General features: G+C 33.5%; 11 protein-coding genes, 3 non-coding genes and 1 pseudogene across 16 annotated transcripts; 10 read left to right on the top strand and 5 right to left on the bottom strand.

Moving 5' to 3' along the window:
- Window positions 1–10,092: 10,092 nt before the first annotated feature.
- LOC11409147 (protein IQ-DOMAIN 1) lies at window positions 10,093–12,620 on the bottom strand. The gene is made up of 6 exons (XM_003591920.4): window positions 12,552–12,620; window positions 12,324–12,408; window positions 11,809–12,204; window positions 11,484–11,711; window positions 11,203–11,325; window positions 10,093–10,937 (listed from the first exon to the last, which is right to left on the bottom strand). The coding sequence occupies exons 2-6, from the start codon at window positions 12,390–12,392 to the stop codon at window positions 10,296–10,298; spliced, it is 1,458 nt and encodes a 485-aa protein (XP_003591968.2). The 5' UTR covers window positions 12,393–12,408; window positions 12,552–12,620; the 3' UTR covers window positions 10,093–10,295.
- Window positions 12,621–14,909: 2,289 nt separating this feature from the next.
- LOC11405409 (uncharacterized) lies at window positions 14,910–15,668 on the bottom strand. The gene has a single exon (XM_003591919.3). The coding sequence runs from the start codon at window positions 15,666–15,668 to the stop codon at window positions 14,910–14,912; it is 759 nt and encodes a 252-aa protein (XP_003591967.1).
- Window positions 15,669–20,853: 5,185 nt separating this feature from the next.
- LOC25484951 (elongation factor 1-alpha) lies at window positions 20,854–24,087 on the top strand. Its single transcript, XM_013614044.3, has 3 exons — window positions 20,854–20,951; window positions 22,273–22,764; window positions 22,893–24,087. The coding sequence occupies exons 2-3, from the start codon at window positions 22,303–22,305 to the stop codon at window positions 23,775–23,777; spliced, it is 1,347 nt and encodes a 448-aa protein (XP_013469498.1). The 5' UTR covers window positions 20,854–20,951; window positions 22,273–22,302; the 3' UTR covers window positions 23,778–24,087.
- Window positions 22,015–22,086, top strand: TRNAK-UUU (transfer RNA lysine (anticodon UUU)). Its single transcript has one exon. It is a non-coding gene; the product is annotated as a tRNA-Lys (tRNA).
- Window positions 24,088–29,265: 5,178 nt separating the features above from the next.
- LOC25485830 (elongation factor 1-alpha-like) lies at window positions 29,266–30,435 on the bottom strand (annotated as a pseudogene).
- Window positions 30,436–38,768: 8,333 nt separating this feature from the next.
- LOC25485829 (elongation factor 1-alpha) lies at window positions 38,769–41,589 on the bottom strand. Its single transcript, XM_013614042.3, has 3 exons — window positions 41,469–41,589; window positions 40,090–40,584; window positions 38,769–39,961 (listed from the first exon to the last, which is right to left on the bottom strand). The coding sequence occupies exons 2-3, from the start codon at window positions 40,549–40,551 to the stop codon at window positions 39,077–39,079; spliced, it is 1,347 nt and encodes a 448-aa protein (XP_013469496.1). The 5' UTR covers window positions 40,552–40,584; window positions 41,469–41,589; the 3' UTR covers window positions 38,769–39,076.
- Window positions 41,590–52,315: 10,726 nt separating this feature from the next.
- On the top strand, window positions 52,316–56,656 carry LOC11421964 (26S proteasome regulatory subunit 7). The gene is made up of 10 exons (XM_039829880.1): window positions 52,316–52,433; window positions 53,789–53,870; window positions 54,358–54,449; window positions 54,538–54,615; window positions 54,770–54,831; window positions 54,942–55,086; window positions 55,163–55,381; window positions 55,466–55,647; window positions 55,910–56,085; window positions 56,267–56,656. Exons 1-10 carry the CDS (start codon window positions 52,347–52,349, stop codon window positions 56,422–56,424), a joined length of 1,281 nt encoding a protein of 426 aa, XP_039685814.1. The 5' UTR covers window positions 52,316–52,346; the 3' UTR covers window positions 56,425–56,656.
- A 2,418-nt stretch (window positions 56,657–59,074) lies between these two features.
- On the top strand, window positions 59,075–62,396 carry LOC11427994 (elongation factor 1-alpha). The gene is made up of 3 exons (XM_039829879.1): window positions 59,075–59,228; window positions 60,616–61,109; window positions 61,201–62,396. Exons 2-3 carry the CDS (start codon window positions 60,648–60,650, stop codon window positions 62,083–62,085), a joined length of 1,347 nt encoding a protein of 448 aa, XP_039685813.1. The 5' UTR covers window positions 59,075–59,228; window positions 60,616–60,647; the 3' UTR covers window positions 62,086–62,396.
- On the top strand, window positions 60,352–60,423 carry TRNAT-UGU (transfer RNA threonine (anticodon UGU)). The gene has a single exon. It is a non-coding gene; the product is annotated as a tRNA-Thr (tRNA).
- A 1,825-nt stretch (window positions 62,397–64,221) lies between the features above and the next one.
- On the top strand, window positions 64,222–73,199 carry LOC11427993 (alpha-taxilin). Its single transcript, XM_003591910.4, has 13 exons — window positions 64,222–64,368; window positions 65,007–65,222; window positions 65,293–65,412; window positions 66,338–66,423; window positions 66,912–67,017; window positions 67,905–67,972; window positions 69,464–69,541; window positions 71,069–71,133; window positions 71,419–71,485; window positions 71,585–71,767; window positions 72,142–72,198; window positions 72,319–72,414; window positions 72,663–73,199. Exons 2-13 carry the CDS (start codon window positions 65,012–65,014, stop codon window positions 72,804–72,806), a joined length of 1,281 nt encoding a protein of 426 aa, XP_003591958.1. The 5' UTR covers window positions 64,222–64,368; window positions 65,007–65,011; the 3' UTR covers window positions 72,807–73,199.
- A 3,060-nt stretch (window positions 73,200–76,259) lies between these two features.
- LOC11416307 (uncharacterized) lies at window positions 76,260–79,621 on the top strand. Its single transcript, XM_003591908.4, has 4 exons — window positions 76,260–76,577; window positions 77,087–77,225; window positions 78,598–78,683; window positions 79,199–79,621. The coding sequence occupies exons 1-4, from the start codon at window positions 76,311–76,313 to the stop codon at window positions 79,355–79,357; spliced, it is 651 nt and encodes a 216-aa protein (XP_003591956.1). The 5' UTR covers window positions 76,260–76,310; the 3' UTR covers window positions 79,358–79,621.
- Window positions 79,622–87,039: 7,418 nt separating this feature from the next.
- Window positions 87,040–90,287, top strand: LOC11415231 (uncharacterized). Of its 2 annotated transcripts, none has more exons than XM_024785445.2 (4): window positions 87,040–87,294; window positions 88,242–88,382; window positions 88,725–89,018; window positions 89,393–90,287. In XM_024785445.2, exons 2-4 carry the CDS (start codon window positions 88,266–88,268, stop codon window positions 90,047–90,049), a joined length of 1,068 nt encoding a protein of 355 aa, XP_024641213.1. In that variant the 5' UTR covers window positions 87,040–87,294; window positions 88,242–88,265; the 3' UTR covers window positions 90,050–90,287. The 2 variants fall into 2 exon arrangements, with proteins under 2 accessions (XP_024641213.1, XP_024641215.1); XM_024785447.2 differs by lacking the exon at window positions 87,040–87,294 and adding an exon at window positions 87,308–87,430.
- Window positions 90,288–91,889: 1,602 nt separating this feature from the next.
- Window positions 91,890–92,006, top strand: LOC112418844 (U5 spliceosomal RNA). The gene has a single exon (XR_003008921.1). It is a non-coding gene; the product is annotated as a U5 spliceosomal RNA (small nuclear RNA).
- Window positions 92,007–95,971: 3,965 nt separating this feature from the next.
- LOC11409136 (RNA pseudouridine synthase 5) lies at window positions 95,972–101,820 on the top strand. 2 transcript variants are annotated; one of them, XR_005643851.1, is made up of 15 exons: window positions 95,972–96,103; window positions 96,182–96,239; window positions 96,383–96,410; window positions 96,507–96,553; window positions 96,642–96,732; window positions 97,497–97,662; window positions 98,038–98,125; window positions 98,294–98,369; window positions 98,632–98,707; window positions 98,885–98,952; window positions 99,763–99,832; window positions 100,478–100,556; window positions 100,704–100,823; window positions 101,293–101,386; window positions 101,495–101,542. XR_005643851.1 is itself a non-coding variant. In XM_003591904.4 (14 exons), the coding sequence occupies exons 1-14, from the start codon at window positions 96,016–96,018 to the stop codon at window positions 101,576–101,578; spliced, it is 1,113 nt and encodes a 370-aa protein (XP_003591952.2). In that variant the 5' UTR covers window positions 95,972–96,015; the 3' UTR covers window positions 101,579–101,820. The 2 variants fall into 2 exon arrangements, 1 of the variants encoding a protein (XP_003591952.2); XM_003591904.4 differs by lacking the exon at window positions 100,704–100,823 and having other exon boundaries at window positions 101,495–101,820.
- A 428-nt stretch (window positions 101,821–102,248) lies between these two features.
- Window positions 102,249–111,077, bottom strand: LOC11405402 (uncharacterized). Its single transcript, XM_003591903.4, has 5 exons — window positions 110,328–111,077; window positions 109,157–110,020; window positions 106,861–108,018; window positions 104,999–105,430; window positions 102,249–104,917 (listed from the first exon to the last, which is right to left on the bottom strand). The coding sequence occupies exons 1-5, from the start codon at window positions 110,485–110,487 to the stop codon at window positions 102,564–102,566; spliced, it is 4,968 nt and encodes a 1,655-aa protein (XP_003591951.2). The 5' UTR covers window positions 110,488–111,077; the 3' UTR covers window positions 102,249–102,563.
- Between the last annotated feature and the right edge of the window lie 9,684 nt (window positions 111,078–120,761).

The following is a 120,761-nucleotide window of genomic DNA, read 5'->3' as shown; positions in this document are numbered from 1 at the left end:
GTTTTGGTATGAGATATGCCTGTCAATTTGATTTTAAGTGAGAGGTTAGTGTAAATTAAGTTTACGTGTATGTATATAAAAGAGGTTAGTGTAGTTTACGTATGTAGGTTAATGTAAATTCAAGTTTACGTATGTTCAATTTAGGTTAGTGTAAATTCAGTTTACTTACATTCAATCTAGGTTAATGTAAATTGAGTTTACTTATGTTCAATTTAGGTTGATGTAAATTTAGTTTACGTATGTATATAAGAGGTAGTGTAAATTCAGTTTACTTACGTTCAATCTAGGTTAATGGAAATTAAGTTTACTTACGTTCAATCTAGGTTAATGTAAATTAAGTTTACTTATGTTCAATATAGGTTAATGTAAATTCAGTTTACTTACGTTCAATCTAGGTTAATGTAAATTAAATTTACTTATGTTCAATCTAGGTTAATGTAAATTCAATTTACTTACGTTCAATCTAGGTTAATGTAAATTAAGTTTACTTACGTTCAATAGGTTAATGTAAATTAAGTTTACTTACGTTCAATCTAGGTTAATGTAAATTAAGTTTGTAAATTCAGTTTACTTACGTTCAATTTAGGTTAATGTAAATTAAGTTTACTTATATTCAATTTAGGTTAATGTAAATTAAGTTTACTTATGTTCAATTTACGTTAATGTAAATTTAGTTAATTTGAAATTTTTATTTTAATTAAAAGATATATTAGTCATTCTAGAGTGTAACTTATTTTTTTTTTGGTATGATTAGCACCGGTCAAATAAAAATATAGAAGGAATGTTTATCCTTCATAGGACTTCAAAGATTAATCACTCCTACTTTTTTTTTTTTTTTTTTTTTTTAAGGAATCACTCCTCCTTTTCTATTGCCGATAATTTCTAGGAAAATATATTTTTGTGGGGTTATGTTACTAATGTTATGGATAAATACATGCTGAATGGATAGTAGGTGACGCAGCAATATGTAGGACGCCGATTGGGGACACCGGGGGCCTAAACTGCAACTGCAGGGTCATTGCCCTTCTTGTTATTCACGATCCTATTATTTTATTTTTATTATAATAATAATAATAATAATAATAATACTCTTCCGTTTCAAAGTGAGTGTCATTTTAACCAAAACAATTTATTTTAAAATGAATGTCACCTTACATTTTCAATACAACTTTATTCTTTTTTTTTTTTCAACTTTTCTCTCACGCAATTTTCAATGCAATTTTAAGTTTGTCTTTTTCTTATAAAATAATGGTAATTTAGTAAAAGTGTTATGTCTAATGATTATTTCATTCAATTTCTTAATATGCGTGCAATAGTCTAAAACGACATTCATTTTAAAATAGAGAGAGTAATAATCAAACACTTTAATTCAATTATAAAGTGAAACATTGTAAAAGCTTATCCATCTGCAAAAGAAAAATATAACATAATAGAGGAGTTGCCTTTGCCTAAACACAACAAAAGAAAAAACAGAATACGCTTGCTTGCATAAAATGCAACTTGTATCGACATAGTATTGTTCAATATATATCATTTGTTTATATTCCCTCAAAAAAAAATCATTTGTTTATATATTAGACAATGATATTTGAACAATTATTTTGGTACAATTTTTGGGACAACTTTATTGTTCTCTCTTTTTATTGGTCAAAAATAATGGAGAGAGAAAAATGAAGAGAGAGAATAAGAAGATAATATGAGTATGAGAGAGAAAATTGTATAAAAATTATACAAAAATAATTGTACAAATATCATTTCTCATTGCACAATGAGTTGCCTATGTTTTTTTTTTCTGAAGGGGAGTTGCCTATGTTTTTGAATGGCTTGATTATTGCCAAGTGGTTATATGCTTGCCAATAACTAATATTCATGGTTTGAAGACACTGTATTTTTTAGGTTTTTAGTAGGCTTTTCTCGACTGCACTTAACCACACGTTATTATGCTATTGGAACTTCTATTCTAAAGTTGTGTTTGGGTGTAAATTTTTCAAATATTCTGAATCTAAAATACAAACAAGTTGTTGTGAAAAATAATAATAACAATCTTTTTATCTTGGAAATTCTACTTTTTGGCAATCGTATTTTTTTTTCTTCCTATGAAAGTTTTTTTTTTTGAAGAGGTTTCTTCCTATGAAAGTTGTATTGAAAGAATCCTACCAAGTCTACAATAAAAATGGGCAGCGTGCCAAATGCCAATGCTCCATGGCAAGCCATGCTCCATGGCCATTCCTCTCTTGAGATTTTATTAGTGTTGTGAATTTGATGAAAATTACACCAATAAAATATTTGATATGTGAAGCAAAATAATCAAGCAACCGATATCAACGTGGGAACAATTACAAACACAAGCAAAAGTAGAAAACAGCGAGAGAAGGAAAGAGAGAGAACACACGAAATTTGTTTACCCAGTTCGATCAAATACGTACTAACCTAGTATGGGGGAGAGACTAACCTAGTCTGGGAGGAGAGCATCTCTCCGTTCCACTATAATGATGAGTAACTTTACAAAAGAGATATCAAAGGGTTACAAGAAAAAAATCTTCAAACCTAATTCTACCCAAAGTTTCAATGTCTTCCTGTGACCAAAAGACTCAATTCTAATAGTGTTTTCCAAGGTGAACCAAAACAATCTCAACCATAATGTCTCCCGCTTAGAGAAACCTCTCCAAACCCTAGTTTGTTGTTTGTTTCTAAACCATTGTTTTCAGACTCTCTACCTCACAAGGTTTACTCTGATACAAGGTCTATATTTATAGTAAAAGTATCCCTCAAAAAACTGGAACAAATCTAAGCCCAAAAATATGTTTCTGTTTTATTTTATGTTGGCAAAATCGGGCCCCGAGTTTGCTCATTTGGCCTCTGATTTTTCATGTATGAAAAAGGCTGAAAAACACAACCAAATTCGGGCCCCGGATTGCACAATTCAGACCCCAATTTTGGCAGTTTTCAAAAACTCCAATTTTGAGTCACTTTTACAATAATTAGGTTATCGTTCAGTGATTATTTTCATAACTTTTCAGAGCTCTCAAAATCCTCAAGTTAATAAGTTTTGTCTTTGATTTTAACTTTTTAAGTTATGTTCAAAGTTTACATACAAACATAATGCTAAATTGCTAGTAATATCCCTAAAAAAAAAAAAAAAAAATTGCTAGTAATATATATGTGGTCACACCTGATAGTAAAAATGAATGAAAGAAATATACATGTACAGATTATGAGGTTATATGGGTTAATTGGGCTGATATAAATTTTGACGGGGAATAATGAAATGTATTGTACTATTGTCACTAAATTATCTAATGACTATTTCTTTTTTCACTATACCCTCTTCTCACGCATCCTTCAAAAATTCTCTCTCACTATCCAAAATCTAAACTTTCACATTGTATGATTCTTGAAGATTTTTTTTCTCTCAAAAACATCACATTTCAAGTATTTTCAAACACCAAACACAAGGTAAGATCGTATTCCTTCGACTTATGGTTCTTTGATTCGTAATTTCTTCTTCTTCTGGGAACTGAACCCATTCAGATTATATAATCCAAACCAAATTATTCTCGGTTTAGATTATATAATCCGAACTGGTTCACTATGTGTTTTTTTTTAAATGCATTTTTTGTTAATTGAATATGTGACTTTGAATGTTTTTCGACCGCATTGATGAGTGTCAGAAAGTAGTTAAATATCATATATAATTTAGACACTTTGATTACTTGTTTTACAAGTTATCAAATGAAAAGCTCATAAATAATGAAGAATTATCAATTTATGCTTTTTATACCTAATACAAACCTTTTGAGTAGGAAAATGCATGCTTGGACCTTTAGAAAGCAAAGAAATCATCATATTGTAAAAGTTCACTCGCCACAACGAGCAACAACACGCCACAACGAGAAAACTCCAGAGAGCACCCATTTTTACATGCCAGGAGCTCGTCACAACGAGTTAAGGCGGCTTAGCGAGTAGTTACTTATCAGAAAGAGTATAAAAGTTGCTCTTTCATTTCCAACTGGTAATTATGTCATTTTAGAGAGATAAAAATAGGGGAAACTCACAGAGACCATCAAAGAACAAGGGGTTAACAAGGATTGAAGGTGGATTCACAAGATTCATTGAGAAATCAAGGCTTGATGTCAATTCATCTCTTTTCTTCTCCTTGTAAGGTTACCATGACAATGAGTAGATAAACTCTTTTTGTTGGGATTAAATGTAATCTACTCTATTAGTATGCATTCCTTTTGATTATGATAGTGTGTGATTCTATTATTCATGATATTGATGTTATTCTTGCTTCATATGCTTTGATCTTATAGATTTGAATTGTAATTGAAAAATACCTTTTGAATCTAGGTTAGAATAATGTCTATTGAATTCTAAATTCTAGAAATAGATTTAGGTTTAATATTCACTAAAAGTATTGAATCTTAATGCTATCCTATTGGTTAATAGGCTGAGAAATCGTCGATTAACCAATACGATTGAACCCACAAGCTTATTTAGACATGAATAAAGTTTGCCGATCAATACATGACAACCGTTGGATACTTATCCTGGTGGGCCATATGACATGTCTGTGCTCACCCAATATCATTATCATGTGGCCAAACACATGTTTAATGGAGAAGTAAGATTCTCCAACTTATGTATTTTTATGTACTATTTTTTTTTTTTATGTAAACTATTATGATTTTTTTTGTTTGTTGCACTGGCGTAGCAATTTAATATGTATGAACAATGGGAAGAAGTTGAAACCTATACATAAGGGCAATAATGAGGAGAGGATGAATGAGTGATGGTTCAATGATGCTCTACAGGCCAATGGTCTTTATTGGCTGAAACATGTCAACTATAACATTATTGACCACAACATGTTGTCTGCATTTGTTTAGATGTAGCATGAGGAGACTTCTAATTTCCATATTTCAATTGGAGAGATGATAGTGACATTAGATGGTGTGTCATGTTTAATGCATCTCCCCCATCGAGGGTCATCTCACGGACCACAATGCTTCTCTTTCTAGACTTGATGCGGTTGATCTAATGGTTGAGTTGTTAGGGGCTGAAGTGGATGAGGATGAGTTCCAGGTACATGTTACCAAGGTTTCTTGTGCATGTTTCAGCTGGTTGAGAAAGGAGTTTAAGCTACATATTGATGCAGCAATGACAATTGAGGCGGATGGTGATGATGAGGCATTGCAGCTGAACTGGGATCAGATTTATCTGATTCTTGTTCGCCCACTTTACTTCTAAAGAAGATGGATTTATGGTAAGAATATAGCCCCTCGTACGACAAAAAGGCAGACAGCTAGATCAGAGGTTCAAGGGAGAACTGCGAGGAGAATCGAGATTGGCACTTAGACTTTTGATTAGATGTTTCCTTTATATACACAATATAAATACGACAATTGCTCTTTTGTTTTCTTCTATTTCTTTGTGGAATTTACACTATCCTGGTTTGGTCTATACAGGTGCCTTCCATTTTAATATCAAAGATTGCTTTTGCTAAACATTTTACATGTTGAGGATGTGAAGAGAAAAATAGCGGGTTTAACTTTTTCATACATCAAGTCTAACTCTTTTTTACAAAACCGATTTACAAGATGGGAAAGCCGAGTGACACCAGTTAGGACTTAGGACTATGAAGGATTTTTATGCAAAGGTTCCAAAGTTCAACACATGATAATAACATTTCCACTTCTGTCATTTTGCCTATAAAAAAAAACAACCAAATACCCTGGACAACCCAAAACACCACGTCCAGCACACGACAAAACTGCATATTTAGTCTGTATTATTTTTTCTCTTTTATAATATATTTTAATTTGTGATGAACTAATGCAACATAAAAAGATTTGTCAAAATTTGTCTCTTATAAGATGCATATCTCAGTACTCTGGATTGTAATGCTCCTCATAACATGATGAGGAGAATATATCTATCTAATATGGCCATAGTCTGAACCATATTCTAGAAAACAGTTTACAATATTCAATATAAATATAAATAACACAGTCACAAATGCAATAGTATTAAACCAAACATAAAAAAAAATTGATTAGCATTCAACTTCCATGTGGGAATTTATAATGGATATATCAAAAGCTTCTACAAGTAAGAAAACAACCCAAGTGACTTTTTTTTAGAAGCCAAAAGGACTAATGCCTCTCTCTGATCATTGATAAAGAGAAAACGAGAAATTTAAGAGATATTCGATTAATGTACAAACATATTATATTACAATTTTTCTTAAATAAGGAACTATTGGATTTATTCATATGAATAATGATAGCAACACAGTCTTGAACACACACTTTAAAACCTCTATTTGATCAGTTAAAATGTATACGAATTCAACCAAATTTGTAAGGAATCCACATGATTGGGTGGAACCATGTGAATTTTAACCGGTGTGTTGGAAAGCTTTTGCCACCAAATCCTTGTGAGACATAGCATCCATATAAATTGTTTCAAGCAAGCCTTTTGGCTTAGAGTGCAGAATAGATTTCAAAAAGACTAACCATGTAAGGCGGGAACCAATGACGCATAATACTAGCTAAGCTAGCACCATTACAAGTGAATAATGCTCAGGGTCATACTTCACCAGGGTACTGCCCTAGTTCCAAAGTCATTCATCCCTATTAGTTTTTACGAAGGATCTAGAAACCTGTGGAAACCTTAGCATCTGACATGAAACCAGGAATTATTAACAATCTGGCTCGACTCTACATCAGGTATATGAAATCAAATGTCTCAATATATGAGATCACCCTATAATTTGAATTAATGATTAAAATTTTTAGATATAAGATTTTTGGTGTTTATATATTTCATTTGGAAATTGTAGCTTTCAAACAACCAAGACTATTCAGGAAACCAAGATGAAATAGACACTGAATTCTTTGGTACCACGCAAAATAAGCCTAATGCTTCGATGTCAAATGTGTGCACTAGACTCTTAAATTAATCAATTACCTCATTTCATCAGTCACTAAAATCCATTTTGCTATGACAAACAAATATTGTTCAATTACAATACTTCATCCCTACATACTACATGGACAAGTCAATGAATTAGATTTAAAATCCTATGCACATGCAAAACTGTTTCCTTGATCAAGTTCTTTAGTCTAATGCTATTAAAAAATGCTATAATATACATCAAATGTAAATATTTTGATAGGAACTTAGATTTCTTTCAAATTTCAAGCAATCAGTTAAAACTCAAAATATATCGTACTTTTACCAACATTCATAGAATTAACAACCAGACTACACCATGCAACAGAATAAAAAGAACATATGAATTGGTATTTTTAGGCTGAGTGAAGGTATATGATATAACTCCCAAAAAAAATTTTCATGAAAAAAACCACTACATGTTTTTCAAAAAACATGAAATAATTGTCATCGTCAATCAAATAAAAGCTTACATGTTGTAGAGCCCCTTGTACATGATGATAATTTCAAAAAACATTTGGTCCCTTTGAGGGTAGGTATACTCTGAATTTTCATAGTCTCTAGTACTTTTGAATGCTGCATAATATATTTTGCAAATTCCAGCTGATGTTTTGTTCCTATGCAACCTCTAATATAGCATGTTTTGAGCTGCAATGAAAGACATTCTGGAACACTTGGTGGATGCTTCCAACAAACGTTGCAAGTATATATTTACATACCCACAATCCTGTCAACAATTCACATGAATGATAAAATGTTGAAGTTTGGGGAAGCGTGGGAGTATTCCTAGCAACCATGTGCACAATACAAAACATTAGAAATGCATTCCCCAATTCTATATCTTTAGTTAGTAGGTTTCAGATTCTATCTTAAGAAATTATTTAATCAACGTACATTAGTATCAATACTCTTAACCTTGCCATTAATTGTTTTACAAATTTTCACTTCAATGTAAAAAATATAAATACTTTGATTTGAAAGAAAAATGAAATGCTAAAACTACCAAAGATTTGGAACACAACGAGTTAGTGTGAAACCATAATTTATATAAAAAATTATTTAGGAGCATGATATTCATACCTTTTCTACATGCAAACTGAATGATAATAACGAATCCTTACTTTGACCAAATTAGGTAAAGCATTCAAGTTCTCCAACTGAACAAGAGACGACTTCAATACAAATTCTTTCGTATCCAAATCTTCTAGAATAGGACAAACCTTGCAGAAACTTCACAATATGTTTGGCATATAAGATTCTCTTTAAAAATATATTCTACCGAAATCTCTTTGTCTGAGACGACAAGAATCAGCCCCTTTAAAGGTAAATGAAAGGATTGGAATCTCTTTGTCTCTGTCTCGCAACGACATGGTCAAGGAAACAAAATTGTGAAAGCTGTTGAAGTCTATGAAGGCTTCTTGGTCAAAGTAGAGAGCAAGAACTGAGAGCCATACCTGTTCCCATCTTTTTGAGAGGACGCTTGTGATTGCCGCAAGTTTGGTTGGGACGAAAGAGAGAATGTGACACAGAATTGAATCTGGCAAATAGCTAATTCTATCCACAGTTGGAATTGCTCGCCGCAAAGTAGAAGAACTGCGGCAAGCAAAGGGTAGGGCTAGGGTAGAATATACACACCAAGGTCAAATTATATAGGTTTTCTGTTGTAACTTGTATCATATCGCCAAAAATTAGAATATTTGTTTTGAGAAAATATATCCAATCAAATTTCATAATTTTGTCACCACGTCTCTCCTTCATCCGTATTTAAGTAGGGTAAATTCTACGATACACTCAAATTAATAAATTTTGATTGATGGTCAATGCTTAATAAACGGAGTAAAATCATGTTTGTTTGTCCATTTTTTCTATGACGTTAAGGTGTATAACTCAAACTTTTTTTTTGTTGAGGGTTTAGGGTTTGCTTGGTTTACTCTTTTTTTTTTATATATATATCTTGGACAAAATTATTAGAATTAAAAGGAAGATCATTCATGTTCTTGATATAAAAAATCACACTTGATCAAAAAGATAAGATGATTTTTTTTTGACAAGAAAAAAATAAGATGATACATGTCCACTTTCAATACGTTGTACAAATAGACTATCGTTTTTTGATTAATTAACACTAAAAATAATTATGCTCGCCTAGTTTTTGTATTATTGAAAAACCTATATTGTGATTAATCAACACTTTCAAGATCACTGCCAAAAAAAATTTGATACTTTCAAGATGTTTTAGTAATGTTATTTTAAGAGAGCAAAAAAATATTATAGTTACAAACCTCGGATAAAAAGAGTTGTCAAAATTTGTCTCTTATAAGATGCATATCTCAGTACTCTGATTGTAGATGCCTCTCATAACATGACGAGGAGAATATATCTATCTAATATGGCCATAGTTTTTTTTTTTGTTTACAAGAGAAAAATAAGCCAAAAAAGAAACAAGAAAAAAAGAAGAAAGAAAGCTGAAAACAACTAAGCACCAGAGCATGAAACTCTCATGGCATCCGGAAGAAGGACTAACCAAAGCTCTCCGGATTGTTGAGAATCACCAAGTTACTAGAAGTTCTAGCACCAAGTTTAGCGAGAACTTCTACACTCATGTTACCTTCTCAAAAAGTATGTTGAAGTCGCCCGCCAAGAATTAACGAATTATCACAATCTCGTTCCCATAATAGTGATATCCAACATCTGCCATTTGAACCTAACGAATGGTTTGAAGGGAATATGAATAACAAATAATGTCTTTGAACCCTACTTCCCAACAAAGATGAATGCCGTGAAACGAAGTCATCATGATCTAATATCTATGCATGAAGAATGTTAGAGTAACCAATGTTAGAGTAACCAAAATAACCCTTAATGAAGTTGCTTTATGTTCCCTTATTAACCCTCCAAATCCAGCTGCACCCGATATATGGCCATTGTCTGAACCATATTCTAGAAAACAGTTTACAATATTCAATATTAAATATAAATAACAGTCACAAATGCAATAGCATTAATCCAATCATTAAAAAAAGTGATTAGTGTAGTAAAATTAGTATCATCCAAAACTAACATCACAAATAACACTTCTACATACAGTTGAGAAGTAAAATATATATTTTTTGGGTGTTTCACCATGAATACAATTGTATGAATAAAATGATCACTTGATTAACCAATTGTTTTTTCTACATTCCTTCCCTTGGCACCAACAATATTCCTTATGAAGAATGAGTGATATATATATATAGACAACTATAAGATGATACCACCTTTTTATTGATTCTTCTTCATCCATATATAATATTCTATTCTATGGAAGTTAATTATGCACCAATTAATGTTGATATCTATTTGCTCCCTCCATTTTTCACTTTCACTTCAGGGATAGTAGCAGCAACATTTTTATTAGAATTCATTCCCATCTTAGTTGGAATAGAGTGCCTTCTAGAACCAGATGAAGAAGCTGTGAAAGAAAGCTGCTTCTTTACAGAAGGACTTTGCACGTTAGATTTAACCTTTGAAAATTTTGCAGGTGTGTTTACAAGACTTTCATCCTCTTTCACCGGAGCCACCGCAATGCTATGACGACGATTACTTTCGGAATTTTTGTTGAATGTGAATTTTGAGTCACCATCACCACCCCAAGAACCAACTCTTGGACTTGATGATGTCTTAGCTTTTCCTCTAGTAGATGTTGAAGGTACTGCTACCCTTGAAGCTTGGTTTGGATTATTTGCTTTTTGGCTTGTAGGAGATTTTTTGTCATCTTGATTTTGATCTCTTAGAGCATATAATTTGGAGATTTCTCCAACTGACATGGTATGGCTTGCAACACCTTTTCCTGATCTATGATTCTTCTGATCTTTAGTGTTTTGTCCTTCCCATGGCCTTGAAGCCATCCATCTGTCAAGCCAATTCCATCCCCAATGGGGATTGTTTGGATCCATAATTGTGGCATCTGTAGCTTTTGAAGAGTTCCTCCATGTTTGCTGTTAGAGAAATTAAGTTATATGTTATTATCCATATAAAACTATTTCATGTTTGCTTATCATAAATCTTAAAGGAATAAATTATATGTATTGTAAGTGTAATCATAACTCGCCATTTACATAATTGTTTTTAGTTAAAAAACCGTAAAGTACGATGTAGCAAATTGAAGAGTTGTGATTAAATGTTAGTGTAAAATTATAACTTTTCTCATTTGTATTGAAATTCAGCATTACTAAAATACTATAAAAAGAGGTATGTTAGTACCTGATGTGTTGATGCATAAGCCAAAGCCTTTTCTCTTCTCATAGCAGCAATTTGTCTATTCAACAATCTTGCTTGGATTTGCTCCTTTGATTGTGAACTATAATCCCATTTTTCTCCAATAGGCTGCAAATGTATTGGCCACTTTAGTGCAGATTTTGTTTAAGAAAACAAAATCAAAGCATATAAATGTATTGATTGGACTGAACAAAATTAAACGCATTTATAAAAACAAAACACTAAGCATAATCATAAAAATAAATTAATATTGAACAAATACTTACAGCAGCTTGTAACTTGTCAAGTTCCTTTTCACGTTTCTGCTGCAATTGGCGTTGAAAAGATTGATTCTCCTCAGACATTCTGATTTTCCTCGCACTAACTTGAGATTGCAATCGCGAAAGAGTTTGCATGCATTGTAAAGTAGTAGCCGCTTGCCGCTGAACAGATTGTCCTTTTACCAATGCTTTCAACCTCGCCAAACCTCTCAATCCACGCAAGGTCCTCCTTGCCTAAAATAATAACAAATTAAGAAAATATCGGTCAGAAGATAAGTAAAATCTGAATTAATATCAATTTTTTTTTAAATGAATAATAAAGAGTCCATACCAAATATCCACGGAATGCAGTTTGAATTTTGATAGCCGCTATTTCTTCATTAGTTTTTCCAATGTAACAAGGACGAAGACTTGTGATACGAGCAGCCTCTAAAGCAGCCTCTGCAGCAGCCTGAGCAGCAGTCTTAGCAGCAGCAACGGCCGCGCCTGTAGCAACAGCTGTGGCTAGAATCAATGAAAAGGCTTGTTTGTCCTGTTCATTCTCTGCATCAGTTTTCTTTGGTTTAACATCTTCTTTTGGAGGAAGAGATGGAACCGGAACAACAGTTATTGGTGATACTCCTCCAGATTTCCACTCAGCATCCTCATAATGATGATGATGATGGTGATGATGATGCTGCGGATGCCCAAAACATGTTAACTTCGAATTCGACTTATGAAGATGTTTCTGTTTAATGGAAAAAGAAAAGAAATTAACATTGCTTGAATGACAATCTTTTCTAATTTTGTTATATATAATCTATTAAAAATGTTGGAGATAATTGATTTAACATGAGTTATTCAAACCTGATCTTTTTTAGAATCAGAAATGAAAAGTTTCTTCACCGCAGAAAACCAACTTCCTTTCCTCCCCATGTGCAATTTCCTTTATCTTGATGATGAAAAATAAATAAAATTAAATCAATAATAATAATAATTCATGATCTTGGTTACAAACACAAATAACTAATTAATTATTGATAATAAAACTAAAGGATCAAGAATTAATAGAGGAGAGGCCACATTCTAACACACCTTTGCATGAGAATTGGAAATATTCCTTGCAAATGAAGGTAACGTGCCCTTGTGAGAAGAGAAGGAAAGGACAAAAGGAGGGAAGGAAAAAAAACTTCAACAGAAACAATTGTTACAGCAAGGATTGGGTGTCAGATTATGTGGGGCCCTATACGGATTGTTTGTAGTAACTCCTAATTTTAACGTTAATGAAAACAAAAAAACCATCTAACAATATAACAACCTCCTTTCGTTGTCTTTTTTCATTTTTCATATTCTTGAATCATGGTGTTTAGTTTAATTTAGGTTTTGTTATTTTAAATGAAAATTAAGAAAGAAAAAAAAACATTCATAAAAAAAGAATCAATTGACATTGTTTATATTTATTCCTATAATATTCCTAACTTTTCTAGATGATAAAATTATTTACTTTATATAAACCTCATTCGTAGAATAGTCTCTGCTTTACTATAATTATGATGGTCCGAACTAAATAAAAGTTGGTCAAATATATCAAATTACAATATTTGAAATGAAGTTGACAGTTTGACACATATATCATAGAAAGATGTTATCAAAACAATAATTTTATAATTGTTGAACAAAAAACAGGAAGTGAAGGGTAAGATAAGAAGTTTCTATTTTGGAGTTTATAAACTAGAGATTAATTTTGATGAACTACTAGTGAAATTTTTTTATCCTCAATCTTTTTTTTTACGAGATATATCATCGATCACAAATCATCATTTATCTATTATATTAAATATGCTTAAGGTCAAATATATTTAATGATTCAACAATTATAATTGATTAATAGTAAACAAATCATTATATTATTTGTGCTTAGTAAAAAAAATTACATTATCTGTGTATATCTGTTAAATCCTATAAATTATATATACATACACCCAACAGACATTTTAATGATAAAATCAATTATATTTTGTTATCATAACACCATTTACTGAAACTTATTTACATTATAACCAAGTGGTCGAATTCAAGCGATTAATGAGCTTTCCTTAACACGAATTGTTCGGAAAAAACCCAAGTTCGATTTCTGATGGAAACAATTTATAGTTAAATTTTACTTACATCCCAGTCGAACTTTAGATTACTAGGGTCTGCTTCCCCTAAAAATTAGAGGGTTAACACAAAAAAAAAAAAAAAAAAAAACTTATTTACATTATTAACATTGACACAAGTTGTAGATGTTTGGTTTCTTAACTATTTGGTCCAGAGTTCAATCTCCGATCAACACGTCTGAAAAATAAATATTGAACATTGAGAGAGAGATTAATCCCTTAAATAAAGTCGGCTACATCAAGATATTAGTCTGCACAATTTTATATGAGAATATCTTAAGTTATCCCAGATAAAAGAAATGATTTACTCATTTACGACATTGCGACAAAATGAGCATGAGTTAAATATTTTAATTTTTTGACTCCATAGTGTCAATAAACTTTGGCGTTGTTCCCTGTATTTTTAAATTTTGATCCTATAGAATTCCAAATCTACTTTCTTTTAACAAAAAATTTATAAAGAGAAATATTAGTTGAACAAATAAAAATTGACTACGTATTTGACACCATATAAATATAAATCACTTATAACTATTGATTTCGGTTGAAGAGAGGGAGAAAAACTAATAAAAAAAATCGTATATAAACAACATGTTCATTGAACTGTCAGCGGCACATGTTTACTTCTTAATTATTATTGTTTATTGTCCAAATAACATTGCTCTGTTACAAAATGCTACCGGCAGGGTTATGCCATATAGCAAATAAACCACAATCTATCCAACATAATTGGCACACGCTATGCCAAGTAATTAACAGCTTGAAATAGAAAGCAGATCTCGTATATATGCATGCACCTTGAATCTTAACCTTTACATTTGGTAATACAAACAACAACTGAATGAATAAAAGATTACAAATGCAAGCCTAAAAACTGTTGTAGATATATGCACTATTGAACTCATTGCTCCTAATTTTTTTATAAAGACATTGCTGCTAACAGTAGTCAATACCTGGAAATTCCAATTGGTCTACTACATATAATTTATTTATTTTTTTGTCAGATAGCCTAGTGGCTAATAAGTTGGGTGTCCGAGGTTCGAACCCCGACCCCTGCATATAATAATGTATTATCCTACCAATTGAGTTATGCTCATGGGACGTCTACTACATATAATTTAATATTTGAATTAAGATATGCAACATTCAAGCGATCATGATATTAATTGTACAAATTAGACTTGTGTCCTTCATTCTGAGTTTTGACAAATAATATATCCTCTAATGGCTTCTTAGATAATACACAGTAATGTGCAATAAACATTGAAATTAAGCACAAGATGATATCCAAAATTCACACAAAAGCAGCCTTTACTACATCATTAGCAAGTTTACTACTACTGCATCCTAAAACCAATGAAATTGACTTCAAAATCTTCCACATCCCTTTACTATTCCCATTTCTCTTACTCTTAACAACTTCTTTCCCATTTTCCGGTGTCGGAAACATCGTCATCGGCTCCCTCCGACTTCTGCTCTGTCTATTTCTAATGTCACTAAGCTGCATCTCCTTGGAAGACATCCTGGAACTCGACGACATTCCAAACATAAACAAAAACCATCTAGATTTTGTCGGACTCCTCACAAGTGAAACCTTCCCTCCCATTGATGTGTAGTCACCAGCAAAACTCTTTACATTCACACTACCCTTTACTTCTTCTTCATTTCTCTTACTCTTCAAGTTAGCTATAGAACCATTACTAGATTTCATGGCCTTTGAATTTGAAGTGGGTTTAGCACAATTTTTTTGGTTATGAGGAACATATTGATGATCTTTGAAGGGAATGAGTTTGCCACAGAAGATTATGTTGTCATGAATTGTTGAAGTGTTGAATTCTTCACTGAAAAACTCAAACAAGTTATCATCATCATCATCATCATGGTGATCCTTGCCATAATTGGAAAAATCACCCCGTTGAGGTGAAATTGTGGAATTTGGAAGGTCACAAAGTGATAAAGTTTCTTCTTCTTCATAATCATCATACTCATCTTGTAGCAAAGTACTTTCTTCATTCCCTACTTCTTGATGTGAGTAGAATTCTTTAGCCACCATATTGATGCAAAACAAAAAACAAAAGAAATTTGTGAAGAATATTTCTTTTTCTTCCTATTGGTTTAAGGTGTGTCTGTCTAATTAATCAAGTTTTTCCAATATATATAAGAAATCCATCTAGAGATTTAAAAGTTTAAATTAATTATTTTAGTCGATGCCTTCTAGATGAATATAGAATAAATATTTAGGAAAACAAGGTACTCAAATATAACATTGCAGTATTACTATTTATCATCTAGAAGAGCAGGCGCCAAAGCCACTAAATGAGGTCATATAAAGCTCAAAAGTGATTCTAGATGGAATTGTACATAGAGAGGTACTTTTTTTCTTTTTCTATTTTGATATAAAAAAATATATATATATTTTGTTTAATGGTGGCTTTTTAATTTGTTTCCACATGTCTAATCACAATTTTGTGTTTGGCTCCTAGCCTTTACAGTCAATACCAATGTCCCACCAGCTACTAGAGGCGCATAATTTTATGTATTGTTTGGTATGGTTGACATATTTGTGGAGCCGGCATGTTCAACAAATATGCATACTATATGATATACTCTTTTTACTTTTTTGCCTATGATATTAATGCTCAACATTAGTACATTGACTTGTTTTTTGTTATTTTGTGCTAACAAGTGAGGACACAAGAATTGATTTGTAGTCTTTTGACTTGTTGTGCAAGATTATATAAACATTCATTTATATATGGACTTGAATTAACAAACTTGAAACTTAAGCAAAACATGCTGAAAGAGTCTCAATATGATTTCATAAACAATTTTCAGAGTGCTGTTTTGCTTTAATTGTGTGTTAGTTAATTATTTACTCGATTAGGTGGTTGATTATGGCTTTAAAAGCAAAGTGATGGAAACAATTAATGACGCTCCCATTCAGCTTTTGGTCGGGTGTATGAAATTAACAAAACCGATTATACAGCACAGCTAATTTACCTCATTCTTCGTTGTAAAAAAAATGTCATGCTAGTTAACTTGTGTTCTAAGTAAAAGTAATTTAATTAGTATACACTGTCCGTAGGGCTGGAAATGAGTCGAGTCGAGTCGAACTTGTCTGAGCTCGGCTCGACAAGAATTGGTTCGGCTCGAAACTCGACTCGAGTTCAAAACGAACATTTTTTTGGGCTCGAGTTCGGCTCGTTTAAAGTTCACGAGCAACTCGGTTCGGCTCGTTAGGTTCATTTACTCGAATCACGTAATTTTGAAATTTATTTTTTTATTTAAAAAATTGCATATTTTAAACCTATTAATATTTAAAACTACAGCCATTCCACAACCGTGAAATAATAGATTGCCCACCTTCATATCAAAGAGTAGCAAAGCCGCTTCTTTTATAGACAAGTATTGTTGTATCTATCTTAAATACTTTCGATGTGGGACAAAAACAAAGTAGTACAACTTTGCTAAAACACCATGGCACTATAAGCAACATATTTCCATTGCTAAAAGCTATCCAGGTCCACTCTGTAACGCCCTAGTCGATATATTTATTTATCTTGAATTATTTAGAGTCTTTTATATGGTTTTAAATAATATTGGTGATGTTATGTGGTGTGATATATTTTATTATATGGTTGGTTTTGATATTAATTTAACTAGGTGAGAAATAATTATTATTTTGGGGTTGGGGAGTTAATTAGAGTTTATTAGAATTAATGGGGAGTTAAGTGAAAATAAAGGGAGTTAAGTAAAGGGGAGTTAGGAAAAGAGAAGTCAGAAAGCAGTTTACGTGAAAACAGTCAAGTTGGGAGAAAAAGGGAGAGAAGAGCAAGTAGAACCAAGGGAATCCGAATTGCTGTGCATTTGTGCTTCTGAATTAAGGTAAGGGTGAGGTTTGCTTCAGTAGTATAGATTCTAAGTTCTGATTTTGATTTAACAGAGTTATGGTAGAATTGGGAATTTTGGGTTATGATGAAATTGTTGAGTTTAGAGTGTGAAATTGATGTTCTGATGTTAGAATTAAATTATGGTTGTAGACAGCACTTAGTTTTGCATCTGTAAACTAATTTGGGCAGTGAATTGAAGAAAAATGAGATTTTTGGAAAAAACCTGCATTCTGCCCGTACAGAAGTTCATCGCTCGCCTCGCGAGTAGCCTTGTTCGCCAAGGCGAGTGAGCAACTTCATGGCTCGCCTCGCGAGCAGAACAACTCACCGTGGCGAGTAACCCTGTATAAAACATGATTTTTGAATTGTTGTTATAAGGTATTAGGATGATAGTTTTGAGTACCTAGATGATTTTATAGAGGTTTGGGACAATTTTCAGATTAAAAAGATGATTAGGGAACCTTAAAATGAAGATTTAGTGAGAAAAATGACAAAACTCCCGAGAGCAACCTTTCCCAGCTCGCCTTGAGTTCGCCTCAGCGAGTGACGTTTTTTGTGTACTCGCCATGGCGAGTAGGAGTGCTCGCGAGGCGAGTAGCCCAGAATCAGAGATGTTTATTCTGTGTTGACTATTGTTGAATGATGTTGATGTTTAGGCCTAATTGTGATTAATTGTGCATCTTCCTGGATTGCTGGATTACTGATTGATGATATTGTTGATGGATGTAATGTATGTTGTATTTACTAAATCATACATGTGGTATAAACTCGAAGTCATATGAAAATGTATGCATGGTCAATTTGTATGTAGATATACACAAGGGGGTCCATTGCATATGCATAAACAGCGGGAGGACTCATGTCCTGGAGCACTTGTTGTTCACAGCGGTGAGGACTTATGTCCTCATGAATGCTTTAACCATTCAAAAGCGGTGAGGGCTTCGGTCCTGTTTTGGTACCACATGCATAATTGCATTTATTGAGGGGTCTTAGTGGTGTCGTCATGTCATGCATGAGTCTTTGCTGTTGGTTGCATTGCCATATTGAAGATGATGTTGTTGCTTTGTGAAACATATATTTGTATTTACAAGATGATGTATTGATGTTTAATAGGGTGTTAGATTCAATTAATGAATTTATTATCTATAATTATTGTTGTGAATCTCACCCCTTCTGCTTGAAAATGTTGCCCTTCCTATGGGTAACTTGCATGTGATCCTGAGTAGTAGGTGGTGGCTCAAGTGTCTAGGGCTCTCATACGTACGGGATGGGATTTCTTATTGTTTTCATTCCTTATGTATCACATTTTTGGATTATGCTGATCTAGCCCTGTGTTTGATTGTTGGATTTAATGTTGGGGCTTTTATGCCAAGATTTCTATTGGAGAATTATTATGTTGAATGCTGTGGTTATTAATGTTGAAAATGAATTTTAATGTTGAAAATATTCCGCTGCAAATTAATGCTGGCTTATGAATAAGTTTTATTAAATAGTATTATTTTCTATTTAAGAAATTTTGAAAATGTAGTGTAGGATGCCTGTTTGGTGAATTACTCTGATGAATATTTTATATTTAATTATTTTGGGATAACGGGGTGTTGCACACTCTATTACCATTGTTGTTTTATATTGCTTCTATTATATTTTACTATCAGTTAAATATTATATATATATATATATATATATAGACACACACACACACACACACAATCGAGTCAGTTCGTGAACCAAACGAATCGAACTATATATAACTCAAGTTCAACTCATTTAATTAACGAACTTAATCTTTAGTTCAAGTTCGGCTCGTTTGGTTCATGAACCAAGTTCAACAAACTAATTACCGAGTCGAGTTCCGAACTTTATTCAAGTTGTATCAGTTCATTGTCAGCCCTAACTGTCCGCATAATTATTGTACACGTGTATTCAAAGATGTGTTATCACATTAATTATTTAATATTAAAACACACGAATGATAATATTTATTAATTAATGTAACAATATATAATTGGATGTATGTATAAAATAATTTTATATTGATCCTAAAAAAAGCAATTTTCATAGTACTTTTAAAAATTGAATGCATGATTTTTAAAACAAAGTTTCTACTTACAAATTCCATAACATTTGTGGTTTGGAAATTTTACCTCGTTCTTCTTCATGCAAAGTCCAGAAATCGCATTCAAGCTAAAATAATTTTCTGCTGACCGATTTCAACCTTAGGCAAATGACCTTGAGAATGTTTTTTGGTCCAATTATTTTAATGGTCTTTTTTTTTTCAACAAGAGATGGTGTTTTATTAGTTGATTTTTTTGTGGTAAACTTCTTGGAAATCACTCGGTGCATTTTGAGAAATGGAAGTTACATATACTAATATTTAAGCCTGAATATCTAAAAAGTGCACATCTTGTAATTTGTTGGTACAACAATGAGATAAAAGTGCACATCTTGTTTGTTTGTACCCAGCCCTTGAGATTTGATTTCATGTTTTATATAAGTTGAATATAAAGTAAAACTACAGCAAGTAAAGAGTTTATAACAATTCTTAAATTATGTGTGTGATTGCCACGTGGTAAAAGTTGCACAACCAGCAACTGCCACATAGGCTAAATCTTCAATATTAGTTTTTCAAATACCGACTACATAAACAATAAAATGAATATTTCACAATATTATAAGATTTAAATGAATACATTTTACAACATTAAAAAAACATCTTAAAATCAAATCATTTTTGTATGAAATAAAAGTGGTATTTTTAATCCATAAGTCCTAGCTCAACTGGCAAAATGCCGAAATTGTTAGGCCGGATGCCATGATCGGGGTTCGAACCCCGGTACCTCCACTTGTGTGTGTGAGTTTATAATGGCTTTGTCATTTCGTCTATCTACAAAAAAAAATGTTATTTTTAAAGGATTATATTTGTATGCAAAATAAGTGTAAAGTTATTTTACACATGTATGCAATGACGTGGCAACACATCGTTGAATATATATATATATATATATATATATATATATATATATATATATATATATATATTTACATTGACAATATACCGAAGAAATTCCTTTAAAAAAAATATACCGAAGAAATTAAACTCATTTTTAAATGCCGAATACATATTTAAAACAAATATTTTAGTTTTTTTTTTTACAGAACCAAATATTTTAGTTTTTTTTTTAAAATACATTAAGGGACTTATTTAGGTGAATTAAGTCGGTTAACCTTAAACCCTAAAATTCGACCGCCGAACTAAAAAAACGCCACATCCTATTATTTAGCTTGGAGCCCAAGCAACGGAAAACAAAGGGCAATTCCGTCAAAATGCCAAAAAACTACGCGCTATATAAAACCTGGAACCCTGTTCATTCTTTCACTGCAACCACTCTCCATTCTCACATTCTCATCCTTGCGGCTAGGGTTTTAGCGCTGCTTTCCTCTTCTAGGTAATTCTCTTATTTCGATTCCAACGATGTATTTGTATAATCTTTTTCACGGATTCATAGGTTTTTCGCAACTTAGTTTAGCGTATGTACGTGATTGCATGGATGATGGGATCATTACAAATTGTTTTTTTTTGTTTTCTTTTTTATTTGGTATTCGATTATGATAAACATGCTGATATTTATGTGCTTGATTAATTGTTGTTATGAATTCATATACGGTTATAATCGTTTATGGTTTTGATCGGTAGTTTTAATTTTTTGTTTTGGAGGTGTTGATTTTTGGGATCGATATTTTTGAGTTTTATGTTGATCCATGTAGTTCAAACATAATTGACATACACGAATGTATGTGATAACAATAACGATATTGATTATATTTTTGAATTATGTACATTTCCAATCTATTTTGTGTTGTTGACATGGTAACGAAATTTCGTTGTTTCTCGTATTTTAATGTTGATCACTGGTTTATTTTATCTGTTTTATCTGCTGAAAAATCTGATTGCATGCCTGATAATCAATTAGATTATAATACGCACATACACTTATTTGGGAATCAACTCAAATCGAGTAGAGTAACTCTGTGGAGCCCCTTTTTTTCTTTGAAGCATGCTTATGTTAATTTATTGTTTTATTACTTGTTGAATTATTGACTTGGATTGTGTATTACAAACATCATCGGAATGTGTGTGTGTAACTATGATATTTTTCAATTGTTTAAATTTGTTTGCTTTTTGGATTCTGCAGAAACATCTTATTTCATGCCCACTATATATTCTGTTATTGACATGGTGACAGAACGTTGTTCTTGTATTTCATTTATCTATTTTATTGTTGATTACTTAGGTTTGTTTAACCTGTTTTATCTGCTGAAATATCTGATTGCATGTCTGACTAATAGAAATAAGATTAGAATACACACAAGTTCCTTGTTCAGGAACTGACTCAATGTAGCCCTTTTAACCCAGTGGTGGAGCCCCCTTTTTCCTTATCATGCTGATGTTAATTATTGTCATATTGTTGATTATGTATTTCATTTTTGGTCTGAGTTCATAGACAATTTGCCCTTATAGCTCAGTGGTAGAGCATCAGTCTTTTCAACTGAAGGTCCGTAGTTCGATCCTACGTGAGGGTAATTCATTTCATTTTGTTGCCAAGTCCACTTAGTGGGATAAGACTTGCTGTCATTGTCTTTGGGTTCATACTTATGTATTGTTTTCTTTGTTGAATTGTTAGATCTTTTTTGATAGTGTGTTGTTGATAGCAGTATTCCTTTATTATTTTCTTTTAGGTCATACTTATGTATTGTTTTCTTTGGCAGATCTTTGTGTTTTTCAGCTTTTAAGGACTAATGGGTAAGGAAAAGGTTCACATCAACATTGTGGTCATTGGCCATGTTGACTCTGGGAAATCAACCACAACTGGTCACTTGATCTACAAGCTTGGAGGTATTGACAAGCGTGTCATAGAGAGGTTTGAGAAAGAAGCTGCTGAGATGAACAAGCGTTCATTCAAGTATGCCTGGGTCCTTGACAAGCTCAAGGCTGAACGTGAAAGAGGTATCACCATTGACATTGCTCTCTGGAAGTTTGAGACAACCAAGTACTACTGCACTGTCATCGATGCCCCCGGACACAGGGATTTCATTAAGAACATGATCACCGGAACATCCCAAGCTGATTGTGCCGTTCTCATCATTGATTCCACTACTGGTGGTTTTGAAGCCGGTATTTCTAAGGATGGTCAGACCCGTGAACATGCTCTCCTTGCTTTCACTCTTGGTGTGAAGCAAATGATCTGCTGTTGCAACAAGGTATTTAATATTTTCAGCCCCTTGAGGTTGTATATTTTATTATTTTTATAATTCATTTATTTAAGTACTAATTGACATCTATCTTGAATTCATTTATTTAAGTACTAATTTCTATCTATCTTGAACAGATGGATGCTACTACACCCAAGTACTCCAAGGGTAGATATGATGAAATTGTGAAGGAAGTTTCATCCTATTTGAAGAAGGTTGGCTATAACCCAGACAAAATTCCATTTGTTCCCATCTCTGGTTTTGAGGGAGATAACATGATCGAGCGCTCTACAAACCTTGACTGGTACAAGGGTCCAACCCTTCTTGAGGCACTTGACCAAATCAACGAGCCTAAGAGGCCTTCAGACAAGCCCCTCCGACTACCACTTCAAGATGTCTACAAGATTGGAGGAATTGGAACTGTGCCTGTGGGGCGTGTCGAGACTGGTGTCATAAAACCTGGAATGGTTATCACTTTTGCCCCTACTGGACTGACAACTGAAGTCAAGTCTGTGGAGATGCATCATGAAGCTCTCACAGAGGCCCTTCCTGGTGACAATGTGGGATTTAATGTCAAGAATGTTGCTGTTAAGGATCTCAAGCGTGGGTATGTTGCCTCAAACTCCAAGGATGACCCAGCCAAGGAAGCTGCTAACTTTACATCTCAAGTGATCATCATGAATCACCCTGGCCAGATTGGAAATGGCTATGCCCCTGTTCTTGACTGCCACACCTCCCACATTGCTGTCAAGTTTGCTGAGCTTGTTACTAAGATTGATAGGCGTTCTGGTAAGGAGATTGAGAAGGAGCCCAAATTCTTGAAGAATGGCGATGCTGGTATTATTAAGATGATTCCCACCAAGCCCATGGTGGTTGAGACTTTCTCTGAATATCCTCCACTCGGTCGTTTTGCTGTTAGAGACATGCGTCAAACTGTGGCTGTTGGCGTCATCAAAGCTGTGGAGAAGAAGGATCCCAGTGGAGGACTTAAGCAGACCAAGTCAGCATTGAAGAAGAAGTGAACTGAGCAGGATGGTCTATCTACTTGGGAAGCATATCATAGTTATTACAATAAATGGTCTTGGGTCCTTAGTATTTCTATTTCTCGTCTAGTTTACTTGTTTTTCATATTAAGTGTCAAGTCTGCACCTTCATCTCTTAGCTTTTGTTCTCAGAACTGGGTTCTAGATCGACGGTGGCAGCGCTCTATCTGTTTTGTTTTTATGCTTTAATTGTTGTGTCTAGTCTGAAACTTGGATTTTGTAAGCAAGCAGTAAGTTCCAGAACTTGCTGACTCTGTTTCTAAATATTAACTCTTTATTTTTGTGTTTATTCCTTGGTGTGATGTTTAAGCTTTTGCTGGGGCATGTCTCTATGTTTTAGGCAATATCGTTGCCAAGAATGTCAGGATCATTTTTGAATGTCAATTGCACAATGTCCTGATCGTTCACCCTATTGTATATCAAACCAAACTCATGCAACAAGAAACAAGCGAACCTGCTATCTAAACTTTGTGGCCATCCGCAAAACTTTGGTTCAATTCAAACAATTACATTTTAGTAAATTATAATCATAATCATATGATTCCTCAAAAAAAAAAAATTCATAATCATATGTATAATAATAGGATCAAGGATTATTTTGGAAGAGAAATTATTTTCGAAGCTCCCAACTGATGGACCACTACATTTATTTGTCTCTTGGTAAACTCAATAAGCTTGGGACAATGAACAAATAAATAGGAAATTCAAAACTTAGAGTCAAGTGTTCTAGTTATATAAAATTGTTTCTCCCTCTACATGTCCCTTTTTCTCTCACTTCTCTTCTCTCAGTAACTTTTTTTAGAGGATTTCTTATCAGTAATGAAATTTATTATTTTCATTTTATACTCTATATCAAATCTTCTTCAATATTTATTTTTATTACAAGTTAAGTTTGATCTCTCATCTTATATATCCTGACACTGGTGCTTTGGAATTTCCAACTCATTAATGAGATTTTTTACCATTTGAAGCAATACATCCAATTACCCTTATCATCCTATGGACATGCTGGTGGCATCACTTGGGGACCAAATAAAAGGGGGAGTTCACTGTAAAATCTGTCTATCGCTGCATAAAAAAGTGCAAAATTGAAGATTTCCATAAACATCAATGGATAAGACTTATTATAGAATACTGCTGCACAAGGTTTTTTCCCTTGAAGTCATGTTTATTGTCCCGTGGATGTTCTATTCCTGCCTCTTGTCCCCGTTGCCTTGGAAGTGATGGAGATATTGACATTGCTTTCATGTTGTGTCCCTTTGCTAAGTTAGTTTGGTTCTCTTCTCCTCTTGGAATCAACTTTGATAATGTAGAAGATGATTTTTGCACTTGGCTGGAGAAAATTATTATGCAGGATTAGCCGGAGGTTAGTGAGCTCATTGTATCCCTATGTGAAAAAATCTTAGGGAATGGCAGCAGAGTACAAATGCAACACTCTCAGACTGTAATCGTATAAATTAAATGTTGATGCAGTAGATCCACTACAAGGTAAATAGGGGAATTCGAGCTGTGATTGGTGATGAAAAGAGCACTATATGCAGGTGCGAGTGCGACTTCATTTAATGAGGTCGTACTAGATTCAGACTCGGCACGAGGTATGGCTATCCACCTTGGCTTAGAATTTATACTGGACCTTGGTTTCTTTAAAGAAGTGATGAAAGCTTTGAAAAAAGCTAAAGATACTTCAACTTACTTTGGTTTGGTTGCATCGTCTCAGAGTGTAAAATGTTGTCAAAAAAAAAATTCATAATATCATTAAGTCTCATGTTAAAAAGAGAGGGCAATAAAGTAGCTCATACTAATGCAAATTCGCTCTCTGTCATCATGATTCAATATAGATTGAAGGAACTCCTCAACGTATTGATGATTTTTTAGCTGCCGACTGCAGTGATAATTAAAGAAATTAGCTTTTCGTCAAAAAAACAGAGAGTCTATTTTAGAATAAACAGCAAGTTTAGGTGAAGTTTACCAGATAACATGTATATCAATCATTTAGTTATTTACTAATGATTGTGATTACAAGTACCCGTGTCGTTCCCACTATAAGACTTTGCTCCCAGCCATGTCAACGATGGATGCGGTGGCAGAGCTAGAGTGTCACAATTGAAGGACCTGGCAAATGCTTTATGTAACCAATTATTTTCATAAATTAACAGTGTTAAATAAAACAAGAGTCGCACCTTCGTTAAAACAACAGTGTAAAATAAGTAATGTAGAAAGTTTAGGAGACCATGGCACCAGGTTAATGGATAGCCACTCTATCATGAAGAAACTTTTGTTGCTCGCTGTCACTCATAAACAAGTCTTAAAACTATGACTAATTTTTTTCTCGAACTTTTGCACTTTCTTCAATTGGGTTTCTCTAGCAAGAGGCAACATAGTCATTTCTCAAGCATTGTAAAATACCTCAACTATTTATATTGGAGCAGAATATTCTAATTTGAAGCAGAAAACTGAGCAAAGGTATTAAGGCAGTGATTTTGGTTTTGCAGTGGGGAATAAGGAATCTCGTTAGTAACACTCGCAAACTGTAGCAGCGGCAAAAAACTAAAAACAAGATACATTTATACCAACACAGACCCAATCAACTTATTTTGTTTTTCACTCAGCAGCATGTCTATATTTTGTTGCTATAGCTCATAAAATAGTTGGTATGTGTTAGTATAGATGTTAAGTTACATGGCTTGAAGCTACTTTTTTTTAATTCATATGAATTTTTCTGACTAATAAAACACAATCAATCAACAGACATGATATACTACAGACTAAACAAATTCTTGAACTAAAAATATTCACTTCATCCCTGACAAACGAAATCGAAACATTCCAAGCAGCAAAAACAAAATAAAAATCAGAGAACAAGTATAACAAATAATCCATTCTAAGCGCAATGTGATCACCACATAAACACCACACGTACGTTTATGTGCTATGATGGTGAGAAATAATCATGCGGATAAATGCCCCAGCAACATAAAATTAGCACTTAAAAAACAAAAATAAAGTCGATATTACTAAATCAAATCAGCAGTCTAGCTGCTTACAAAATAGAAATAGTTCTAACTGAACACATATTAAAGCATAAGCATGAAAAAGAAAAAGCCTTGCCACAGTCGATATAGAACCCAATCCTGGGAACAAGGGCTGCGAGACGACGGTGCAGACTTGACACTTAATCTGAAAAACAAGTTAACTAAACCAGATATGGTAGTATTACGAAGACCAAACCATTTACTGTAATCAAGACGATAGATCATCCTGCACGGTTCCCTTATTCTTCAATGCTGAGTTAGTCTGCTAAAGTCCTCCACTGGTGTAACGCCCACTTTCGTTTAATAGTTATTTAATCGAGTTTAAGTGATTATATTATATTTATATAATATATGTATGATTTTGATATGTTTTGATAAATTGTGGTGATTTTGGTGATTTGATTGATGACGTGTTAGGTTATGAGTTTTGGAGGAATTGATAAGATTATAGAATTTATTTTATTGTTAAATAAGATAAAGATTTGAAAAATATTTAGTTGAGGGCTGTTTTGATATTTTAGATAGTTTTGGGGGAGAAAGTGAGATAAGATAAGTTATTAGAAAGAGGTTTAAATAGGAGAAGACCTAATATTTTAGAAACTCATTGTACGTGAAAACTTTTGGAAAAGGGAGAAAAAGCCAAGTCTAGAGGAACCAAGGTAGAGTGCTGCGATTTCTTCATAACCAGGTAAGGGTGAGACTAGTAATTCAATAGCATTGATTGTTGTAATTCTGATGATTAATTGACAAAGTTAGGATTGATTTAGAAAAGTTTTGGAATTAGGTTAAAACCCTAAAAATTGATGATCAAACGGTAAAACTTGTTTAGATTGATGTAAGAACCGTCCTATAACCTTAGAATATGTTTAGGATGAATTCTGGAATCAAAATTAGGCTTTGAACCATGTTGTGTGATGGATTTTTGAGAAAAACCCTAGTCTGCCCGTGCTTCTGTTCATCGCTCGCCACGGCGAGTGATGATCCTCGCCTCGCGAGTGGTGAACTTCATCGCTCGCCACGCGAGCCCCTTTCCTTCGCCTCGCGAGTTGTTTGGTGCAACTCGCCATGGCGAGCAACCTTCCTCGCCTCGCGAGCTTAGGCAGAGTGCATGTCATATTTCGTGTTTCGACCTTTTTAGTTGAATCTTGTATGCCTTTGAGTACCTGAACTTACCTAGTATTGATTAGGAATGAATGTAGGATCAGAGGGAACCTAGAACAAGCTTAGTTTGTGAGTTGAGTGGTGCTCGCCATGGCGAGTAAGTACTCTCGCCTCGCGAGTACAACCAGGATGAACTTGATTATGTGTTTGTGCGATCTGTGTCGCACTTTTTAGTCCAGAGTGAACCCCTAATTGGTAATGAAACCTTATGATAACGTTTAATGCAGTCTGTAAAGCTATTGAGTTAAGTTGATATTATTTGAGCATGATTAAGGTATTATGCAATATGTAAGATATAATTGAAATGATTATGATTCTAGTAAATTGTTGTTGATATATTGATATCTCCTTGCTGTTATGCGACTTGACTATGCTGCTGCTGTTATTTAACTGAGTATGCAATGTTTATATATGAATATAAGGAAAATGATGACGTTTTGCATCAAGTTATTGAATGCACATGATTACGATGATTATGATGTTTTGTTCATATGTGTCCATGCATAGCATATCATTGAGCTTAGTCCTCACCACGAAAATTAGGAGCTTTGTCCTCCGCACGTTTTATAGGAGCTTTGTCCTCCGCACGATTAAAGTATATTAATACTTATGATGACGATTGGTACCACATGCATATAAGGAGTCTAGGAGCATTGTCACATTGTCATGATTAAGATGCCTTGTTGATAATGAATGGATATGTGATTATGTGATAAGTGTTATTTGATTATGTTATGTTGTTTATAATGATTGGATATGTGATTACGTGATAACTGTTTAGCATTTATGCAAAGTTAATAATGGAATGATTGATGTTAATTTATGATTCACAATTACACTGATTAATGTTATTTTATTATGAAATCTCACCCCTTCTGCTTGAAAATGTTGCCCTTCGTATGGGTAACTTGCAGGTGATCGTGCTTAGTGTGCAGTTGCTTCGTGAGTTGGCCTTGCCTTCACTGTGTCGTCTAGGTCGCTCTGATACGTAACGGGATGGGGTTTAATGCTATAACATGCTTCATTCTTTTACGTGAACTGCTTATGTTTTGATAAACTCTTTTGAGATACTTATTGGGCCTGCGTGCCGAAAACGTTTATGATTTATGTTTATGATTTTCCGCTGCTATGTTAAAGATATTTGTGAAGGTTAAATCATTATTTAACTGTTTTGGATTACGTTTCTATGTGATATCCCGTTTATGGTTTTTACTCTGATAATTGTTTAAGAAATTTGTATATTGGGAAAACGGGGTGTTACAACTGGGATCCTTCTACTCCACAGCCGTGATGACACCAACAGCCACAGTTTGACGCTTGTCCCTGATAGTAAAACGGCCAAGTGGAGGATATTCAGAGAAAGTCTCAACCACCATGGGCTTGGTGGGAATCATCTTAATAATACCAGCATCACCATTCATCAGGAATTTGGGCTTCGTCTCAATCACCATACCAGAACGCCTATCAATCTTGGTAACAAGCTCATCAAACTTGACAAGAATGTGGAAGGTGTGGCAGTGAAGAACAGGTGCATAGCCATTTTCAATCTTGCCAGGGTGATTCATGACGACGACTTGAGATGTAAAGTTAGCGGCCTCCTTGGCTGGGTCATCCATGGAGTTAGAGGCAACATAGCCACTCTTGAGATCCTTAACATCAACGTTCTCAACATTAAATCTCACACAGTCGCCGGGAAGGTATTCCATCAGAGGTTTTTCTTTGAACAAGACGTCCACCATAGGTTTATCGCGCATCTCCACAGACGTGACTTTAGCTGTCAGTCCAGTAGGGGCAAAAGTCACCACCATTCCAGGTTTCAAGACACCAGTCTCAACACGTGCCACAGGTACAGTTCCAATTCCTCTAAACTTGTAGACATTGTAGTCGGAGGTGCTTGTCTGAAGGCCTCTTAGGCTCGTTGATTTGGTCAAGGGCCCCAAGAAGGGTTGGACCCTTGTACCAGTTAAGGTTTGTAGAGCGCTCGATCATGTTATCTCCCTCAAAACCAGAGATGGGAACAAATGGAATGTTTTCTGGGTTATAGCCAACCTTCTTCAAATAGGATGAAACTTCCTCCACAATCTAACTTCAAAAGTACCAATACGGGAGTCAAGGATAAGAAGAGCACAATCAGCTTGGGACGTCCCAGTGATCATGTTCTTAATGAAATTCTTGTGTCCCGGGACATCAATGACAACGCAGCAGTTCTTTGTTGTCTCAAACTTCCAGAGAGAAATCTCAATGGTATACCTCTTTCACGTTCAGCCCTGAGCTTGTCAAGGATCCAGGCATACTTGACTGAAGTCTTACCCATTTCAGCAGCTTCTATCTCAAACTTCTCAATGACACTCTTGTCAACACCTCCAAGTTTGTAGATCAGTTGACTTCCGAGAGTCGACATCGCCAATGACAACAATGTTAATCTGAGCCTTTTCCTTACCCATTTGTCCTTGAAAGCACAAAAATATCTGCCAATTCAACAAAGAAAACAATACATAAGTATGAATCCAAAGACAAAAATAAAAGTAAGTAATTAAGACGAAATACTACTACTAAAAAAAAATACATTGACAAGAGAGGATGCCGGATATTTTTTTACTGTTCAAAATAATTTGCCTTGTCTATCAAGTTTCATGTTTCTTCCTTTAATGCCTATCTGTGTACTAAGCAGTTGATTCAAAGGAATTAAATAGCAGGAAATTTAAAAGCTAGCTACGTAGTTTGAAAAAGCACCACGAAATTTAAAAATACAGCGCTACATATTAATGCCTGTCTGAATGTGACATGCAAGTCTTCTTCAAGGCAAAAGGCCACGTCTCTCATTCAGAAAGGCAACATAAAAAAAAGGCCATTTCTTCATCCACGTAGACTCATTTTTTTCTATAACAACACACCCTAAATCATATTTGTTTCAACAAAAACAGAACATATGCAAAACAACACACTCTAATTTTAAAGTGTTGGTTCAGTTCATACGGAGCTTTACTCTGACTTCACAATTTGACCCCTGCTAAAATTGGTCGGTTCTTGGGTCTGATACCAAGTTGAAAAAATAATAATACATAGCTATATGTTTTAATTAATTGTACTTGTAAGAATAATATAGCATACTCAAATGATGAACTAAAAGTGTGAAATTGAAATGTAGGTGCTAAAATTTATAAATTAGCTTTGAGTAGGTATTTGTGAAAAATTGATCATGCATAGAGTGTAACGGCCATTTAATTAGGGTAAAAAAAAAAAAACATGGTCAAAGTGGTCTGACAGGTCAAGGGACCCAAAAAAACACATTTAAATGAGTTGGTCTTGTAGACCAAGCTACTGTCCACACTCTAAGTTGATTCAGAATATTTAATCCAAACAAATTCAAGAAATGTTCGAATTATTTAATCTAAACTAGTTTAAGACTATGCTAAAACCCATACTTTGTAGGTTTGGGGACATTTTAGATTTTATGATCAAATCTGCGAAGTACAATATTTTTCTGTGGTTCACATGCAAACTTCTATAAATTTGTGTGTTTGACATTTGTAGTAAACCACACCAATAATCATGACCACTTTACTTATTGATCTGAACACCAAGTTAACCGCAATTTACTACAACGGAAAAAACCCAATATGTTCAGGGTTCAGATTGATGGTTTGATGTTACACTATCTGGATTGAAAGATCAACTAGACCAAATTAATTGTCGACTCAACCACAGAGACACAAAGAGGGTGGGCGGTGTTATGTATCGACGTCCATCAATCGACTCAGCTAGAAGCATCCAGTTCACCCATATGAAGCTCATGAACAACACGACGTGAGAACCATGTTCTCGATATTTAGTCAGTATAGTTCGAAATGACCAATCGAGTTGGACGCTTCCTTGGTTGGATCTTTCGAAGATCCGACTGACTCAACTAGAAGCGCCTAGTTCACCCATATGAAGCTCATTAACGACGACGACGTGAGAACCATGTTCTTGATATTTAGTCAGTATAATTTGAAATGACAAATCGATTTGGATGCTTCCTTGGTCGAATCCTTCAAAGATATTCAAAAAAGTTTGATTCGGTCCAAGAACTACGAAGAAATTAAGGCTTTAATAGATAAATATATAAGTCTAACCAATCATGATCTTTTGTGTGTGTTTAACTTTGTTTCACACTGTTAGTATTGTGTTTATTAATATTGTTTCTCTCACTTCTTTTTTCTCATAAGTTTAGCAATTTATTATTTCCATCTTGTGTACCAAATCTTCTTCAACATTTTTTGTTATTATTCTCCTTATTACTTAATTTATCCGATCTTTCTCACTCAACCTCAAAACTAATTTGATGTGAGTTAATTTTTCCATCAATTTAGGTCTTGAATTGTCTATATCCCTACCATCTTGAAAATCAAAATGGCGGATTACTCGAAGTTTAATATGGTTTCAGTTATTTCCATTAGTAAAACGCGATATATTTTTCAAAAGTAAATCAGTCTTTCTCCTAGCTTTACATGGCAGGGCATTCACAATGCTCGTATTAGGTCTTTTTAGTTATGTTTAACATATTCTTATAAAACCAGCCTGTAAAACAAGAGTGTCATTCTTTATAAACTCTAATTAAACTTTTCGTTTATTCAACATGAGACTTGAGTTTTTCTGGGATGATAAAAAAGGATATCTCTAGACTGTAGGATCGTGCTTACGGCCTAACATTCATACTTTAGAGGACAATTGATTACCATTGCAGAATACCTACAAAGTTGGTCTCCTCGTAACCAACCGTTTGAAGTTAGTTTGGTCTCTCATCTTATATCTCATGATACTGGTGCTTGGAATTTCCAACTTTTTTTACCATTTGAAGCAATACAAATATGGACATGCTGGTGGCATCACTTGGGGACCAAATAAAAGAGAGAGTTCACGGTAAAATCTGTCTATCACTGCATAAAAAAGTGCAAATTGAAGATAAAGCTCCTCAAGAAGAAATGGAGAAGAGTAGTAGTGAAGTGTGGAAATACATATGAAAATTAAAGTTCATCCCCAAACATATTCATTTTGCTAGGAGGCTGCTGCACAAGGTTTTGCATTTGAAGTCATGTTTGTTGTCTTGGAGATGATGGAGATATTGACCACGCTTTTATGTTGGGTCGACCCTTTCCTAAGTTAGTTTGGTTTTGTATTTGAAGTAATGATTTTTGCAAGACTGCACATTAATGGATGAAAAGGGGTGTGCAAATGGTTATCCAAATTGTATCCAAACTAGATTTATGGATACAATTTGGATCAAAAAACTACTTTCACAAAATAAATGGATTTTTTAAAAACCAGTTCGATACAGTTCAGTCCAGTTCAGAACCGGTTCATGCTACCTAAACCAAATTTTGTTATGAACTGGTTTTTTATCGAAGTCAAATAGGTCCAGAAATGCCCTTCTTGCTCATGCTATCCAAAACATCATTGAGAACTTGACATAGACCAACACAATCTGCAAGAGGAAACTATCATTAGGTTTTACGAGATTGAAGATGAATAGCATTTTAAGATTTCCAAGTAAGAAGGCATGAAAGCTGAATTTTATAGGAGAGAAGACATAGTGGTGCACAATGAATGAATTACCATTCAATCATCTTCAAATGCAATAGAAGTAGACGTAGTTGAACAACTAGGGCCCTCTTCTGATTGACAAATGTCTATAGAGGATATAAAAAAAATCATTATGCTCAAGTATAATAAGTAATAATAAAAATAATTCATGTATCAACTTGTTCTATCATACCTTGCTCAAGCAATTCAAGATTCTCAAAATCTTCGGTTGTAATCAAGGATGAAGATGCTCCTTTGAGCCAATCTTGAGTGCATATAAGTGCCTCAATTGTGGTAGGTGTTAAAGAGCTACGGTATGGGTCAAGAACTCTCTCACTTGTGCTAAATGTAGATTCAGACGCCACAGTTGTAATAGGTATAGCCAAAACGTCTCTTGCAATTTTTGCAAGAATTGGATATCGGCCAGAGTTAACTTTCCACCACTCTAGAACATTAATCTCCATATTGCGCTCAAGGCTTTCATTCAAATAAGTATTCAACTCATTATCTGATGTGCCACACCCATCTGAAAGATAAAATTCTGAAGTACCGTAGAGGTCACTATCACCATTAAAAGCTTGCGGCGCTTCTGAATTACCTCGAGGATGCATAACTCTGTCATAATATTCTTCATAGAGAGACTTCAAACAAGACTCTAACATTGCTATCAAAGCATCAGAATCATCCTCATTATAAAACCGCCTTATCATCCAATCAGCCAATCTCACCTTACGTCTAGGGTCGAATACTAAAGCAACCAATAGCATCATGTTAAGGCTCTTGTAATTTCCCCAATATTTATCATATTTCAGTTTCATTCTTTGAGCCATAGAGCGAAGATGAACATCCTCAGAGCTGCACATTTCAACTATCCTTTTCCCAATACCAAGGATCTCAAACATATAAATATTGCTTGTTAAATAAGACGAACCTGATATGCGTACAGTAGCATCATAAAACATTTTCAAGAATGGAAGGATTTCCCTGACACGTTTCCAATCATCTTGAGTCGGCACACCTTTTCCCTTCGTTGTCAATTCATTCACATACTTCTGATCCAGAAAACACAGCTCTTCAAATGTCTTCTCATGTTTAAGTGCAGCTGCTGCCATCAAATATGTTGTGTTCCAGCGAGTCTCAACATCTAAGCAAACTGAACTTTTACCACCAACGCTCTGCTCATCAATGAGCCCTTTGAATTTAGAAAGCCTCAAAGGAGAAGACCTAACGTACCATACAGCTTGACGGATTCTTAAAATAGATTCATCCATATCTTCCAAACCATCTTTTACAATTAAATTCAAGACATGTGCACAACAACGCATGTGAAAATAGTTTCCATTCATGACTAAGCTACCTCGAGACAAAAGCCTTTTCTTGAGACGCCTAACTCCAACATCATTAGAGGAGGCATTGTCTACTGTCAAGCTAAGCACACGGTGTAAGCCCCAATTATTCAAGCACTTATCCATTGTTGCACAAATAGTCTCCCCTGTGTGACTTGAAACTTGACAAAAATTTAAAATTTTCTTATGCAAACGCCAATTATTGTCGATAAAATGAGCCGTCACACACATATAACTCATCTTCTGACAAGAAGAAGTCCACATATCAGTGGTGAGGCAAACCCTCTGACAATGTTCAGCAAGAAAATTTTTCAACTGTAATCTTTCAATGTCCCAGAGTTTCAAGACATCTCGTGCAAGTGTAGTTCGTGATATCAACTTAAATCTAGGTGAGGCAAGACTCATAAACTCATGAAAAGATTCATGTTCTACCTTCCTGAATGGAATTTCCATGTTGATGAACATCTTCACCAATGCTCTTCGAATAGCCTCTTGGTCAAACTTGGGAACTAAGGGAAAGTCCAGATGTTCATCAGCACTCATCAATGACCTCTTGTAACCATCACATCTCTCTGTATGCTTTCCCATTGAAGTAGTTCCACCACCAAACCTAATGATTTGTGGACAGTAGTTGCATTTAGCTTTCTTTTCTATCTGACATTCTACCGTGAAATGATCCCATGACTCCGACCGATTCTTACGCTTCTTAGAATTCGGAGGTTGCATTGCACTATTTGACATTGCGGGTGGAGGTGTAGACACCGTACGCTCTGATGTTGCGGATGTTTGAAGGTTACCATCACTTGTCATCTTGCAATGATTCTATAAACATAAAATAGTGCAAAAAGTGAGAGAATAATTCAAAGTTCTTCCTATAAAATCTAAACTCACAAATATGACATGCAAAAAGTTATCATGATCAGAAGCATATTCCAGCTCAAATTATTCACAGCCCCAAAAGACTAAAACACAGATCAAAACCCTAAACATAAGCATATTAACACATATAGTCATACTCTTTTTCTGATGAAAAATAAACCCCAAAACCCCAAAAATGAATATGGCCCAAGTAAATAATATGGCCCAAAACCCCAAAAATGAAAATCAAATAAAAAAACGCAAATTTAAGCATGAATACAGTGAAGTAGAACCAACCCAAGTAAATATACTAGCAGAAATCGAAAACCCAGAAACAAAATTGGATGAATAAATTGCAGAACAAAATGAACAGTAAAAAGGATGTTGTAGAAAAGATTGTTGATTAGGGTAGAAAAGAGAAGGACGGTGATTACCTCAGATTCTGTGATAATCGCTTTTTCCCCCAATGACAGTCTACATGGCGTTTGGAGATTTTGGAATTGCGTTTTGAAGATTTTGGAATGGAATCGCGTTTTACGGTTTGGAATCGCGTTTGCGTTTTTGGAATGGAATCGCGTTTGCTTTTTACGGTTTGTGAAAATTCAGGTTTGAGATAGTAAATGGGTAACCGACCCGTTTTATTTGGCAACCGACCCGTTTTAATCTGGATTAAAATGAACTGGATCAGGTCAAATGAAAATGGTTTGGGCTTTTCTAATTTGGTTCACCAAATTTTCAGTTTGGGTCAGCTGATCCAGTTTTTATGCACACCCCTAGATGAAACTCGTCCAATTGTTAGCTGGAAATCTCCTCAAAACTATGGCATTAACTAAATGTTGATGCAGCAGGTCCACTACATGATAAGTGAGGAATTGAATTGGAGCTGTGATTCTTGATAAAAACAGCACTCTATATGCAGCTGCGACTTCGTTTAATGAGGTCGTACCAGATTGGCTATATATGCGCCTTGGCTTAGAATTTCATTGGAGTTGGTTTTTTTAATATAGAAGCCGAAGGTGATTCTCTTTATGTGGTGAAATCTTTGAAGGATACTAAAGATACTTCAACTTACTTTGGTTTCATCGTCTCAGAGTCTAAAATTTTGTCAAAATCTTTCCATAAATACCAAGTCTCGTGTTAAAAAGTGAACTCCCCCTTTTATTTGGTCACCAAGTGATGCCACCAGCATGTCCATAGGATGATAAGGGTAATTGGAGAATTTGCATTGCTTCAAATGGTAGTAAAATCTCATCAATGAGTTGGAAATTCCAAGAAGCGATGTTAGGATATATAAGATGAGAGATCAAACTAACTTCAAACGGTTGGTTACGAGGAGACCAAACTTTGAAGGCATTATGAAATGGTAACCAATAGTCCTCCCAACAAGTACGAATGGTAGGCAGTCTAGACTCTAGAGATATCCTTTTTTCTATCATCGGAGAAAAACTCAAGCCTTACGTTGAACAAAGATAAAGTCTGACTAGAGTTTATAAAGACCGATTTTGTAAAAATAAATTTAACTCAATCAAAAAAACCTTATAAGACCATTGTGAATTGTCATGTAAAGCTAGGAGAGTAATCTTCTAAATACTTAACATAGCGAAAAACAACATCGCAAGAAGATCACGAATGCTATATCTTCTCAGTTTTTTTTGTCTTTTACTACAGTATTAGAGTTAAATCAAGTAAATATGTGAACAAATAGAGTATGAGTTAGAATGATCGGATAAATTAAATAATAATGATAATAGTAACAATAACAATAATAATAATAAATATTGAAGAAGATTTGGTATACAGTATAAAATGAAAATAATAAATTGTTAAATTACTGATAAGAAATCCTCTAAAAAAATTACTGAGCGTTTGTTTTTGAAAAACACAAATTATTCCCAGGAATAACATACTCGGGAATGAAAATATGAAAATTTGATTCTTGGGTATTTGTTAAAAAAAATGTTTGGCAAATAATTTGACATTTCTGAAAAAATTGGAAGTTACAATTTTTTTTTTAAATCTATGCATAATATCATGGGAATGCACATTCCCATCTCTTTACATGGGAATGATGGAAGTTATGGGAAGTTACTCCATTCCCAGGAACCTTTATACCAGGAATATTTTTTTCTCAACCTCATAACAAACATGGGTATAATCATTCCCTAGCCATGTATTTCCGATAATGTCATTCTTAACCTTGAAACAAACACGCCTGAGAGAAAAGAGGTGAGACAAAAAGGGACATGTAGAGTGAGAAACAATTTTATATAACTTGAACAAAAAAAGAAGAAGATAAGTTCTACTTTATACATTGAATTAAAAATACTAGAGAAACAACAAATAGTATAGGAAAAAAATTTAGTATGGGAGAACTTTTTTCTAAACAGAGATAAACGGGGAACATTAAAACCAGAAACAATTTGAAAGAATTATGATTAGCTATTTTGTAGATTGGAGAGGAGATTAGACATTATCTTTTACCTTGACTCTAAGTTTGTTGTGGAGAGCTTCATTAAGTTAAATAGTGATTATCAAGTTTTGATCTCATTATTCAGGATTGAATTTCCTATTTATTTGTTCATTGTACTAAGAGACAAAAATGTAGTGGTCCATCAGTTGGGAGCTTCGAAAATAATTTATCTATCCTGGATCCTATTATTTTACATATGATTATGATTATAATTTACTAAAATGTAATAGTTTGATTTGAACCAAGGTCTTGCGGATAAGTTACTGCCTAGGCCACAAAGTTTAAAAGCAGGCTCACTAGTTTCTTGTTCCAATAGTTTGAATTGAACCAAGGTCTTGCGGATATGCTACTGCCTAAGCCACAAACTTTAGATAGCAGGTTCACTAGTTTCTTGTTGCTTGAGTTTAGTTTCATATATAATAAGGTAAACGATCAGGACATTGTGCAATTGACATTCAAAAATGATCCTGACATTCTTGGCAACGATATTGCCTAAAACATAGACATTCCCCAGCACAAGCTTAAACATCACACCAAGAAATAAACAAAAATAAAGAGTTGATATTTAGAAACAGAGTCAGCAAGTCCTGGAACTTACTGATTGCTTACAAAATCCAAGTTTCAGACTAGACACAACAATTAAAGCATAAAAATAAAACAGATAGAGCGCTGCCACCGTCGATCTAGAACCCAGTTCTGAGAACAAAAGCTAAGAGATGAAGGTGCAGACTTGACACTTAATATGAAAAACAAGTAAACTAGACTAGAAATAGAAATACTAAGGACCAAAGACCATTTATTGTAATAACTATGATATGCTTCCCAAGTAGATAGATCATCCTGCTCGGTTCACTTCTTCTTCAATGCTGACTTGGTCTGCTTAAGTCCTCCACTGGGATCCTTCTTCTCCACAGCTTTGATGACGCCAACAGCCACAGTTTGACGCATGTCTCTAACAGCAAAACGGCCGAGTGGAGGATATTCAGAGAAAGTCTCAACCACCATGGGCTTGGTGGGAATCATCTTAATAATACCAGCATCACCATTCTTCAAGAATTTGGGCTCCTTCTCAATCTCCTTACCAGAACGCCTATCAATCTTAGTAACAAGCTCAGCAAACTTGACAGCAATGTGGGAGGTGTGGCAGTCAAGAACAGGGGCATAGCCATTTCCAATCTGGCCAGGGTGATTCATTATGATCACTTGAGATGTAAAGTTAGCAGCCTCCTTGGCTGGGTCATCCTTGGAGTTTGAGGCAACATACCCACGCTTGAGATCCTTAACAGCAACATTCTTGACATTAAATCCCACATTATCACCAGGAAGGGCCTCTGTGAGAGCTTCATGATGCATCTCCACGGACTTGACTTCAGTTGTCAGTCCAGTAGGGGCAAAAGTGACAACCATTCCAGGTTTTATGACACCAGTCTCGACACGCCCCACAGGCACAGTTCCAATTCCTCCAATCTTGTAGACATCTTGAAGTGGTAGTCGGAGGGGCTTGTCTGAAGGCCTCTTAGGCTCGTTGATTTGGTCAAGGGCCTCAAGAAGGGTTGGACCCTTGTACCAGTCAAGGTTTGTAGAGCGCTCGATCATGTTATCTCCCTCAAAACCAGAGATGGGAACAAATGGAATTTTGTCTGGGTTATAGCCAACCTTCTTCAAATAGGATGAAACTTCCTTCACAATTTCATCATATCTACCCTTGGAGTACTTGGGTGTAGTAGCATCCATCTGTTCAAGATAGATGGCAATTAGTACTTAAATAAATGAATTCAAGATAGATGTCAATTAGTACTTAAATAAATGAATTATAAAAATAATAAAATATACAACCGCAAGGGGCTGAAAATATTAAATACCTTGTTGCAACAGCAGATCATTTGCTTCACACCAAGAGTGAAAGCAAGGAGAGCATGTTCACGGGTCTGACCATCCTTAGAAATACCGGCTTCAAAACCACCAGTAGTGGAATCAATGATGAGAACGGCACAATCAGCTTGGGATGTTCCGGTGATCATGTTCTTAATGAAATCCCTGTGTCCGGGGGCATCGATGACAGTGCAGTAGTACTTGGTTGTCTCAAACTTCCAGAGAGCAATGTCAATGGTGATACCTCTTTCACGTTCAGCCTTGAGCTTGTCGAGCACCCAGGCATACTTGAATGAACGCTTGTTCATCTCAGCAGCTTCTTTCTCAAACCTCTCAATGACACGCTTGTCAATACCTCCAAGTTTGTAGATTAAGTGACCAGTGGTGGTTGACTTGCCAGAGTCGACATGGCCAATGACAACGATGTTGATGTGAACCTTTTCCTTACCCATTTGGACTTAAAAGCTTAAAAGCACAAAAAAGATCTGCCATTATTTTCAGCACAGAAAACAATTCATAAGTAAAATAAACTTGAGTACTAAACAGTAAAATTGCAGCAACATTCTGAGAAATCAAAAAGCACATACCATGTCACTATATTTCAGCAGATACAGAGCAGGCACGACATGATCGGAAAACAAACATCAGTTTAAAGTGAATTATGGAGATGCGGGGTATCGAGCCCCGTACCTCTCGCATGCTAAGTGATGCGAGCGCTCTACCATATGAGCTACATCCCCCATTGGATAAAATCTTTATGGCATGTACACAACACAGTTCAAAAATCACATAATTATCATATATGAGTCTATTAGTGTTAATAGTATATGAATCAAATATATGTCTGTTGTTATGTTAATAGTGATGTGAATCAAATAGCAAAACAACAAAAAAACCTAGGGGAATATATGAATCCCAAACATGAATTAATTAAGTAATACCTTCATAAGTCATAACAAATAGAAAACCATATACATAGGTATGAACACAAAGACAAAAAAAATATACAGAATCCAAGCCAAATAATTGAATACCAAACAAACAAGTATGTAATAATAACAACTAAAAAAAACATTACGATAATATAATAATGGCATGGTAATGTTAAAATGCAAGAATGAAGTATATATGAGAACACAGAACCATCAACTATTTTAAAACTAGCGATTCATAAATAAAAAAACGATAGGATTCAGAATTGCGATTAAACATGTGCATGAATCGAAAAACAAAAGCATTATAATGTAATCAATCGCAGATGTAAAGTAAACAACACGAATAACCTATGAATGAATCGATGATGATAAGAATACATTGATCGATCGATTGATAAGAAAAGAAATTGAAGGATTTAGAGTTGGTTTGTTACCTTGAGACGAAGGAGAAAAGGCTGCGCTGCGCTGCTGAAACCCTAGCAAGGAATGAGAATTGTGAGAGTTTGTAGAGAGGAACGAACGGTAGTAGGGTTTATATATAAGGGTTTATAAACTACGTACTCTGTGGATTATTTTCTTAGATGCAGTCCAAAAATATAATAATCTTCCTTCAAAAAAAAAGTATATAATAATCTTCAATATTTTTTTCAAATTTATTTCCTACATAAATTTTATTCAATTTTACTTTATACTTTTATTTTGTTTTATTTTTTTTATAGAATATATTTAGTATGAGATTGTGCCTCCGTCTCCGTCAAAGAAGACTTTAGGACTCTTTTACAAGCTCGTAAAAAATAACTTTTATCAAAGATAGTTGTACGGTTAGTCCTTGTAATGTGAAATAAGGATCAATATAGAATAGCATTTTTGTAGAGACTGAATACAAAAATGTTGAATTTTGTAGGGACTAAAAAACAAAAGTGTTTCTCACTAAATTGATGCTCCTCATATTCAAAGTCGATTAATAAAGTCAATGACCAATAAGGGCTAAAAGCATAGTTTTAAAACTCGAACCGGTGATCGACTCGGTAAGTGTATTGGGTCATTGGGTCAATGGTCGAACCACTGGGTTACTGGTCGTACCGCATGAATGAATCGAATTAAATCGATTGACTCGATCGTGTCACTCGATTTTTATAATGAAAATCTTGTATTCCATTATATGATTATGTTCTCTAAAAAAATATTATTACACTTATAAAAGTAACATAATTTCACAAGATTATTTTTTAAATTTAATCCATTGACTATGATACAATTACCAATCAAATAAAAAAATAATTTTAAGTATAAAACTGATTTTCATAAAAATAAATTACGCTATTTTTATTCTTTACAAAAAAATATGCTATTAATATAACAAATAAAAAGCTCTTGGTATTTCATTGTATATCTTTTGCTACTGTTTGCTGGTTCGATTCCCTGGCCAAAATAGAATTTTTTTTTAAAATATAGGGTAATTGTGTTTTTCACCCCTGTAATATAGGTCATTTTCGGTTTTCGCTCTTATAAAATTTTCGGTTTGATTTGCATCCTTGTAAAACTTTTTTTTCTTCGGAAAACACCCCTTGTAACACCCCGTTTTCCCAATATGAAATTTTCTTAAGACATTTATCAGAGTAAGCATCGTAAACAACGGGATATCACATAAACGTAATCCAAAAACAGTTAAATAATGATTTAACCAAATATCTTAAACATCGCAGTGGAAATTATGTCATAGTCATAAAACGTTTTGGCACGCAGGCCTCATCTTAAATCTTAAAAGAAATTAGTTCATAATCATAAACAGCATAAAAGTCACGTAATAGAATGAAGCATGCATAATCATAAAGCCCCATCCCGTTACGTATCAGAGCGACCTAGACGACACGGTGAAGGCAAGGCCACTCACGACGGAAACAGCACACTAAGCTCGATCACCTGCACGTTACCCACGGTCGAGGTAACATTCAAACAGAAAGGGTGAGATTTCATAACAGAATAACGTTAATCAATGCAATTAAGAATCATAAATTAACATCCTAATCAATCTTGATCATAATCATTTTAAACATAATCGTCATTGTATCCTTAATAAGCATTTATCACGTAATCACATAATCAATCATCATCAGCAAAGCATAATAGACATGACAATGTGACAATGCTCCTAGACTCCGTATATGCATGTGGTACCAATCGTCATCATAAGTATAAATATACTTTAATCGTGCGGAGGACAAAGCTCCTAATAATCGTGCGGAGGACAAAGCTCCTAATAAAACGTGGTGAGGACTAAGCTCAATGATATGCTATGCATGGACTCTTAACAACAAAACATCGTAATCATGTGCATTCAATAACTTGAAGCGAAACGTCATCATTTTCATTATATTCATAAGTAAACATTGCATACTCAGTTAAATAACAGCAGCAGCATAGTCAAGTCACATATCAGCAGGGAGATATCAATATATCAACAGCAATTCAATAGAATCATAATCGTTTCATTATATCTCACATATTGCATAATACATTAATCATGCTAAATTAATATCAACATATCTTAATAGCTTTACAGATTGCATTAAACGTTATCATAAGGTTTCATTACCAATTAGGGGTTCACTCCTGATCAAAAGGTGCGACACAGATCGCACAACCACTCAAACAGCTACATTCTGGACTTGCTCGCGAGGCGAGAGTTCTCACTCGCCATGGCGAGTACCACTCAAATTCCCAACTAATGTTGTTTTGGGTTCAATCCTATCCTAAAATCATTCCTAATCATCTCTAGGTATGTTTAGGCACTTAAAGGCACTCAAGGTCCAACTAAAAAGTCGAAACTACAAAATATGACATGCACTCTGCCTAAGCTCGCGAGGCGAGGAAAGGTTGCTCGCCATGGCGAGTTGCACCAAACAACTCGCGAGGCGAAGGGAAAAGGCTCGCGTGGCGAGCGATGAACTTCATCACTCGCGAGGCGAGGATCATAGCTCGCCGTGGCGAGCGATGAACGTTGCTACGGCCAGGCTTCCTAAAAACACAAAAATCCGTCGATTCACATGGTTCTAAGCTTGGTTTTGATTCCAGAATTCATCCTAAACATATTCTAAGGTTAAAGGACGGTTCTTGCAACAATCTAAACAAGTTTTACCATTTATTCTCAAATTTTAGGGTTTTGACCTAATTTCAAAACTTCTCTAAATCAATCCTAACTTTGTCAACTAATCATCAGAATTACAGAGATTAATGTTACTGAGTTATTAGTCCCACCCTTACCTGGTTATGAAGAAATCGCAGCCCTCTTTGGTCTCTTGCTCCTCTCTAAGCTTTTTCTCCCTTTTCCAAAAGTTTTCACGTACAAAGTGTTTTTTCTAAACCTAGGTCTATTCTTTTATATCTCCTCTTAAAATACTTATCTTATCTCACTTCCTCCCCCAAAACTATCTAAAATATCAAAACAGCCCTCAACTAAATATTTTATATTATTTTCAAATCTTTATTCTATTTATCAATAAAATAATTCTCATAACATAATCAAATCCTCCAAAACTCATAACTTATCACGTCATCAATTAAATCACTAAATTCACCACAAATCATCAAAACATATCAAAATCATGCATATACTATATAATTATAATATAATGGCCTAAACTCGATTAAATAACGATTAAACGAAAGTGGGCGTTACACCCCTCCCCCATATGACTGTACATATTTGCTGACGTGGTACACTGTGTGGCATGTTGACTGTGCATATATGCTTATGTGGCGTGCTGACTGTATAATTAATTTTATTTTTTATTTTTCTAAGGCTAAATGTGGCATTTGTGACTATTTTTTTAAAAAAATTATAACATAAATTCATTTATATTAATTTAGAAATAAAATTAATTTTAAAAATTTGAAAATTAATTTTTGAAAATAAAAAAGTTCAGGATTTTTTTTATTATGAAAAATATTTTCCAAATTTTTTATTTTTTGTTTAAATTAGAAAATATTTTTTTTCTAAAATTTTAATTTCAAAAATGATTTAATAAAAATCTGTAATAAAATTTTGGAAAAAAAAATCTGAATTTCTTCTAAATTTTTTAAAAAATTTGTATCCAGATTTTTAAAAATAAAACATTTTCCATAATTTTTTTTGTAGAAAAAATTTTAAAACTGTTTTTTATTTCGGGAAAAAAATATGACTTTTTTTTTAAATAATTCGAATTTGTTTTTTCTAATTTAAAATTTTTTATTTTGAAAATTAAACTCCATATTATTTAAAAAAATTACAAAAATCTGGAATAAAATTTTCGAAAAAAAATCTGAATTTTTTAAAAAATTGTATCCAGATTTTTAAAAATAAAACATTTTCCATAATTTTTTTTTGTAGAAAAATTTTAAAACTGTTTTTTTTTTTTCTGGAAAAAAATATGACTTTTTTTTAAAACCTCGAATTTGTTTTTTCTAATTTTTTGTGATTTTTTAATATTTGAATTTAAAAAAAAAAACCGATATTTCAAAAAAATCTTATCGTTTTTTCTGATTTTTTAAATATTTGAAAAAAAAAAACTTTTTTTTTCGATTTTTAAATTTTATGGAAAAAAATCTGAATATATTTTTATTTTTGAAAATTAATTTTCAAATATTTTAAAAAATAAAATCTGATGTAGACAATTAATAATATATAAAAAAAAAAAAACCATGTCAGCGCCACATATGCGCATTTGATGAGTTGGATGGAGGAGGGGTGTTTTCCGGAAAAAAAAAAGTTTTACAAGGATGCAAATCAAACCGAAAATTTTATACGGGCGAAAACTAGAAATGGCCTATATTACAGTGGTGAAAAGCACTATTAACCCTAAAATATAACAGACCCTTGTTTTGTAAAAAAAAAACGGTCAAAAGTGTTGACCCAGCCGGTTCGAGAAGACCACTGAGTCACCGGTTTATTCCGGTTCTGGCCGAGTTGCACCGTTTCGTAGCGAGTCAATAACATAATCGATCCAATAAATGAACCAGACTGGCTTATCCAATAAATGGCCCGAGTTTTAAAACTATGGCTAAAAGCATCCAAACATCATGTGGACCAGCAAAGGCCTTGAAGAATCAAATAAGACGCTTAGAGCTAATATGAGCCCTCCAAGCAGTCACCCTGCATTCACGTATTCGGTGATTACGGTCGAATGTGTATACTCCTTAAAACAAGAATCAATAACAGTCGAATGTGTATACTCCTTAAAACAAGAATCAATAACATGAAAATATGTGAAAACAAGAAGAGACTATGATGCTCGTGTTCTCTGTGGAAACCAGTGTCCATCTCTACATGCAATGTTTTGTAAACCACTTGATGCAGGTTATGATCCAAGGATGGAGTCCTTCATGGGTTGGGGGCCCACCCGAAAAAATCAAAAAGTTAACGATCGTAGGTCTATTTTGCGAGATTTTAAACAATTTTGCTACGGTTTTAGTGGTCAACGAATCTAAATCCCCATTAATTGTTGTAGTGGTCCACCTAGTAAATTAAAAAATTAAATATCATAGGTCAATTTTACGGGGTTTTAAACAATTTTTCAACGGTTTGGGTTTTCAGCGGTTCTATAAAATGGACATATGTGATTTTTGTCATGCTTATACTTGGTTGGGTAGCGGAGGTTTACATACATTTTAGGCTAAAGTGTACTTTACCCCCTCTAACTTTCAAAAATTTGAAATTTTGACCCCTTAAGTACAAAAACTACAATTTTGACCCCTTAAGATTTAGCTCATTTGCATCTTTGGTCCTTTTGGTCAATTTTGACTTATTCAACGCCTACGTGGCAGGCCACATGTGTACTTAATTTATTAAAAAAAAAACCAAAAAAACAATTTTTAAATTAAATAAATTAAAAAATCAGAAGAAAAAAAAATTCATTCTTTTGACTTCCAATTCAAATGGCTTCTTCTTCTTCCTCTTGAAGACCAAGAAGAATCCAACCACATCTATTCCGAACTTACCTCCACCGTCAATTGCTCTTCCGACGTCGTTCCCAACAACGAACCCGAAAATAACACTGACGAAGATGACGAAGAGGACGAAGACGAGGAGAATTTCGATGAAGGAAGAACAAGGGTTCGCAAGGGTGGTGGTGGTCACGATATGTTTCCAGTATAAGTGAAGAACTAGTTGAGATAAAAAAATTGTGATACATACTTTGTAGTATTTTTCATCAATGCCAGTGCAGGAAAATGGATCTCACGATATGCTTCCAATTCTTTCCTCTCTTCTTCACCTCCCCCAAATTCACATAAGGAATGAGCTACCATGTCAATTTCAAATCTGAGATGTAAAGCCAAGTATTTTGAAGCTTTCTTGGAACTTTTTTCACTCTTCTCCAAATTTAATTCTCCAAATGGACCAACAAGATGCCGATCCAATGGTCCAATAAGACCTGCATGCCCGCGCAACCTCTTAAGAAGCAACCAAGCAGTTTCTTGTATTCTGGAACAAATTGCAGGGCGTGAAAATTACATCTGCAACGAAGTCTCTAAATGAAGTCCTCAATTAGGAAAAGCATAATAGGGCTTGAGATTAAGAAAGTTAATAACAGTATAGTATTGTCGGGCTAGAGAAGCAGGTGGTGGTGGTCGTCGATCAAGCTTCTTCTTCCAATTAACATGTTGTTTTATCTGGGTTTGTTGGGTTTTGTGAAAATTGTACGTTTTTATGAAAATTGTTTAAAATTAAGGGGAGATGATTGTTGGGTTTTTATGAAAATTATTTTTCTGATTTTTTAATTTTTTTTTTTAATTTATTTAATTTAAAAATTGAATTTTTTTTTTTAATAAATTAATTACACACGTGGCCTGCCACGTTCAATAAGTCAAAATTGACCAAAAGGATCAAAGATGTAAAGGGGCTAAATCTTAGAGGGCTAAAATTGTAGTTTTTGTACTTAGGGGGTCAAAATTGCAAGTTTTTCAAAGTTAGGGGGAAAAAGTGTACTTTAACCTACATTTTAATGTTTTGGGGTTTCAAATCTCCTTTATATTGTCTTGTCATCTGAAAATTCCTCAAATTAACAGTTGTATTATAAAAAAAAGATTTGTAATTTATAGAAGTAGTAAACTATGTAATTTATTTTTTTTAAAGTACCTGAGCTTTTTAGTCAAACTTTTAATGGCCCACCCATGCTCTTTTTTCTGGCTCCGCCACTGTGATGATCTCAATCATCTTAAGGATAATAGAGCATGAAAATGGGGATAGACTACTATTGAAGGTTTACCTTGATGAAAATGTATTCAAGGGCATGTGTGAATCGTAGACCGAAGATATTATGGCTATTTGAATATTCGTACAATGTGGAGTGTGATACATTAAAGAGGAAGGTTCGCACACATTTGTGTTGAGATTGATCTTAAAGAGATTGTCATGGTAGAAGTATGGGTGGATGGATACCGGTACCAGGTGGTGTTTGAAGGACTCTGCGTTATTTCTCAGCTTATGAAAGATACGACCACGAGACTCAAAACTTTGTGTTCTGTCCAATACCTTTGCCAACCGCATATAGTGTTCAACCATGCAGCCTTAGAATTTTGGTGAAGGCGCGATCAACATATTAACGCAGTTATTGAAAAAATTTACGCATGCTGAAAACAACGCTTGAAAAGGGAGATAATGAGTTTCATTACATTTAAAAAGGAAATAAAAAACATGAGGATGGAGAATGCTGACTCTTTTCAAGATTCGCCAACAGGTGAAATAAACGAGCGTTTTGGACAAGGTTGCACTAAATTCCATCGATCCCCAACCTATTGAAATTCTAATTCTAATTTTACACAGGGTGTGAGTGTCTAAGAGAATTCCACTCAATTATCTCATTTGGTTGAACCAGTCTCGTTGAATTCAAAAAAGAAGGAAATTTATTATCCTGGGAAACCTAAAAGCGATACATTGGAGACTCAAAACCATACGGAGGTTGTTATGACGACTATTTTGATTCTTGAAGGTGTAAATGTAGTTTATTAGACTAAAAGCCTGTAACACCCAAGGCTGAAGAGGGCGGGGAATGGTCGCCGGTGCACAAGGCATGCCAATGAGCGGCTCCCGACAGCTTTTAGAGGAACCGAATCACATCGGAATGAGAGGGATCCTGAGGCCGTGTAGGTATGAGACTACATGGTTGAAGGAAGGCTTATAAGAATTGTTTGGTACTACCTATATTAACAAGATGCATCTTCTTTTCGGTAGCCCATTCCATAAGAACTCCACAGTTAAGCGTGATTGACTTGGAGTGGTCTTTGGATCGGTGACCTACTGGGAAGTTTCCCGGTAAGCATGTGAGTGAGAACAAAACACGCTAAAAAGACTTGTGTTGGTTTGTATTGTCAGTCAGCAATTCTTAAAGTCGTTAAGGATGTTACAAAAATGGTATCAGAGCAGACCTCTCCCAGTACGATGTGGTTCGGGGACGAACCAAGCGGAAGCTGGTGGGCATGTAACACCCAAGGCTGACGAGGACGGGGAGTGGTTGCCGGTGCACAAGGCATGACAATGAGCGACTCCCGACAATTTCTAGAGGAACCGAATCACATCAGAATGAGGGGATCCTAAGGCCGTGTAGGTATGTGACTACATGGTTGAAGGAAGGCTTAGAAGAATTGTTTGATACTACCTATATCAACAAGATGCATCTTCTTTTCGGTAGCCCATTCCATAAGAACTCCACAGTTAAGCGTGATTGACTTAGAGTGGTCTTTGGATGGGTGACCTACTGGGAAGTTTCCCGGTAAGCATGCGAGTGAGGACAAAACACACTGAAAAAACTTGTGTTGGTTTGTAGGGTCAGTCGGCAATTATTAAAGTCGTCGGGGATGTTACAAAACCTTTGGGATGGGATACTAAACAAGGAGTAATGATATATGTAAATCCAATTGATAACAACTTTGTTTTTCTCTCTTTCTATTGATCAAAAATAATGGAGAGAGGAAAAGAAAGAGAGAGGATAAGAATGTCATGTGAGTATGAGAGAGAAAGTTGTCCAAAAATTATTGCAAAATGGTTGTACAAATATCATTCCTCCTAAACAAGCCTTGCAGTCATATTACTTTGCTCTTTGATGGTGTTTATGATGACAACGTTTAAAGATGTTAGTGTGCTCTCTTGGAATGTTAGGGGAGCCAACAAATTTAAAACTAAAAGGTATTTGAAGGGCTTAACTAGAAGTAAGCAACATACTTTTACTATTCTAGCACAAACTCACTCCACTTATGACAAGATGAAGGTCTTTTGGGATCAAAATGAGAGTATTCTAAAATTGTTGTGATCGATGGGCGATGTCATGTCAAGGGAATTTGGATTATGATTGTGTCCAAAATTATAATTTCAATATTCTTTTTAAAATTATTTCCCACAATATTTTTATTCAATTTTAGTTTATAGTTCTATGAATTAATTTTTATACAAAAAAAAAGCCAGCATAAAAACATCAACTTCTTTTTGCATAGGCCTCCATTAAACAGACTTATTACGTTTTGCACTGTGTACTTTTTGTCACACTTCCATGTAAAAGATAAATAGACAAAAAATCATATTTATTTTTTCAAGAATGGTGGTGATACTCAACTACACGAGGAGATTTCACAGTACACATATTTAAATCAAAATCAATAGTTTTGGATAGAGGTACCTTGGGCTAACTTTCTCACGAAACGAAGTTTATATCCATTCCGTCTCGTTTTACTTCGTTTCATTTTGTTTCAATCCGCTCTGTTTGACTCCATCAATCCAAACAAAGCTTAAGCGAGCCAATTTAGGGTCTGTTTGGTTCGAGAATTAGGAGGGGAGGGGAGGGGAGGGATTTTTACGGAGGGGAGGGGAGGGGAGATATTTTTAATTAAAAGTGTGTTTGGTTCACAAGGGGAGGGGAGGGATTTTAACAGTATTTTACCGTTTTACCCTTAAACTTAATTAAATAAAAGAAACTGTTTGTTTTTACGATTTCAGAAACTGACAAAGACAAGCACACATCTAAGCCGCTATTTTATCTTAAACTGGCTCATGTATTTTGCTCCAAGCATCATATTTGGCTTTTTTTATCGGAGCAATTCTTTGTAATATTTTTTTTATAAGAGCAATTCTTTGTAATCCTTGCATTTTTTTCCAATTACTTTCGTAAAAAATAGCATAGCTCTTAAATATATGACATAAGAATTTTCAAAATCATGGATAGTGCTTATTAATTAACAATTGTAAGATAAATGAAATTTGTTGCATATGAACAAATAAGACACATGAAAGTGACTATGAAAATATAACAAAATAATAATAATAATTGTTACAAGAATAAGATAACCTAATAATAATAATAAAATTGTTACAAAAATAATATAATCTAATAATAATAAAAGTTGTTACAAGGTTAATATTGAGATTTGAAATTAATTTAAGGATAATTATGGCAATGCAATAAAATTTTAAAGAGATTTGCTCCCCTCCCCTCCCCTTCCCTTCCCTTCTAAAAATTGAACCAAACACTTCAAATTAAAAATCTCCCCTCCCCTTCCCTCCAAAAATCTCGAACCAAACGGACCCTTAAGGGAGGATGTGTGTCAGCTTCGAGCGCAAATGAAGAATGTGACACAATAACTTCACTTATATATTAATGATATTTTAGAAAAAAATTCTAAAAAGTTGTTTCTATATTTTAAATTTTAATATAATGTTGCAGTAATTTTTTTATTTTAATATAATGTTTATATTTATGCCAAATAAAAAACATGTTAGAAAATAAAAAATATTATGAAATTTTAGAGTAATTTTATTTGGGGTAATATTCATTTTGGTGTCTATATGTGCAACAAGTAGTCACAATAGTCGATCAATATATTAAAATTTTAAAAAGTCTTTGATTTTGCACTACGTTGGTCAAAATAACTCTTACGATAAAATATTTCGTTAATATTTCCGTATTAGTCCCTCAATATACTTTTTTTGAGGAATAATCCCTCAATATACTTATTTACTGTCATATTGGTCCTTATAAATATTTAATTAATCTCATTCTTATATTAAAAGAGTTAATGTCAATATTTTTTTTTTGAAGAGGCAAGTTAATGTCAATATTAAACAACTATTTTAACTTATAAACTATTTTAACTAACGACGTATATAATTAAGAACTAGTCACACATTGAGGACCAAATCGACTATATCACCCCAATTTTATTTGAGTTTCTTTCTTGTTCAAAAAGCAGCATTAGGAGTGGCATAACTATATAAGCCTTATATTATAAGAGCCAAATCTCAAATCTGAAGCTGGTTGGTCGCACTTTGAAGCATTCCAATACAAGCAATGGCTAATGAACACGAAGACGATCTCAAAGACGAGAAGAACCCTCGCCCCCTCGATGAGGATGACATCGCTCTCCTCAAAACCTATGTATGTCTCTTTCTCTCTCTAAATCCCTATGTTTCCCAATTTCTCTTCTATTTCAATTCAATTGTGGATTTTTTTATTTTTTATTTTTGGGAATTTTTCTGATTCTGTTAATTAATGTCCGTTACTTTTTGTAAATTTTGCAACTCAAATGAAAGAAATTAGTTTGAGGTAGGGTTTCTGGATTTAAGAGTTAAAGTTGTTGGGTAGGGTTTGTGTAAATTGATGCTTGTGGTAGCTGTGTGAGTGTGAACTATACATGTTAATTGTTGATATACCGTGATGAGGATGCACAAAGTTTTTCATTTCACGATATAGTAATTGTTCACATATGTAAACACAAGTCACAACAGGTGACCTATTCAGTGCTCCTACAAGGAGGAGCTCCAAGAATACTCTAAGATAACTAAGATTAATATACACTATTTTAGCTAGTAGTGCCTCCTTTTACAGTCCTTGTAGACCTAAATCCTAATGGGCCTCTCTTTGGTCACCTAGGCCCATTAAGCTATAATCCAGAGTCTCTCATTGGTTGTCTTGTACGGGTACATGAAGCCAGACGCGCTTCAAAGATTTTGGTTGTTCGTACAGGACACGTGGAGTCAGTGAACAGGTAGCTTACATAACTACGCTGCAGAATGTTGTAAAGCGTTTGGAAGGGGGACCACTTGCACAACTTAGTTGTCGACGAGTTTGATGTGGTTGATTCATTCTAGGCATGACTTGAACAGTCAAGCTAGTGCTGAGATAGGATCTAACTGCGCAAGGTGAGTTGGCATGACTTGAACAATCAAGCTGATGCCGAGGATGGACCTGGTTGGGCGAGGTGAGGTAGTATGACTTGAACAATCAAGCTAGTGCAGAGGTAGGATGTGGCTGGGAAATCTGAGCTTGTATGACTTGAACAATCAAGCTAGTAATGAGGTAGGACCTGACCGGGCGAGGAGAGCTGGCATGACTTGAACAATCAAGTTAGTGCAGTGTTGAGTGGGGACTGGATAGTCAACATGAAATATTATGAGACATGTGGTACAGTTGTGTATATCAGTCCAGGTATAGATTGTGATACTATGTTGTAAAGCTGTAACGTTTTGTAACCTTTTATTACTAAGTGTGCCCAATGAATAGGTTTCATTAAGAGTTAATGAGGTGCTACTAATGTGTTTAGCCATGTATTTAGTGGTGATCATGTGATTTTAAAGTCTATTTGATCTGTTCTACAGAAAGCTAGTGATGTTTATGGAGATGTTTTGCTCATTTGTTGATTCCTGACTTTCCTTGCTAGGCTTCTTAGTTGCTGGACTGAATGCTTTTTCTATGATCAATGGTTCTTTGTTGATTTGTTCCACTTTATGCAGGGTTTGGGACCTTATTCCACAAGCATTAAAAAAGTGGAGAAGGAAATTAAAGATATGGCAAAGAAAGTGAATGACTTGTGCGGTATGCGACTAATATTTAGTTTGTTTCTGCTTTTCTTGATTGCATTGTAGATGGTTGAAATTGTTTAACTAGAGAAAATGAAATCTTTTATTTTCTCTTTTTATTGTGGTTTATTCTATGCCCCTTTGCTGTCCATTTTCATTTTTATGGTTATAAGTGGTCCCTTAATTGGGTTTATTTCTATTGCCTTATAGATGGTTGAAATTGTTTAGCTAAAGAAAATTAAATCTTATATTTTCTCTTGGTTTGTGGTTTATTCTAATTCCCCTTCGCTGTCTATTTTTATTTTTATGGTTATAAGTGGTTCTTTAATTAGGTATATTTCTATCTCCAAATTTAATCTTAAACTGAAGAAACGACTAGATAGTTGGATATTATGTAGGCGTTTTATTTCGTTCTATTCATTGTGGCTTGCCCTAGTTGCTTGAGTTGGATGCTGTTATGACCTGCACGCTTCGTTAGATGTTAACTTCCTGTTGTAATATAGGTATCAAGGAGTCTGATACTGGTTTAGCTACACCAAGTCAGTGGGATCTTGTTTCCGATAAGCAGATGATGCAGGAGGAGCAGCCTCTTCAGGCAATTTTTTCTTTCTCATCCTGTAGAATTTGTTCAAAGTGCTTTTATTATTTGTAGGAATGCCTAACTATGGTCAATTATTGAACAGGTTGCAAGATGCACAAAAATTATAAATCCAAACTCTGAAGATGCCAAATATGTTATCAATGTGAAGCAGATTGCAAAGGTGCCGCCTATAAGTCACACCAATCTTTTCATTTAGCCTCAATTTATCTATTATATAGATATTTGTTTATCACTAGTTTATATGCTGTTTAATATGACAAGGATTTGCAAAAAAAATTACGCCCGGTCTAATATTCCTGTTGCTTTGATTTCAGTTTGTTGTTGGGCTAGGAGACAAGGTTTCCCCCACCGACATAGAGGAAGGAATGCGTGTTGGGTATGTGTCCAAAAAATAACTCTTACGATAATATGTCACCCTAAGAAAGAAGAGTAACAACATTATTACCTTGTCTTCGTGTTTGTTTGACCTTTATTTAATCATCGCAGTGTTGATAGAACCAAATATCAGATCCAAATTCCTCTGCCTCCAAAAATTGATCCAAGTGTTACCATGATGACAGTTGAAGAGAAACCAGATGTTACATATAATGATGTTGGTGGTTGTAAGGAACAGATTGAGAAGATGCGTGAAGTAAGTTTTTGAAATTTTCCATGTTTCACATGACAAAGGAAATGAATTGGCACTGAATTTTTAATTTCTCTGCAAGGTTGTTGAACTTCCCATGCTTCATCCAGAGAAATTTGTCAAGCTTGGAATTGATCCTCCAAAGGGTGTGCTTTGTTATGGTCCTCCAGGAACTGGCAAAACACTTTTGGCCAGGGCTGTTGCTAATAGAACTGATGCTTGTTTTATAAGGGTCATTGGAAGTGAACTTGTTCAGAAATATGTTGGTGAGGGGGCTCGGATGGTTCGTGAACTATTTCAGGTAGATGTTTCATGTTGTATAGCTTTGTTTTTATCATTTTTTCCATTATCTGGTATCATTTGATTGAACTTGTTACCTTGTTAGATGGCCCGTTCAAAAAAGGCGTGCATTGTGTTTTTTGATGAAGTTGATGCAATTGGAGGTGCACGATTTGATGATGGTGTTGGTGGTGATAATGAGGTTCAGCGAACTATGCTTGAAATTGTGAATCAGCTTGATGGGTTTGATGCTCGAGGAAACATCAAAGTTTTGATGGCAACAAACAGGTTGGTTGATATTACTATTATTTGGTTTTCCTTTCTCTATTTCACTGTAGATGTTATGAAAGTGTCTCTTTGTATTCAGTCATATTTTCCATAATTCATGTAGCACGGCAATTGCTCTTTTTTTCTCATATTGTCTGTCCATCCTCTTGCGATAATGAAGGTTGCATTGCTAGTTTGCAACTTCATTTTTTGACGCTTCATTTATTCAGTTTGAAAGTTTTACCCCTGTGATGCTGACCATATAGCTAATGGCAAATTTTAGGCCTGACACTTTGGATCCAGCACTATTGCGGCCTGGGCGATTGGATCGTAAAGTTGAATTTGGCCTGCCTGATCTAGAGAGTAGGACACAAATATTCAAGATACACACAAGAACCATGAACTGTGAAAGGGATATCCGTTTTGAGCTTCTAGCTCGGCTTTGCCCAAACTCCACTGGTAAGAACATCTTAACAACTAGGCAATTTTTAATTTAGCTTATTCCTTCTGACCATCAATCTTTTAAGTACTTCAGTATTCTGGCTTATATCATTTCTAGTCAAAACTTTTAAGTACTTGCTTTCTTTGCCATGAAAAATTAGTTTTCTTTTCTGACCAATATACTTTTTGTTCTCTCTAGGAGCTGATATAAGGAGTGTGTGCACTGAAGCTGGTATGTATGCTATCCGTGCACGAAGGAAGACTGTAACAGAGAAAGACTTCCTTGATGCAGTGAATAAAGTCATCAAAGGGTACCAGAAGTTCAGTGCAACTCCCAAATATATGGTCTACAATTAAGTTATTTTTTCATCTACCTTCCCAGAGACCATAACGTGCTCGAACAATATTTATTTTCCTCGGTGAAAATTACTCCAAGGGCATATGGTTCTTTGGTGAGCAGTTTGTGAAACTAGTCTGTTTGAATGCATATTTCATGTTTGACTCTTAAAGGTCTTTGTCTGTAGCTAACGTTTTCCTAATGTTACATTCAAATTTTTTTGAAGACTTTTTGCTATCTTTAACCTTTTCACTTTGACCCTTGCATTGCATCATCTTTGCCAAAGAACTCGCATTTGTTTTAAACTGTAACGAGATTCATTTTTCACATCGAAAAGCAACTTTCACCTTGGTTATGTCCAAGCTACAAATTGTAACTTCAATGTAGACTGCATCCAACATATTAAAATTTTGACTTGGGCATTAGTTGGTTTTGAGAAGTGTCTAGACGTTGGAGTCCAAGGGAATTTCGTATATTAGAATATCATCAATATAATTTAATACACTGTAATTCGCTGTTTGCAATTTTAGTTTAGTATGTTACCACTTAAGACTATCTATAACAATGATGATGAGATGCTTTAGGTTGGTTTTTTCATTTTCTCAAGTATACTTTTAAATAAATTTTCCGTCTATAATATATGGCCGGTGTCAATGAAAAAAATAAACATGGTTTGTTACAATTTGAAAGTCACATACATTTGTACCTATAATTGCAATCAAAATTTCATAAAACATTGTCTGTAATTCACTTCACATCCGTTAGCACAATAAAAATATGCTAGTAATTGTATGTTTGGTATCCTGGTGGGTGTGCTAGAATCACGGCGACCCACCATGATAATTGTATGTTTGGTATCCCGGTGTGTGTGCTTGAATCACGGCGACCCACCATGATTTTGCAGAAGCTACAAAGTGTAGCTTTTAAAAAATCACGATGGATCACTGAGATACTAAACATGTACTATAATGTGTGGTTGTTTCACCTTTGAAAAAATAGATTTTGAATTAAAAGAATCTATAGGGTTTTTTTTAAAGATTTTTAAAAAAATTAAAAAATATCTCTAGCTATTTCTGTTTTTTAACTATCATAAAAATCACTTTTTTAAGATTTGAAGCTCTTACACTTGAATTTTTATTTATTTTTTTTAAATATTGAAAAAAGCTACTAGAAATAGCTTTTCATTGAGGCAATTTTTATTTTTTTTAACAAAACAGATTATTTTTTTTTAAACAAACACAAAAAATAAAAAAGTGATTTTTTGGTTAAAAATATATATTTTCTTTCTAACCACCCTTTCTTTTTCCATCCTACTCATCTCTCGTGCGCCTCCATCTTGTTTGAATTTTATAACAAGAAAGTATTTGACGTTTTTTGTATTATAATTCAAATTGTATTTAACCCAATTATGTGTAGATTCGATTTATTAATTTAACTAATTTATTAAAATGACATGATTTGAAATTGACAACAAAATTTGTTAATTCAACACAACACAAGATATTAATAGAAAAAATTTCATAATACATTCACGTTAAAATCACGCTATGTAGCATAAACATGCTTGACGAATAAAATTAAATCTATAGTACAAGAAGATGGGAACAATCACATATCGAAATTAATATGAAATACAAGTTGATGTGGGACAAGCCACTTTGCCTAATCATACTATCCCCACAACTACACATACAAAAATTTCTATTGACCATTGTACTATCCCGCAGATACCGAAAATCAACTTTGGAGGACAATATGAATGATGAACAATGAAACCTGACACCATAATTGCCCCCAATGAGAAAATAAGAATGAAAAAGAAAGAAGGAAAGAAGATGAGTTAACTTTCAAAACAATGAAACTTTGGTGTCCGTGTTTTCAAAACAATGAAGTCTTGGTTCCCCTATTTTAAAAATCGTTTTTTTTGGTCCCTCTATTTAACTTTTTTTCTTCTTCATAAATTTGGTCCCCCGTCTCATTTTTAGATGATGTGGTTCTATTGATTTATGATATGACAACGTTTACTAGACATATTTTTGCTAACGTAAATATCCATATGTCGTAATAAACGTTGCCACGTTAATAAGTGTTGTCACGTTATAAATGAATTTGACATGTCATAAATAATGCTGCAAAAATTAGTCTAGCGACCAAAATTAAGAGCCGACTATACTCCTGAAACTAACAACCATCACATTGCATTATACTCTCAAAATTAACAACAATCACATTGCATTTTAATGGCCATTGGTTTTCAGGTAGAACAAGAGAACCATAATTTCTTTTTTTTTTTTTTTAAAGAAAACCATAATTTCTTCTTGTTCAAAAGATTTTCCTTCTTATTGATTCTTGTTTTCAGGACTTACGCATTTGACGATAATACTTGTATGTTATAAAGGCTAATTGATTTCTCGAATGCTTAAAAGGTTTAAACTGACTATGAACGTCTTAAATGATACTTCACCGTCTTAGTCTGTGCACATGATCTTTGAATGTTTTGGGGACTTCATTAAACTCTGATTCCATTGGTAGACTCATCTACTTTGACTTCGACCGAAACATAATCTCATCTTAAACCTCTTTTATTTATTATTTATAAAAAAAGGAAAACAAAATAAAACTACATAGTAAAATCGAATAAAATTTGAAGAAAAAAAAACATTGAACATTATTATATTTTTGGACACAATCTAAGTGCAGAGTAGTTTATAAACCCCTGAAACCCTTATTTAAAAACCCCACCGTTCCTCTCAATTCTCACAATTCTGTTCCTTGCAAATCGACTAGGGTTTCCGCAGCGCAGCCTTTTCTCCTTCGTCTCAAGGTAACAAACCAACCCTAAATCCTTCAATTTCTTTTCTTATCAATCGATCGATCAATGTATTCATAATCAATTCATTCATAGGTTATTCGTGTTGTTTACTTTACATCTGCGATTGATTACATTATAATGCTTTTGTTTTTCGATTTCTTGTTTTTCCATTCCATCCATGTACATGCTTAATCGCAATTCTGAATCCAATAGTTCTTTTATTTACTAATCATCGTAGTTTTCAAGGAGTTGATGGTTTTCTATACTCATACATTCTTCATTCATGCATTTTAACATTACCATGCCATTATTATATCAACATCACATTATTACCATGCTATTTTCTACAAGCACAACCTAAACACACAAAATAAGAATCTATATTGTTATATACTTCTTTTGTTTGCTATTCAATTATTGACTTGGATTCTGTTTTTTCGCAATTTAGTTTTACAGTTGTAGTGTAATTACAGGATCGTTGAAATTGGTTTGTTTTTGTTTCTATATTTTCCTTCGAGTTGGTATTCGATTATCATAATCATGCTGAAATTATGCGCCTGTTTAATTGTAATTCTGAATACAAAAAGTGATAATCGTTTATGTTTTTAAAAGGTGGTCTTACTTTGTTGTGATGGTGTTAACTTTTTGGATCCATATTTTCGAGTTTTATGTTGATTCATTCATGTAATACAACATAACTGATATACACATGCGTATCTATATTTTTTTGTTTCTGGATTCTGCTGAAACATCATATTTCGTGCCCGATGTATATTCTGTTGCTGACATATTGTCATACTTTATTCTTGATTACTGAAGTTTGTTTTACCTGTTATATCTGCTGAAGAATCTGATTGCATGCCTGATTAATAGATAAGATTAGAATCTGTTGCTGACACACATGCTTGTTCGATTATCATAATCATGCTGAAATTATGTGCCTGATTACTGAAGTTTGTTTTACAGTGGAGTCCCTTTTTCTTTTGAAGCATGCTTATGTTAGTTATTGTTGTATAGATTACTTGTTGAATTTTTTACTTGGATTGTGTATTTCTTCTCCAAGTGTGTTCTATATTATAGTATTTATTTTATTTTATTTTTTTTCATTTTTTTTCTTTGGGTTCATATACAACTTGCCCTTATAGCTCAGTGGTAGAGCATCAGTCTTGTAAACTGAAGGTCCGTAGTTCGATCCTGCGTGAGGGCAATTCATTTCATATAGTTCCAAACCCACTTAGTGGGATAACATTTTGTTGTTGTCATCTTCTTTGGGTTCATATTTATGTGTTGATTTCTGCTGAATTGTTAAATCTTTTAGTCAGTGTGTTGTTAACAGGTAGCATTTATTTAATTTTTTTCTTTCTTTGGGGTCATGCTTATGTATTATTTTCTTTGGAAGATCTTTTTGTGGTTTTCAGCTTTTAAGAACTAATGGGTAAAGAAAAGGTTCACATCAACATTGTGGTCATTGGCCATGTCGACTCTGGGAAATCAACCACCACTGGTCACTTGATCTACAAGCTTGGAGGTATTGACAAGCGTGTCATTGAGAGGTTTGAGAAAGAAGCTGCTGAGATGAACAAGCGTTCATTCAAGTATGCCTGGGTCCTTGACAAGCTCAAGGCTGAACGTGAAAGAGGTATCACCATTGACATTGCTCTCTGGAAGTTTGAGACAACCAAGTACTACTGCACTGTCATCGATGCCCCCGGACACAGGGATTTCATTAAGAACATGATCACCGGAACATCCCAAGCTGATTGTGCCGTTCTCATCATTGATTCCACTACTGGTGGTTTTGAAGCCGGTATTTCTAAGGATGGTCAGACCCGTGAACATGCTCTCCTTGCTTTCACTCTTGGTGTGAAGCAAATGATCTGCTGTTGCAACAAGGTATTTAATATTTTCAGCCCCTTGAAGTTGTATATTTGATTATTTTTATAATTCATTTATTTAAGTACTAATTTGCATCTATCTTGAACAGATGGATGCTACTACACCCAAGTACTCCAAGGGTAGATATGATGAAATTGTGAAGGAAGTTTCATCCTATTTGAAGAAGGTTGGCTATAACCCAGACAAAATTCCATTTGTTCCCATCTCTGGTTTTGAGGGAGATAACATGATCGAGCGCTCTACAAACCTTGACTGGTACAAGGGTCCAACCCTTCTTGAGGCCCTTGACCAAATCAATGAGCCTAAGAGGCCTTCAGACAAGCCCCTCCGACTACCACTTCAGGATGTCTACAAGATTGGAGGAATTGGAACTGTGCCTGTGGGGCGTGTCGAGACTGGTGTCATAAAACCTGGAATGGTTGTCACTTTTGCCCCTACTGGACTGACAACTGAAGTCAAGTCCGTGGAGATGCATCATGAAGCTCTCACAGAGGCCCTTCCTGGTGACAATGTGGGATTTAATGTCAAGAATGTTGCTGTTAAGGATCTCAAGCGTGGGTATGTTGCCTCAAACTCCAAGGATGACCCAGCCAAGGAGGCTGCTAACTTTACATCTCAAGTGATCATAATGAATCACCCTGGCCAGATTGGAAATGGCTATGCCCCTGTTCTTGACTGCCACACCTCCCACATTGCTGTCAAGTTTGCTGAGCTTGTTACTAAGATTGATAGGCGTTCTGGTAAGGAGATTGAGAAGGAGCCCAAATTCTTGAAGAATGGCGATGCTGGTATTATTAAGATGATTCCCACCAAGCCCATGGTGGTTGAGACTTTCTCTGAATATCCTCCACTCGGCCGTTTTGCTGTTAGAGACATGCGTCAAACTGTGGCTGTTGGGGTCATCAAGGCTGTGGAGAAGAAGGATCCCAGTGGAGGACTTAAGCAGACCAAGTCAGCATTGAAGAAGAAGTGAACCGAGCAGGATGATCTATTTACTTGGGAAGCATATCATAGTTATTACAATAAATGGTCTTTGGTCCTTAGTATTTCTATTTCTCTTCTAGTTTACTTGTTTTTCATATTAAGTGTCAAGTCTGCACCTTCATCTCTTAGCTTGTGTTCTCAGAACTGGGTTCTAGATCGACGGTGGCAGTACTATATCTGTTTTGTTTTTATGCTTTAATTGTTGTGTCTAGTCTGAACACTTGGATTTTGTAAGCAAGCAGTAAGTTCCAGGACTTGCTGACTTTGTTTCTAAATATCAACTCTTTATTTTTGTGTTTATTCCTTGGTGTGATGTTTAAGTTTTTGCTGGGGCATGGTTCTATATGGTTTAGGCAATTTGTTTACACCGATTTTTGGTAATGTAAACTCCATTATCTATTAATGGTATCCGTCAATGGTTTTAGGACATAAATGTCGATCTGATGGTGACAAATGTATTTTTAAGGAGGATCGTTCAAGCCTGACATCACTTCATTTATGATATAAGAACATTAATGTCAGAATTGCTTCCAACATCTTGTAATAACAAGTTGTCTCATGACAACGTGATAGAAAATAAAAAGAAATAGAATAAAGATGAAAAGAAATGCAAAAGAAAAAGGAAAGTAAAACAAGAACATTGATTAAATTGCAGGAATGTAAAGGGTGGTTGGAATCTGCCAATCCATACACTCATGAACCCATATGCTCTATGACGAGGGAGGGTGTTGGAGTTTCAGAAATCAAGAAACCAACCCATTGTAATTATTACAAACTGATATATATAGACCTTGTAGAGAAAACTACCACTAAATCCTACGGTCTATATTAAAAGTAAAAATAACTTTCTATAACTTCCTAAGACACTAGAAAATATCTTCCATGCACTAAGCCACTAGGAAATAGGAAATAATCTTCAATGCACTTCAGCCTTGTTTTCCGCCATACGCTCCAATTGCAACTTTGAATTATTCTTTCTCCTTGTCTTTGATCGAAATTGCGGTGTGTCGAAGTCTGTCTTTTATTGGTCGAAATCCCTTTGCACTTTGCAGTGTGTTGAAATAACCCATCTGCCTTGTCGAAAACATAATCATGAGTTCCACCAAATATTTCATTTTTGGTGTTAACAGCAATATTGTTGCCTAGAATGTCAGGAGCATTTTTTAATGTTCACCTGCGCAATGTTCCGATCATTTTATCTAAATTTTACAATTGCTAAGTAGGAGCGCCTAAATTTACAGCAGTTATCTTTGGGTAATGCCAATGACATTTTAGAGTACGTGGTTCTAATGTTATACCTAGGTAATCAAACGGGACAGGGCATACAAACAGAGGAGGTACGAGTTCAATTTATAAACTATCATTCAATTTAAGACTAACAACAAATTTGTGAAATGAAAAATTGAAGACAATCAATCAATTTAACAATCACCTTAGATGCAAAATAGGGATGAATAGATGTTCCAAATTGAATCTTGTATTTTTATTTTTATTTTAAGAATTTGAGTTCCGTGTTCATTTCAAAAACAACTTCTTAGCATAAATTAGAGCAGCTTCAAAACCTTTTTCCCTATATTTTTAAAAAATGCAACTAGGTCAACATTGATACGAGTATTCTTAGTTTGAAAATTCTTCCTAATTGAATTTACTGCAAACAATATCTCATACCAAATAATCATGCCTAAAAAAACCTCAAAATATTCAAGCTCACAAGTGGATAAAAACTTCAATTTTTATTTTATGTTCGTCGCTAACTTCACCTAATTTCCATAAAGCATCTTATACCTGTAAAATTTACAATCATAGAGATTTTACACTTTCAACACCATTTTCTCAATGTAAGTATAAAAAAGTTACTATTATCTCATTACTAATAATATATATATATATATATATATATATATATTAGTTAAATAAAAACATTAAAAAAAAGCCTAAAACAATGATTTTACTAACCTAATAGTTGAGGCGACCCTGATTGCGATCCTACACAACTTATGATTCGTCTTCATAGTTACACACAAAAGATATTCGTTTAGTTTACGGCACATTGTGTATTTTTTTTGGATATTCACATTGTATATTTTTATATTATGACAAAATACTCATCTCCTTATAATTCATGTTTTTTTAACATACAAAAGGGTTAATTCTGTACTTCAAAGTTCACAGTTCACATAGAAGAAACAAGGTCACGAAGAAGTTCTACTACAACATTCACACTATTGGATCTTCTCATCACTTTCTCATTTCCTTTGATTCTTCCCGCTAGGTATTCCCCATGGTTACCCCTCTTTCTTTTTTTCCATTTTTTCTTTTAAAGTTATCATTTTTACTTTTATTCTCAATCACCCAGATCACAGATTGTTGCACGTAAGCTATCTGCACTGCACTCGTTCGGTTTCTTCTATTTTTAAATTGTTGGTATCAACGATTTGATTTACGTGTTTTGTATCCAATTTAATTATCTCTTGCAATTTCTTATTTTGTGTGTTTAGGTTGTGCTTGTAGAAAATTTAACTCCCATTGTAGAGAGATGTTATGACCGTTGTTGTAATTTTATTGTAATGCAAATTATCATCGTACTTGTTCATTTTTGTTTTGAAGATTTATAGAAATTTTCAAAACTCAAAACCCTTGATGAAATTTGATAGTAGTTTAGGTGCTTTTGACATAATAATATCTTTGCTTACAATAGCAATAACTCAAAAGCAGAAGGTAGCTGTAGGGATATTTGAATTGTTAGGGCACAGTTTCGAACCTGCAATTCTATTCTCACCACTAGGCTATTCGACAAAAAAAAACAAAATATGTGACTGGTTTTGATGTTTTCCTGATTTTATTTTATTTTTGTAAAGGGAGGATTAAATTGGAGTTGAAGAGTTTTAATAAGGGATTTTTGAAATGTAGGAAAAATGCAGAATCCAGAAGCAAACCAGCTTCCTGAAGTTGATTCATTGCCGGATGGGTTTGTTGAGGGCACTGCAGAACCTGTTGCACCTGCAACTCCAACCCCTGAACAAGAGAAGCCCATCAGCGATTACAAGGAGGATGGTTTTATTGACTGTGGTCATTCTAATGAATTATCAAATATGCCGGGAGAAAAGGAGTTTCAAAACAATCATGGTAAGCGAAATTAGGGAACTAAAGTTGTCTCTAATTTTTTGTTTTCTGAAGCATGTATTTTTCACCTCAGACTGCTCAGTGGAGGCACATATTACAGCTCTTCTAGCTAGTTCTGTTTCTGAGTCTCCACCATCCAGAAGCAGTGATGTAAAAGAGCAACAACAAGGAGAATGCCAGAGTTCAGATAAATGTAATTCTCCTAACCATCGATGCCCCATTTGTAGACTTCATATTTAGTAACTGCATGCTATTTAAGCAACATATTGATGTTTACTTAAAAGTAAGTTTTAATTTGGTGACTCTACAATAGAGTGTTGTCATTGATCATTGCTTACGGGTGCTATTTGTATAAGTTCTTCTATAACTTCCTTTATCAAGTAGATTATGTATCCTGCAAGACCAATGTGTTGTACCAATGTAAATTTTTCTTCTTTCCTTATTCATTTTCCTACTCATGGAAATTTTAGGTGCCCCTGGGTGCAATAGGTCCCATTTTCCTACTCATGTTATTTATTACATACACGATTGTCAAAATTGTAATAGTCCTTGCTGATGTGTGTATGTTTACTTCTGGATGTGACTTAAAAACCATGAAACTCTTTTGTTTATAGTGTTCTAGTTCAAACATTCTCCATATTGTATGAAATTAGGCATCCCCTTTGTTATGACCCTCAAATTACCCTCTCTCTGAATTATCCATTTTGTCTAACTTTGAACATGAAATGACTTTTCCGCTCTGAAGCTAATTGAATGTGCATGGTTCAAAGAACAAATTTGTTGGAAAGGTGAACCGTATCTTTTAACTTGGCGTTCTTATACTATCTTATATGATTGAACAATTGTCCATGAGGTGCCAGCTCAGTGGTAAGAGCCTGACCTTGTAACCTCAAGAGACGGAGTTCAAATCCCCCCGGGGAAGGTTGTAAAATGGTCATCAGTGCCACTTTAATTAATAGTAATTTTTCCCTTCTCCATTTTTTTCAAATGTGTGGAATGATTCTGTTAACAGTCATAATTGACGGATTCTTGTGTATGCTTGCATTATTGATGTCTTCTTGTTCTTATTTCTTTAGTATCTGATAAGGTTCTGTTACCATTCTTAATTGTGGTTGCAGCTAAACAACCTTTGGAGACAAAAGCATTGCCTGTAAAGGATGCGTGCGCTTCAGGGATGGTTGATTCTTCAAAAAACAAAAAATCAGTTAGTAAATTATGTTAATTCCTGTATATCTCCGCATGCATTGGAAATATAAATATATGGTTCTGCTATATATTGTGTTCTCTGCCTTTCTCTCGGACTCTCCGAGTAACTTTGCCTCTCTTTGATAAGGCTATTTTGTCTGTAGTTCAACCCATCAACTGTCACATTTTATTTGACTAGCTCTTTTGTTTGTTTACAGCAGTATCTTACAAGTTTAATAGAAAAAATGACTCAGGGGGTTCAATTAGGTTCTATTGAGTAGGGAATTCATTTGGAAGGGTTAGATTAGTTGACAAAATAATGATTCAGAGGGTTAGGTTAGTTGACAAAATAATGACTTGCAGAGGGTTAGATTAGTTTCAATGAGAATATTTCTTCTTTTTTGCATTTATCTTTTGGTCAATTTGAGTTTTTTTTCCTCTCTTTTGGCATGTTCTATATGGCTACATTCAGGAGAGACTGAATAGTCAAACTTCTAATTTTCTCAGGAAACTGGGGAAAAACGCAAGGGTTCAAAGCGTGCACTTAAATCAGAAAAGGAGCTCTTAGAGTTTTCACTCAAGTATCAACAAGTATTGGCTGAAAGAGATGCAGGTTGGAATGAATATATCTGATCTTGAATAGTGTGTTTTGAATTTTTTGCTGGAAAACATTTGTGAACTTTCATATTATGATAGGAAAAATCAAGAGAAAGTGAAGGAAGGTATTTCAGAGGATTAGAGAAAATAGACAGACTGTTTGAATCTTAAAATTCAAGAAATGAATCAACCACTTGTTACTGTACACTGATATTTATAGAGGATCAGCTAAGACAGAATTCTAGAAGATCCTGCTCACATAGGTTTATAACATGATAACTGAATGTGCTAAGTCGGCTAACATATTAACTGTCGTTATTTTGGACCTCTTTTTAAATGTATTGCTATTATAGAGGGCAAAGTAATAATTATGTGTTTATTCATTTATTTTCTGAACCATAGAAACCAGTTTCTATTACATTACAGTCATCTAATTCTCCTGATGACAAAGCTATTAGTTCATTCTACAGAAACAGTGATACATAGTGTAATCAAATTATTGGATTTCATACTTTATACCAGTGTAATTTGATGCTAGGATATTGAAGGGATTTTCACTTTATTCAGTAATTACCTTTGTAATTGAGCACTTGAATGGTATCTTCTTAACTGTAATTGGATTGTATTGCTCTTTTGGTTTTCCTTCTAAATGTATTGCTTCTCTATTATTGTAGTAAGTGTATCAACAATTTATTTTTCTAAATGACCATTTGAACATGGTACATTTTTTTTTCTTGTATTAATTTGGGTTAGGTTGGAGTTTTGTGTAAGCTTGTGTTGTTTTGAGAAACACTTAGGGGAAATGGTATATTTTTAGATAAACTTTTTTGAAATCTTAAATACATTGCAGCCCTTAATCTGTAACTAATTTTTGTTCATTGACTGCTTCATTCCTTTTTGTAGCTTTTGCCGTCAGAGATAAGCTTGAGTCACTATGCAGGGAGTTACAGCGTCAAAATAAAATGCTGATGGTATTCTTCTGTTACAAGATGTTGAATACCTAATCAATTAGGCAGGAGGTTAATCTGACTGCAAAACCAAATTTTGGGCTAATCTGACTACTAAATGATTTCGCTTGTAGTGGAACACCTGGTCACGGGTTTTAGTTTCCATCCATGGAAATCTGAATTTGTTTGTTTGCTTTGCTGATTGAAAATTAGTCCTTGATGGGTTGGGTTTCATCTTGCACTCATAAGCCTTGATGAGGCACTTGTGTACAGAGCTGCTGGTATCTAAATTCTGAAGAATGGTAGCATGTCCTGGCCATTTCTCATGTTTAGTTTATAACCACCTCTAGTGCAAAAACATCCTACTCACATAAACACGTAAACTAAAGGCCGTGCAAAAGTGAAACACTAATAACTACAAATATAAAAATGCTTCAGTTCTCTCAACTGAAGCATTTGTTTTTATTTTCAGCCCCCATCCTGCCAAAGTATCTGTGTTTAATTTTCCCTTCCTAAACAACTCCCTCCATTCCATATCTTTGGTGGTGTAAGGTGTTTGCATACAGATTGTGAAATTATTTAATTTATGTATATTTGTACGAAAGTACTCTTATTTAATTATTTAAATTCTCTTTTTTCTTTGAAAAGATCAAAAATACCTCACGATAAGCAATTTCATAAATATAAACCATCTTAATTATATCTAGGGGTATAGTTGGGAAACAAAGATTAATTATATCTTGATTTTCTAAAACATCCATCGTTTTGAAACAAAAATGAAATGTTAAAACTACCAAAAGTTTGGAATGGAGGGAGTACATGTGAAATCTTCCTGGCATCATATTTGCGCAACTTTTTAGTTTCTAATTCACTTTCCTGATCATCCAAAAAGTTCCTTCTTGAGAAACCTATTTGGAAGTCCAATGCCCGCTGGTAATTATTTTGTCTGAATAGATGTACTTCAACAGGATTTACAAATACATTTTTAGCAATTTCTAGGCCTCACATTTGCAATCAGGGCAATTACTCTCTGGAAAATCTTTTTGGGATTCTTGGAAGTAATTCTGTGTTGTCTGTCCCTCCTCTTTGAGAAATTCTTGTTGATTTGTTATGAAAGTTTTGGTATCGAGGCTCAATTTTCATGTCATTGTGTGTACTGTATGTAATTTTGTTTGGCTGGTTATCAGAGTGCTTCCGTCTTGAAGAATGTCTCTTTTTTCTCTCCTAATCTCGCTACAGTATTTTTTTTTCCCCTTCTGGATCTTTGATGTTCTGGTCATGGTTGCTACATGACAGTTGTTGCTACTGATATGTGGAACGATTGAGCAGTCTTGTTTCATTCAAGTTTTTATATTCCATGTTGTATCTCCTCTTTATCCTAATAAGTTCCTTTTCTTATTACATGAATGTGACTTCTACCTGGCAGTGTGATCAGATTCTTATTTATTTTACTTCAAGAGCAACATTTTGACTTTGTTAATGAAAAAACTAGGATTCATATTCCATTATTTTCAGGAAGAATGCAAACGTGTATCAACTGAGGGGCAAAACTTGAGGATGGACTTGTCAGCTAAGTTCCAAGATGCAATCAAGGTTTGATCATTATCTCTAGTTTATAATACATATGATATTTTGAACAAAGTGTACATTTGGTATATTTCCACGTTTTAATTTATGGCACAGATAAAAAAATCAATAAAAAACTAATCAGTACGACAGTTTAGAGCCTGTTTGATTGACTATTTTTTTTTTTTAAAACTGTTTTATAAACCTATATGTCAAGGATAGGGGAACGACCACCTCCTGCGAATGATCAAACAGTAATTTTTACTTTTTGTATACTGTTGGGGTGAATGTTAACCCACTTAGACTTTGTTTGCGAGTTTTGAGTGAAAAAAAAAGAAAGAAGTAAGTGGAAGAAATAGAGTACATTGGGAGGAGGGGCTTTGGGGGGTTAATTTTTCTTCAAATATAAAACCCTCCTCATTTGGGAGAACTAAAAAATTGTATTGGAGGGAGGTTTGGGAGGGTTTATATGAATTCTTCAAATTTAATCTATGTTGTTATAATATTCTTAAAATTAAAAATATATTAATCATAAGTCTTAATTTATCACTCTCTGAAAAAATACTCTTCAAGAAAATGTAAAAGATTTTTCAATTTTCCCTTCTATTTCTCACCCCACAAAGCCCTTCCTTCCCCTCCCCTCCAAACTCCCAAACAAAGCCTTAGTGGGATAAGGCTTGGTTTTTGTTGTTGTATATATTGTTGGGATGAATTCTTTTCTTTTATTGGATGCTTTCTTGTTTTTCGACTTGCTATGGAATTAGCATCTATTCAATGCTCTGGCAAATTCTTTAGGTCAATATCCCTGAAATATATGTAGCTGGGTTGAACAGTAGCATTCAATATCTTCTCTTGCATGTCTTTTTCCCTATATATACAAAGAATATCTAAATGGTGCCTAGTTGATGGAAACTGGTAGGAATGGAGTTATAAATCTACAGTGAAGTTATCGAAAAAGCAAGTGATACTACTGTTAGGATATAGAATAAACGGGAATTAGAGTAGTTAGTTAGTAGAGAAATATTTGTATAGATAAAGAGGATAGTAGGATAGAGGGATTTCATCAAGTATTATAAATATTTAGTGAACAGAGTTATACAACAGTGACTCTTTTGCAGAAGAGGAAACTCTTGGCGGATCCCTCTCTCTCTCTTCTTTTCTTTCTCTTTCTTTCAATAAAGTTGTTATTTCTTTTCAATTCAATTTCTTGGTTCTTAACAGATACCTTGAGTACTTACTCCCAAGTCTAAATGTCTTCATTAAGGTTGGAATATTGATGGTTTTTACCCGATTTGTAAAGAATAGTAATATCTTTTCTAGCTGGCCCATGGATATGGAATCATTTTTCAATTATCTTATCAAAATGCACCACAAAGCAACCACAAAGTTGCCGAATTTGTTATGGTTCTTCCTTTAACAATTAATTGACCTATACACCACAATAGTTCTCAAATTCAGCTGCGATGTTTAAATATTTTTATTTTCATCAAATGAATCGGAGTTTTTTTTTCTCTCTGTAAAACAATTGCCATTGCTAACTTCTCTTTGCTACAGGATGTGAGCATCAGGCTCGAAGAACGAAAGGATGATTGCCTTTCTCAGCTAAAGGAGAACGACATGTAAGACCCTGAAAGGTTTTTTATGATGACATGATTTTTTGTGTTAAATTTTTCTGTGTTATTGTATCTTACCATCCGATAATACTTAGTAAAATATTGTTTTTGCCTGCATTTATTTCACCCTTCCCACAGCTCACAAGCTGGGCTCTGTTCTGTTTTTTTGTGTTTTCCTGCACCATACAATGGCTCTTTTTAAAAGGAAAAAAGGAAAAGCGTTCGTTTATTTATGGATCCTATGATTGTTTGTTGTCGAGCCTACAATAATTCGACTTGATTTCAATACAGGTTAAGAAACAATCTAAAGCAGCTTGCTGAGCAATATGAACTATCTGAGCAGCAATATGCCCAGAAGGTGGCGTTTATTCTGTTTTCTTGTGATTGACATTTGTTGTATTCATATTTATTAACTTTTGAGTCTGGTTTACTTAACTATTTTTTTATCAATCAACAGTTGAAGCAAAAGTCATTGGAGCTACAGATTGCAGAATTAAAAATTAAGCAACATGAGGAAAGATCTGCTCAGGAACAGTCACAAATGAAATTATATGCAGAACAAGTATCTCAGTTATTGGCAACTGAGAAGAATTTGCGTTTGCAGCTGACAACTGATGGAGAGAAATTCCAACAATTCCAGGTGGTCTTTTTGTCCTCTTTTTCATTTCTGTCACAATTTGATTACTTCACTATATTATGTGCTTATATTATTTGCATAAAAGTGTTGATTGTATTTTGTAATGTGTAACATTATGAATCATTTGCATATCATCCATGATTTGTTATGTGTGCATATAATATCAATTGATTTGTTTAAAAACAGTTGATATTACTCACTTTACTCTTTAAAGTGAATTGTTCGCTTCAGTGGGGCCTTATTCCTATTTTAGAATTGTGTTTGGCTGATCCTAGCTCTTCTGGTTCTGATTTGTAACATATTGTGGGATGTGAATTTACTTTAGACGTTTATACATTTACTAAGATTGTATGTTTCAAACATGCATTGAATTTCAGGAAGCATTGACAAAGAGCAATGATGTATTTGAAACATTTAAACAAGAGATTGAGAAGGTAAACTTGATTTCTCTTAAATATTTCATTTTTTCAAATCATATTTGCTTGAATCATATCTTAGTTGGATGAGCATAATTCTAAATCGTCTGCCTTTTCCATCATTGTGGTCAAAATCAGATGGCAAAATCAATGAAGGAACTCAAGAAGGAGAATCAATTTTTGAAGAGTAAATCAGAAAAGTCTGATGTTACACTTATAGAGTTAGTTGACGAGGTACATTGCTTGCGTTTCCTGTTCTGTTCTTGACCATTTATTACTCTATAATATATAAATAGGGAGATAAATTGGACCGTAAAGCAATATGTTAGTCACTGTAATATAGACTTAAGTATGTTTTTTTTCTCCGTCTATCAAAATATGGTAATTTTTGCTTTTCATCCTTAAGATATTCAGTCTCATTTCGGTTCCATATTTCTAAGAATGAATCAACAATGAATGTTTGCTTTTCATTGTCTGAACAGCGTGAGCGCTTGAAGAAACAACTGGAGAAAACGAAAAATCAAAAAGAAAAACTTGAATCGCTATGTCGGTCACTTCAGGCGGAGAGGAAGCAAATTTTATCCGAGAACAAGAGTAATAATAGTAGCAACTCGGCTCCAATATGAAGAAGAGGTGGTTCCAAACAACTTCTAGAAGGAAGGAAATGCATCTTTCTAATACCTTGTTTATATCTGGACTAGTGGCATGTCTTGGTTTGTTAGGGAACTTGCATGCAATATTGCAATTACATGATTGTGAGATTTTTTTGCTTTATTAATGCCATACCATTTATTTATCTACATTGAAAACGGGGTAGTAGAGCATCTTCTATTGTCTGTTCTTTTTCCTTTTCATGAATTGTATAACATCCTCAGTTTGCACAAAAGCAATGAGCCACGCCATTTTGCTGTAAACTTGGCTTGGGAGCTTCTCAATGACTGTCCAAAACATGTACTCGGTAATTTTGCGTATGTAGTGTGTTTGGTGTTTTGGGGGTTAAGAGAAAAGTACTTATAAAACTTTATGAAGTCCAAAGCTTTTTATGCATGTAATAATAAGAAATTAACACAAGCAGTAAAAGTTTCTAAAGCTTTTAGAAAATATACCAACAAATCATTTATTTTAACTTTTTTTAAGCTATGTCTAATTTCAAAAGCAATATTAGTTTGAATGAGCTTCATTTTGCTAATTGATATCGCATAAGCAACCCCATTACTTTTATTTCAATTTCAAATTGAAGATGAAGGCAAAATTGGTGCGAAATTTGAATGCAATTTGAAAACGAAAAGAAAGGAGGTTTTTAGGATTAATTGGTGAATGGACTCTGGGAGGTTCCAATTGAAAATCAAACACACTCTAGTGTGATGCTGCAAGAAATGCACATGCATCTCATGAAATTTGAATGCAATTTTCAAAAGCAAAATAGAAGAACAAAGCATTCAACTTTTGTTGTTTGTAAATTTAACCCTAACAACGCTTATTGAGTTGGGTCAAATCAAAGAAAGCCCCTAAGTTGTGTATGAATTAGAATTTAGAATTGCGGTTAACAACGTAAATTTGAGATCATCCTCTAATGCTTATCTTAAACCTCTCTTCTATGAGATTATGGTTCTGCTTAAGCTCCCTGCTTAAAAAACTTCAGTCTCTCACAACATTAGCTTAGCAAATCAGTGTGCTAATTTGCTAGCAAATAAGGGTTACAGGTTACTGCTCATCCTTTAAAGGAAACATTGTCGATAGCATCTTCTCGCTATTTAGCTTATAGCTTTTTAACAATGTCACAGAGGAGCGAAAATACATTTTCACTCTTTTATTTTAAAATAAAGATGCTTGTAACATTTCATTAATAATAATAATAATAGTTTCGATACAAGAAGGTACATCAGTATAAGTGGTGGAACTAGCTGATAGCGCGGCTAAAAGATTACAAGTCACCTTATTTGTTTGTTGTTCATTAAACTCAACTTGTGAGTTCTTAAAGTGAGAGGCAAAAATATTCTTTGAAGTTATCATAACATGGACAAACTCCACTAGCAATGTCTTTCTCTCTGTGTAGCTTTTCCTCCACTCTCACCACCACCACAACAACAATTCTGAATTTCAGATTGAGACTCTTCCGCCATGGCATCTACAATCAGCACCACAAAAGTAGTTTCAATGGTCATTGGCGACAATGGAAGAATTGGAAAGGCTTTAGAAGGTATGGGGGATGGTCAGGACCTTGCCAACACAAATGTCCCTGCCTCATCGCGTATGTACACACCCATACATGTCATGTTTAGCTGACCTGAAAAAGATGCATATATGTTGCATTTGTGATATCAGAAAAATGGCTTCTGATGTCGTACTAGTTTCGGTAATAGCCTTGTGAAGTCCAAAACTTGAACAGAAAAAGGACATATAAACATCACATGAGCCATATCTTCATTAGTAGAATCGTAGTTAACAGGGCTCTGCCCTCTTTTTTGTACCAAAAAAAAAAAAAGAATCATAGTTAACAAAGTTAGTGGGACATTGAACACGCTTGTCTTGAAGCCGTGCTCGTGTAGGTAGACAACCTCAACACATGCACCAAACTAAATTTTGATTTTTGGGGGAACCTTTTACCGCCAAATACCTTACCATAAACTCGACATTCGAAGATGATAAGTATCCACCAATTCTTTCATACAAAGTTGGTAAACACTTTTAATAGAGCACTCACCATTCTTTTTGCTGCTGCTTTGTTCATGGGTTGCTGGTACGTGGATCTGGTTACCGTGTTGGCGGTAGATCCATTCACCAATATTAAATCTTTGTTGATTCTATGGATGTCCACTCTTCATATTTTTTTTTAATCTAGTTTCGTGCTTGTACGCGGACATGTTGAGTTGCGTTCGTGAGAAGTGCTCTTTTTGTTAGAATTAATTAGGGTAGGCCTACCTGGATTGTATTGTTTTATTTTATTCCCTTTTGGGTGGTATTTGGGTCCGGTCTTATACCCCCAGTCTTTGTGTCTCTTTTTTTTATTTTTTTACAACAAAAAAAAAATCACAATTTTTCAATTGTAAAATATATATATATATATTGGCAAATCTCAACCATTCCAATCATCAAATTTTTTATTCAGTGCCACATCCTTTATAAAATTGAATTATTTTTTTATTTTCATTTGAATTTAATTACAAAATACTATTAACTTTGTTTTTGAATAAAAAAAAGTTAATTAAATTTTTTGTCCCTATAAATATCTGCAGTTTTATTTTTAGTCCCTATAAAAATAAATCACACTTTTTAGTTCCTACAAAATTTTCCGTTAGTGTTTTTCTGTTAAATTAAAATTTGTTTAATTATGCTTAAACTTCTAAATTTTTGAAAAAAATTTACACACATGTTCATAACATCGTAAGACACTCTTTATAAAAAAAAAATTAGTTTTTAAACATGTAATGAATTAAATATGATTTTTTTCTAAAAACCAAAATTTCAAGATTATATTAATGAAAATGCGGACCTAATAATAAAATTTTGAGCTACTTTTTTGGGAAGGAACTTTGTATAATGTTCTAAACAAGTATGTAAACAATATGTTAAAAATTTAAAAGTTTAAGCACTATTAAGCAAATTTTAATTTTACAAGGACTAAAAGTATGTGTTGGTCCCTGTTAAATTAAAATTTGTTTAATTATACTTAAACTTTTATATTTTTAAATGATTTTTAACAGACATGTTAAGAACATTATAATAATCTATTTTATAAAAAATTAGAATTTTTTATCATTAAATATAATTTTTTTAAAAAGCCAAAAATTCAAGATAAAACTAACAAAAATTTGGATCTAAAAATAAAATTTTGAGCTAATTTATTGCGGCGGAACATTTTATAATGTTTTAAACAAATATGTAAAAAATCATTAAAAAATTTAAAATTTTAAGCATAATTAAACAAATTTTAATTTAACATGAATTAAAAATATTAACGGAATATTTTATTGGGACAAAAATATGTGATTTATTTTTATAGGGATTAAAAACAAAACTGCAGATATTTACATGATTAAAAACTTAATTAAAAAAAAAAAAAAAAAAAAAGGAGTATTTCCATGCTCTTCACGCATGAATGATCGTGCCACCATCACTTACAGAGAAACATGGCCACTGAGAACATATTGAATCGGGTCGGGTTAATAATATCCAGTACCCATTTCATTCGGGCTTTCCTTTCCGAAGCCTCCACCGACACCACTCTCTCCGCCGAACTCCGACAAAAGTGCTCCGATCTGATCGCCCAATCCAACGTACCGTATGAGCCACTTCGTGCTATCTGGATCGCCTCTGATCCATCCACTAGACCCGAATTGACCCAACTCTTATGGGGTACCAGCTTCATCTTCTCCAGCCCTAAACCCAGAGAAAAGGTCCAACGCTACTTTCATTTCCTTGTTTTTCACTATTCTCACACATCGAAATGAATTTTCAGATTTTTATTTTATTTTCCAGTTTCAAAATTTGTTCTTGTGATATAATTAGATTGATTCGATGTGGAAAATATATGATTGATTATGGCCTTGTTTGGATAAACAATTTAATTAAGCACTTTTAGCATAAGTGATTATATATGAGTGCTTATGTATAACCTATTTCTACAACAAAAGATAAAATAAATTCAAACTGTTTCCTATAAGTTATGAGGTATTTTCATAAGCTATTCTTTAAAGCTTATGGAAATAAGCTGAAAATAGCTTATAGACATGTAATAAACTGTTTTCATAAGCTCTCCCGTGCAGTCTCACAGTTGCTTATGTAAGTAATTAAGCTCAAACAAATCAATACAAAAGGACCCTATATTACTGTTATAATTGTTTATGAAGTTCTGCTTGAGATTTTTGTTTGTTAGTAACTTTTATGTTGACCCTTTGGTGTGAAGAGTGAAGAATTGAAGGCAAGGTTAAAAAAGTTGGAAGATATAGCGGAGAGGAAAGCATATCAGGAGCTTGTGAAGGATATTGCACCAAAGGAAGATGTTACAGAACCATTCTCTTCTTACAAGGATCAATTAGGATTTGGTATTATTCTTGTTTCTTTTATCTGCTATGAAGGTTTAGCATATCTATGAAGTTTTTTGCGGAGCTTGTACATCTTTCTCTGTTCATTTATTTAGTTATTGGATTTTATTTTTCTTTCATCAGTAGCTTGTCTTTTCACTTTAAAATAAATAATCATTTGAGTATCTGGGACTTTGATTTATTAATTTGCTAATTTAGATTGAACATTGTTGGATGGAACACTATGGTGTCGTTTGATTCATGTAAGCGACCCCACTTAGTGGGATAAGGCTTGGTTGTTGTTGTATTGTTGGATATAGAGTAGCTTGGTTTGCTCAATGTTCTCATTTTTAAGTACCTTACTGAGTTGCTGAGACAAGTATGCAATACACAGTAATGCAGTTTGTCCAGAGGTTTTGTTTATAGAAGTTATTAGTATGGCTGCAAAGTTGGAGTCCGGATTTGACCATTTATCTATCCTCCATTTATGAGAGCGATAGACACAAGTGGAAGATTAGCGGGGTCCAGTTACTAAAATGGATCCTCCTAATCTATCACTTGTGTCTATCTCTTTCAGAAATGGACAGTAAATGGAGGGTAGATAAATTGAGCAAATCCGGACTCGCAAAATTGTAATCTGTATGTTCTCAATTGTAGTTTTATTGGGTATTTTACACGCTTCCACCGTTGCAGAGTTTATTTTGTTTTTTGTATGAAGTTCTTGATTGAACTTAGTAACATGGAAACATAATATATGTAATAGAAAAGAAAAAACATGCATTTAAGTTTGTAAAGGGGACATTGCGTTGGGCATATGGCACTTAATGTATGACACTGGTAATGAGATTTTTTCTGTGTAAACATTTTACTTTATGTTAGTAGTAGTAATGTAGTATGTTGGTGGTACTAGTGGGATTATGTTGGTTATCTTTGTGCAATAACCGCTTTACAGTACTTGTTATATATATCAACAGGGTGTTCAAACACTTGAATATCATTTCAAATCACAACTACAATTTTGCTTCCTTTAGTTAACTTTTGATATTTAAACCTTTCACCGGATAATGTACTATGTTTTACTGTAATTGATAATAGTTATTGATTTTAATTACTTGCTGTTATCAGTGAAGAAGTTAGGCAATTTCTTGTGTTGGTGACTTTCCTCCTTGATTGCGAGTATTGATATTACTGAAAACACAGTCCTTTTAATATTCTCTCTATTATAAGAAAACTGAATTCATGTGACCAAATTTCTAGAGTTTTTTCCCCTCTCTATTTTCTAGGTCTGTGCGTCACTTGCCAGATGTAGTTTCTCTAATCTATTATAGATGCGGTTTATGCTTGCATATCTCTGAAGTATCCTTATTTGATTTCTTTTGTAATTTTTTTTCAGGTTTGCATGTTTTGGTGACAATGTTTACTGGCTATCTTGTTGGATATGCAGCATTTAGAGCTTTGTTTGATCACAGTCCTGCCATGGTATTGTCTAAAGTCTGTTTTACATTACCTTTTTTTACAAGCTAAAATAATTTATTGACAAAAGCTAAATTTAGCATAAGAGATACCGAATTAGGTCACAGAATTACAAATCAACTTGAGAGGGACCCCAACAAACTACTTAGGGAAATACTGAAGAACAAAAAAATATCTTAACTTATTAAACTATGTGCCGAAATTTTCAGAAACACCGAAACAAGCAGCATGATTTGTCAACCAAGGTGAAACAACATATCTAAAACCAGATAATCCTGCAGTGAGCCAATTCTATGCTTTCAGTTTTGCCACTTTAACAATATTTTCCACATCCAAGGAAACTGTGTATTGAACACCTTTTGATTACAAGGCCACCAAATAGTCCAACTATTGTAAACCATGTAGATTGCTAGGCATCCCCTCTTTATGTTATTGTCATCTATTTATTGTGTCAAATAGTTTAGATGAATTCTCATATCTCTTCATATCCTTTTTTTTTTCTTTCTTATCTATGTTTTCAGAATGCAGCTGGAGGAATTCTTGGGTTGGTGGGTGCCATGCTTGTTGAGACTTTCCTTTTCATTATTAGAAATTCCGATCTAGATAGCAACAAAACAAAGAGATCAAATCAAAAACCGAGATCATCATTTTCCACATCCAGTCTCAAGAAAAACCTGTAGACATGATCAAAGGTGGCTGTTTTTCAGTTATGCATATAGTACCAATAATACAAAATTATATAGTGTAGTCCATTGTAATTGTAAACACTGTTCTCAGTTATAGATAACTTAGAAGTGGCTGTTGCACGATTTATCAATTCTTTTTTAACTGAGCTGAATGTTTCATCAAATATGACTTCATGATGTGCATCTTTTAGTTCTTATAAGCAATGAAATAGATACATATGGACCTGAAGCATGCACTGATTCCTGTTGTTTTATTCAGTTCAAGCGGCTAAGCAATGTAGCAACATGCTTTCTTCTGTTGGTCTTAATAGTTAACGTGTCAAATGTCTAGCATGGTTTCACTGAACTCATCTTTCTGTGTTTCCATTCTTGTGTGCTAAATTGTTTCGCAGATATTGTTGTATCATTATTAACTTCTTTATATATGATGATGCTGTCACAGAGTCTTTGTTTGGCAGGGTGGGTAAACCTCTATATAAACATTGGAAGAGGTCTTTAAAAGGTATTTAAAAAAGCCTCGGTTCCTTTCTCTCTTTCTTTTAAGGAATCGCAAAAAAGGGAAAAAATTATCATAAACTTATTCTTCTCTTCAAGATCCTCTTCCATACAAACCATTAGTCTGCAATCTCAAGCCTCGTCAATTTGAGAAAATATTTTCAATATTTATTGCCTCTTCAATAATATAGTCTATTAAAGCATCTCCAACCGAATAACATATTTTGGGTTCTTGAGTGAGTTTTAGTGGACCAACCTATGCTATGTCACATTTTAGTGTCACAACTTAAATGAACTTACTACGGTTCTCCTGATTCAAGAATTTAATTTAGTACTATTGGAGATGTTCTGAACTCGATATGTCATATAGTACATAGACATTAAAGAAGGAAGATGTACAGGGCACAAACATTGTTATATGATTTTTTATTTTATTTTTGGTAGATAGACGAAATGGCAAAGCCATTATAAACTCACACACACAACACAAGTGGAGGTACTGAAGTTCGAACCCAGGTCATGGCATCCGGCCTAACAATTTCGATATTTTGTCAGTTGAACTAGGACTTCTGGATATTTTATAATTTTATTTAGTGAGTTCAATTTTAATGAATTCTATATATTATAAATCTTTTTTGTTTGTCGGTTGGATTTGGTTTCAAAAGGTTGGTGCAACCATAACTTGGAGATAAACGTAACTCAATTACTTCCATGAATATCTTTAATCACCATTTCTAATTGGAATTTACCTTGAGCACGTTTTATTTGAGAAAAGATGGAACAAGCGGAATAAGATTTTCATTTTGCGTAGATAATCATGATTTAATATGCTATAGTTGCTGGAATTGTGTTTTTGGTAAATAATAGTCGGGTGAGAACACCACAGACAAACAAACCACAATTATCATCTATGGACATCAATCAATTATTGTAGAGAGGAAAGACTGAGGCACGTGAATCACGCAAATCTCACTTCTTTTTTTACACACTTTTATGTTTAATATTAGACAATTTCTATGGTACATTAGAAAAATTTGAATATACCGGTACATTCATATTTAAATTAATAGTTTAATGAGTTATTTTTTTTATCATTTACAATTATAATAACTATATTTTATTTCTCAAAATTGTCGGCGAAGCAAAATTCAAATTTTTGAATTTCTTATTACTCATAATAGTGAATATTTATTATTTTTTTTGATAAAATGTAAAAAAATTAGTATGATTCTTATAAACAATAAAATTATGTTTTTTCTGTGTTACATGAAAATGATCTTTAACTTATTGATTTATGAAACAGGTGTACCGGTACACCTTAATTTAAAGATGTACCGTAAAAACTCCTTTAATATTATATATTTTTATGACAGGCTTTTAATATTATATATATGCTGATTATTATTAAGGTCTTGTTAACGAGTGTCTCCATGACACTCTTTAAGGATCCTATATTTAAAAAATATTATTTAAAAAAATTAAATATTACAAATTTCAATGCACTGATTACACGTATTTTCATAAAAATTTACATTAAAGATGCTCAAAAACTATTCTAAAAGTTCTCATTAATATTTCTCTTATTATTATGCTGAATTTCTACTGTATAACCATATAAATTAAGGAAGTGTCTAACTGTCTTTAGCATACTTTTATTATTATGAGGGTTTTTTTAGCAGTATAATTAGGTTGGCATCTGAACTGTTTTTTCAGGTTAGCATCTCAACTTTATTGAAACTTAAATAAATAAATAAAACAAAAAAACTTAATTGAAACTTAGTCTCCCTTGGATAAAATAGTACGTATTTAATAAGTTATTTGATAGCAAATTGAATTTGTAGTGTTTAATAAAATTAACGGTTGTACTATTTAATAAATATTAAATGACACAAAATGAATTTTTTAATTTATATATGTATTTTTTCAATTAAAATACTGTAACAAAAACAAAACATTACTTAAAATAGCGATCGTAATAAATACCTTTATAGGTTGGTGGTGAGACAATTGGTACAAAACATTTCTTTTTTGGTTAGGTGGTTTATAGGTTAATAACTCCCTCCGTAAAATGAATAAATAAAGAATCTGAGATTCAAACTCCGACTCATATGTACTACAACATTCCTGCCAATTGAGTCATGTTCATAGAGACAAAAGCTATTTTATCTTAATCCTATGAAGTTATATGTTATAAATTATTCGGTATCTTACAAAATTGACTTTGACAAAGAAAGTAAAGAGGAAATCACAAAGGTATTTATTTACTAAAAAATGATGTTGGTTCAAATGGGTAGAGTACATCAAATGTAAATACAAATAACATCATTTAAACGTAAAAAATGAATTTTGTAAACAAGTCAACAACATTCGAGTTAATGGCATGTAGCGACAACATGTTTACAAGTAATGTGGCAAATTCAAAGTGATTGAATATTCATGATCTTGGATCTGCAACATTGACAATTTTGTGATTGATTGAAGTTTATCTATAGATCTAAACCAAACAAACATTGCATTAAAATGGAAAATCAAACAACGTAGTACCAAGAAAACGAACAAAATAACACCAAATTGAAACACAAAAAAACGAAAAGAAAAATGAAAGATAAAAGAGACTATTTCTTAATGTAAATTATGTTATATTTTATTGGATATTGTTTGTTAGTCTACTTCCTATATTATAGGATAGTTAGTTTGGGTTCTCCTTGAGTTCCCTTTGTATATATTCACATTGGGGTATCTTCCCTAATATAGATTGTAATATACATTCTTTCAATTCAATGAATACCCATGACAATATTCAGTTTAATCTCTCTTTGTTTCTTAATTCGTCAATTCAATAAAAGAAGAAACTCAAAATATTGGAAACCACTTTTTTGGATCAAAAAGAAGAAGAAGATGCATATAGAAGATTTTATATGTGAAAAAAAAAACCTAAAATCATCCATTTTCTAATGGATGAAGAAGAAGAAGATAAAGCTTAAAGAGAATATGACGTTTATTTCTAAAAAGAAACATCGGGTCGGCTAGAATTCTTTAAGATTGCTTGGGAAATAGAAGAAAAGATAGTAAAACATGGAAGACCATGTGTTTATATATAGATCAAGAAATCAAAAGACCCCGTAAATAAATTATTGCCACGAAGTACTATGTATTGTAAAAAAAAATTGCAATAGACGTTGACGGTAATACTTTGATAAAATTTTCATTATATTAAGAAAAAATATGTTCAAATTCAATTATTCTTTTTTTTAGGAAAATTCAATTATTCTTATAGGCATGTATCATGTATGTAAGTTTTGTAGAAGTATAAGAGGCAAATTGTTTTCCCTTTCCCTTATTAAAAAAAGGTCAAATCGTTAAAATTAGTTAGTTTAAGGAATTAAAATAAACATATGATGTATTGACAGCCCCCAATAATATATTCATATCTGAAGTATGGGGTAAAAATTAAAAACCACGCCCATTCTTATAATTTTTTTATCTTCGAATTAATATATTTACCTTTCATGAGATGAACAAATAAATATTTAATATATTCACTCATTTAATCTCCCTTAAACATCACGTAAGGACGGCAATATAATTTATGAAATAAACTAGACTCGTAAGAGGTGTCAATGGAAGAGTGGAATCTCTTCAAAGTTTGATAAAATAATAAAAATAAAACAACAATGCCATATACTATTATAAAACAATAAAAAAACGAAACCAACTACAGCACCAACTACCCCCCAACTACATTGACCAAACCAAACCATAAGAAGCCAGCGGCGAAGCTTGCAATAATTTTATGAGGTGGCCATCCGAAAGTAATCAAAATCATAAAAAATTATTACATCTAAAATCGAACTTTGGGTAGCCAAATATATATTATTAGGGGTAGTTAAACATAAAAATATACTCCTTCAAAAAAAAAAACATAAAAATATACCTACTAACTCAATAAAATTTATTTTTTTGGGTAGCCATAGCTACCCCTCTCTTGTACAAACATTCGCCCCTGTATGAAGCAATATTCACAGCATAAATATTAATTTAATATACATATATAAATTTAATTTCACTTTTTTTAAATAAAAGAATTTCACTTTTGATAAATGCAATTTGTTCTATGCAATGAATTTCATGCACATTTTATATGATATCAGCTGAAAAATGCACTAACGTTTTCTATCTTTCTACTTTTTTATTACGTCAACATATGTAGATTATAAATGATAGGGATAATGTGTAAATTAACACCAAATTGCACTCACGTTTTTGTCTTTCTACTCTTCTTATTACGTCAACATGTGTCAACGGACAGCGGATGAAGGTTTTACGCAAGTATTGTCCAAGAAGCAACAGCAGGCAGTGAAAAGGCAAGTGTTAGGAAACGCTTCGTATAACACCCGTGCAAAGGGTACAAAACCTCATTCACAATGAATCTACTCTATTGGAATGTCCGAGATGATTTAGATTCGTTTCCGACGGAGCTACACTTGGACTTCTTTCGTGATAGAGTTGGTTTGCCTAACTACAAGTTTCCTTAGGTCTCTATAGTCTGCTTTAGCATTCTTTTTGTTTTCTGTCTTATGAGGATTTTGGCCTAGTCCCCCCTCTTCCTGTATATATTTTTTCCCCCTTTTAATAAAATTTTAGAGTTTGGCGGCATAGGATGGAGGTTTCCCCGGGGTGCCAACCTAAGTGGTTTGTCGGTGTTTTCTCTTGATGCATGTCCTCTCTCATTGCCAAGCATAAAAAAAAATAACACTAAATTGTCTCCGTGAGCTTAGCTTAGTTGGTAGGGACAATGCATATTTTATGCAGGGGTCGGGGTTCGAACCTCGGACACCCCACTTCTCCACATTTAATCGTGTGAGCTGTAGCCACTAGACTATTTGACAAAAAAAGAAGAATATTAACACCAAATTAACGAAATGGATTTTTGCACATTTACTTTCTATTATACCCTTAGTTTAATCCACCAATATATTCATATTTTTTTGCACACTTTCTCTTTCCAATAAATTTAATATAATCTTTTAAATTATTATTTTTTGAACAAGTCTTTTAAAAAAATAAAAAATAAATTAGTATGTTATTTTTCTCTCATAATAAACAATTGTTAGTTAATATCTTTTTCTCCAACAAATTCCTATTTTTTACACACTTTATTTCTCTCATAACAAACAATTGTCAATTTTAAGATAACAAGAAAAAACTTTGTTTAAAAAAAAACAAACAAACTTTGTTTTAATCTTTTTTTTAGTTTTTCAAATATATAACATTAATTAGTTTTATTGATAAATATAAGAGTAATTGGCAAATGGTATAATTGACAAATCGTACTCTTAAAGTACCAAAACGAGAGTTAAATAGAAACGGTAAATCCGTACTCAAACGACACTTAAAAAGAAACGGAGGGAGTATATAATATTGGCAAAAATACGGGCACTCACGTGCCTGTTTTTTGCTCTTTTTATTGCGTTGTGTGTAGATTATCAACGATATTTTATAGAAATTTTGCGTGTAAATTACAAATGATATTTTATATAATTTTTCTAATATAAATTAAAATTACAAGCATAGATATTTATGATTTTCAAATCTAACAAACTCAACAAACCATATTTATCTTTTTCAATGACAAAAATAATATAACAAATATAACAAAAATTATTATCTTTTTAAGATGACAACGATAATATAACAAATATAACATAAATTAATATCTTTTTTGTTGTCAAGTAGCGTAGTGGCTAGAATTCACATTTTTCAAGGTGAATGAGTGGGGTGTCCGAGGTTCGAACCCCAACCCCTGCATATAATAATGCATGTCCCTGCCAACCGAGCTATGCTCACCGAGACAAATTATTATCTTTTTAATGACACCAACAATATAACATATTTATAGAAAGATTTGTTTAAGATATAATTTAAATAACAAAAAAGTCAACCCAAAATATTTCTAAAATCCACCTATTCTCTTTATATATTACTCCCTCCTTTTTTAATTATAAGTAAATTTTAACTTTTAAGTTCATTCAATTAACGATGTATGTGGTATATAATATAGACCACTTACATCATAAATTTAATGAACCTAAAAATCAAAATTTGCTTATAATTAAAAACGGAGGGAATATATAGTATAAATATATAATAGGTGGAGAATAAAATTGACAATAATAGTCCAACTAGAAAAAAAAAAGTGTATTCCTTATATATATATATAGGTATCTATGTTATCTATACTAGCGGAATGACGAGCACTACCGTGTCCGTCTGTCCGCTCTTTTTATCGAGCTATTTTATTATGTTTGTTTTCATAATTTTGATTATAATTTTTAAATTTTAATGAAAATTATTTGTACATCGATTTATTTACAAATGATTGTCAAAGATGTTTGTTTGTATAATTTTGATTACAATTTTTAAATATTAATGAAAATTATTCGTACATCGATTTATTTACAAATAATTGTCAAAGCGGAAAAAATTTGGACATATATTCATATCGTGCTCGTTACATGATATATTTTGTGGCAACAAAAAAATACTGTGTTTGTTACATTTTTTAAAAAATTTGAATTCACTCTCATCAATTATTTTTTTTAAATGATAAGCAAAAAAATCAGACATATACATTTTGTTTTAATAGTATTTAAATTTACTCTTATCTATTTATTATATGTGATATTCGTATTGAAAGTTGAGGATAATTTTGAAAGGAGAAAAAATCAGTTCAAAAGAGCTATTTTTTTTGTGCAAGAACCTAGTATTTTCTTTATATATATATAGTATAAATATAAATATATGAAATATATGCTTTTAGTATGACTTCATTAAAAAAAAAAAAAAACTTTTAGTCCGACCTTTGCACTTTCAAATATACTTTTGAACAAATTTTATTATAAAAATTATTTTGTTGGTGTCATTCAAAAAAGATAAGAATTTATATTATATTTGTTGTATTGTGTTTTGTTATATTGTTATAATCATTGAAAAAGATAAATATTGTTAGAAAATGAAAAAAGATAAATATAGTTTGTTATAATTAATATTTTAAATTTGGATAAAACATTTATAAAGTTTCTAGAACTAGAATTTGACCTAATCTTTTTTCAAATGAATAAAAAATGATGAAAATAATAAGATATGAATAATTCCAAGTAACAAACCTCGTGTAGAGCACATACATTCAACTTTGGTTGTTAAAATGCATTGGCGTGTGCACGTCACAGCCATAATTGACTTTAACAACGCTTTCTTCAACAAATTTCAATAAACAACATTCAATTTTTTAGAAGAAAAAAATTCTTCGTTATTTTCCTATTGCAGATTATCTCTCTCTTTCACCTACCATCCCATTCTTTGCTTTAATTCTTCACTTTCTCTCTCCTCACTTTCTCTCTCTACAATTGGCGTGTGTCTCTTGCAATCTCCGAAAGGTATCTATCTATCTTTCTTCACTGTTTTCATTTTTTGTTTTTATTTATAATTTCGTTTTTTTATTTTCTTTTACCTCATTCATTGATTCTCTGTTTCTACGTTGAAGCAATTTGGATCCATATTTTCTTCATTTGGGTGATTAATTTTCCCCAATCCTCTTTCTTTATGTGATAATTTGGATCCATGTTATTGTTGAAAAGTTTCGATTTTTTCATATGTTTTGAATTTAATAGGTGAATTTATGAACTGGGTATGCTTAATTTGTTGTTGATTAGAAAGGGGTTGAATGTAGAAAATGTATTGGGAGTTTTTCCTTGAGTTGACTTTCATGGATGCAAAAATTCTTCTATGTTAGAACTTCTAGTGGTGTGAATTAATGCAATTTGGGAACTGAGAATGCTCAATTGTCTGTTTAGTTGTGACAAAAATTGATTCTTTATAATCGGTCATGATTAAAACTGATTGAGCTGAAGGTAAAGTGATTTAACAATAAATTTGAGTCTAAACATCAATTCTAGAATTAAAAATTCCAAATTCTAGCTTCATGTTAGAATCAATTTTAGAGACAAAATCAATTATGCTTGAGAATCAATTTTAAAATCAGTTTTGCAGTTCTAGAAACAATTTTGGCTCATCTAAAAGTGGCACAAAACATAGGCTAGATTTGATGTTACTAATGAATATATTAAATGCTATAGCCTTGTTGATTTGATTCAATGACAAATCTTTCCTCATCACTTGTTAATGACTGGGAAGGAAGGAGGGGTAGGATTCAAGGTTGAAGTTTGGACTGAAAAGTTAGATTTTTATTTTAATATTGCTTTATTATATCATAATGGTTCATTATTAGCCATTAGGAATTGAATCCTGATGTGAACTTTACATGTTTGTGTGCCTGTCAATTCCATGATGAGTTTCTTTCTTATTATAATAACCCTTTGTGCAGGTCTGTTAGATTTGAAGCAGAAGAATGGACTTCTTTGCTAGAGATATTAACGAGGATTCTATCCTTAGGTGTCCTTTCTTGAGGAACATTAATGAACCCACTAACTTCTCATTTGTTTCACCTTTGGCTTTTCCAATGCCTGTAAGTTTTCCTCTTGGCTGACATGATTCTCTTATCATATTTTACTTTAGCCTGCATATATGGATGTTGCCGCATATTTTACTTTAATATCTTTGCTCATAAATCTTAGATCTATATACCAAGTCAGGCCAAAAAGCGATTATTGTAAATTAAAGCTTCTGTTCTTGGAAACAAATTGTGTTTTTTTTTATCTCCATGTTCCAGTTACTTAACAAGTTATAATAATGTGAAATTGTCCACAATTTATGGTGCTATCTTGCTATATTATGATACAAGCACATCATTTTTTACTTGTCCTGTTATTTAATAAACTGATATTCTTACAAATTATCTCTTACACAGGCGCGTGCAGCTAAAGGTCCAATTTTTGAAGATGGTCCCAATTTTGATTTGGCATTCAGGCTTTTCCATGGGAGTGATGGTGTAGTTCCCTTATCGGAGAGAACTTTTCAGTGTTTCGACAAAGTGAAGCCTGAAGCTCCGAAGTCCCAATTCAATCCTTTGGCTGCAAAGGCAGCAACTATTAGCCTGTCATCATTTGGATTTGGCGGGCCTTTCGGTTTTGACTCATTTCATGAGAAGTGGAAGAACCAGAATAAAAAATCCAAGTCCTCAAAAAAAGAACCTTCTTCAAAGGTATGCAGTGTATTCAATCTGCTTTTCTTGCCACTGCCTAGTCATTTTCCATGAAAGGATTCTCTAGTGAAAGTTTTAAATTTATAAATAATACATTTAAGCCTAGTAACTTGATTTTATTTCCCCTTTCTAGAGGGTGTGGTGGAAAGTGGAAACTAAGTAATTGCTTAGTTGGGTAGTTAGCCTAGTTTGAGCTAAGGTTTAAAGGAATGAAAAATTGCGGTTCAAACCCTGGTAAAAGAGAAAATACTAACATTTGCCTATCTTAAAAAAAGAGATATTTGTTTTTAATCATTTTAAGATCGTACAACTTAAGTCATGATTTGCAATACTTTTTCAGTGTCTCTGATGTGTTTCGTTTAATTGATATTCAGGATGGTTCGAAGCATGAGGCAGGCAATGACTGGCTGCAAAATGGGAATTGCCCGATTGCAAAGTCATACCAGGCTGTTAGTAAAGTGCTTCCGCTTGTAGCAAAGGTTATTCAGCCTCCTGCTGGTATGAAATACAAGTGCCCACAGGTAATAGTTGAGGCCCGGGCGGCTATAGCACGCACCGCATTTGCAAAGAATCTTCGCCCTCAGGGCTTGCCGACAAAAGTTCTTGTGATTGGAATGATGGGGATGGCAGTTAATGTTCCCCTGGGTGTATGGAGAGAACATACGGAGAAATTTTCACCATCATGGTTTGTCGCTGTCCATGCAGCTGTTCCATTCATAGCAATGCTTAGGAAGTCGGTCTTAATGCCTAAATCAGCGATGGCATTTACTATTGCAGCATCAATTTTGGGCCAAGTAATCGGCTCCAGAGCTGAGAGGTACCGTTTGAAGGCGGTTGCTGCAAAAAAGCTGACTGCAATAGAAGCTTCTGATGTTGGTTCGGTTCAGTTACCAGTGGTTAAATCTGATGTTGGTTCGGTTCAGTTACCGGTGGTTAAATCTAAAGACAGGCACTGTGGTGATGAGGCCATGAAGTGGAATCCAGCTTCTCTTCAGCTGACAGCAACTTCATCAACTGATGTATTTTGTTGATGGCTGGTTTCTTGTATGTGTTATGCAGTGTAATTGTGTCTGTACTCTGAGTGTGTATTTTGTTACTCCCTTTTCACATTGAATGCCTCGGCTGGCAAATTGTTTTATCAATTTAGACTTTTTTTCTTTACTTTTCTTTAATGCTCAAGTAATAATGCTTGCAAAGACATAAGTAATAAGTAAATAAAAGGCCGATACAAAACTATTGTATTGGCTTTATTTGAGTGATTCATTACTTCATCCTCAAAGGCTTATACTATTCTGCACTGGCGAAAGAGAAATAATGTGAATATGGACGTGTTGCATTGCACTTTTTTTTTTTTTTTTTTTTGTGGTTATTATGATTCAAATTTCAAATACAGTTTGTCTCTCATTTTCAATTTTGGTGTTATTTACTTTAAGTTAATTCATCTACTTGATCGTTTACCGTTGACTATTTGTTAAGTTAGGAAGGTAATTAATTAATTATTTTGTTAAGCACCATCTTCAAAAAAGAATTATTTGTCGAGCATATATAAATCATAATCAATAATGTATAAAATGACTCAAGGATTGTGGCACGAAATTCGCTGTTTTTTTTTTTTTTTTACATGTATACATTTATTAAATTGGTTTGTCGATCAGTTGATGTCACCTGCATAAGATAATTTGGCTCTGGAAACAGCAAAATAGTTTATATCTAAATTTTTTATATTTTAATCACATTAATCCGTTCTTAATTGGCTCAAAACTATCAAAGCTTATAGGCGTGTGTCATGCAGTCCAAGTTTTCATTGGTCATTAGTGTGATGTATATGTTTTTTTTGAAACTTACTAGCTTGAAGAATGTTATTTCTTATATGAATATTAAGTTGGTGGCGGATGGCATTAAGCATCCTTCAGAGGATATCACCGAATTTGGTTCTTTGATTGTTGAGTGTAACTTCTTTTGTCGGTACAAGAGCATGAGTGTTATCGTTTGCTTGACGTTTACTAAACACAACTTTGTAATTGTTGTGATTCACGAGGAGAGTTTTACAATCTGCAAGATCACACCGTACTCTAAGTGATTTGATTTATCTTTGTTAACATCATCATCAACAACCATTTTACAATCCAATTCCAATACACACAGGGACGCTCTAATGAGTTCAATCATTCAAGTGCACACAGAAAACCCCAACATTCCCACTTTTGCTGCTGTCATGACAGCACTGCAATTATCAGTTATAGCTCCTAGAAACTTCCTTGTTGCACTTCGCAAGCACACCCCCATTCCAAGTTTTCGATCAGCTGAGCATACTGCCATGCTTGCAGCACCCTGTATAACTCAGACCAGTAAACATACGATTGAACAGGCAATATGTTACATTATAAATTTCTCATCATTGTCATTATTATGAAAATCCACATATTTGCATAACATTAAATATTTATTTGATATATACTCAGTCTTTTGCTACAACCAATATGCTACAAACATTAAGACCAAGACTTTGTTGCCTCCAAATGTTTCAATGAACAAATACAACTTCGTAAGTTTTTTGCTGCTGCTGCTTTTGGGATCAAAATGAGTGAAGCCTTCCATATTTCCATCAACAAATCTATCTGTTTTCCTCATTATGTTAGGGTAAACTGTAGTAACGTGAAAACGAGACATGTGGATGGAGAGAATTGTGGTAACAGTCTCTTTGTGAAGAAGGTATAGCCGTATGCGACACAAGAAATTAACATAAGGGGTTGGTAACTTGGTATTATAGCGTGCGTATGTTCTGTCTATAGCCCACATCGACTAGTTTGTAAATAAAAGTGAGTTGCTAACATTATAAAATGAAAGGACTTCATTTGTTACAAATCACGGAGCCGTGTGATGAGCACATAGCGAACTATTCTTTCGCCTTTTACTAAAGAATACCGTGTGTGCGTCACTTATAACGGCATACGTTAATTTTTGAAAGAGCTCTCTTGATTGAGGGCTCTGCAATATTAGTTTAAATTTTGTATTTAATTTATAAAACATTTAAAACAAATCTTAAATCATGTTTTGGGTTGAATTAATCTAACCTTTTTTTATTGATAAAATGGTTTTATTAATCTAACTATAAATTGTTGTTATTATTTAAGAGAATCTTAATGAGTGTCTTTGGAACATTGATTAAAGTATTAAAATAGCTAAATTTGGAGAATACCAAAACATTTCATAAAATTCTCTCATTTTTCTGTAGCTTGTAAGTTATTGCCAAGTAAAGTTGATTAAAAGGTGAGAGATAAAATTTAGTATTCAAAGAAGCAAGTGTTGTTAAAAGCTCAATGTAAAATTGTAAGCTATCATCAAAAGACTTAAATGTTTCTTTGTTCCTTGATCTTCTATCCAAGAAAGAAGTGCATTTCTCTCTTATAATTCTCCTGAAGCTATTGCATATCTCAATCTTCCAATGTAACCACTAAAGATACATTGGTATATTGTAGCTTCATCCACCAAAGTTTCAACCATTCTTTTTTTTTTTTTTTTTTAATTTTTTAACATGCTAGCTTCCGGATTGAATATAGGTATAAATTACAAATGTACATCTTCTGGGCTTTTTCTAATGTGTATGCTGATGCAAGTGTTGCATGGTGCACAACCTTTTTTCATCATTAGATTATAGGTCCACCAAATACTAGAGTAGAACCTTCACACCAAATTTGCTCCCTCTTCATCCCTTTTCTCCACCGTTTCCCTCCCCCTCCACCCCTTAACCTCTGTATAGCCCCTGTAACAGATATGCTCTACCTTGTTAGAGGGTGCCATTTAGCTTGGACCTTTGCAGATTTGGTTCAAGATGGACCAATTTTTTTTCAACCATTAGATTAAATCAGCTACCAATTCTTATCATAGTCCATCTGCATCAAATACAACCCATCAACTTCATCTCTCTATCATTGCAAGCTTTCTCTTTCTCTTTCAAAGTGTTTCAATGCTTAATACTAATCATCAAATTGTAAGAACCATAAAGAGCTCCATTCACAATCTCAACTCCCAAAAAACCCAAAATCATATCATATTCTAATTTTCTACTGCAGATGGCTGACCCAAACTCCCAATCCCCGCCACTACTTCTCTATATTATAGAAACGCCATTTGCAAGGCTAAAGCAAGTTTCATCGTTTCTTTTAGAGTGAGAAAATTCAAAACTCAAAAAAAGCTTACCATATTACCAAGCATGTGCCAAAATGATAACAAAAAGCCATAGAAAACAGAGATAGAGTTTGTCACTTGTGTTGTGAGTATTGAGAGGGTAATTAAAATTTCACGGTCTATGAGTTTTTTTTAAAAATTATTTTATCTAATCTTGTTTATTACTATTTGATTAATTAACGTTAGACTTTTAAAATCGTGATATTCGAACCCATCAACTCTGACTTTTAAAATTGTTTATTATAATGGTAAGAAAATAATTAAAGTAATAAACTCATGAGGCTTTATTGTTGCCTCTCTGAAAATCTGGAAGATAAGGATTAGGAGAATTGCTCTTCCCACATTTGGTTTGGCTATGCCACACGAGTAAATTACTCAAATGCCTTTCGGCAGTAAACTATCGAGGAAAACTGAAAACTTCGGCAGTCAACTGCCGAGGAAACCTCAAATCTGTTTTTTTTTTATTCTTTGAGAATATTCCGCGGTCTTTATCATTTTTGATTGATTTTTCTTAATAATTCGTTTTTAATTTTATTGATTTGCACTCCTTATTTATTTTAATTGTATTACTCCTTTAAATCTTTTTTTTTTTGTTATAACTGCTTTGATCTTCAACAATAATGAATATTTTATTTCCAAAGAACTTTCACGGAATTTTCTTCTTTTATTTCCTTTTTACAGAAATATTCACAATTATTTTAATTGTATTACTCATTTGATCTTCTTCTTTTTTTGCCTATTTTATTTTCAAAGAACTTTCACGAAATTTTCTTCTTTTATTTCCTTTTTCTTTGTTTTAGGCTTAACATTTAAGTCCTCAAAAAACATTTTAATAAGTGTAAAAATTGAGTATTTGAATATTGTTTTGCAAATTACTTAAATAAAAAAAAATCTTTGTACACAATTATTTTAATGTAGAAAATATAACAACATATTATACCTTAAAAAAAATCGTTGTGCACAATTATTTTAACGATTGTATTTAAGTAATGTGCAAAATAATATTCAAATGCTTAATTTTTACACTGATTTAAATGTTATTCTTATTAAGATATATACACATAAGTATAATACTGCAATTGTTTAAAACGTACCAAAATAATGATTGAAACATTCAAAATCAATAAATATTATTAAAGACAATTTATGGTTTTTGTCAAAAAAAAAAGGTTTGTTATTAATGACAATTAATGAATTTTGTCAAAAAAAAAAAAAAACAGGTTTGAGGTTTTCTCGGCAGTTAACTGCCGAAGTTTTCAGTTTTCCTCGGCAGTTAACTGCCGAGGGGTATTTGAGTAATTTACTCGTGTGGCACAGCCAAACCAAAAGTGGGAACAACAATTCTCAATGATTAGAGAGAGTCAATGAGAGTGATAGGTAATATGTGTGAAATTTAGTGTTTAATGACCATAATAAGGTTTGGTGGGTTCATATGATCCAACGGTACAAAAAACTGGTCCATCTTAGACCAATATTTTTCCAGGTTCATTTTATACGTAACCTTGTTAGAGTATATTGTAGTTTTATTTTACTTGAATACCTTTGGATTTGCTTTGCAGTGTATGCATTTTGAGTTTTGGACACATTCAAAATCATGGTTATATACTTATTTTAGTTCAAATGTAGGAATCATTTAGATTTAAGAATATATTTTTGTAATAAAATGATCCCAATGCTTCATGTACTCTTAAACAAAGATTAATTGTCGATGATAATCGAAATCTCGAAATGAGCCAATAATCGCACAAGCTAGAAAATGTGCATTTATTGGTTCAATCAATTCTGTTTTGTGTCACAAATATCCAATGTGTGTGGAACAAACATCAAAATGTCCATGCTGAAGATAAAAATTTGATCCGTAACTAGAAGAGTAGAAGTAATTTATGGTTAACACAAATTATTGGACCTTATATGGAAATTCTACGTAAAATTTTCAATGAAATTGGTAGGACTAAGGTGTTTCTTTCGCTTATTATTGTTAGGGAGCATATTGTAGCGCAATTTGATTTGATTGTATAACTCACCTAGGCTAAAATATAACTTGGGTCAACACTCACTCTCATAGACCTATCTCTATTTTATGGTGACATGGTAAACTAACAACATGGATGAGATTGTTCCTTTAAAAAAACATGGATGAAATTGTTACATAAAAGTTCATTTAGGCTCATAATTGTTACATAAAAGTTCATAGGTTAGAAAAACCTTTAAAAGTAATTTCTTTAGCTTTTAAATATACTTTAGACCGTTTGACTATTCAAAAGCTGTGATTTTGACCATTTAAAAAATAACAATTTTACCTCTTAACTTACAAAATATTGTAATTTTTATCACTTATTTTTGAGAAATAGCAAATTTGGCCCCTCATGTTTTTTGAATTTTTTTTGGCAATTTTGACCTCTTATATGTAAATTAGGGGTCAAAATTGCTATTTTTTTATTTAGGGGTCAAAATCGTAAGTTTTAAAAGTTAAAGGACTAAAATTGTATTTAAACCTTTTTTATACTGTGAAGGACCAATATGAAACTCAAATCTTCCGTCATGAAATTTGTATTGAATTCTCACTCTAGATAAAAATAAAATTTTATCTACAATTTTAAACATATCAATCATATGATATAATTTTATCTACAATTTTTATGTAAAAAAATTAATTATAAAAAAGAAAAATCCGAAAAGAATTTTTAAAGAGATTAAAATGGAAATTTAGTATATTTAGTAAAACTAAAAACACATTTAATATTTGATTTTAATTTAATGATGATGTTTACTCAAATTTAAAAGTTAGGATCAAAACATAAGTGAAGTAATGGCGAGCCCAAAGAAAATCGGTATTCCTTGGCCGGAGTTCAACGACGGACTTTCCTATGACGACGTGGTTCGACCCTCCGATGCTGGTTCGTTCTCTTTCTTCTTCTTCTTCTTCTTATTGATATTTGAATTTAAATGCATTTGAATTTATACTAATTCATCAGGTTTAACACTAATTGAGTTTTACTCCACCAAGTACAAAAGTTCTGCTCCCTTGCAAGGGTAATCCAAAACTTCAACTACCTCACTTACCCTTTTCTTTTCTTTTTCATAAAAATTCTAACTTTTCTTCTTTTATTTATATTTATATGTATGCTTATAATCATAATTAATAAGTGTATGTACTGATTTTAATTTTTTAACAGTTGGTTGCAGCGTATAAAAAGTGACCAGGTTTGATCATCAACTACTTAGCTAAACTTTACTATATAATATGAAATAGAAATATTTAATGCTGTTATTGATTTGATATTAATATGTTATTTACAGATAACACTTGATGCAAGAGTTGTTACTGATCCAAACACAATCCTCAGGTTATTTAAATGAAAAATTATCATTCTTTATTGTTATTTAAAGCGTTTCATTCAAACTATATCATGTTTCATTATTTCTTCGTACTAGAGTTGGCTCAAAGCTAGTCTATCATAGAATTCCGTGGAAGGAGCCTGATGCACCGCACACCATAGAAGTCTTGTACGAAGATGATGACATTGTAAGTTTTAATTTGTATAATTATATTATACCATTCTGTGTAGCTTATAAATGGTTTTCTATAAATATTTTCATTTGATCGATTATAAACTTTTAAATCAATTCATTTCATTGCTTTGGATTGCTACTGAGGAATTTTGGATTATACTTGTGTTCCTTCGATAAAATAAATAGTTTGGATCGTGGGAAAGTAAGAAAAGTAGATGGAGAGTTATGTCTTGGCTAGATTTATACATTTTTGGCATGGTAGTTAAAAATCCCGATTTGAATCGTAAAATCTTATGATTTTGCGTTTATGCTTGCTTGTGTTCAGCGATTAAGAGTACACATATAAATCTTATTGTGATTTAGCGATTATGCTTGCGTTAGTTTGAAGAAGAAATCTTCTTCTCCCTTGTCCTTTTGTTTCATTTCCAAGAGGCTTCAAACTCTCATGCTAATGAATTTAAATTTACAAGTGTTTTAAGTGTAATTTAAGGTTTTCTTTGTCTTACTCATGCAATTTTATATGCATATATTTGAGTTTTATGAATTTTGCATAATCTTACGATTAGTGTTGTGAATGCACAATTTACGATTTTACTTCCCCTTTCTGATTTTTTCGTAAAATCTTGATTTTAACTACCTTGATTATTATCTTCAGACTAAGATATCCACAACGTTTCCTTCTCTCGACCGATATATATATATATGGTTGCATGTACTGAACAATTAGAATGTATTCAATACTTATTGTCCTGATTGTAATGTTGATTGTGAATTCAGATTGCTCTAAATAAACCTTCTGGTCTGCAAGTTCTGCCTGGAGGTCTCTTCCAGCAAAGAACGGTTTTAACACAGCTTCAATGGGAAACCAACAACAAGAGTACCATTGAAGCACACCAAAAACCTCACCCTGTTCCAGTACATCGCCTAGGGAGAGGAACTTCAGGTTGTGCTAATTATTTCTTCTGAAATATGAAAGTGCTATGTTATATTTGTTGCTTCATTTGCTTTGAAAATGTTACATGTATGAACTGAGGCTAATTTCTGAACTCTACGAGAGGAAATTAGTTTTATTGTATTCTAAAACTATTCATGGCTGTTCCTGTAAAATATTTAAAGCCCCTTGGTAATCACTATTTATATAGTTGATTGTTTAACTTAAAAACAGTGGTATTTAGAGTTTTCAGCATCACTACCATAGATGTTATTATACCATGAGTAGAACCTTTTCTTTTGATACCCTTCTAAACTCTAATGTATAAATAACAAACTAGCTTGTGACACTTTCTAATGCTTTCATGATTGATTGATTGCATCACAGGAATTTTATTATGCGCAAAGACAAAACTAGCTAGAGCTCGTCTTGCATCTTATTTTGCTGATGGAACATCTCGCATAGAAGGAAAAGGGTTTGTAAAGAACCTTCTTTTTGGTTTGTTGCATCTGCATACTTTACTCTTCAATTTGTATCCAGTTGTTTATCTATAACACATGAAAAAAGAAGTTTTAAAGCTGAGGTTAAAATTTTATACTGAATTACTGTTTCACTCATTGTATTCTGTTATTTATCGAAGTAGACATACAAACCAAGAGCTTGGGAAGATTGCAAAGATATACCGAGCACTTGTGAGTGGGATAATTAATAATGATCAGGTAATATACCGACATTTGTTCCTTTTTTCTTTGGCCTTGTGTATGACGTATTTTTTACTGCATCTACCCCCAAATCAAAATATGAAGAAAAGGAATAGTATTATGATGTAGGAAAGCATGGGTAGTTCATGTCAGCCTATTCATAATGAAAAATGATAAGACAGCAGCAGCAACTCTAATTGTTGCGCCAAGGCTCTCCTATTTCGCATGGCTGCTTCTATCGACACTGCTTGTGTAACTAGAAGATTATTTTTCTTCGCAGGTGACAATTAATCAACCAATTGGAATGGTAAAATATCCTGGTGTTGCTAAAGGGTTATATGTTGCTTCTCAATCAGGTTATTGTTAACATTATTCTTTTTCCACATGGAGGAATCTCAAAAGGAAAGCCATTGCTCATCCGTTATTGATTTCTGCCCATCTGCTTTTGTTAAAATGTTTCCTTTTCATCATAAAACTGCTCTCTATCTTTTTCTTAATTGTCCACTCATGCATAGTTGTTTTCATTGAACCAGGGAAACCAGCACTCAGTGTAGTGCACGTTCTAGAAAGGAATGTAAAAGAAAATAGCACATTGGTTCAGGTAGCCAATTTGTTCAAAGACCACATGTTACTTTTTATGAGTCAACATCACTGTAAACTTGGGAACCTAGAATACATTACATATGACAGGGTGATAAAAAATAATTAAACTATCTACTACCTTGTACCTACCACTATTTATGAATAAAAACATTACTGAAATTGATCATCATTCTATTTGCAAAACTATATAATAAAACATCATAGGAACCATTGTTTGTAATTAAAAAAAATCGCAGCATTGCTCTGTTCTCAGATATCGTTCAATGTTCTTTGATGTTCTATCAAACTGCCTTTCACTTCAACATCTAAATTTTTGACTCCCTAAAAGTTTTGCTTGTTTTTCATCTCTTGGTGATCCCTTTAAGAGTCCAGAGACAGTAGGAGAAATATAAAGCTATTATAAAATTGCATATCCAATCTCTATGGTGACTTTTATCCTCCCATCTTCTTTGGTTAAGGGTTTCCTTTGTTGTCTCCTCATGGATTTAATTTGAATCATTGAAAATCTTATCATTAAGCACGGCTTTTTCCAAAATAATGATAGCCTGTTATTAGCAATTGCTATAATGACATTAGCCTATAAGCAACCTGACATTAAATTGATCACTGTTTTCAAAAGAACACCTTTTAAATGCAAAAAGGAAGAGATATAGATGCTTTGGGTATAAGAATAGAAGGCCAACATCAGTTATCACCAAAAACAGGCCAACATCAGTATCCTATAATAAAAACTACTGTGCTTTGCGAAAATTTGGATTATATTAATTGTAACATCCTTGTTAATTTTTCTATTGGCTTGTTTTAACAGGTGAAGATTCAATCTGGACGACCACATCAAATCCGCATCCATCTCTCTTTCATAGGGCATCCTCTATTAGGTAAATATTTAAGGAAAATGTTAAATATAGCGAGAGTTTACCACGAAGCCATCACGATAAGTGTTATTGGCTACGTAGCACCACTACCAGGCCATTGTGATTTCCGCCAAATCCGGAATTAAAGTGGATAAAACGGTTTTCCCATTTCCTGTTTAATCCCAACATAGGTTTTATGAGATTTCAAGAACTATTCATTTGCTATATATAGCATAGCTCAATGTTTAATGCTAGTTTATTTATGCTGCTTCACATACTTAGAAATATAGTGAGATTCCTTATAAGATTACAATTATGTCAATATTGACTTGTGCCTATTAAGCCTTTAAATTTCAATGGCCAAAAATCTTTGAAGTAAAATTTAACTATATCCTTGAAATATTCTGTTTGCTTTATTGTTGTTGTCACTAAGTTTATCAAAGTTAATGGTTTTATTAATGGAGATTTAAATAAATATTTATTAGCGTTTCAATTTAGAAATTAACATTACACTTTGTGAATATTTTACGTTTGTTAGATGTGTATTTTATCCTTTGTTTCGCTAGTCTTGGGATATGATTCTAGACGTTTGGTTCTTACTTCATTGAAATCAAATTTCTTCATACAAATATCCTACTCTTTCAAAAATAAAATTCTTTATATTTGCAGGTGATCCTCTTTATGCTGTTGGTGGGCAGCCAAAATGCTTGGACTGTGATTTTCTTGATGAGAGTTTTGCTGAAGATGGGTAAGTGCTTGTGTTTTTATTTTACACAAGGACATTTCAATTCATTTAACACCATATTCTTCTTTTCTTTGTAGTCAGATTTTGTTAAAATTATGTTCTGCAGTGGTGATCTTTCACATATCTTACTCAAAATTTACACTAATCAAGTAAACTTAGGGAGATCGATAATCCAAGTGAAGTGATAGGACACTTAGGCCCAATGTGGATCCTGAAATGGAGCTGGGTCAGAATCTAACAAAGGCGAATTCTAGAGAGAAATGGGATCAGGTGAGAAAAAGAGGGGGTTAGTTACTGACATGGCATAGATTCTGTTAGTGAGTGAGGAATATGAGGGCAATAGGTTTTATTTACTCAGTTCTTCAGTAAACAAATAATACACAACTTTGGGATGAATAACTTAACACATTGGCTTATTATTATCCGATGTGAGAAACTTGCTTAGAAGTGTGACATGGTAGTCGGCAAACAACCCTATATTAGAAATAAGTTTTCAATTTAAACTTTTTTTTATTATTCAATGCTCGTAATTCTTTGACATCGGTTTTAGCTGGCATTTTTAGACAATATATGATGGTTAATTTGAGCATCAATTTCACATATATGGCGTTGGGATTATCATCACTAGACTTGGTCCTTCTAGCAGCTAGATATTTTGTAATTAACTACTATATCAGAAGAAAATAATTATTCATTTGAGTTATGTTCTCAGCTTTTCAAATTGCTGATCATTGTATAGGGGTTATACAAGACCTAGCAAACCAGTTCCAGGAGATTGTGGGTATCATCTGCATGCACATAGATTGTTTCTCTCCCATCCAATAACTAATGAGGTACTTAAAAGGACTAGCCATTCATAAATAGAAATTTCCAGTTCATCATTTGAAAAACAAATGGTGACTTAGGTTTCAAAAAATAAATAGTTTCGTGTGTACTTGCAGATAATCGAAATGATTGCACCCCTTCCTTCCATCCTCCAAACACATGAAGAGGCTATTGCACAGGCGCAGCAGACAACTGCTTAGATTTTTGAAGATGGTTTGACTATTGAAAGATGCAACGCTGATACTGATGATATAGATAGATGTATTTAAGATGATGTACCGTTGGAAGACAAATAAAGTAGCCTTTTCTTCTACCAGGTTTGAGCAAACGCAGAAATCCTCATTTAGACATGTGAAATTAGAAAAAGAAATTTGCCTCAAGTAGAAATGTGAACGAACTTTGCTTCAATTAGACAACGAACTTCGTACTCATTTGACTAGCAGCCACACCCAATAGGACAATAGTCATACACAGAGAAAGGCTGCTTTCACTTTTTTGACTTAGGTAAAAGGACACCATCAAATCTACTAGTGTTGAAAAAGATAGATAGAAGAGAAAAGTAAATAAAGAAATATTGGTCTGCCATCACCGGCGAAAATAAAGGTAGGCAACGTGGCAAATAATACAGAAAAAAGTCATATTCTCCACTCTTCCGTTTCTCATGCCTCTCTCTCTACTTAACTAAAATACAAATTTATGTTGAAAGTGGTCCCCGTCACACACAACTTGTATCTTTCTTTAAAAAAAATTAATTTTTTTGGAATTGTATTATCTATAAACAGACACTCCTTAAATTACCACTGATTCTATTACTAATATTTTACTGAGAAAATGAAAAAAAATAAGAGGAAATTATAAAAGTTAAGGGAGTTTTGAAACACATACCAAGCCCTCTTATTCTACCTCGAAATGATTTGTCAAAACTTCAAACAAATATCCAGATGATTTCAAGTATGAGCAGTAATGGCAATCGCCCCTCTCCTAACTTTTTCCAGAGATTATTTTTGTATTTTCATCAAATACAACAAATACAAAGCTGCTGCCACATTAAAAGCACCTAATTTATAATAATTTACCAAAAACAAGGGCTTGAGAACCATTAAATCGCCCTACACTGTATTGAGCTGTTAACAAAAACTATTATACAGGAAGCGGCAAAACTCTTTCTGCCACCAAGCACATCTACTACCTGCCTAAGTCCCCTTTCCCTCCCCATGACTCATCATCTCTAACAACACTTCCATTTTGACCACCATACTTCTCAGAATTGGAATAATGCATTTTAATTGCCGCCACAGGATCAGAGACACCACTGCACGAACCTCCCACTAGAATCCCAGGTCTTCCAACGCTATTCATTCCCATCATTCCCCTTCCTTGCTGCTGCAAACTGGAGATTGCTTCAAAACTGTGTCTTCTCTGCATCTCAGAGAATAAATCTTGGCGGTGTTGGACATCAACCATAAATGGCTGAACTTGTGGACCATCTCTACCTCTAAACATCTGATAATCAAGCATAGCATTGCTACCATTCACGTCTCTAGCTGTAAAAGTAGATGCACCAGTCAAATGCCGTTGACTATTCTTGGCAAAGGCCTGCAATGGTGGTTGTTGCTCCAAATTGGAAGATGATGTAGGATAATTACTAAACGCAGCAGGATATTTAGCTAACAAGAAGGAAGAATCGGGCAAGGATGAGAGACCAGACTGTCTACTTTGTATTGCATTCCCTTCCCAATAACCATAACTCATCACTGGAACATTTTCAAGGCCAAACTTCAAAAAATTTAAATTTTCATCAGAATTTTGATGGCCGGTAAAATTCAGATTAGAAGACTTGTTGTTCAACTTAGGATGATGGGAACCGTTTTCTTCACTTCGCTTCGCAGTCAAATTAGGATTCTGAGTGGAAGATGGATTGGTTAATATCTTTCCAAACAGTTTCACGTCACCATTTCTGGATGTTTTTTCTGAATTTGAAGAATGAAATGATGGTTTGAAATGACCATCAGTCTGTTTGACCTTTTGGGGTAGAAGAGGAAACTCAGCTGCTGAACTGCTGCAATTCACATCCCCATCCACTTCTTTTTTGATGGGCACTTGCATGGAATAGCCCTGGAGAACACTAACAGTCTCAACATGGCTCCCGGAAAGAGGAAGCTGATGGTCACCATTACTACCAGAGCTATGACACCGCATATCTCTACCTCCCTGAATATCACAAGTAGAGGACAGTCTATCCTGGCTAACTGTTTTCTCACATTGAGCAGCGGCAGCTTTTAGCAACAATGAATTTGCAGTTGCCTGAAGATCACTCATACTCATAGACAGTGCTGACGTATGAGGCTTTCCAAAGGAGACATGCTTATTTTCAGAACCAAAACTCAATCCTGAACATGAATTGACCACAGGTGAGAATGAAACATTTGCCGCAGTGCTCGATTCTAAGACACAGTTTTTCAACTCAACTACAACACCTGCATCTGCTACATGTTCAACATCTTTGTCAACAACACAGTGGGGTGCTGACACTCTTTGCCTTTCCACTTCACTTCCAAGACAAAGACCCCCAGAAGAACCCTCGGAAACCGTTCTATCCAAAGCAACAGAACCACACTCCCTTGGTTTAATTATTTCTGAAGCAGAAATAGATTCTCTAACTGTACCTCCCAAGCCAACTCCATTGACTGAACCAGACTTGTCAGTTGTGCACAAGCCAACTCCACTAACATCAGAGCCCAGCTTAGATTCAACATTAATTGCACAAGCAACGGAAGCCACATCTACATTTTCAAGACATACTTCGGTCCCACTGATTTCTCTTGATTCATTTAATTTAGCAGACAGGCTCGTAGCTTCCAGAGGATTGGATTCATCATGGAATGTATTCAAGGCATCAGAAGGCAGGTCCTCGTCTGTTTTATTTCCAGACTTATCAGCATCAACCACTGAGCCTGCCTCAACAACACATGCATCATCTGTATCACTCTCACCGCCATTTGCATCATCATTCAACGGGGATCCGTTAATTCCAGGTACGGGGTTTGCGAGATTCAATCCAAGACATTTCCGAGTCTTGCTGAAGAAACGTTTGCAATGTTCTTGGGCCTTTGTACCTACACACCGTGATATCTTCTCAAAATCCTTACCAAAAGATGATACAGCCTGAAGAAAAGCTGCTGTCTCATCATCTGTCCACTCAGTAGCTTCGCCACAGCTCTCATCTGAACAAGTCTCATCATCAGCATTCTGCGAAATATCAGGTGTCAAGGGTTGTTTGAATAGAGGGTTTGCTTTCAAGAACTTCGTTTCCTTGTTACCATCTACAGGATCAATTGAACTTGTTATGCAAGAACTCATAGCCTCGGATGAAAATGAACCACATATACCAGCCAATACATCAGCTGCAGCAGCAGTCTCCCTTTCATCCCCAAGAGTGTCAAAACTGTTTGATCTCTCTATAATGCTGTCCTCACCCCTTGATGCTTTTACATTACCATATCCCAGAAGGTATCTTCTTCCTCGCATCCTTTTATTACCTGCAATGACATCTGCCATCACTGAAGCAGCACTCAAAATATCAAGTGAAGAAACATTAACTTCATGATTCCATTTTTTACCTGATGCCATCAAGTTAGTTTTAGCTGCATATGACTTCCCTAGCTTACCAATATCTTTCCTCTTCAGTTTCTCAAAACATTCGGATTTGTGATTCTTGTAGTAGAACTCAATGCAGTCTGCAGTTGTCTTGTGATCAAGGAAAGAAGCAATTTTCCGGAAATCTTTTCCAAATGCAGCAAATTTCTCCAAGAATAGTTCTTTCTCTTCTGATGTCCAAGGATTGATCATACTCCTTTCTTTCTCAATAGCCAACGGATCTTCAACCAGCCCATTACTAGATATGAACTTTGTAACCATCTTCTCCTTCTCGTCCAATATTAATGCAGGCATCTTCAGGGTGTTTCTCTGAAGTTGTGCTTGAGATTCTGACAGAAGTTTGCTTGTGAAATTAATAATCTCTGTTGTTGGAACCAAGCTTAGATGGTTTCCAGCTGCATTCATTGGAAAATGAAGAATGAGAAAAATACTTAGTAATCATCACAGCAAAAAGATTAGATATTTTAGGAACTCGACAAACAACTATAAAATAAAAAATCATCTGTCAACATCAAACATCACAGAAAAAACCTACATAGAATTGAAGATAACTTGTGTAACAGCAGAACAAACAAATACAACAGACACATAATAAATACAATATAAGTAACAAACCAAAAAAGAAGCCCAAAATTAGTGATATTGTCATCAATTATTTCAATACATAGAAACTGTGAGTACCAGATAAATCATTGCTTCAGCATCATACCTCTCAACCTATTAAATTTCTGATAATCAACTCCAAAACCCTACCAAGTAACAAATATTTTTATTGACACAATTGAGAAGTTAACTAGCCTACATGCCAACCAGTCAGCACATGCCAAACAAATAACTTGCAAATGAAATGAACAGGAATGACAACCCATAAAAGAAAGGTACTCAGAACAAAATCATCAGAAGAAACTAGTCGAGAAAAAATCAACGAAAAAGAAAACTCCTCCTACAAGTTTTATACCAACAGCACAACGAAGTGGCTATGTTGTGTGCACTACCATGACAAAACACAAATATAGTAGCACATTGAGATTTATCACCACTCTAAAATTACATACAATAATCTTGTACAAGCCCGGGTCAAATAATAGTATCTACCCTATATTATTTCGAAGGTATAACTAGCATTAAAATGAACATTAGCATTGAAAGTCTCTTTTTCATACGAAAAATAAAAGCTGCATGCTAAAGAATAATAGACTGTCACACCTTGGGACAGAGATGTCAGCATCACAGAGCCACTTGATCGTATTTAATTATTTCTATCAGAATTTGACAACAAAAAAGCAACTATGGAGTCATAGATTCATCACATCAAACGGCAAAGATATAATTTAACTATGGTAATTTTACCAAAAAGTAATCTGCAAAAAAAATGTTGTAATGAAAACCAATTGCGGAAATAACTTTACACCATAACAATTAACGGAAAGCCAAATAATATCATCACATCAAACACAGAAAAACATTTTAGTTTTTTTGGTCAGGACACAGAAAAATAATTTAACTATGGTGTTTTTACCAAAAAATATTATGCAAGATAATCATGTAAACAATTTTACACCATAAGTATTAAAAGAATTTACCGACTTTCAAAGGTCTTAAAATCAAATTGAAAAGGTTTTGCAAAGCTCTTATACTCTTAAGATAGAGTATTTAGGTAAACTTAATATAAACAAACCTATTTCTGTACATTAACAACCACCCTGTCATTATTTCTTTTATTCTCATTCGTAAACTACATGACATAACTGAACTGCATCAAATTGAAAGACAATGCAAAATCACTCGAATAAGTTAAGCAAAAGATTCGTAGAAAGATCTATACCAGGGAAAGTAAACCGTGAACGAATGGAAGATCGGTTCTTCATATTACTGCTACAGGTAGTTCGCACATTTAGTTCATTTTTCTTATGCGATTTTGGGCGGCATTTCCTAATAGACAGTAGGCGCATATCTTCTTTCCACAAGTGATGCAAGGCTTTGAACTTGAGTGCAATAACTCTCTCCTTAAATCTTTCAAACTGTTTTTTCTCGGCAAATTTTTGCAGAATCGATGTATGAGAGAACGAATCATTGCTGACTCCCATGTTACCATGCTTTTTACATTCTTTGGGAACTAACTTGGTAAATAGTTTGTGCGCTCTGTTAGCAGATTCTTTATTTGAAGCAATAATTGACTTATAAGTATCCCCGTAGCTAGAACATAAGTTTGCTCCAAAGGTAACATCACCTAAGCTATCCTTTACTTCTGTAGGTGTATTGACATTATTACAGGCAGATACACTAGTATTTTTCCTATTACAGCGGACAAAGCATTTCATCATAGTAGATTGAACGGCATTCATGTCCCTTGATAAGTTATCATAGCCCCTGGTATAACTTGAAGAAACTGCATTTACAGGAAGAGGCTCAACAAATTTAGATGTTGCTGATCCAGGACTATCGATATCCTCTTCCTTGTCATTTTCATGAATGCTACATAAATTAGTTGACTGGGGCATCTTCACTGTATTGGGTTCATCAGAAGAAATAATTTTCAATGGTACTGGCCGAATGACCTTCTGAGAGACTTCAACACGCTCTTCGTAAAACTTTGAACTGCTATCTGCCTGCTGGGAGCCCGATGCTACTGGACACTCAGATCTATCCACAGATTCAGATTTTAGAGACTTCAGTTCATTTTCAAGCAAATCAATTTCAGATTCAGTCATCTCCAATACCTTCGAAATGTCAGCTTTCCATATCAGCAACTTATTAATAGCATTGGACCGAACTAGACCAGAATCGTCAGAACTTGGATCATCAGACTGTACTAACTCAACAATTGAAGAGCCCAAACTATTCAAGGAGTCAACATCCAACTTATCAAGGTTAAGATAAAACTTCTGCAGGTGATTCTGAAAACCAGGAGCAGGTGAATCAGTCAAATTACTGACATCATTGTCTGCATTTCCAACCTTTCCCAATAATTTATCATCCACGCCTGCAATAAGGTTGAAGTTAGGTTTTTGCATAAAAATAATATATGCAGGGTAAACACAAGCAGTACACGTAATACATAAATTGCTATGACAGGAAAATCAAATGAGAAATCAAAATTATCATCTCTCATCTAAGCTCGAGCAAAAATTATCTTGCCAAAGTAAGAGTATAAAGAGACCAAAACAATAGTTTTAATAATTATAGGAGATCATGTCGAACCATATTTACAATTAAGAACAAATAGTTGTCAGTAGATTGACCTTGTTTAACCATTCTATTTGACAAGTTATCTCGAAATTGAAATACGTTTGTAGAAGATATATCCTAAGGTACAATTTTCCTATTCAAACTACCTATTTTTAAAAGCAGAGGTCGGGACACAATACATGTGCAAGGATCAGCATCTAAATATCACTTGAAAACTGAAGGCAGCAATAAAACTGTTCAAGTGTAAGTTCTAGTGAACACCATAAATCAATTAAATATGCTCAAAACAGATTTCCACTCAACTTAGACTCCTCAAAGTGTTTATTCCTTTTTAAATGAATATTACACCTAAAAAACATTTTCAAACAAAAGAGCATAGCAAACCTGCTCTTCTTCAATAAAAGAAGAAATTCATTAAGCCAGAGAAATGATGCATATTAAGCGTACGCATGTTGAGAGATCGTATCATCCTAAAAGTGAAAATGAATGGAAACAAAAATCAAAGATAACTGGACAATGAAATCATCAACAAAAGAAATCGTTTTTTGTTAATGGAAGAAACGAAACACATTAAGAAGGGAAGATGATTAGAAATAGATAACAGGGTAAGAGAAAATCACTACGGTAAAAGGAAAACATCAATGAAGCAAAAGGCACCTAATCCAATCTTAAAATTGCAACTAAAAAAAGCAGTGGTGAGGACTAAAGAGTATTGCAACTAATATCTGACTACTATTTCAGACAATTATTCACGAACACCAAGATAAACACCACAATGTCACAAAATAGGATTCAGCACAGTCCTATATGTGATACAACAAGACATTAATCATGCACGAACAGATGTTTGTAGTAAATTCTATAAGTTAAATTGTCATTTTGCTCTTACAACAGAAGGATCTGACACAGGTAAAGAAAGCTTCACAACATACCTGGTGAGGAACTGCAGGCAACGGAAGATGGAGTTGCAGGAGATGCACAGTCTGAAAATCCTGTAACTTTTGGGCTTTTATCTACTAAGTTGGGGCTGATGGAACTACAAGGCTCCATATTACCGGCAGACGAAACCGAGCCATCTTTGTTTGATCCTGGATCAGGTACATCAACTTTTTTCTTCTCGTACTTTGCAAGTCCCTCGCCCCAATTTAGCCTAGGCTTCTTTCTAGAAGTTGCATCTTCAGACGGCATAGAAGATGTCACACATGCAGTGGCTTCCCCTGAATTCGACTCAACAGCAGTGACATTTTTGTGTTTCAAATTGGGCTTTCCTTCATAGGAATCTGTCCCAGCCATGCTCCTTGAGCTACTTGAGTGACTAAAACCTGAGCCTCGAGAAGACAAGCTTCCAGATCGGGTCCATTTAAGCGGCTTCCAGTCAATTGAACTCAAAGAATTCTCTCTATCACATCTTGGGCCTGTTCCCAACCCATTGACACCACCCGTCTTAGCATGCTGGTCTTTCAAGTTATGCTGCTCCCATGTGTTTACAAAATCAGAATGTGGGTGAGAGGAATATGTTGGGGAATCATCAACTGACCTCTGCTCATTATTCATATCTTGCGGTCTCCTTGATAAATTTGGAGAACCATTGCTGGCCTCCCACGAATGACCTCTCCAGTCTCTCTGCCCAAAGGGACCTCCTCTATTATCCCTACTACTTCTGCCATATTTTCCATCACCCCGTGAAACCAACGGCCGACCATCTTCCTCCAACATCTTGTCGCCGGACCGAGAAACACCATAACCATGACCAGGCTCTTCAGAAAACATGTGCCAACCACCCTGCTTACCATGACCTTCAGAAAATATTTAAACAAAAAGGAAAACAAAAAAAAATCAACACAAGCAAAGTATATATTCCTACCCACAAAAAAAGAGAAGAAAAAAAAAACGAAATAGAACAAAGAAATCTTGCAAAAAACTCCTCCTCTCTTAAAAAGCTTAAAGAAAACAGCTATAGCCACAGATCTTCAAAATTAAACGCAGGTTTCAGTTTCAAATTTCAACAATATATCAAATACGCAAAACCTAATAACAAATTTCTGCAAAAACTAAACAAAAGCATAAATAACAAATCAGAAGGGCGGCGAAACGGAAACTAACCAGGTGGTCGGCTGCGAAACTCGGCGGATCCCCAACGATTGAAATCTCGGTGATGAGAAGAATCTCTCCATCTCGCCACGGAGCCAACCGCTTCAGACCTGTCGTGCTTCCTCTCCTTGAAGAAGTCCTTACGATCCCAAGGCAATGGTTCTGGCGGCATCAATATCAACCCAATAGCATGGGCAGCTACACCGTATTCACCGCCGCAAACAACCGACGCAAGGCAAATCTAGGGTTTGCAGAGCTAAATATTCAAACTCCGCTCGCTAGGTTCCGTGCCCACAGATCGAACAAGAAACCACAAACGGCAACAAATTCCACACCGCCGCAAGGAAAACTCTATGTTCCGTCTTCGCCGCAGCTCCAAAACGACACCGAAATCCTCAAAACGCAAAGAAGAAAGAAAACCTATAGAATTGAAATAAATATATAGAGAATATGTATTTCTATTCAGGGGCGGTGTTTCAGATCGAAGAGTGAGTGAGAATAAGAAGGCATGGATGGATGGATGGAGGTGTAGATTTGAATATGGGGAGGTGTCTATAGCTTAGACTATGTGTGTGGGGGGTGAGAAACTGAGAGAAATTATGTTGCGGATTTCTGTTGGGTGGTGAAGGTGGAAAATCTGTTTGGGGGAAGAAAGTGAGAACGTGATGAGACGATAAGGAACAAAAGAGAACTTGTTTAGCGAGAAAGAATAGAGAGAGAGAGAGAGAAATTCAAGTAGTAGCGGATCTCAAAGCATTTGCAAAACTATATTTCAACTTCTTTCGAATCCGCTATTAGTATACTATTTTTTTATTATTTGTTTTGTTTTTTTTTATTGATTTTGCTTTCGTAAACTTTAGCCCCTCAACTTTCATGTATCGTCGATTTAGGCCTGATTATTTCTAAAATACCACTTTTGACCTTCAAATTTAGTCTATTTTGCAAAGTGGAACCCTAAATTCATCTTCGACTCTATTTTAATCTTCTTGTTGATTTTCTGGATTCGCATTTCCTTCGAGTTTTTTGTGCCTCAATGTCCTATGAACGTGAATTTTGTAAAGTTAGATTTTCAAGCTTATGTATAGTTGTACGTTTGAAGCCCTTTGAACGCAGTTCCAAGTAGGCAATTAGGATCCTTCTCCACTAAATTTTTGAAATTCAATGAACACGGATTCATCTTCAAACCCATTGAAACCGTTTTGATGCCAAGAAGATCAAATTATGTTTCAATTTCAACGTTTTGGTGCCAACAAAAGCAAATTTTGTTCCAAAACATGTGATTGAGCCAGTCGTACTCGTTCATCATTATGTTTCCAGATTCCATCAATATTTCCTATTATGTTTCAAAAATGTGGTTGCACATTTATATTAGCTTCAGACTAATCCAGTATAACATCCTGTACCCTAAATTGGGCCCTTAAATTCATCTCCAGCTCTATATTTATCATTCTTACATAATCTTAATACCCTCGACTAAATTTTCAAAACTCAATGAACACGGATTCATCTTGAAATCCATTTAAATTGTTTTGATGTCAATGAGAGCAAATTCCATTTCAATTTCCAAAACACTTGATCTAGCTTGTCGTTCTCGCTCGTCGATTTCGTTTCCCAATTCCATTGATAATTCCTTATCATATTTCCAAAACATGTGATTGTACATTCATATCTACTTCAGACTGATTAAATATGACAACTAAAAACCTAATTAGAAACTTTAAATTATCAAACAAGGGAATAGTTATCAAAGAAAATAGTACCTTTTATAGATCCATCATAACTCGAAGAAAATTGTAATTTCTATAGATCCATCAAAACTCACCTGATCCATTTGCCATATACCCACCAAAAACTCCATCTACACAAAGTTCATGGTTTCGTTCTCTATTTCCATTACAAAATAGTTTGTCTGAGTAATTGTGGTGTATGTGTCGAGAAACTCAAAGTTGATTTTGTCGTGTGATTTGTTGCCTTCGAGGGAGGAAATATCGAGTGTGAAGTTGAGGCCATGACGGTAACGGGTTATGGATCGTCACCACGCGCCGCCGCAGTGGTCGTAGGTGAGGTGATTGTATTGGATTTTGGGCAAGAAGCGTTATGTCTTGAGGAAGTATTGGATATGTCATTGTAGAAAGGTATGGAAAAACGAATGAAAGGACACGACATATAGAGGAGAATAAGATATACGGTAAGAGGAAAGGAAAGGTTTTGCACGCAGTTCTCATATCAAATTTCGTCAGCACAACCTTTGTTTTATAAAATTCAAGAAAATATCCAAAACCATTGATGAAAATCATTGTATGGGTTGGACAATTTTTTAATTTAATTTATCAAAGATTAAAAATAATAATCATAGCGGTAACTAATGTTCTAATAGACATGTCCACACATGCATTAATTAAGTCGAAATAAATTGGGGCTTGGCCTTCACAAAAGGGACTGAAGTTAAGGGACCAAAATTATTATTTTTAACATAGAGGGTCTAAATTGTTGGTTTGTGAAAGTTGAGAGGTGAATAGTGCAATTTTTCCACACAAAAAAAAAAAAAAGGATGGATTTAATCTACACAATGTGTTGCTATAAAAAAGTTACATGTATATTCGATAATGCGTTGTTGCATTATTTAACGATTTAAAAACATTATTTTTTTTATCAATAGAAATACATAATTTCTCTAAGGCGGTAGTGTATAAAAATTACCTTCAATTTTCATATTAATTATTTTGTTGTTAATCATTTGAAACTAAAATTGATACACAACTGGCAAATCACAACTATTAATACATGCATGTGTTTTCAAAAATAACTAGGATTAAATTAAAATATATATTTTTTCGTGTTTAACCCTCTAGTTCCTAGATAGAACGATACTAGTAATATGAAGTTCAACTGAAAAGTAAGTAAAGTTTGGTTAAGAATTATTATATCAAACTGTTAAACTCGTATCCTTATCATAATTCGTTATTTGTTGGAGTTCACTATTATTCACGAGTAGAAAAACCCTTTCATTATTATTTCATCGTCAATAGCTATATTTTTAAGTTTTATGGAATTACTTTGTCAATGTTAGAAAGAAAGAAAAATGAAAAATCCACGGTGTCGTTGTGAAACGATTTAAGATTTAAAATAATTATGAGTAAACAAAAAAATCTATTATGTTTATGAATCATATCATATACTACTAATTTTGAAATACTTATAAACATGGCATGGCATGATTAAACAAAATAATAAAAAATAATAAGTGATAGATTAACAATTTTTTATTAAATCATTGTAAAATTGTTTCATTTAAATTTAGCAGCAGGGACGTATACTTTTTATATATGGTAACAGATTCGTCAATTAGCTTTTCTTCTCTCTTCTCCGTGACGACTTTTACAAATCAATAAAGTCATATTGTCCGGTGTTGTTGCAGTTATTTGTGGGAGCAGCAACTTTCAGTCAGTGCACGTACCTTCACGAACACAATCTAATGGTCTACAATTTTATACTCTTGCACATAATTGGAATATTTACCTTTGAATTTTATTGTTTGGTCAAATTAACTTTTGTATTTAACTAAATTCCGAGTTTACTTTTAAATCAAAAATGGCTTTTAATATTTTAAAAATAAATTAAGAAATGGGATAAAAAAAAGTGAGACTTTTAAACGAGGCGAAAGTGAGGCAATTTAAAGTTTACCAAAAGAGATAAACTTTATGAATTCAAAGGTTAAGGTTGATTTATTTTGGGATAGAAGCTAGGGTTAGGAAACACTTTGGTGGATAAATTATAAGGTCTATTGTTTACGAGAAGAGATTTGAAAAAAATAGTATATAAAATAGGATTTGTTCTGAGAGAGCTTGTAGAAGGCTAATTTCTTGCAAGTATTTCTTTTGTAAATAATTGTTTGATGGTGAATTAGAGAGGCTTCTTTCTCCATCATACGTAGGTCAAATTCGAGTCGTACTGGATGAACACATAACATCAAGTTCTTTATCTTATTTTATTATTTGTGATCACTTTGAATTTAGTTCCTGCTAATTTTGCTCTACATATCAAAGTGTTGGCGTGATTTTCCTAAATTCACAATAGAAAAAATTGTTGAGATGTCATTCATCATTTATCTATTTATTTTATGCCTTATGTAGTTTCTTGATCCACATGTTTTATAACTAAGAGGATAACCAATTTACTTTTGAGTAAAAGTAACTTTTACTTATTACGTTTTAACTTTAAATACATATTGAATAGTGAAAGGTTCGTCCACTTTTCTACTTTATCACTTTTTTTATTGTTTGTCATTCAGGACTTACGTACTTCTTTCAAAAAGGACTTACGTGCTTTATTACCTTTGCATTGTTTGTCCTTCAAGACTTGTGTACTTTATCACTTTTGCATCGCTTTTCCTCCAAAGCCTACATTCTTTATTACTTCTGCATCGCTTGTCCTCCAATACTTGTGTACTTTGTCACTTTTGCATTGTTTGTCCTCCAAAACCTACATTCTTCATTACTTTTGCATTGCTTGTCCTCCAAGACTTGTGTAGTTTGTCACTTTTGCATTGTTTGTCCTCCAAAACTTATAATCTTTATCACTTTTGAATTGTTTTTCCTCCAAGACTCATGTACTTTATCACTTTTGCATTGTTTGTCCTCCAAAATCTACAATCTTTGTTACTTTTGCATTGTTTGTCCTCCAAGGTTTATGTAATTCACGACTTTTAAGTTGTTTGTTCTTCAATACTTTTGTACTTTATTACTTTTTCATTTTTCTTCCTCCAAGACTTATGTATTTTATTACTTTTGAATTGCGTGTCCTCCAAGATTCTTGTTTGTCTTATGATCCTAATTGTCTTTTTTTTTAAAAAAAAAATTCTTCATAATTAAATTATTTTGTAATTTGTGACTTTTTATATTGCTTGGTCCCCAAGTAAGTGTTTATCTTCGGATCATCATCCTCAGCCTTGAGAAAACGACCTTTTCTGAATGGATTCAATTTATTATTTATTTCACAGTTGATTGTTTAACCTTAACTTGATGATGTAATTTATCCAAATTTGTCTTGTTAATTTCCACTCAAGAACACAAGTTCAATAAAAAATAGAATCATAATCTTAATTATTTAAATCAAAAGTTTGTTATCGTCAAAACATTGTCAATGGTGGAACCATAGCCTTTGTCTCTCTGTTCTATCTCTAAGATGTGTTAAGTTACAAGTGATTTCAAAATTAATTAATTATTTATCTAAATTTATGATTTATTTCTATATTTATTTAGTTGTTTATAAATATAATATTTTAAGACGTTATGGGTGTAATGGTTACTAAATTGTTTTACATAATTCCTTAAAAAAAGTTTGTTTTACATAATTGATCACCTTATGCTTAGAGCTGTGGCGGTGTTGTGTACACGTGCTTATTATATTATTTGATTTTCTTGTAATTTAAATGTGTGTTAGTAAATTAATAGCAAAATATAAATAATTAGTCTTATAATGTACCTAAACTAGAGTATGGTGAAGTTTAAGAGAAATTAGTAGCATTAATAGAATTGATCACCATATATTTACCGACCATTCAAATTTTTTTAAAGAACTGACTATTCCATTATAATTGGGCAAAATTATGACTATTCTCTCTCTCTCTCTATATATATATATATATATATTACACGGAGATACTCCTTCTTTCACTTTTTTTTGAGCAAACTCCTTCTTTCACTAGCACCTAAAATGTTAATAATAAATATTGCTTAGTGGAATGATCCCATCATCTCCTATTGGACTTGCGTCACACTACCAAAACAGTTGTTTAATTCCTTATTTCATGCACATATTACATCATGTCCTATTGGTGATGACCAATATCGATCCCCTCATTCAAGTCTTTTGACCAACTCTCTACTCACCTCCATATGTTTTTGTATTATCATAAGACAAACCATTGAATGCCATGATGTCATATAATTTATTGCTTATAACTCAACATCACCTTATGATGTATTAGTATTTAGCCACAAATTAGACACGTCACAAAGTGAATCCTCCCTTATTGTAAGCCACGCAAACGCGTTCTCTTTCTCTCTCTGGAAAATACTTCATTTTTTCTGTAAAAAAAAAAAAAAGACTTCATTTTAATCATGAGCATTAAAATCATATTTGTACAAATTATGATAGTTTACTCAGTTTTCTTCTTGATCACGTGTCCATATTAAGAGAAATTAATATCTTTAATACCAATGATTATCAAAAGATTATTGGTCATTCCATTATAATTGAGCAAAATTATGACTCTTCTCTCTCTCTCTCTCTCTCTCTCTCTCTGTATTTATATATGTACATATCACACGAAGATACTCCTTCCATCACTAGCACCTAAAATGTTAACAATAAATCTCACTTGGTGGAATGATTCCACCATCTCCTAATAGATTTGCGTCACACTACCAAAACGATTGTTTAATTCCTTATTTCATGCACTCACTACATCATCTCCTATTGACGGTGATCAATATTGATCCCCTCATTTAAGTCTTTTGACCAATTCTCTATTCACTTCCATATGTTTTTGTATTATCATAAGACAAATCATTGAATATCATGATGTCGTATAGTTTATTGTCTATCACTTAGTAACACCTTATGATGTGTTAATATTTGACCATAAATTAGATACGTCAGTGAATCCTCCCTCGTTGCAAGCCTCACATGCACATTCTCTTTATCTCCCTGAAAAATACTTCATTTTTAAATCATGAGTATTAAAATCATAGTTGTACAAATTATGATAGTTTACCCTATTCCATTCTTGAGCACATGTCCATATTAAGAGAAATTAGTAGAATTAATACAATTGATCATCAAATTTTATCTCTCTATATAAATATATGTGTGTGTATGTGTGCGTGTGTGTTTGTGTCAGTGTGTGTGTCACATGGAGATACTTCTTCCTTCACTGGCACCTAAAATGCTAATAATAAATCTCACTTAGTGGAATAATTTCACCATCTCCTAATGGATTTGCGTCACACTACCAAAACGATTGTTTAATTCGTTATTTCATGCACTTACTACATCATCTCCTATTAACGATGACCGATATTGATCCTCTCATTTTAAGTCTTTTGACCAAATTTCTACTCACTTCCATATGTTTTTGTATTATCATAAGACAAACCATTGAATGTCATGATCTCATATAATTTATCGTCTATAACTCAATAACACCTTATGATGTATTCATATTTGACCATAAATTAGACACGTCACAAAGTGAATCTTCTGTCGTTGTAAGCCTAAAAAATACATTCTCTTTCTCTCCATGGCAAAGACTTCATTTTTTTTTCTGTAAAAAAAAAGACTTCGTTTTTAAATCATGAGTATTGAAATAATATTTGGACAAATTAGGATAGTTTACTCATTTTCCTTCATCACATGTCCATGTTATTTCCCCTCTGTCATAAAATAATCACGCTATGCATTTTTCCTCCGTGATTTTCCTCACGCCCACTCCTTAAATTTGTGAAAAATGTACACTGCATATTTTTGTTTCCTTGCAAATACAAGTATATCACATCTTTCATCTCTCTCTCTCTCTGTATATATATATATATATATGTATGTATGTATGTATTTCAAGTCCCTCGAGTAATCACTTAGCATTTCTTTATTCTAAAATTCGTCTATTGCTCCTTTATCTTTGTGATTATGTTGTGTGTTGTAGAACTTTTTATAGGAATGAGAGCGTCTAAGGTAATTTTTTTTCTAGCTTCCAACACCATCACTGTAGACAATGAATAGTGTTATAGAAGAGTAATAAAATTTTTGTCCATCAAAAAAGAAGAAAACCTCCATATTGATTATGTGAACTTGTTAATTTGAAATTCTTGTTTGACTTTTTCTTATGGTGGTTGAATTATCTTGTGATCTTATTGTTTAATACTCACTCTGATGCTTTTTATAAGAAACTAAAGGGTCATCCAAAGTCAATTGATGACAAATTCGGCCGGTGTAACAAACTGTTCTAAGTAATACAATAGTGAATTATCATCTCCAGACGGATTTCTGTTTCAACTAGACAATATGTTAAACTTACAAATTAAAACATCGAGATGAGTGGGTGGAGGGTTGCAAGTTTTGTTTGTTTGTGCAGATCAAGATGATTTGATTACAAAAATAATAAAATGACTTGATTCATATTATCAGAGGCGATTATGATTTTTTGAATCTCATACGCTTCATTCGGTTAAATTTTTAGAATTGATGACTCCCTCCATATGTTATCACATGGCTACTTTCGTACTCCTTTGTACGACTAGATGAGGAGACGATAATACTCGATAAAGGGATCAAAGTTGAAGAGAATGAGTGATCGGCGTATCATGTCGTAGTAGATTTATATTTAATTTACATTTTTAATAAGTAAGCTATCGCTTTCCTTACAAAAAAAAATCAGCTATTGCTTATGCGATTTACATTTGGGTTTAGAGTACGTTTTATATAATGTGACAAACTAATGGGGTTATACTCTTTTGATTTTTATATGATATTGTCACAATTTAATTTTTGTTATTATGTAAGTTCATGATTTTTTGTTTTCGATCCTTGTGAGTGTTTTAAAATTAAATTGCCCCCCGTAATTTTTATTATTATTATTATTATTACTAATATTATCATTATAATTAATAGTGCATGTCTTTTTCACTCTTTTTATTGTCCTGATGTGTATAGATTATCAACGAAATTTTATAAAAATTTGCGTGTAAATTACAAACAATAATGTGTGTGTGTGTGTCTATATATAGGAGATTTGGTGTAAGTCATTTGACTTACACCTGGTGTCAACGGATCCTACCTATATATATATATATATATATATAGGGATAGGATCAAATGATACCAAAGTGTCAAATTAAATTTGACATCAAATCCTAACCATTAATATAGTTTTAATCTAAAGGTTCACATCAATTCATTAAGTGTTCACATGCTTGATCAAGTGACCCACCTTTTAATTTTAGAAATAATTTATTCTTTGATCCATCAAGTGATCAAATGATCCATCTTTTGGCCCTAGCTCCAAAAATTCTCTAAAATTAAAAGAAGAAAGAATAAATTATTTTTAAAATTAAAAGGTGGATCATTTGATCAAACATGTGAGCACTTAATGAATTAATGAGAGCCATTAGATTAAATGAGTATTAATGACTAAGATTTGGTGTCAAATTTAATTTTACATCTTGGTGTCATTTGATCATATCTCATATATATAATTGTGACTTTAACATGTAACAAACTCAACAAACAATATTTATTTTTTCAATGACAACAATAGTATAACAAATATAATCAAAATTTTTTTTTTTTAATAACACAAAATAAATATAAAATTATTATAAGAACATTTGTTTAAGGGTATAATTGAAATAACAAAAAAGTCAGTCCAAAATCCTCCTAAAAGTAGCTATTTTCTTTATATATAGGTTACGCTTTTAAAAACTTTGAAGCTGTATGGTATCATATCTTCATCCACTAAGATAGTATCATATGCGAAGAAAATATGGGAAAAACAAACTTTTTACCTTTACCAAAACTGCAGGGACGCCAAATATTAATATTAAGGAAATATTACATTCATCTCCCTTGAAGTTTTGCTAAATAACACAAACACCCCTCTAGTTTTAAAATGAACAATAACCTCGCTTTATTTTTTCTCCAAATGTCACACATACCCCTCTAAACTCACGGCGTTCATACTTTGTTAAGAGTCAACAGTTGATGATTATGTAATCTTTTTGTTTTAAACGGCATCATCAACATCATTGTTATAAGGACAAATATGTTTCTCAAAAATAAAATTGCTACCATTATGTGTCATCTATGTAGTAGTAGCAGCAGCAATGTCGTTTTTATGGCAAGAAGAATAATTGGCGAGTGTTTTTGATAGAGATGAGAAAATGAGATAGTGAAATTGAGTGAAATAGCATCACAACATAAATTATAACACCCATCATATTTCTTTCACAAGACCCATCAATTGCAATTTGGAATCACCGAATTTAACTTGAAGAAGCTTAAGGAAAAAAATACCATTTTTTTTTTTTTGGTACAAGAAAAAATACCATTTCTTGTGAAAAATGATCTGGAATTGTTTAGTAGACAACATAATAAATCGGTCAATATATTTTTTGTTCTCTCAAATCAAATAGAAAAATGAGATATCCACACACACAAAAAATTAGAATAAATTCACATCAAAATAAACGGTACGAAACCCAAAATTATAGAAAGTAAATCCAAAAATATATTTAGTATTCTCCCAAATCAAATGTGGTGGGTTTGAGTTTAATAATTCAACAAAGAAAACCAAGGAACATTGACAACTCTTTGAGTTTGAAGATTGAATCAGAAGAAAACGAAAACAAAAGTGGATGAGTGGTTGATGGGGGGAGAAAGAGGCTCTAG

Source organism: Medicago truncatula, chromosome 1, assembly GCF_003473485.1.
Source record: "Medicago truncatula cultivar Jemalong A17 chromosome 1, MtrunA17r5.0-ANR, whole genome shotgun sequence".
Lineage (NCBI taxonomy): Eukaryota > Viridiplantae > Streptophyta > Magnoliopsida > Fabales > Fabaceae > Medicago > Medicago truncatula.
This window is presented reverse-complemented; position numbering and strand designations above follow the sequence as displayed.

Coding starts and splice junctions, on each gene's coding strand:
- LOC11409147 (XM_003591920.4), bottom strand. CDS start 12,392: ATGGGGAGGAAAGGAAGTTGGTTTTCTGCGGTGAAGAAACTTTTCATT. Junction 12,205..12,323: donor CTGATTCTAAAAAAGATCAG/GTTTGAATAACT, acceptor TCCATTAAACAG/AAACATCTTCATAAGTCGAA. Junction 10,938..11,202: donor CTTATGCATCAACACATCAG/GTACTAACATAC, acceptor TTTCTCTAACAG/CAAACATGGAGGAACTCTTC.
- LOC11405409 (XM_003591919.3), bottom strand. CDS start 15,668: ATGGTGGCTAAAGAATTCTACTCACATCAAGAAGTAGGGAATGAAGAA.
- LOC25484951 (XM_013614044.3), top strand. CDS start 22,303: ATGGGTAAGGAAAAGGTTCACATCAACATTGTGGTCATTGGCCATGTT. Junction 22,765..22,892: donor TGATCTGCTGTTGCAACAAG/GTATTTAATATT, acceptor TATCTTGAACAG/ATGGATGCTACTACACCCAA.
- LOC25485829 (XM_013614042.3), bottom strand. CDS start 40,551: ATGGGTAAGGAAAAGGTTCACATCAACATCGTTGTCATTGGCCATGTC. Junction 39,962..40,089: donor TGATCTGCTGTTGCAACAAG/GTATTTAATATT, acceptor TATCTTGAACAG/ATGGATGCTACTACACCCAA.
- LOC11421964 (XM_039829880.1), top strand. CDS start 52,347: ATGGCTAATGAACACGAAGACGATCTCAAAGACGAGAAGAACCCTCGC. Junction 54,616..54,769: donor ATGTGAAGCAGATTGCAAAG/GTGCCGCCTATA, acceptor CTTTGATTTCAG/TTTGTTGTTGGGCTAGGAGA. Junction 54,832..54,941: donor GAGGAAGGAATGCGTGTTGG/GTATGTGTCCAA, acceptor TAATCATCGCAG/TGTTGATAGAACCAAATATC.
- LOC11427994 (XM_039829879.1), top strand. CDS start 60,648: ATGGGTAAAGAAAAGGTTCACATCAACATTGTGGTCATTGGCCATGTC. Junction 61,110..61,200: donor TGATCTGCTGTTGCAACAAG/GTATTTAATATT, acceptor TATCTTGAACAG/ATGGATGCTACTACACCCAA.
- LOC11427993 (XM_003591910.4), top strand. CDS start 65,012: ATGCAGAATCCAGAAGCAAACCAGCTTCCTGAAGTTGATTCATTGCCG. Junction 67,018..67,904: donor ATTGGCTGAAAGAGATGCAG/GTTGGAATGAAT, acceptor TCCTTTTTGTAG/CTTTTGCCGTCAGAGATAAG. Junction 67,973..69,463: donor GTCAAAATAAAATGCTGATG/GTATTCTTCTGT, acceptor CATTATTTTCAG/GAAGAATGCAAACGTGTATC.
- LOC11416307 (XM_003591908.4), top strand. CDS start 76,311: ATGGCCACTGAGAACATATTGAATCGGGTCGGGTTAATAATATCCAGT. Junction 77,226..78,597: donor CAAGGATCAATTAGGATTTG/GTATTATTCTTG, acceptor ATTTTTTTTCAG/GTTTGCATGTTTTGGTGACA. Junction 78,684..79,198: donor TTGATCACAGTCCTGCCATG/GTATTGTCTAAA, acceptor CTATGTTTTCAG/AATGCAGCTGGAGGAATTCT.
- LOC11415231 (XM_024785445.2), top strand. CDS start 88,266: ATGGACTTCTTTGCTAGAGATATTAACGAGGATTCTATCCTTAGGTGT. Junction 88,383..88,724: donor CTTTGGCTTTTCCAATGCCT/GTAAGTTTTCCT, acceptor TCTCTTACACAG/GCGCGTGCAGCTAAAGGTCC. Junction 89,019..89,392: donor AAAAAGAACCTTCTTCAAAG/GTATGCAGTGTA, acceptor ATTGATATTCAG/GATGGTTCGAAGCATGAGGC.
- LOC11409136 (XM_003591904.4), top strand. CDS start 96,016: ATGGCGAGCCCAAAGAAAATCGGTATTCCTTGGCCGGAGTTCAACGAC. Junction 96,240..96,382: donor AGTTCTGCTCCCTTGCAAGG/GTAATCCAAAAC, acceptor ATTTTTTAACAG/TTGGTTGCAGCGTATAAAAA. Junction 98,126..98,293: donor TCTCGCATAGAAGGAAAAGG/GTTTGTAAAGAA, acceptor TTATCGAAGTAG/ACATACAAACCAAGAGCTTG.
- LOC11405402 (XM_003591903.4), bottom strand. CDS start 110,487: ATGCCGCCAGAACCATTGCCTTGGGATCGTAAGGACTTCTTCAAGGAG. Junction 105,431..106,860: donor TTCACGGTTTACTTTCCCTG/GTATAGATCTTT, acceptor CAATGAATGCAG/CTGGAAACCATCTAAGCTTG. Junction 104,918..104,998: donor AACTAACTTGATGGCATCAG/GTAAAAAATGGA, acceptor ATGTCATTGCAG/GTAATAAAAGGATGCGAGGA.